We start from the raw sequence: 144,179 nt of genomic DNA on the forward strand, positions 1-144,179 counted from the left end.
GATTCCTTCTCTACCATTCACCCTAATACTTGAACACTTTATATTCAAGCATGCAGTTTTGTAATTCTGAATTCAAGTTTATTTCTATCCTGACGCAGGGAGAAATGTAAAAGCAGCGGCCAATTAAAAACGTACTTCTACTTTCCCTGACCTGCATTCTCTTATTTTAAGAGATTTCAAATTATGCCAGGCCTTGACCTTCCTTATTTACACTAAAGACATTTTACAACTAGTGTCACATTTTCTAGATACTTCCTTTGTACTACAGTCCGTACTTTGTTAGGTGGCACGCAAAATATTTAAAGGGCTCAATTTAGTAGTGCATGTTTGACTTCTTTAAACCACAATGCAAGTCTCTAAAAGAAGCAAAGGAAGAAGGGGGGGGGGATACATAGTGAAAATAATTTCTCGAGAATACAGAAATAGAGTCAGCACTCCAGTCACACAATGTTGAGTCACAGTGGGTTCGTTGTGAACAATCACACCCTTGACATTCTGTGATGCATCGACCGTGTTGCCTTTATTCTGCCTAGTTACCACGGCTTTGTTCTTTTTTTGCAACTCATCTTCTATAAAGAGGACACATCTGTCTGGTTAAGGACGACGTAATGACAGTTTACAATCGTTTGGAAATTTGTCAAGACTCCCAACTGAGTAGCTAATGTGTAATTATGGAAATCACTAAATCTACTGTGAAAGTAACAGTGACAATGTTAACAGAAATCGGGTAACTAAAGTCACTGAAATTCACACTCTGGTTAAAGGATGAACACAGCATGGAGATGCGTCCGCTTTAATGTTGACGCGCCCAGATCCCAACGCAGCTGACTCTTTCAATGACTTACGACTCCAAACCCCATGAGGTCTGTAGTCGCAGGGACAGTTTCCTCTTCTGTTGTCCTCTCCAGGCTGCTGTAGACATTCCTGGCCAGGCTTTGTGCAGTTGGCAGGACTGCTGATCAGGAGGCCTGCTGACAGACGGACATTCATTCACCTGCTAGTATCGCCTCCGGCATCGACTCTGCATTCCTCAGGCAGTGTCAAACTGTCAGAGTCACACCGGGGCTTTATTACATCTTTGTCTCTCATCCTTCACACACAGTTTAAAGGGGAATCTCAGATGATGCTGAATCAAAGGAACCAAAACTGTCCAAACGCTAGTGTCTTTTCATTTGATGTTCCTCAGTTTATGTTTAAAAACATTCCAGTGTGGAATATACACTGTATATCAGTTCAAGGTAACAGGTGGCACTGCAAAATAATTATCCAACGCTGAACCCAGAAAGTGGGATAGCGAAATTTATCAGATTCAGCCCTACGGGACTTTGTGATGTAGTGACTGGGGTAGTTGGTCAATTATTTTAACTGCTGGGTTACTGCCGAGTTAACCTCTAACAGACGCAAGCTGGGAACATGATGACACAAGTCAGTCAATACAGCTTCTTTAAATTTTCATGGTTCTCTGCCATTTACTCTATCTGGCTTTTTATTCTCAGGATTCCTTTCATTTAGCGTACAGTTAAAGAAGGTGCTAGGCTAGGTAACTTGCTAAGCTTAGTCTTGAATGTAACAGAAAGGTGCTTTTTGATGACCACAACAAACTGCATTAGGATTAATTGACCAGCTCTTAACCCTAACCTTAGCCAAAACTTACATTTTTACACCATTTTTCTAACTCTAATTCAAACTTGATCCTGACCCTTTCACAGTAACTCTTAATTTAAGTAATTCCTAATTCAAGCCCAAATCAAAGAGGGTATGATTTATATTTCTGTATTACTTACATTTAGGATTTTGTCTCTTACATGTTTACCTATTTCGGCCAAATTCTTCAAACTAATACTCAGATATTTTACAGCTGTTTTGCATCTTGTTTTCCTGTGAACAACATCACTCATTCTGGTTCAGAAAACGTAACCTCCAAGTAATCAATCCATCGGCTCGGATACATTTTATCGCTCCAGTTGTTTTAACTTCTGTTTTTGTGCATGTCTCTCGTTGTTCCCCAATAAAGACATTCATCACTTCAGGAAATACATATGATTGTAATTCAGTGAAACATGTCACAATTTTCAGCTGCGGAGAATGAAGTGAAATTAGAGTATTTTTTTCTCTTCAACGAGGGTAGCATAGATGCTAAATTAAGTAGAAGACAGAACAAAATAACCTCACAAATTGTTTTCACACAGTGTTATTGTTTTAATTGAATGGCATTTGAGGGGTTTCTGTTCATGGGTGACTGAAAAGGATGATCATCTTTGCATGGGACTCAGTTAAGCATTTTCTTCCACACAACTAAATCCCCCTTGGAATTCCCAATCTTTCAGCAGCCAGGTTTCACTATAGCGGCTAACTGGTCTCCACAGATCTCAATCTATCAACCCGGCATAACTAGGCTAAGATCAATGCGAAGTCTTACCTGCAACCTGAGCCTGAGTAGTCACTTCACTGATCTAAAACAACCCTCTTTATATTGGATGCAGTTCAGATTAACTTGTGACAAATCGGAGACAAATAACCACTTTGAAATAAGCGATTGGGTTTGAATGATTGTCAAAGTGCAATAGTCCAGTTTTCAAGAGGCCCTTAAGCCTCTTAAAGGAATCACATTTTAATTAAATGCTGTAAAATGTCAAACTTAATAAAAATTGCTAATTATGTGTTTTATTTAAACAAATATAAACCACAAGATTAAGCCTCCCTGTCCCACTGGTTTTGTTATACCGAATGATTTTTTTGCAGTCACTTATTGGTTAAGCATAAATCACATCAATCGATGTGGAGTAGGATTATGTCAGCGATCCTCTCCCTCAAACAGATGTTACTCCGTAGAGGTCGAAGGTCGTGGCAAAGGCCACATAAACTCGGTCAAAGCAGAAGTTACAAGTGGAAAAAGCAGGTGATTGCAGGAGGTGTGACTGTGGGACAGGAAGCATTGTTTTCATCGTTCTGTGCCTTTTTTTTCCTTTCAGATTGAAGAAGTGACCGCAGGGGAGAAGGACACGTCTGTTCGTACGGTGTGAGAAATCTAGTGCCACTTCCTTGTAGGAAATAAATGTATTCTAACACAGCCGCTTTTCCATAGTTATATGTCAGCTAAACTAAGAGTCTTAAACATTTTACAGATTAAACCTAATTTGTGTGTTTTATAAATGGTTACAATTTACTGCGTTTATATATTAAATGTGATTAATTTTGGTACTACAGTACAGTAGGCTTTATTATAACTTCCTGCATTTTGCTTCCCAGTAGTATTAAAATTTCCGTTATGCAAAAACAATTGCCATGAATGCCATAAATGTATTAAAGAAAAGTGTTCTAACTATGTCCCATATGTTTCTCGCAGATATCCACCATTAGAAATGATGTATTTACAATTTGTAACTTTGCTCATCTTAACCAACCACATAAATGATCAAAGTGGCACCAAAAGCTCTGGTTGTTAGCTGTAAAACAAACTGATCAGAATGAAACTAAAGGCGGGACGGGCTTCTTTCTTTTTTTTCAATAACCTTCAATAATGCAGAACTTTATCCACAAATGTTATTCACAAGTTTCTGATACAGATAAATAAACCGTATGAACTGAAAATATTGACATCACTTTTCTTGTGCGTCTTTGGCTTGAGAAAATACTGATTTAGCATTTGGTCAATTAGCATTTGTTCTGTCCACCATACTGTACCTCAGCTTCTCCCCTGCTGACTTTCACCAACTGTTCTTCTAGATCACCCCGACCTTGTTTTTCTTTAAGTCCAAACATGAGCTCCAGGTGAAAACACATTTAGTTCAAAGGGGCAGTGTTAAAAGATCACAATCCCCCAGCTCTGTGCTGTACACAGTCCTGGGTCAGTAGCTTTCTGATTTTGGAACTGATGTCTAGTAGTTTACGCATTATTACCGGTGCTTATTACACCGTAAACAGAAAATGTATCATTTACTTTGGTTAAAATAAAACAATTATCTGCTATTTAACACACAATAAAGCACAATTAATAGCTGTGTGGGGTTTCAGCTCATCACTGAAGGACTCGCCTGTATAAATATGAATCTAGATTCCTGTTTAATTTCACGAGCCATATAATATTTTTATAATTTCCATCTACAGTGATGTGTTGCCCAGTGTTTGGGGCTGATCCAGCTGCTATATACGGCCTGTTTCCATGGGCTTCCGCTCTCCTTTAAAGACGAGTGGAAGCACCGGCCTATATCAATCTGCTCGCAGGATGCATTAATCCACCATTAAGCGGATGAAATGTTGCACTGAGCCTGCGGTGCAGCAGTGACGGAGAAGCGGGTCTAAATTTTGTGCGCGTACCCCTCAAACCTGACCGCAGTCATGGACACCCTGCACCAAATCATCCAGTGCAGCAGAACACAAACCTGTTCCTCCTCGGAACTGGATCCAAATGTCTCAGGTCTCAGTATCCTCTATTTATACGCTGTGTATATTTACAACAGGCCGGATGATTAGGATGCTAGCGAGTAATGAAGAGAATGTGGGGGCAATTTCCTTCGGCTATTCTAAAGCAGTCATGAAGTTTGTCAGGGATGAGGCACCTTGCTGATGTCATTTCTTGTTTTCATAGAATCTGTCAGAGCGACTTATCTGAGCTACTTCACACATTCTGCAGGCGATCCTTTAAAAAGAAAACACAGATAATCAGGTGATCAGCTATCTCGAGAGAGGAGAACAAGGAAAGAATCAAAGAGAAGAGTCAATGCACATATACAAACAGAAGCACACCAATATTTATGTATCTACTATGTATTTCATTATATCTTCGGCAAAGTATTGTGAAGCTAGTGTTGGTATCCAAAACGTTGAGGAGAAATGTAAAATATTTACAACATTTCAAAAAGAGTGTATATAAAAGCATATTGTTCTCTTCTTGTTACATTTATGGCAGGGACTACTGTTTTTAGAAGTGTCACATGAAACAAGTAGCACAATGATGAACTTCATCAGGAGTTGAATGAGCAAAATGTGACGGTATTGCCACAAAGAAGACAAGGTTTGGTGTTTTTCGGATAATGTATCAATATAGTTAATTTGTATATTTTCTTATTGAACTCTATGTAGGATTAGCAGTTGTGTGTGTGTGTTATGTGCCCCTCTGTATTGTCTCCAGGGACAAACACACACGCGAACAGTGACACATATCAAGAGCCCTGCGCAGCTGGACTGAGTTGTTCATCAGCTGTATGAATGCCTGAGATGCTCTTGAGTAATACGAGTTATGGACAAGCCCAGAATGTAAATGATGATGATTCAAACTGTTTTCCTTTCAACCAAAGAACATCCGTTGAATCGTCTGTCAGTGTGCTGAATTGAGGAAGGTTGTAAGGATTCAGGTTTACTAGGTCATTTCCTGATCGATTGCGTCAATGAAATATTTTGAAGTCATTTAAATAATTTCATCTTTTTATTTTTTGCGCCTTTGCTGTTGGCCAACTATATACTATATCACATTTTCAAACGAGGTCATATTTACAATCTGTGACACATGGTGATTCATATGATATGACAATTGCGACACAGTCTTATTATCATCATTTAATGCATTGATATTGTGAAAGAAATGCCAAAATCATCTAACATCATCCCAGGTTCATGGATGTCAGTATTACATTTCATGGCAATCCATCCAATTTCAGTCTGGACCAAGCTGGAGGACTGAATATTTATTTCAGTAGTTTATTTAAAGATATTTCTACAGATTTAACATTATTAAGTTACAACACAGTCTCAGGACAATTTTTGAAATAGTCACAAAATATAATCTATTGGTTTCATGTTCAGTTTATTTTTGGGATTATTTTTCATTCCCCTCTGCGCGACCATCTTTTGGGGGGTGACTTAGGTTAAGACAACAAAGTTTAAAAAAAAAAAAAATGATTAGGCTTATGTTTGGGTAAAAAAACCAAATTGGTTAGGTTTGGGCAACAAATCCGCCACTATAAATCCAAAATACAGTGTCGAACTCCAGTTTCCTGGTTGACCGTCCTGCTTGTTGGACCCATCCACTTGGTCTCCCCACGGCACCCACCCACCTATAGTAGTTTCTTTTTCAGATATTCTTCAGTGCATCACTTGCTCCGAATGTTGCTCAGTCACATGAATGCATTTAGCTTGTATCTTCACCATGAATAGCACTCCCAATTGGCATTATTTTTGTGCTGAGCGACACGCACAAAAACGGACAATTCATGTCCCGTGACACAAACAAATTTGTGACTATTTGACGAAAACCCATGCAACTGGGTTGTAAATTACAGGAGTGTGATCCACTTGGGCTTTGTTTTCCATCTATCATGAGGTTGTTACTGCCTGCTGTCATCATTGGCTGCCCCCTAAATGAAGAGTTGATCCATGGGCAACGGGGCTTGGCTTCGACCCAAGTTCACTCTCTGTTTACCTTTGACACTCATTAAAGGCATGTCGTCTCTTTGATATCTAAATTGGACAAAGTCAAACAAATGACTTCATGAAAGCCATGCAGCAGCTCGACAGCAGATGCATTTAGTTTTCTTTTCCATATCAAGAATCGTCTACAGCTGGAGCGGTAGATTAATGTATCATACATTCTATCCATATCTGACTTTTTTAGTCCACAGGTTGCTATTTTGCAATACGCCTCTTTAATATTGAAAGAATGTGAGTGAAACCCCGGAGTAACAGAGTATAAAAAGCTTGATGTGTTTGTTTCTATAGTTACACACTGCGGTGTGTGTGTCCCTGTTTTTATTCTTGGTGGGTCAAGTGAGGAGGGCAAGATTTATTTAGGGGATGCAATGAAAAGTGTGATACAGAATGCCTGGATGCATATGGCATCTCTGCTATTTGGCCCACGCTTCAGGGAAGGTTGCTGAGTGTTCACAGGGTTGTCCTCAAAGCATTATCATGTCCAATAAACAGAGGAACTTTCACAAAATAATGACTCAAATTGGACTTGCATTAAAGGTGTCCTTCCACATATTTTCCCACAACAGATTTTCAATCTTGCATTCTTGTGTTTAGATATTAATTGATCAGAAGCATCTGTGCTAAACGTATTCATTCATTAAAAAACTTTAATGATATAGGATTTATCCTGCTATGCAGAAATATATCACCACTGGCATAAGTGACAATACACGTTTTAAAAGTTAAAAAAAAAGTGGTTGAAATAAATGTTCAAGCAATGTATACGGATCGCTTCATCAAGTTTCAGGCCCAACTCGAAAGATGATCCATAAAAGGCTACTAGGTATTTTTATCTTAACATGACCTTGTGCACCGTACTGAGTACACATTCTCATATTCTCACTTCATCCAGTATGACTGCTGGATTTCTCCATACTGTGCTGTGTCAGTATTGCGGCAGTAAAGTCCTATTGAATGTAATTTCCAGGATATCTGAGATTGGTCACTGCAGGGTTTAGCTCTTATATTAAATGATGGCCTTCCTGCCAGGGACCAATGTGGACTTGTCGATAGAGAACTCGTATACCTCAAGTATTTTGAGTTGTGTTTGTGTGTGTGAGACCAAATTGTGTCCATACACCTGTCCTGCCAGCTGATGTCAGGTTATTGTCCCTCTGTGAACTAATAGCCACTCCGGTGCCGAGCCGTCCCACCGACTTGACCTCAGAGTCACTCGTGAGAAGAACGCAAAAAACCTTTGGAGGATCATTTCACACAGGTCATGTGAATTGACAAATTATGCTGATGGGGGTAATACAAAACGCTTATTTATTTTTGTTTATTGTTGTTTTTTGTTGTTTCAAATACCCAATAATATTGCATTATTTATGTTCAAACTTCTTTACAATATAGAAAAAAAAACAGGAAAAAAATAAATAATCCCAAAAGTTAAATTACAAATTGAGAGATGTAAAGTTGTGCGCTGCAGAAGGATTACCCTGGACACAGAAGTTGTGCTCGGATGCCAGATTTAAAGGTGCAATAGAGACTTTGATGTTATGGTAATTACTGATTGGTCACTTCATTCAAACATTCACATTCCTAAAAAAGTTGGCTTTACAATTAAATTCCAATGTAAACAATAATTTCCGAAAGTAACCTTGAAAAATATTCAAGGAACTTGATTAACTATAAGTTGAAATATTATTTTGATTTATTTAAAAATTAAGTAGGAGGAGAAGAGGAAAATAGCACAAAAGCATAGCTATTGCCTAAATCTATAATACATTTATATGAATTTTCCAATTTGTTCCAATCCAAATGTAATATGCAGAAAGTGACAATTCATTTGATCACACAAACTCCACTGAATTGGGTTAGTTTTTGCACTGGATTTTATCCCCCACCTTTTTCTGGGGGAGAATGGGAGAAGGGTGGGTGTTGGTTAGAGGGAGCACTTTCAGATTCTTGTCCAATGGTCTTTCTTAAATTAGCCATGGGGGCAGGAGACTCCCTCCCTGCGCTGACAGAAGGAGGAGCCTGCGCCTGTCAGTGTCTACAGTTTCATTATTACCTGCACAGCCTTGCAGCATTCAACACACTTGTGTCTCTGTGTGGCCACACAGAAACAGAGAGAGACACAGAGGACACACTCCAAGGCCCAAACCAACACGGAGAGTTTTTTTTTAATGCTTTTTTTCAATCTTGGGACAGCCTGCTACTGTTGACTTGTAAAATACATTGCAAGGCAACTAGCAGTGGATATGGCTGGTTGTCTGCAAAGTTCCCCACTTTGTCAAAAGTGGGCAGTTCTGAGATGCCTGCTTGTGACATTTTCTCTCAGCTTCTGTTTCGCCTCAGTAGACGCAGAGCCGTTTGACCCAGCTCACTTTTATCACCACAGATCTGGACCTAATGAAGACAACATCATTATCGCTAACAATGGGATCAGGGTGCCTTTAGGGAGGTCTGTGTTTCTTGACCCTGTGAATGACCTGGTAACAGAAGTGCAGCCTGGTGATCGCTGCCACGTCACAGTTTTGGACAATGACCCACTGGCCCATAAACCTGGGATGTTGACCCCGAAAAGGTTCCCCTGTTCATTCGGACAAGATGAAGTGAAATACACTCATTTTGGATCTCGGAGCCCTAGCAAGGATCGTGTGAAGCTGCAACTTCGTTATGACTCCCAGACGGACACAGTTATCATTCCTTTCATGCTGGAAGTGGAAGTGGTTTTCCAGCAGCTTGAGATCCTCACCAGGAACGTGCCCCTAAATGTTGAAAAGCTCAGTGGTGACAGCAACCCTATTGACAAAAAGGGTCTGGAGTTTTCATTTGAGGACGATGTCACACAGTGTAAGATTGCCACTCTGGTCGGCGCTGGCGGTCTTCCCAGGTATGGCACTCTTTTGAATAACCCCTCAAATGGCCAAATGGTTGACTGTGATGAGTTTGTGAAACAAGGCATTCGCTACAAGCACACAGCTAAAACCAACTCACCAAACAGAGACTATATTCCAATGATGGTAGAGCTACAGGATAATGAAGGCAACACCATAATGCAAGAGCATTTCCAAATTATGGTTAGAATCAGAGAGGGTGCAGAGAATACCGCTCCTAAACCCAGCTTTGTAGCCATGATGATGATGGAAGTTGATCAGTTTGTGATGACAGCTATTACAAATGACATGCTGGCTGCTGAAGATGTTGAATCTGACCTGGATGACTTAATCTTTAACATTACTACACCGCTGAGCCCTCAGCAGGGCTACATCATCAGCACAGATGATCAGAACCTTCCGATCACCTCTTTCTATCAGAGAGACATCAAAGATCTTAAAATAGCATATAAGCCACCTTCAGAGGACTCAGAAGTAGAGCGGATTTTCCAGCTAGAGTTTGAAATTGTAGACACTGATGGTGCTGTGTCTGATACATTTGCTTTTATGATTGTGGTGAAGCCTATGAATACCTTGGCTCCTGTGGCAACCAAAAATACAGGGCAGTTATTGTTTGAAGGGCAGTCCAGAGCTCTCTCCAGCTCCCAGAATTTAGAGATTAGTGATGAGGACAACCTGGAAGATGTGAGAATAACTGTTGTTGACGGCTTAAAGCATGGAGATCTAACCGTGCTCGGAGGTCGCAGGAAATTCTTTACACCTGCCGATCTAGACGCGGGCATAGTGGTGTACCAGCATGATGGCAGCGATACCTATAGCGACAACATTATTTTTAGAATGACTGATGGCAGTAATAATGTGGAGTTTTTGTTTCCTATCACTATTGCTCCCACTGATGATGAGCCGCCTATTATCAATGCTAACACCGGTCTGGTGCTATTTAAGAATGAAGTCATGCAGATTTCTCCATTCATCCTGAGTGCCACAGATATTGATTCAGAAGACTCCACCATTAAGTTTATCTTGGAAGAGCCCTACTCAACTGTAGGGGAGCTCCTCCTGAGGCAAGTGGAGCCTCCCTCTGACCCGTCTCTCTGGAAGTTCAGCGAGACAGATGAGATGTTTGAGCAGGTGGTAACTGAATGGTTTCAGCAGGATATTCTGGATGGGAAACTGTTCTACCGTCACATTGGACCCCATAGCATTACCACTGTGATTGATCAGTTTGTGTTCCGGGTCCAAGATGACAATGACCCTCCTAATCAATCTGGCGAACACGTGTTTACCAACAAAATCCATCCTGTTGATGACCTTGCCCCAGAGCTTTTTCCGGGCACCACCCTTCACATGACAGTTCAGGAATATGAGCTAACACACTTCAAGAAAAACTTCTTGTTTTATACTGATTTAGATTCAGATGACCGGGACCTGAAGTACACCATCATTAAGCCCCCAACTGACACAGATGAGAACAATCCAGCCCCCTTGGGTGAAATTGTGCTGACTGACAGCCCAGACACAGTAATTACAGAGTTCACACAGGCCCAGGTTAATCACCACAAAGTAGCATACAAGCCTCCAGACCAGGAGCTGGGCATCACTCCAAAAGTGGCTCAGTTCACCTTCATTGTGGAAGACACTGCTGGTAACACATTAGATGGACTATTCACCATTTTCCTACAGCCAGTGGACAACAAACCCCCACTTATAACCAACACAGGGTTCACTGTTATGGAAAGAAGTACATATATCATCACTAGAAAAGAGCTGCATGCCACAGACACAGATACAGATGATGAAAATATCATATTCACTGTGACCCAGATTCCTCGGTACGGGCTGCTGCAGTATCTGGGGATCGACATGGCGAACGGAGAAACATTTGTACTTGAAGACATTGCAAATGGTCACCTAACTTACATCCATGGTGGAGAGGAATTCCTCATTGACGTCATAAAGCTTGATGTCAGTGACGGTTTTCATGAGGTACCCATCATCATTAAGGTCACCATTGAGCCAGTTGATGACGAAACCCCCACGATTATGCTCCCTTCTGGTCTGCTCGGGGCAGCTATCGATGTACTCGAGAACGGTGCCACAGAGATTACAAGTAATGTCATTCAGGGCCATGATGAAGACACAGATGATCTCATCCTCACTTTTATTGTTGAGAAGCCTCCCAAGCTGGGTGAAATCCTAGTTAATGGTGCTCCCGCTGAGAGATTCACCCAGGAAGACATCATCAATGGGGCAGTGGTGTATGCACACACATCTGGTGAAATCGGACCAGTCAAAGAATACGACTCCTTCAACCTTACTCTGTCTGATATGTCAGAGCAGTGGGTAATTGGCGGCAACAAGATCCAAGGAGTGACAGTTCACGTCACCATCCTTCCTGTTGACAGCATTCCACCTATTGTCAGTGTTGGAGAGCAGTTTGTTGGACTGGAAGGGGAGAAGAATGTCATTACCCTGGACCACATCCAAACTGAGGATATGGACACTGACAATGATGATATCCTTTGCACCATCATCGTCCAACCAACATCTGGTTATGTGGAGAACATCTCCCCAGCTGCAGGCTCTGAAAAATCCAGGGCTGGGACAGCCATTACTGCCTTTAGCATTAAAGACATTGCTCTCGGCCATATCTTCTATGTCCAAAGCATCCATAAAGGAGTTGAACCCGTGGAAGATCGTTTCACCTTCCGTTGCTCAGATGGTATTAACTTCTCTGAACGCCATTTCTTCCCTATTGTCATCATTCCAGCCAATGACGAGAAGCCAGAGATTTTTATCCGTGAGTTTTTGGTAATGGAGGGCATGAGTTTGATCATTGACACTCCGATTCTAAACGCGGCTGATGCTGACATCCCTGGAGATGAGCTGAACTTCGAGATCATCAAAAACCCTAAACACGGTACGATAGTTCAGCAGCTTAGCACTGGCACCATCCCTGTGGAAAAATTCAACTTGGAACAGATCAAAGAAGCATCCAATATTGTCTATGAACACGATGACTCAGAGACCAAAGAGGACAGCTTTGAGATCAGACTCTCAGATGGGAAACACACAGTGGAGAAAACAGTTCTTATCATGGTTATTCCTGTTGATGATGAGACACCAAGGATGACTATAAATGATGGCCTTGATGTTGAGATTGGAGAGACAAAAGTCATCAGCAACCGGGTTTTGAAAGCCACAGATCTTGACTCTGAAGACAAAGAGCTAACATATGTTGTGCGTTACGGCCCAGGCCAAGGCTACCTTCAGCGTATCAGCAAGTTTGGTAATGTTTTAGGTAATATCACCTTTGGGATGAACTTCACACAGGACGAAATTGACAAACAACTCATCCAGTATGTACACACAGGCCAGGAGGGAATCCGTGACCTGTTGAAGTTTGATGTCACAGATGGCATCAATCCCCTTATTGATCGTTACTTTTACATCAACATTGGAAGCATTGACATGGTCTTTCCAGATGTTATCAACAAAGGTGTGACTCTAAAAGAAGGAGGGAGAGTAACTCTTACCACTGACCTCCTCAGCACTACTGACATTAACAGTCCTGACGAATTCCTCAGCTTCAGTATCACAAGAGCACCTAGTAGAGGCCACTTAGAGAGCACTGACTACCCAGGTGTTCCCATTTCCACCTTCACCCAACTGCAGCTTGCTGGCAACAAGATTTACTACATCCACACCTCTGATGATGAAATGAAAATGGACAGCTTTGAGTTTGAGGTGACAGATGGTTACAATCCTGTCTTCCGTACCTTCAGAGTGTCCATCACTGATGTAGATAATAAGAAACCTGTCTTGACAATAAGCAAACTGTTTGTGGAGGAGGGAGAAAACAAGCTCATCACACCATTTGAGTTGACAGCTGAGGATCGGGACACCCCAGACAACCTACTGCTATTCATAGTCACCCAGGTGCCAGTGCACGGGCAGCTGCTTTTTAACAATACCAAACCAATCGCAGCCTTTTCCAAGCATGACCTAAACGAGAACATGATCAGCTATAAGCACGATGGCACTGAGACCAACGAAGACAGCTTCTCCTTCACTGTCACAGATGGCACTCATAATGATTTTTACGTCTTTCCGGACACGATATATGAGACACGTAAGCCTCAGATGATGACCATTCACATCAACACTGTGGACAACGGTGTGCCCCAGATTGTGGTTAACAAAGCTGCTGCCTCACTGAAGGTCCTCCAAACAAGCCACCTGGGCTTCGTGATCACCAGCAAGGCCCTTCGATCAGAAGATCGGGACAGTTCCCAGAAGGTCCTGAAATACATTGTGTCTAAGACTCCTCTGCATGGCTTCATCATGAACACTGCCCTGGGCAACGACAGCATCAAGACGTTCTCACAAGGTAAGACAATGTAACACTATTTCCTCTCAAAGTTTAATAATGTAACATGCCATGGATTAAATGACCATGTGTAATATTAAATAGGTCAATTATGACCTGAATCTGGAGTAGCCCTAACTAAGACTCAGATAATAGTAATACTAATAATCATAATAATAACTGTAGATTGAATTTCTGCAATATATATTTCTAACTAATGAAATATTTAAAACTTGGATTAAAACAAAAGCTTCTGTGTCTCATGTGGTGCATACCACCTTAATTGCAGCCTGAGTTGTAACTAAAACCTTGTAAAAGTGTCTTCGTCGTCACAGATATCTTTCCTAACATTTTTAGCTAACACTATATTTGTCATACCAACAGCTGATATTGATGACATGAAGATCTGTTACGTGCTGTTGGATGGGAGCAATGCCACAAGTGACATCTTCTACTTCACTGTTGAAGACAACGGTAGGAATTCTTTCATATTTTATACTTGTATGCACTGACACCAAATTGGGGCCCATTACTGAGAAACTCGTTGCCTGTCCTCAGACTTTATCTTTCTTTTAATAGCTTCTTAAAATTGATACTTCCGGCTCTCTGTCAATCTCTGAACTGTTTGCATCACAAAGACTTAAGGCAGTTGACCGTGACTGACACCGAGTATAGTGCCGCCATCTCTGTAAGCCTCACTGGAAATGGGTTGCAAGTTTAAAGGACAAAGGTCAAAGGGGACTTCAGCCAAACACCGTGGGTTGATAAACGTGAAAGAGGTGGGACTACCTCATGCACTAAACTTTATTGTTAAAGAACAATGGGATCTTTTGCCTCAAGGGACTTTTCTTAGTTGTCAAATCTCCCCCTTTCATTCTGTTCTTGACGAGACACTGTGAAATATGGAAAGGTATGCATCACAAGCTTTGTAGTTTACTGATAGATTAAAAGCAACAATATTTTGTGTGTGTTGACGATTGTAGAAGACCTGGGATTTTCTGTATAATCCATTCAATTCATTTAATAGAATTCAAATGAGGAGATTATGTTTTCTCGTCTCTATTTTTTGCTTTACTAGCCAACCACATTCAATATGAACTTTACATTTCAAATTCCATTGCTCATCTTACTCGAGCGCTCCACTCATATACTTTGGTTTTCATTAACTCTTTTATTACCCAAATATTATATTTCCTTCCAGCCCCCAGTTATATGAGCCTCATTTTAGAATATTATCAATGTCTACAGGTATAACATGACAGTCTCGTTGTCTTCTCATTAAACGCATCTGTGAACATGTTCTTATCCTGTTAAACCTACAGAATTCTCTTAAATGAACCAGATATTAATGGAACAGACATGGCAATATAATGCATATGCTCTTTAGCCTGTCACCTCTAACTTTTAAGTAGATTTACATGACCAGCATTATAAATTTAGCAAATGCAACAGCTGGCTTTTGCAATAACTATCGGTTAAAAAATATAAAACAAGAATTTGAAATGTAATCAATGCAGCAGGGAAAGTTTAGTCTCTAATTATTTAGGATTGAGGGCTGTGTTGTTGACAATACCACCATCACCATCAGGGTCATTGAGAAAGCCGGACTGGGAGGATGTTTCTTTTTGTCAAATTGCTGTCTCTTTGTCAGCAACGTGAAGCCTCTTATTAACCTCAACTGGTTCCCAGTAATTAACATTTTCCCTCAGACTTTAAGTCAAGTAAGTGATAATTTATTGCGGGTCAGTAGCTCTGACATTGATTTAAATAGCTAACACAGGCATTATTATTCTTTGTTCTATACTGTTCACCAGTATTGTTATTAATGTTTCTCTGTGCTCACATTTGTGAGCTATTAATCTGCCTGAACCAAAGCTGGTTTGCTTTTCTGTCTTTAAGTGGAGGTTTAACCACAGGAAGGAAACACAAAGTCTTCAATTAGCTCAACCGTTCTTTTTCTGTTTGCTTTCATACAATGTTTAAGCTTCCAGACAACTCAGGTGAACCAGGTGCATCGGTGCAGGATGTGACATTAAACAAAACCTTGTTTCTGCATGTTCACATGTAAAGGCAATAGACAGCATATGCCAAAACATCCATGCAATTAATAGCTTACACAAATATAATTCCTCACAATAGATAAACTGGCTATGAAGTGCTCAGCTGCACACTAAACACCACATGTACATGGTTCGACACAAACCATTATACAGGCATACCCGGAAAAAGATCAAATAACAGATACAAGCGATTTATTAAGCTAACCGGTGGATCACTAATGTGAAGTGTTGAGTCGGGAACCCTGGGGGAGGTGGCGTTACCCTCGACATGTAGGGACATGCAGGTGGAGAGCACGCTGATGGTCAGTCTATCTGCTCATAAATCTAAGTAGGTGTGCTGTTTGTGTGGGAAGCAAACCTCCCGGTCATTAGAGATTTGCACCAAAGATTATACCCTAAAACTAGTCTCTGTCAGCACACCCTTTCCTAATCTTAACATTTGAATGGAAATGAATCCCTTATCTTTCAAAGTTGAACAGAATTGTTTGCTCAAACACCATAACAAATGATTACATATTTATTACAATTCAAAAGTTTGGAATTAATACAAAAAAAATACAAATTGCTTGGCGATTTCTCCATTGTTCAAGATATTTTTGGAAACACTCAACGATTAGTTTGACAAAAAAGACACAGTAGAGTAAACTAGTTCTGGATCCAAACAGAGATTGCCCAAAATGATCGTATGTGATGTAAACCTCGCCCATACACAGCCACGTTTTACCCTGAATTGCTTTTTGATTTTGTTTCTTTGACGTTTAACTTTTTTTAAACTATCCAGCTCAGTAAGTTCTATTTAACAGTTTGAGTGTGACATTGCGTTAGGAAATTCCCCTGAGATGCACTGATATGGGCATCTGCTTAAGGGTCTTAGCAGTCTTTAAAACATACCTGCCACGACATGCCTTGCCCTGATGCTTCTTCACAAGTCAAGAATACACACAAATAAACACAGTCCAGATCATTACCACATCCTCATGGTGTAGTGTAGCAGTTTTACATACCTTATAAGGCTCAAATGTTTCATGTCACGTGTCTGTTTCTGCAACTGTGTGTATGTATATGCAGATACATCGAGATCTTAATCTGAGAGGTTAAAAAGTGCAGTGTCTGAAGCAGCAATACTGTGTGTGGGTGCGACCATGCACAACTAAAGTGTGCCTTAGTGAGGGGTCAGGAGTGGACATTCAGTGTCGCTTCAAGAGACCTGCTGGTCAGCAGTCAAATTCCAAACTTTTGAGGAGAAAGTCAGTTTAGCTCCAATCGAGTCAGGATAAATCAAGGACACAGAAATGTGTCGGAGGTGCATAAATCATTCACGTGACAAAAGCAGAGAAACAATGTGTGAACTGGAGGAAGCTAAAATGCGGAATGCAATGTGTGCTCAAATGTTTGCGCGTTGTGTACGACTAAATTAGTGAATTAAGTCAAACATATCCCTTCCATTGTGCAATGGAATATACTCTATGAGACTATATAGAATGAATAAACTATCCATTCACAGACGCCTATTTTATTTTTGCTTCAGCCTGTAAAGCATATCTTGCTTTCCTTCGACTGGAGATGTGATTTTCAACAATGACCAAAAAAAAAAAGCTGCATCATTTTGCTAAATTATTCACATGATGAGCAGATGGATTCTCTCAAAATAATTCTGAAAACAAATTTAACTGTCTTGTCCTGTGGCAGTGACCCAAGTTGAACTACGCAAACTGTAGTTCAACTTGGGTCATTCTTTTTATCTGCTGGGAATTTATATTAGCAAAGTAATAACCTTCAAGTGAGCAGGTCAGAAACCCCCTAAAGCCATTGAAAGTGTGAGACACTGGAGCAATAAATACTTGTTTTTACAAGTGGATACACAGCTCACATTTACCCTTGTCTATCACCAATGGGCCCAGTGAGCCACTGGCTAAGAGAAGAAACTCTTAATTACTGTCAGACGTGTAGAGACGTCTGTAGGTTTCTGTTAATTTATGAGTCTATGGCCTTGGATAATACTTGTTAGATCTTTAGACTTTGTAGTGTATCAGTCTTCAGAAATACTGCCTCTGCTTACCAATCTTATGGGTGCAAGATTGCCACAAATTCATAGCAGTACTCGTTCAACTCTACAGATTGACAGAAGAGAAGAAAGAGAGAGCCTCTGCATTTAGATAAATTGACTCGGCCTATCGGCTTTTTCCAATAACAACAATATAGTATTCCAGCCCTGGAGAGAAATCATAGACCCGACGGGGTTGAGTGTTATGTGATCATTCAGGGCCGGGAGAGGAATGCACTTCCTTGGAGACTCCAGACTCCAGGGCCACAGACAGAGCAAGGGCTGGAAGTTGAAGTGGTATCCCGGGCAGACAGGTGTGTACGTGAGAGGGAAGGCTCGAGAGGGATCCCCTTTCAAAGCCCTCCGTCAGCCCACTCTCAGCTCCGCAGAAATCCAACCCAATCTCAGATAGCCTGATAACCTGCAGACTTCCACGACAGAGGTGCCTGATCTGGAGGGCCACTTCCCTCGAGGGTGCAACAATACCGAGACAGGAGAAACGAACGAAAACGAGCTACAAAATGTGAATGTTTGTCTGGTGAATTTGTGCTTGTGCTCTGTTATACAGCAGGGCGGCATGCTGACTCAGCGTGTTACACCCTTACTTCCTAACTGTGTTTTGAGATCTTACATGTCACCCGTGTCAACAGTCACCATAAGATTTACTGGCTAATGGTGCCACAGTCGACCCCCCCCCCCTCCTACTCTAAGACCCCTTCATGGTATTACTACTCTTTTTCTATATCATGTTCATCTTCTTGACCTCTTCTCTATTTCTTTTCCCTTTCTTTTCTCTCAGGTTTTCTCCCATATCCCTTTCAATGAGCCATGGTATCGCCTTGTTCGCTGCTTTTCTTTCCCATCTTTGTCCCTTTTCTTCAGCCTTAATTTATGGTGCTTAGAGGGTTGGAAGGGTGGGGAGGTATGATCTATGGCTAATGCGGTTATTCTTATCTGCTCTCATATGGCAATGTCGTCGCTGTCCCTAGCCAAGCTGTCGTTGACTCGCACGGCTTTCCTTGTCTGTTTCTTTTTAGCCATGCTAGCAGCGAGGCTCTCGGGAAAGCATTATCGTCAGATTGTCTGCCGGTTCACCACTTTTAGATTCGATGTTGTACAGACGTCCATAAAGATCAGAGGATTTTGGTGATACCGTGACCCTTCGTTTTACTCCACCATGAGGTTGCGGTTTTGACTGAAATGCCTTCAATAACTATCAGATGGATTGTTATGAAATAATTCATTCTAATATCTTTGGTAATTTACCCTGTAGCCTTATCTGTTCATATATTAACTTTGATTACTCGGGTTTATGACTCAATACTACCAGAACTAAAGACATTTCCATCCACATCAGTTGTAGCTACTTGGATGTAAGCCTGCGAATACGCTTAACCAAGATGGGGAACATGATCAACATAACACCCGCGAACATCAGGATGCTATTATTGTCAATAGGAGCATGTTAACATTTAGCTGCTTTCCTTGCAACCTTGTTCATCATTCTGCACTTCATAGTTTGAAAAAAGCTGTATATTCCCTGTACCACATCTGTTCCGTGATTAGATTTCTCCAAAGTGTTGCAAGCATCTGTGTTACCATGTCAAGTATATGGCAAGCAAGGGTGAAAGGTGTGGCTCTCAGGCCCTGTCAGATTATGATTTGTAACATCCTGTGAAGATAAATTTACTGTCATGAAGTGAAACAGCAATCGAGCGACTGTGATGTGTCGATTTACAGCACGCTGCTGTAGAGGAAGGAATGATAAGAGTTATTAATACATATAATCATGACGCATTCCTAACATGTATTCATTGAAAAGCGGAGAGAAAGCTATAGCTTTCATTATATGACAAATGTATTCTTCTACACTTCTTAAAATGTTAAAGAATCAAAATAAAAGAAACATTCATCTGAATCCATATCCATGATCTAATAGACAGTGACATTTAAATACCCGGCATAGCTGACTGGAACCTCCCCAGTATTTATATCAACAGGATGATGAATGAGGAAATGTAATAATGGCGATGCTTGTCACCTGATGAGGATATTCTTAGATGGTTGCTCCTCCTTGCATCATGCTGGTGAACGCTAAAGCCTCATACTGACCTTCCTGTCTGGAGATATCTCCAGCCTGACCAACTCTCTCGCTGCATGTATGGTACAGGCCACACCGCTGTGTAAATATGAGCAGATGAAGAATGCGATGTTAAAAATCTCAGGCTATCCTGTGTATGACTTGGTGTTTTTATTTTTTGCTGAGGCAGAATATTGGATACTTGAAATGTTATGAATAACACTCTTCCTCTGAGTCATTCCGCCGTGCTACATCCAAAATATTTCCCAATTGTACAGTTTTGTGTTTTCTGACGCAAAAATACCTACATGTGCCACATTGTAGCAGGCCACGAAGTGACTCACTGCACCGAAATGAGTCAAGCAGCTTTTAATGAAGGTTGGGCGAATGTCCAGTTGCTCTTACTCAGATCCTAAAACAGGAAAACATTATTATACTTCTATAATATTCATTCCCTGCCCTTGTCAGTGATTATCATCAATCACACTGAAACTCATTTATGAAATAGCTGCCAACAGGGACATTTGGAAACACGTGCGGCCTATAAAACTTTACATCCGAGCTGAAATTATGTTGATTGTCAGTTTAAAAAGCTAATGGAAATATGAGCTGAGCCAGGCAGCTACTCTCTGTATTGGATTTTGAATGTCTAATATAGTATGTGTCATAAAAAATGTCATAAATTAGGCCATCTGTCATGTCCAAAACCTGATTGACTTTTATGTTGCACACTATTTTTTCACAGGCTTTTTACCTGAGCTATTTTGAGCACATTGAAGCCATGTTCATCTCTGTCTGGGTGCTCTAGCTGTTACCATGTCGGAAAACCCTGCTGGGAAGTCTGACTTCTTGCTTATTTCTTGATTTTCTTGAGACTCATGCCAGCTCCAGCCTCAGTGTTTGACAGCATGTACAAAAGAAGTCAGAGAAAAGCAGCTTCCCCTCTCTAACACTGGTGTGAACAATGTGGAGGCAGGCAGGGAGGCATGCCATGGTGGTAGATCTGGCCCACCCAGACTGCGGCCTGCTGTCCCTCTCCGTTGTCCGTCCGCTCAGCGAACAAAGCCGACACAGGGAGGACGGGGAAGGTGGAGGGGGGGGGGGAGGAGGTTCGTGGAGTACAGCTGTCACTCTGCTCCACATAATCTTGGAGTCTGGCGGGAAGGAAGAGTGCGACGGATAGACGGACAAAGACAGGGAGACAGAGCGAGGTCTTTGCTTCAGCCAGAAAACTGTTCAACATAGTTTTGACGCCATCTGAGTTTATGTTCCCATGTGCCTTTGTCTGAGGTAACAGCAAATAATACGTTACATTCATTGGGAAGGCTGAGCGAGATCTAATTATATGAAACTAGTGTCTTGAACAATGCTGACTACATGTACCACTTGTACAGCAAAGAAACAGCACAGCACGTTGACCACACAGTGTGATGAACCCACTGAGTTCAAGGGACATGGTAAATGTTAGAAATTCACTTGTCTCCTCAGTCTTATTGGCTGAAATGTGGTGTGGGCATTTTTTCAGTTCCGAAGATTATTTGTGTATTAATGAAAACAGTAAACATTATTTTGAGATTGTAGATATGTCAGAAAGCTCAGGAACATTTTCAGTAAGAGATCCTCTGCTAATAACATGTCATCTTTCCTTATTCTCATGTCACGTTACACCAGTGCCTCCAGTTTGCATGCACATATCAGGTAGCACTTGTTGCGGTCATGAGTCAATCTGATCAGTGTTCAAATTATTCTGGACAATATTTTGGAGTAATTACAAAAAATAGTTTGAGGACAAAACATGTACATCAATATAACAATGAAAATCAAGTATACTACAGTATTCTGAATCTCTTAAAATCCACTGTTTTGTGTGCTCTGTTTTTTGTCTGTTATTCAGCACAATATAGTCCATGAAATACAATTATAAATACAGCGTTCTTTTTTCATTCATAAAAACTTCATTGTTTTACTCTTTGTAGCGATGCAGAAACCCAAAGCTGCCTGATTTCTTAACGCCAAAACAGAGGCAGCGTTTTGTCTCTGCCGTGTTCATTTGATAATCCCCGTTGATAGCCACTGACTAAGCTTCTCCTCATATCAGCTCCACATGGAGTCGGCTGCCAGGACAAACTTTCCCCGGCACAGAAACAATCTGATAATTGAAGTTTGTCAAAGACTTTACTCTTTTTCGTTTTGGAACTGCAGATCAATTCCAAAACACAAGAAGTTTTTGAATCGAGATGAGGATTTGATTTCCTCTTGGTTTAACAGGTTCAGGACATGTGAAGCAGTGCAGATTGAACATAAATTGGACCGGCCATATATTTACCATAGAATACAGTTAATGTGTATAGTTGTTTCTGCACTGAAGACTCCAAAGTCATAATGTATGTTTTATTTGTTATTTTACGCATGTACTTTCGAAACATCTCAAGAATCTGGGGCAAACAAAAAAACAGACACGATACATGTTTCCTGTATTTTTAGCCGTGACTGTTGGAAACTTGAGCACGAAGCCCGGTGGATGTTAGCTGCGCCTCCTGGACTCTGCTGAGCCATGCTGCCTGCCTTTACCCAGGCATGGGCTTCACCATTGGAGCTTGTGCAGTCGTGTGACTGCCTGTGTGGGAGCTAATCTCAGCTAGTCTTGGGGTCTAACATACTTTACTTTACATTTACCTAACCAAGCGCAGTGTTGTTAACTGTGAAATCTTAATGTTAGCTTTCTGGCTCATAGCTGAATCAGAAGGTCCTATGAGCTAACGTTAGCTAAGTGAACAATACATATCTCTCACTGCAAAGTTGTATCAAAGGTCCATGCTATTTACTGGAGTAGTGGACGTTTCTATCACAAACTCTATGGTTGTGATTGTTCCAGGTATTAGCAAACCAACTGGTGTTTAAAGTAACAAGGGAAACGAAGTTGTGGGCTGTCAAATCTTAATTCACTTCACTTAACCGTCTGAGGCGGACGTTGTTAATTAATTCCTCATAATGTACACCTGGTCGGGCACTACCCAAACCCTAAAGTTATTTAATTAATCTTACAGTCGTCTTTCATCTATTTTTGTGAATAGACATGCGGTGGAGTACTGTCATTGTCTCAAATATTCCACTGGTTGCGATCAGGATCATCTGAACATGCTTCTGTGAGTGTGGTTTGCCCCAGTTGTGACTCGGCCTGGTTAGACATCTGGGTTGACATGTGGGTGGGAGGAAGTGGCCCCCCTTACCATTGTGAATACCCCACTCTCAACCTGCTGTTTTTTCATTGTCCCCAGCCACATAGCATAAAAATGGCAGCCTCTTTCTTTGTCACTGAGGCAAATCTGAGCTCACTGCTGGTTTATTGTATGGACAGGCAGGAGCTCCTTGCCATTGTTCTCTGTTTACTTTTTTAGTCAGGCTGGAACGATGTTTTGGTCACCGTTTGTTTGATCATTTCTGAGACGTGTATCATAAATCACATTTGTTTTGTTAAATGTAAAGCTCTTCCACCAAACTACTGAATGTTTCATCTGACCCAACGAAGTTTGCTAACTCTTTTAAGCGTCATAAACAGGGTTAGGTCAGCAGTACCAGTGTGACCAGCCGTGCAAGACTAAAGAGAGACAGCCCGCCCTAACCTCCCTGATCCAAAGAACCCACCAGGCTTGACCCATTTCACATCAAAAGTCACAGGTCACCAGGCTCTTCTTGCTGAAGGATAAGCCATTAGGGCCTTTCACTGCTGCTAAAAAAACTTTCAGATTATATAGCAGACAAAACTGAGTTGACAGTTTGAGGGATTACATGAGTCATGAGATAGTATGGATTAAGAACAGGATTGGGTCTAAATTTGTGGATCAGCGGCAGGTGACTCTGTGCTTAGAGTGTTTTCAGATTTGTCTTTTATGAGCAGAGCTCATTTCACATGAGGAAGAGATAAGAAATGAAGATCAAAAAGTGTTGGTCCAAGTTGAGTTAATTTGGCAAAACTAGAAGTATGTCTTTGCAGCAAAAAGAAACCTCAATACTCCCATTTAGGGAAAGCAGCGGAGGGTGGACATTATGGGGTGACGCAGATTTACAAGAGGCCAGCTCATTAAAGAAATTTAACTGTGACAGAATCTTTCCATAAAATGACCATATATTATATTATATTATATTATATTTGATTAGATAGTCTTTTATTAGTCCCTCTGTGGGGAAATTACAGTATTACAGCAGCCCTTATTCACAGATCAACACATGTATATATGTGTGTATATATATATATATATATATATATATATATATATATATATATATATATATATATATATATATATATATATATATATATATATATATATATATACGTGCCCCATTTAGGATCAAGAATACCAAACAGCATTAGGTAGAGGTGGATGAGAATCAGAGGAAATGAGAAGTAAGGCAACTCTTCTTGAGGCCAAGTGAAGTGAGGTTTAGGGGAAGCCCTGGGATTAAGTTATCATGTTTCCTTTCCCAAAATTAAAATACCCCCTTGATTCCTTTTATTCCTGAGCCCAGAGCAGATTGCAGTTTATATGCCTCAGCGGTTTTCAATGTGAACAAAATACATTGTTTCTTCATTGTACTGTGAAGGTCTTTCAAATGAAGTATTAGTGCAATACGCTTTTTTTCTGTCTTCAGGTGGAAACAAACTAAAGCCTCAGCCATTCAGGCTTAACTGGGCCTGGATCTCTCTGGAAAGAGAACACTATTTAGTGGATGAGGACGCAAAATTCCTGGAGGTGACACTCAAACGCAGAGGATACCTGGGCGAAACCTCCTTTGTCAGTAAGTGTTGACAGTCTTTATGGTTAATGTTTCTTACTTTTTTCTTTTGTTTCCTGTTAAGAATCAGCATAGCGTTTCCAATTTAACAAAGAATGACTTTGTTTTAAAGAAGTATTGTGCCTGTAAGACCTCTTACGTAATGTGTCTTACTCTAAAACATGAGCAATTAAAATATCTGCAGATTCGTGTTAAGCTGCAGAATGTACTCAGTTTATCACACTTCAACACTAACAACAACGTTTTGTCCATAAAGGTGTAAATCTATTGTGCTCTTGTTTGCCTGGTGCTTCATTTCCTCTCTTGTGTTAAAGAGGCCTGATGGAAAGCACAAACAGTGTAACCTTTCCTCGTAACTGTCGCAAGGAAATGTCAACATGCTGCTTTGTTTGCCTGCATCACACTTGCATGCAACAGATTTATGACAACATATGTTCTTGTGTTGCTGCTGTCTTTGAAGAGGAAAATAGGATTTTAAAGGAACAAACACACAATCATAAATAACACAACGGCAGCAGATTTTATAACAAACATTTGTTGTAAAATTATACATGTACATTGACTTCTGTGGTTTAGACATCAGACAGAATCCAATTAACAAATTGATCAAATTTAATTTAAAGATCAAAACATGTACATCCCTCTCCCTCAGGCATTGACACAAAGGATGGAACAGCTGAGAAGGACAAAGACTTCCGTGGCAAAGCACAGAAGCAGGTCCAGTTCAACCCCGGTCAGACTACGGCAACCTGGAAGGTGAAGATCTTCACAGATCAGGAGTTTGAGACCTCAGAGGCTTTCCAGATACAGCTGTCAGAGCCAGTCATGGCTGTGCTGGAGTTTCCAGACACCGCGACGGTCGAGATTGTGGATCCTGGAGATGGTAGGAATCTAATTATCAATGCTGCCTTCAAATATGAAAAGATTTAAATAGTTTAATCACTGAATGAAATCAATTCTCATACTCGTTTGTGTTTCTCTTCCGAAATAGAATCGACTGTCTACATTCCTCAAGCAGAGTTCAAGATTGAGGAGGATGTTGGAGAGCTGTTGGTGCCGGTGCGGCGCTCAGGAGATGCCAGCCAGGAACTCATGGTTGTTTGTTTCACTCAGCAAGGTGAGACCAACCTGCTGCTTGTTTGTTTGTTTTTTACGTTAATTTCACGTTTACTTTTAATTAATGTCTTGCGAAAAAAAGATTACATGTAAATAATGAGACTTTCAGTGAATGGTAATTGAAATGTAGGTAATACAGTAAATGTTGGAGCGCAGTAACTTCCTTTTTCTTATATGTCCATTTTTTTGTCTGATTATTGTAACATACTTAAACAGTTGTGTTGTTGTACTCCATTGCATGTGTACTTATTTTCACTTTCTATTCATAGCTATTTTAATACAGTAAGATCCTGTATGTACATATTGTGTTACCTTTTCTTATTTGAATCCTATGACTTCATGCTGCCAGCAACCAACATTTTGATTTAGTTTAATTTCCCCATAATCCCTCAGCCACGGCCACTGGCACCATACCCAGCACCGTGCTGTCCTACTCTGACTACATCACCCGAGCAGAGGACCACAACAGTGTACTGCGGTTTGACAAGGACGAGCGAGAGAAACTCTGTCGCATCATCATCATCGATGATTCCCTGTACGAGGAGGAAGAGAGCTTCAACGTCAGCCTCAGCATGCCCATGGGCGGCCAGTTGGGCGCCAACTTCCCGACCGCCAAGATCACCATCTTGGCCGACAGCGATGATGGTGAGGAAAGAGTCTGATGGGCTTGTTCTGTTGGTTTACAAGTCAAAGAAGTGCATCGTGCCTGAACATTTGTTGATTTTGCAGGCGTTAAAGGCGCCAACCAGACCATGAAAGTCAGCCACGAGTTGATTTTAAATCAGAGAACAGCACAAATATGCAAGACAAGAGCATTGATATTTGATTAAATCATATTTTTACTTTCTGATCTCTGGGACTTTGAACATTAGTCTTGCTGTCCTGATCTGGTTTGATTCTAATTTGTAGCTTACAATCCAAACATAGCAGGAAGATATTTGTTTTCTGGTAAAGAGAAAAAAAAAGATTGATACTTGAAAGGGATGCACACAAATTGACAAAAACCCTCACGGAGAAATATCACAAAAGCTGCCTGACAAAAAGCATGGAGCATGGAGCTTCGCTAAAGGTCGAGGGAGAATGGCATCACGTGCCGCGTTTACAGTAGAATGGCATCGTGGTGGCAGCTGTGGGTGATCCTGTTGCTCATTGCCCCTTTGATGCTCTATTTTGCCATTTCGGTATCTGGACACTATTAATCCACCAAAAGTGCACAGGCGTCACAATAACCAAGCCCTGGATACTGTACTCGCCTCGATGGCTTTAAAGTATATTCAGGTCCATTACCCTTCCTGTGTCTCGGTCTAACTGCTTTGTTTACACACTCTGCCTCATTTATCCGCCATATTCTGTCTGCCCGTGTCTGTCTCCGTGTGTTCGAAACAAGATAACAATAGACAGGTGTTGAGAGGGAGAATGGCGGCCTCGGTGGATGTTATGCTATATACACTGTAGCCTGTCTGACAGATAAAAGGGCTTTAGACCTCACTGTGCCCCTCGAGCGACCCCCAGTCCTCATTGACATTCAGGGGAGCTCAGGAGAAACAGAGGGCATCCCTTTGTCTGCAGGGACCCAAAGGCAGGTGGTGGAGAGAGAGGGACTATTGTGCAGGGAGTCCAAATGACTGGCATGTTTTTACTCCCTGTTTGATGGAATTCAGCAGAAGGAATGCTGTTTTTAAAGCTAAAAACCACAAATGCATCATGGGTTTCATTTGATCTGTCAAAGGAATTGTCTTAACGAATTAGACAAATTGCTGTCCTCAAATCCTTAAAACCCTTGAGCCCCGTCTTGTCTTTCTTTTGCGACCAGTACTAACCAGAGTCAATTTGTCTTGCTCACATTTCTCCTCCTTATCTCCAACCTTTCACCAGAGCCCATTCTTGGACTCGCTTGTTTTAGTGACAGATGTGCCCACAGAGAAAGTATCCCTCCTCACCAATTTGGAACAGAAGTGCAATTGAACTTTATGTAGAAATAATCAGTGTGCATTCCCAGAGAAGAGAAGACTCCTCAGTGTAAACCTTTATTGTGGTTCTACTTCTTGGTGGGTCCAAAATTAACACCCCATCATAAATCTTGTTTAGAGTACGGGTGTTTGTGTGTGTGTGTGTGTGTGTGTGTGTGTGTGCGTGTGTGTGTGTGTGTGTGTGTAAAACCATCTGCCTGTCTGAGTAAACCTGTGGTTTGGATTCTCGCCAACATCGAGTCTCCATTGTTACTGTCTGGCTCTTCCTCCCACTGATATTTAAGGTTGCCATGTTGGCACTCATTCCCTCCATATAACCCCCTTCTCATCCTCCCTGGTACTAAATAGCTGTCTCAGAGACAGAGAGGCATTTAAAGTCTGCCAGAAATCCTTCCTTCAGCATCAGTTGTCTGTTGCAGCTTCCATGAAATTCTCAATAGGATCGGACAATTTCGGTCACGCACCAATAACTGAGAGCAACTTACCTTGTGAAAACTGATAGGTTTCAGCCTATGGTCATCAAACCACATTCTTCCAGAATATTTGAAAAGACCAAAGGAAATGTATCTGTATTTGATTGGACACATGACCATATCCCAAATTCATTCATTGCTCTATGTGGTTTATGTGTGATTGAATACCACACTGCCAAGTTAGTTGGATTTTATGTGTCTTTTGTTTGTTAGATGTCCCTAAAAAAAAGCAGAAGGCCCAAAAGGCTTGTCAAATGATATAACTTGAGCTTGACGGCGCCACGGATACATTTTATTGTTTATGAATTCAACTTAAGTTGTGGGAAAGAAATTTTTCACTTTTTCCTTTTAGCTCTTTAATTCATCCAGATGAAATATTGCAAACACCCTTTACTAATAAGTTTTTAACTTGTTGATTTGATTGTTTATTAATCTGATTATTATCAAAACAAAAAGAGATTTTCCACAAGTAGAATGTTCTTGTTGATTTCTTATGGCTGACCAATAGAGCATGTGTGGACAATTTACTGAGAAATAAGGAGGCCAACAGCTTTTTTTAGTAATCGCTTTTTTACTTAAATGTTGTCTTTTACTTTAGTTCATTGTCAAAAGAATCCTGAGGTTGAGCCTCTATCAGTTGATCTCTAAGTGCAGGGACCGGACAGAGTGGGATGAAAACACCCTTTATACACAAGTGAAGAGAGATGAGTTGGCATTGCGTTCTGAATTCTTGCCCTCGGCCTTCGCAAAGTGGACGTTTGCCTCTCCATCTCTGCCAAACCCTCACCATACCGCTTATCAGCTGCTCTATCATCAGAAACTGGGAACATCCCTTCAGCCGTGCACACACAAGCACACGCCTTATTCATCAGGTGTATCCGCGGCTCATTGGCGTGGAGTTCAGACGGAGCTGTCTGGATTTAGATAAGTGGGGGAGGAAGGTTGAAGGAGAACATGATAAGAGGGATGACAGCTCTCTTCCTGTGCTCAGTCAGAAATTAGGGAGTTTGCTCTGCTATTCATGCCAATTTGTCCCTGAACCCGGCCAGCTTGATTAAAAGCTTATGTTGCTGTGTCTCTCTCACAAGAAGATCTGGTTTCAACAAACAGCAGAACTGAAGAAAATGAAATATTAAAACAAGATGTCATGGTGATAAATGTATGTCATGTGCTGTTGTACTTTGGGATGTTGCTTAACCATTGGGAATTTTCGAAACGGCACCATGTTTCATTATTAACGATTGCACTTTCCTACGATGTCCAAAATACCTCACAGAGCCCTCGTTGTATTTTGGGGAACCCGAGTATGCCGTGGATGAGAGTTCCGGCTACATTGAGGTGAAGGTCTGGAGGACAGGGACCGACCTGTCCAAGACGGCTACTGTCACGGTCCGCTCCAGGAAAAGCGAGCCTGTCTCCGCAGAAGGTAAACTCAGCAGTTCGACACAGCGTTCAGTCACGATTTTGCATCACAGCGTCGGTTCATGGTTTCTCCTCTATCTCGCCAGCTGGACTAGACTACGTTGGCATCAGTCGCAACCTAGACTTTGCTCCCGGAGTGACAATGCAGACGTTCAGAGTGACCATCCTGGATGATCTGGGTCAGCCGGAGCTGGAGGGGCCTGAGAACTTTGACCTCGTCCTACGGATGCCCATGAACGCTGTGCTGGGAGAACCGAGCAGGACCACCATAACCATCAATGATACAGCCACTGATGGTGAGGGTCAAGCACACATACACAACCTTATAATGTATGTATGACCAGGCCGACAGTAGCTTTATAGTTCACTCTTTGCGAGGTGATACACAATCAATCCACTGAATTATAATAAATACAATAATTTGTTTATAATATCATCACATTTAAGTACAATTCTGTAGAAAAACACTTTACTTTATCCCCCTATTTAGCATGTATATCCAACATAAGTACATAAACAATTAATTAATGGATTGAAACACTATAATGTAGTTGTTAGAGGAAATAAGGTCATTTGTATATGCCAATATGCATTGATGTAATATAAAAGGATTTAGTAAGTAATTATACCAACGTACAAGTCATTTATAGGTGTATTTAAAATGTTGTGGTACAAATATGAAGCTGCTTCTGTAAATGTATCCATAACTGTCCCATATTTTTTCTTTCAACAATGTATTTTGTAACACAACGTTCAGTGCACATTTAGCTTCACTCACACACAGCGAGCCTCTCCTGTAACAAGTCGAATACTGTCTTCACAGTGCCGAAAGTTCAGTTCAAGGAAGGAAGCTACAAGGTGGATGAGTCTGATGGGGAGGTAACAGCCATAGTGTACCGCAGTGGAGACATCAGTGTCAGGTCCACGGTGCGCTGTTACACTCGCCAAGGCTCCGCTCAGGTCATGATGGACTACAGTGAAAGACCCAATACTGACGCCTCCATCATCACATTCCTACCAGGTGAGACCTCGCCTCTCGCTCCTAATCTCTCTCTCTGCCTCTCACATGCTGCGACACATGCCTGGGTTTATTGACCGTTTTTCCCCAGGTGAAACAGAGAAGCCGTGTGTGGTCACCCTGATGGACGACTCCGTCCACGAAGAAGACGAGGAGTTCCGCTTCGTCCTGGGAACTCCCAAGAGCAAGTCGCCGTATGGAGCTTCTATTGGGGAGCAGAAGGAGGCGCTGGTCACAGTCACGGATGGGAAAGACAGTACGTGCTTTAAAATCAAGAAATATTGAAACACAAATATTGATGAGATGCCCTTGAGTGAAGCACTTCACTCCTAACTGTGGAGTGTTTTGTACCAGGCTTGCTACAAGTATGAGGGATGGATGTTGCTGCAAATAATGCAAAATTAATTTACATTGAAACCTCATAGAAACCGACAAAGTCAGGTATTTTACTTCATCTGATAAGACGCTATTGTCTTTTCTGTGGCCAAAACAGGCCTTTTAAAATGTTGTGCTTGTGTTCTGATTTGGTAAACTACTACTGGTTTGTTTGAGAAAAGAAATATGACTCAGCGGTTTTGGCTCATAAATGATGATCATTTTGGTCATTCGGTCATTTTCTTCCCGTTCTAGAACCCATCATCCGTTTCTCTGGGATCAAGTACAGCGTGCGTGAACCTCAGGTCAAAGGTAACATGGCTGTCGTGAAAATTCCCATCCTGCGTGTTGGAGACACCTCAAAGGTGTCAGTGGTGAGAGTGCACACCAAGGACGGCTCTGCAACCTCTGGAGAAGACTACAACCCACTGTCAGAGGGTAAGGACATGGTTTATTGGCTGCAAAGGGACACAGCAGCTTGCACTGTGCCTCTCTTCATATGCATTTATGTCTTTTAATCACTTTGCCATGCCTCTGTCTAAGATGTTGAGTTCAAGGAGGGTGAAAAAGAACACTTTGTGGAGATTGAGATCCTGTATGACGGTCAACGAGAGATGAGAGAGGCCTTCATTGTACAAATGAAGCCTGACGACAACATGGTGGCTGAAATACAGGTGACACAAAGGTTACACAGCACACACACACACACACACACACAAACAAATATAAATCAGCAGTCCTACAAGTCCTACATGTGCACACATACAGTGCTGCATATCTACACACGTGAGCATGCGCCCCCGTCATGTCAGCCTGTGTTAAAATAGCCAGGCAGCAGCTGGCATTGCTGTCAGCGCGTCTGAACCACAGAGTCTTATAAAAAGCCTTTCCCTCTGGAATGAGATGCTGAGGGGAATGTCCCAGCAAAGCCAAACAGTAGGCAAACCTATAAACAGATCTGCGACATTCTACCCATATACTCTTCATCAGGCATGCTCTGCTCACGTCACAAATTCAGCTATGTTACGCACTTGGATTTGAGCAAGATAAGATGAAATGTGTTGGAGGAATGGTGATCGGATGCTGTACTTCATGAATGAAGGTTGAGATTTAATTTCAATCAAATAAATGGTCAATTTAAAGTCAGATTCTAACGTTGACAACCAGCTTTTCCTCTTCTTGCTAGATGAACAAGGCCATTGTGTACATTGAGGAGATGGACAGCGTGGCGGATGTTACCTTCCCGGCCGTGCCCCAAGTGGTGTCCCTGCTCATGTATGATGACACGGCTAAAACCAAAGACAACCCCCACCCGTCCAATGGATACCCCGTTGTGTGTGTGACGGTGGGTGCAAATGCTTCTGCTGCTTTTGACAGCCACGCATACCTCCAAGTTTCTTTCCTTTTTCATTTGCCATATGTCATCCCTTTGCAGGCTTGTAACCCAAAGTACCATGACTTTGACAAAACCGGCTCGATCTGCTCCGCGGAGAACATCAACGACACTCTCACTCAGTATCGCTGGCTGGTCAGCGCCCCCACCGAGTCAGATGGAGTGACCAGCCCCATGAGGGAGGTGGACACGAACACTTTCTTCACCAACACCAAGTCCGTCACTTTGGATTCGATCTACTTCCAGACCGGCTCAAGGGTTCAATGTGCAGCGAGGGCCTTTAATGTCAACGGGGATGCCGGTTTGGAGTTGTCCAGCCCCATTGCTGTGATCAGCAAGGAGGAGGGTGAGTGAAGCACTGATTGGACAGGAAGTGAACAGTGAAGATCTTACTGTTTTCACTGACTTCTAAATCGTCGCAGGTATGTGTCAGCCTCGTGTCCAAGGCACTGTTGGCGCTGAACCGTTCTCTGCTAAGATTCGCTACACTGGCCCCGATGACCCCGACTTCCCCAACCTCATTAAACTCACTATCAACATGCCTCACATGGATGGTGAGCAGTGAACGTTTGTTTCAACCGCTGACATGTCTTCATGTTTCGTAATCTTGACAAAAGACCAAGAATATTAACGAGCGTTTGAATATCAACAGGCATGTTACCAGTGATCTCCACGAGACCTCTGTCCAACTTTGAGCTCACTCTGAGTCCAGACGGCACCCGTGTGGGCAACCATCGGTGCTCTAACTTGCTGGACTTCAATGAGATCCAAACAGGCTACGGCTTCATCACCGACGCAACGAAGAACCCTGAAATCATTGGCGAGACTTCACCATACCAGTACAGCCCGCTCATGCGCTCAGCCAACTCGCTGCGCTTCTACAGGAACCTCAACCTGGAGGCCTGCCTCTGGGAGTTCACCAGCTACTACGACATGTCAGAGCTGCTGAATGACTGTGGAGGCTCCATAGGCACCGATGGACAGGTAGGACGTGCATAAAGGAAAATAAACTACGGCGTCAAAACATTTTGAAGCACCGGTTACACAAGAATGTGTCGATCAATAACATCAAGTACATCCATGCTAATTATTTACACTAAGTTGGTCCGGCACATGAGCGATTACCAATTGTCGTGAGAGTTAGAGTAAAACTATTGTATCTTGTGAGAGGGTGGCTGTGGTGCATCATTCACTTTTATTTTACCGCCTCTGTTGAAATATATAAATAGCATGCTTGATATTGACTGATTTATCTCTTCTTTAGGTGCTGAACCTGGTCCAGTCCTACGTCACGCTGCGTGTCCCTCTGTTTGTGTCCTACGTCTTCCACTCTCCGGTGGCTGTGGGAGGCTGGCAGCACTTTGACCTGCAGTCAGAGCTCAAGCTCACCTTCGTGTACGATACAGCTATTCTGTGGCAGGACGGCATCGGCAGCCCACCCGAGGCTGAGCTCCAGGGTATGTTCTCAGACCGATGCTGCTCCCTGCTGGTGCTGCTGACCCACGTGTGAAGCACTGTCAAACGTTATTCTCTGTTCTCATAGGAGCCATGTACCCAACCAGTATGCGTATAAATGAGGAGGGTCGTCTGGTGGTTAACTTCAAGACAGAGGCTCGCTTCAGGGGACAGTTTGTTATGTCTCATCCAGGTAAGAGGGTGGCGGCCACAGACACACACACACACACCCACACACACACATATACCCTAAAACCATCCAGTGCGGTCATTCTATACAGCAACCTCCTATTGGATTACCCTGTGGCCGACATCCCCTCTTCATCTATTTCTGGAGTTCCACATTGGAGGTCCTTCCTGTGTGAAATTGTCAGAGGTCATTTCAGCAAATGTCAAAATGACCCTTCAGCATTTACAGTTCTGAAGCAAGTGGCATAAACAATGTAGAAGGTCACTCTTTAAATACATCATTAAAAGTAGACACTGTTGCTAGTTGTGTTTTGGGCGAAAAGATTTATGACTGTCGACGTGTTGGTTTTCAGGAACCAGCGTGTCATCCATGGTGATGTGTGCGGACCACCCGGGGCTGACATTCACTCTCGCCCTGGTCAGGACTGAGCCTACTTACAACCAGCCCATGCAGCAGTGGAGCTTCGTTTCTGACTTTGCTGTGAGTCAATATACAATCAACACTTGCCAGCTGTGGCGACATTAACTTCATAGTCTTAAGAATGTTTCTGCGTTTCTGCGTCATCTCTAGGTGCGAGACTACTCCGGGACTTATACAGTGAAGCTGACCGCCTGCATTGCGTCACCCAATGGGGAGTTCAGCATCCCTCCTGTCTGCCACCCAAGAGAGCCACTTACGTTCGACATGGACATTCGCTTCCAGCAGGTTACTCTTGATATCCTGACAAAAATATAGATTTTTTTTCACAGTCAGGTCTAAAGCAAGGACACCAATGTTTTATTTTTTTTAAGATAACACGACAAAAAAAACATGTTCATAATAATTTTGATTTTCATGACTTGCTAGTTTCCAAGACTTAGTCTTAATAATCATCTAAGTCCTATTTAGATGGTTTCAATCACACCGTGTGAACGGTAACTCTTGTGTTGTGCTCCAGGTGAGTGATCCAGTTGCGGCTGAGTTCAGCCTCAACACTCAGATGTTCCTGCTGTCCAAGAGGGAGTTGTGGTTGTCTGACGGCTCCATGGGCTTCGGAGAAGGGACCGATGCTGCTTTTTCAGACGGTACAACACTGCAGCCTACGGGAATTTAGTCAACATGACAGCCATTCACTCTCTGAGAATCCAATGTCAAAGTCCCACCATCCATTTCATCCGTTCTTTGCTTCAGGCTCCATGATCTACGGTCGTGTGATGGTGGACCCAGTCCAGAACCTGGGCGACTCTTTCTCCTGCAGCATTGAAAAAGTATTCCTCTGCACTGGAGCAGACGGCTACGTTCCCAAGTACAACCCCACCAACAAGGAGTACGGCTGCCTGGCAGACGCTCCCTCTCTGCTTTACAGATTCAAGATCCTGGTAAGATGCAATGACGCCACAAACACAATACTTTACGCAGTTGTGGATCCAGAAGAAGTAGAGGTCATGTCTTATTTTTGTGTGTGTGTTATTTTGCAGGACAAGGCCCAGCCAGAGACTCAAGCTTCTGCATTTGGCGATGTTGCTTTTAAGGCCACGCTGGCTCAAGACACAGCTGGAGGTCTGCCTTTGGTCAGACAACCAGGATCGGATGGTTTCACACTCTCCTCATCTCCACTTTTCCAGGTCTGTCTAATTTTCCCAAAAACGTTGTGCCAAAGCGTACATAGATAAGGATTGAAACATGCGTTTCTCCTGCAGGTGGCCGCTGGTAGAGAATGGTTCATCCACACGATTTACACAGTCCGCTCCCGTGAAAATGCCAACCGCAACATTGGCAAGCGCAGTGTTGAGTACCTGCATCACAGCATGTCCTCTGTGGAGCACCCTGAGACCTCCGAGCTGGCCAGCCACCGCCACCGCCACCGCCGCGCCGCCCCTGCTGGCGTGGCCCAAGACATCGGTGTCGAAAACAACCGAGGCACCAACATCCAGCACATCGCTCTGGACCGAGCAGACCGCATGGTGGTCAGCCAGCGCCAACCCTGGTCCCCGAACCATGACCCGCTACTGGAGCGCCCCCTGCTGGAAAGCTCTGGCAGAGAACTGACTGACACTTCCACCCTGCCGATGTTAGTGGGCCTCGCGGGTCTAATCCTTCTCATCTGCCTCGTAGCCACTGTTGTCATTCTGTTGGTGCGGCGCAAAAAGAGTGAGAAAAAGGCCCAGTTCCCTCCTTACACCACCTCCTCTTCTTCTGCCTACAACGGCTACAGCCGAGGCCCGGCGGGCGTGTGGAGCAGCTCAGACAACTCTGAGGTCTAGATGTGGACCTGTTCCACCTCAAACACCTGCCCCTTATTGAAAAGACTATGATAGTCTCCTCCACCATTGTGCCTTTACAGCCCAACTCTTGTAGCACTGAATAGAGCCCAGTACGACCTGTGGACAGTGCAATATTTTAGTAATTGGGGCTTACAATGCAGAATGAGTTTTCAAGGACTTATTGATCTCTGATGGTTAGTTCTTGCTGGTTTGTACAGCAGGATTTTGAATAATGGATGTACGAAGAAGCCCCCACCCCTCAAAAAAGGATTCACCTGCTTCATTGGTTGCCAAGTTGTAAAATATCCCGTTTATCCAGAGCTTGCAAACGCATGAAAATTTCAATTTAGTAAATGCAAATATTTCACAAGTAAAAGGCAAACTTGTTTTAATTTCATAAAAGAAAATGTTTTTTCTATGTTCCTTCTTTAAAAAGTAATTTGTTCATGTTTTTATTTTGTATTATTTACCGTGTTTGTTTTGTGGAGAGTAGAGGACTGAATGTTAGTTGAAGCTGACCTTAATGAATGATGTGATAAATGATTTTTAGTATTGGTATTGCCTGTTGTGCTTTAAAAAGCCTCCAGCATACCTGCCCACTGCCGAGTCACAATACCAATATGGTGTCATTGAAAGGGATTGTAAATGTATTTTTTTTTATACATTTTTTTCAGGTCAATGTGGCTGAATTCAGATGCAAAACTATCTGTGTACATATCAAATGTAGGACTATGAAAAAAAGGTATTACTACACCCTGGTAAAACTTGAAAAATTATGAACTATACGTCTCTTTGGTTTGTCGATCAAGTACTTAAAAAATAAGTGCAGTTTAAAAGTTACAATTATTCTTTTACAGGTGAGCGTACATTTCAATGTGCCAGTTTGCAAACTTCTACGACTTATTGATTTGGTCAATTTAAAGAGTTTGGATGTATACACTTCAACTGCCAAATATAAATGTCCTTTTTTTTTTTTGAACCAGTGTCTTATTTACCAGAATACACATATGTAAAAAACAGGAAGTTTATTTGTTATGTTCAAAAAGACATTTTCTACTTCACATAGGAAGATAAAAGAAACAAATGTTTTCTTAAAAATAAAAGGGTACATAACTGCCTCAAGCAATGGAATGTGGTACAACCAACAGGCATAAATACATTTATTTCAATAAAGTACTAGTAAAAAAAGAACTAGCAAACCAAAAAACTAAACCAGCACAGCTGCAGTGTTTAGGCAAGTGACGAGGCAGGCTTGTGTAGGAGCACTTCCTAAAACTAATACACCGAGGTCAGTTTCACACAGTACATTATCACAGCCTGCCGGACATACACAGACACTAGGACTAATGATACTGGAGCTGGCTGTTGCCCTCGAATTCTGACACTGTACTCAGTAGATTTAAGTCCAGCTTCACAACTTGAGCTTTTTCCTACGTCCGCGACCGTCTGGGGTTGCCTCCGACTTCCGTTTCTGGGCCTTGAGAGGAGGAGAAAATGATTAGGATAGATTTTACGAGCCGTGACATAAAAGTCAATGCTGTCCAGACTTAGAGGGCAGGGATGCAACAACTCAGTTGGCATCTATCATCAGGTAGCTTGCTTTCTTTAATACAAGATGGATTTAAAACTTACCGAGGTGTTTTTTGGACCGCTGCGTTTCTTCTTCTCAGCCTTCTCCCTCTCTTCCAGCTCCATGTTCTCTCTCTCTATCAGTGTAATCAGGGTGTTGCATCGCCTCTGTAGCTCCTAAACACATCACCGAACAGCGAACATTTTTAAGACGTGCCGATGAACAAAAGAAAAATAGAAAAAAAAGGTCAATATTTACCATGGCAGTCCTTGATTTGAGGAACCAATCGAAGCGGAACTGAGGCGAGTTGCGGATGCACTGACGCAGCTCGTCGTACACGCTCTCCTTGTCGAAGCCCAGCTTGTGTAGCATGCAGATAAGGAAGCGGTCCTCCTCCTCTGTGTAGTTCTTGCCTTTGTTGGTGCCATAAGAGATACGGAGCTGATGGAAGGGAGCTTTATAGCGACCAATCTGGGCAAGGAGATGAGAAACAACAAGGGGATCATTACCAAATGAAAACAGAAAGAGCCGATAATGTAATGAAGAGACATTTAATGAATCCAAGCAAGAGTTAAAGTGCTTTAACACAATGCTTAACAAGCTGAAGCTAATTAGGTAGTTTAAACAACAAATGATTAGCCACATGGTTGACAGCTACCTTTGAGTCCAGTGCTTTCTTGATGCTAATTCTTCTCTGGATCCTGGCTTCTCCTCTCTCTATCTGGGCCATGATCTTCTCGATGTCCTGCAGCTCGTTGCAGCGCTCCCAGAACACAGCTGAAGGAACAAACAGGCACATATTCACTAGGTATGCAAAGAAATCTAAAGTTTGTCTGTGAGATACATAGAGGATAAAAAAAACAAGCCGTCATTACCAGAATATTCCATGACTTCCTCTGGCGATTTTCCCTCAACCTCTCTGGCAATGTTCTCAATATCATCTCTTCCCCACTTCTCGTTGGCTTTGATGAACTGGTTGAAGTCGCGTTTGTTCCAAATAGTAAATCCCTGCAATGAAGTTGATCAAAATTTGCACAATAGAACCAGACATAAAACATGTAATTAGGACTTGCAGCGTATTATCCATAAATTGCTTGCAATTGGGGACAGTAATCAGTACCTGTTGCAGCAGGTTCTCCTTCTCCTCCAGTTCTTCCTCTGCGAGCGCCTCGGCCTCATCGATCTTAGTCTGCTCTTCTTTCTGGAGTTGGGCCGAATTTGGCATTTCTGGATTACGTGGAACCTAAAGAGACACAGCCACAGACTGATTTAGAGACATTTCTGAGGACCTTCTTCCTCAATGCAGATGTGTACTAATATTCTAATTCTCACCCACAAAAAAAAAAAGTCTGTACCTTGTAACCGATGGTTTTTCTGTAAAACAGAATTTCCTTTTCTAGAAGCTCAAAAAGACGTGGAGGGAAGAACTGGAAGTCCTGTACATTTGGCTGCTTTGGAGGACGAGGAGCCTGCAAATTGTAGTCAAACAAACAAACGTTATGCCTCAACCTGGATAACATGCCATCCATACAAAGAGTCTAATAACACATCCTGTTGCATTAATGTCTCATATTCAGAGCGCCTACCTTGGGTGCTTTGGGCTCACTGACTCGCAGAGCCTCTCTGAAGTAGGCATCCACAGCGTAATTGGCTTTCCTTTCTCTCTTGGGTGGCTCGATCCAGTTGGTAATGACCTGAATGAAGAAGCAAAAGATGAAGCAAGGTAAATACTAAAAAGGACCACATTCTTGGAATTAAAGACAGAAGGCTGGTGCCGTTAGTGTTTGTACCTTTTTCTTCTCTCTGTAATCTTCTCCTTCAAATTTGTACACACTGGTGTTCTCTGTGTCCATGGTGAAGTTTCTCAGAGTGCTCTCACCCAGAGTAGCCATCTTCTCCTTTTGCTCCATAGTCTAACAAATGTTAATATTAGAGTGTTCATTTAATAGGAAGTTTAAAAACCAGAAACATTTTTCTCTTTTCTGCACTGCATCCAGACTCACCTTCCTTTCACCTCTCTCCAGGATTGCGTCAATGTCATCATCTGTGATCTCGCTCTCTTTAGAAGCAAACACATGCGTGGCTCCGTGTCGGATGATGGACAGCATCTCATCCTTACCCAGTTTGTTTGCACTTGGGTCGACGAGCCTTCCTGTGAAACAAACAGAAGATGGTGTGTTCTGTATTTCACAGAGATACTTTCTGTACTAATAAGACTGGGAAGAAGGGGTTACCTTGCTGGATGACAATGGAGTCCAGGCGCAGTTTCATCTCGGCCCTCTCCACAATTCTCTCCTCCACCGTGTTTTCAGTGATGAAGCGAAAGACGCGTACCTGTTTCTGCTGACCAATCCTATGCGCTCGGTCCTGAAATTGTAAACATAAAACTGGTCATGATCCCTACATCTGAAATCAAAGATATGCAGCATCGTCTCTTATTTACAGGGACAAGATAATCTAATCCTGTAACTTCCTGCAACTGAACAGGGAATGTGCTGTTGAGTACAAACCATGGCCTGAAGATCAACTTGAGGGTTCCAGTCAGAGTCGTACAGGATGACCACATCTGCTGTAGCCAGGTTAATACCCAGTCCTCCAGCCCTGGTGCTCAACATGAAGAGGAACTTGGAACTATTGGGCTCATTGAATGCGTTGATAGAGATCTGAAAACACATACATGCATTTTTATTAAACACATCTTATAGTTTACTGTGAATAGACCAATGGTAAACAATCAATGCAAGTCTTTCATATGACATATTTCTATAGGAGATCCAAGCACCACACCTGTCTCTCCTCATGCGGCGTCTGGCCATCAAGGCGGCAGTAACCATAGTTCCTCCACATGCAGTAGTCCTCCAAGATGTCTAGCACTCGGGTCATCTGACTGAAGATGAGCACACGAGAACCTGAAATTAAAAGAAAGACGACATAATCAGTCAACGTAGTGTAAAAAAAAGCAGTCCTTTTACACAGTTTGAAATAATATACTATGGGAATGTGCTGCATGTACTCAAGCCAAAGCGATGTAAAAGATTAGTCGAACCCTTGTGTTTGACTGTGTCGAGTGTATGGCAGTGGCCAAAAGTAAGTACATAATTATTATATATATCCCAGCAAAGGTTAGAGAATAGTCCAAAAAATGAATACAGTAGGATTAAACTTGACTTATGGAATGGAGTATTTTATGCTATTGATACTTTGCACTACCACGAGTACTACTTTCACCACTTATGAAGGCTTAACACAGGTGTTGTTCTGTTTGCGTCATAATATTCTAGATTCTGTAATAGAAATACTTTATCTAGCGATGACAACAACAAATTCTCCTGAAATGACAGCATGGCAATCTACATACCCTGCTGCTTCATCTTGGGGAGCAGCTTTTCCAGCACCACCATCTTGCCACTGTTCACTGCCAGATGAAGGTCAGTTGTGTATGGAGGACCAGGCTCGGCTCCGTCGAAAAGGTACGGATGGTTGCAGCATTTTCTCAGCTGCATGAGAACGTTCAGTAGACGCATTTTGTCCATCTTACCCGCCGAGTTCAGAATGTCTATGTCCTTCATCAGGATCTTTGTGTACCTGATGGTTTGTGACATGAGTAAATAATACAAATAGTCTACGACAATTCAATATCAGTATCCAGTTTAATACAAGCTATGAACAAATATGCTGAGTACAAATTAAAACTTGACTGAGGATGCTTACCACTCTCGTTGCATTTTACTCAGGCCCACATACATCTTGATCTCTTTTTTCGGCAACAGAGTCTTCTCCACGTCAGCTTTTATACGACGGAGCAAGAAAGGACGCAGAACCTTTACAAGAAAAATGGCAGGTAAAAGGTATTGCTTTGACCCAAATAAAAAGGAACACATCCTAAAATATACAGATATTATCAAGTTGACATGAGGAAAAGTCAATACTTACAGTGTGAAGACGTTCAACCAGCTCTGTGTCACCCAAACAGTTGTTTGTGTCAAACCAGGAATCAAAGTCCTTTGGGAGGAAAAACATGTAATTTTTTTCTAGATAATAACCTATAACCACATCAGTGCAAGGAATTCCAGCTTGAAGAAGCATTTATCTTCTCGTAAAAGTCTGTGTTGATCTTGTTAATTTCTAGGTGATTCTTACCTCAGATGAGTTAAAGACATCAGGCAGCAGGAAGTTCAGCAGAGCCCACAGCTCGTGAAGGTTGTTTTGCAGGGGCGTTCCAGTCAGCAACAAACGATTGGTGGTCTTAAATTCTCGCACAATCTCTGATAGCTATGGTATAAAAAATTGCTTTGTTAACAAATCTTGTAAAATGCTAAGTGGCTCTGAAATGTACAGTTTGTATCAGTGGCTGCCTCACCTTTGATTTCTCATTCTTGATTCTGTGAGCTTCGTCAATGACGAGGTAGCGCCAGTTGAATTTCTTGAACACGGCCTTCTCGATGATGAGTATCTCGTAGGATGTGACACACACGTCCCATTCCCCAGGCAGCAGCACATCTCTGACCAGGGCATTCTGAAATTGATGCAAAATTATTCAGCGTTTTAGAATTTAGCTGAAGCCCTCAGTGAGAGATTACCTACCCAAGAAAATAAATCCTTTGCATCCTGTTGATAAGGTCACATTCCAATTTCTTACCTCCAAACACACTCTGAAAAATCTGTTTGTTTAATATACTATGTATATTTTATCAGGGAAACCGATGAAATGATTTACCTCATCTAAAAATAATGCTAAAAATTACAGAATAAAAAGTAGGCTGTCTATGCTAAGATGTTGTATGGAGGGCCAAACCTAATTCCCAAAAGAGCCCATTAAAGTCTAATATATAGGAAGCATTACGGAGTAAAATATGAAATCATGGCAAGTATTTACACTTTTCAGACAATACTAATATTCAGACTCAGCCTACTCTCTCTTCTCGGTCTCCGATCAGGCAGACGGCGCGGAGTGAAGGCACCCATCTCTTAAACTCATTCATCCAGTTGTAGAGGGTGGACTTGGGCACCAGCACCATGTGGGGACCAGGGATGTTTCTGTAGTGCTTCATATAACCCAGCAGGGAAATAGTCTGCAGAGTCTTCCCCAAACCCTAAGAAGCAACAGAGTGTGTAAAAAAACAATATACACACATTTGTCACCCTTTTAAATGTAGAGATGAACTGTTTTGACTGTGAGAAAGTACTGACCATCTCATCAGCAAGGATGCCGTTGATGCCGTTCTCATACAAAGAGATGAGCCAGTTCAGTCCACGGACCTGATAGTCTCTCATTTTTCCCGATTTTACATCTAAATGAGAAACACATTATCGTTACTTCCCCTCATCATATACATTTGCAATATACCTTTTTCTCAAGTCAAAATAAAAACAGGCCAATGCTTACAGGACGGGGAGTCATCAAAGCGAGTGCAGACATTAGTCGTCTTGGTGCTCTCGCTCAGAAGCTCTTCATCCTCCTCTTGTTCTGTGCGACGATGTCGGTTGCTGTAAAAGCATAGAAAAGAAACAATGATTAATGATAACAAAGGGATAATAATCCCTAAAATGAAATAAATATAAGAACGGATGTGTACTCACTCTCCGGCAGACAAGAGGTTCTGTTTTTCATCGTTCTTCATGCGAGGACGTCCCGGCTTCATCTTCAGAGGAGAGGTGGGGGTCTTCTGTGCGGCTGGTTGGATGAAATGAGCAAACAACTCTGTTTGCTTCAACAGGTACTCAAATCTGTTGGTCCGGTCCGTCAGCTAGATACAAAGGCAGAAGGTCTTGTTAAGTTATGCAAAAATGGAGTGGTGAGCCACGAGGTGAAAGCTGTAATTAATGGTTCCTAACCACTTTCTCCTCATATCCCGGAGCTGTCGTGGATGATGATGCATCTTGTGCATCGGCCCCTGCTTCCGAGGATGACTCTTTTCCAGCATCTGAAGAATCAGACTTCTCCTGAGCAAAAAATAAGTAAACACCAACAGTCTTGTTAACTGGCAATCCTCCGAGAGAGGAGGGATGGAGAGAGCAATCTGATGGAAAAACGCCTATTATCATGGACTTCCACCCTCTCCGACATGAAACCTTAAACACTTGAGCTATTAACACTTTGCTATTAATAGTATGTATCGCCCTTTTTTTAATCTTTTATTTTTTATTTTTTTTAAACTTAATTTAATATATATTGCACTGGTGTTGATTGTCTCGTCTGTCTAATGTTTTGCACTTTGTGTCAAAAAAAATCCTCGTCTGTGTAAACAGTCCTAGCGAATAAATGGTTCCAATATTGTTGATATTTATAATGTCTTGTAGTAAGTTGCCCAGTTACTGTAGATTATGTCTCTGTTCCTGTAACTCGATGGTTCTAACATTCGGTTTACCTGCGTGGGATTTAAAAACTGTGTTTAATTTGATCCACGTTTTATTTATGTTGTAACTTTCGCCTGAAGATTTTTATTTTTAATTTTGAAGGACTTTTCATCAACACAAAGTGCAGCGGGAGGCACGTTGCGACACGGAGCGCTACACCAGCAGCATCCATCGCTTACAAAAGCCGTGGCTGCACCGTCCACCCGAAAACAAAGAAGACAGGACAGCTCGTTCTTCTCACGAGCCAGATCACAGCCACAAGCAACTCTGAGAGTAAACAGAAAAGCACACGCTGGTGCTTTTAATGTCGTGATCGACGGGCTGCTAACTGAGCTGAGCTATCAGTGTGAGCCTTTACGAGACAGGCTGGCCTTCTTGCTGTAACGTTAGCTTCCGTCCCGAGTGAACAGGACCGAGCTGTTGTTGTCGCGAGCTAACGGCTAGCTAATGAGCTAACTAGCTCAAACCGACCACGGGTACCATTAACAAAGTGAAAGTTAAAACAGACGAATTTGACGAACAAGTGAGCAAAACACAGATGGTTTCCGAGATTAAGACGTACGGGTACGTGAAAGACATACGCAGTGCTGAGAGGGGACAGTAACGTTGACATTGCCCGTTTTAAACCGTCTTACCTCCGCTGCTACGGCTTCTTTAACTTCGGTCTGCTCTTCCCGCTGCTCCAAGCAGTTCAGGATTTCGGACATGTTTTGGTCAAATTTCCACCTCGATTCGGAAATATTCGTATTTTGTGCCTTAAATGATCGCGTATGAGAGACGTTGACAATTTCCCGAACTTTTTTTCTTGGCAGTAAATGAGAATAATCCTGTTGTTTATATGAAAGACACACCGGTTGGTCGCAGGCAGCACGTTCCCGCTAGCAAGGTTCAGTCGGGCACCCGCGCTCATACAGCGAGAACCCACTGTGTCCGCACTATCGCGAGACTTCGTTATGCTGCGTTTAGGGGCTGTTGTTGTTGTCGTTGTTTTGTTCTCAGTTGATTTCTAAACAGCTTTAAATTAAGCTTACTCGAACCGACTGGACATAAAACACTTAAGGTTGATTCAACCAGACCGCATTAGCAATCTGAATGTAAAAATGCAAATAAAAAAAGAAGACTTAAATTAATCCGATGCAAGAAGGTTAATTTAGCTGTTAATATGCATATAGATTTTCAATACATCGATGTACACTTCTTGTATACATCGATATGTTTCCTGACCGTACAACATATATATATATATATATATATATATATTTTTTTTTACAGCATATTGACTCATACCCGAAGAGAGTGACTACCTTTTTGTACTCGTATGATTACCCAATATTGTGTTTTTTTTCTCAGGAGATTTGATAATATATATATATATATATATATATATATATATATATATATATATATATATATATATATATATAATAGTGACAAAAACACACCGCAAACTCAACCCATTCTCTTTTTTATAAAAGCTGAAATAATCTCATGTCATGTCTCATCCAAAACTCTTTTTTTTTTTACTACTAAATACAATGCACTATATATATATATATATATATATATATATATATATATATATATATATATATATATATATATATATATATATATATATATATATATATAATTTTTATTTTGGAAATTTTGGAAATACATTTCCAAAATTGGCCTACATTATTTACTGTCACTTTAATCTTCCTATCTAATATTGCAAATGTTCACATTTTACATATTTAAATGATGTCTTTTACTATTGTTTATTGTTATGCACCAATCACCAAGTTAACTTTCTTGTGTGTGTACGTTTATGTCAATAAATTGCTTTTGTTTCTGATTCTAAATGCAAAGTTTTTCAAATAAGAACAAAGTCAGTAGTGTTTTAGGGGGAAAAGACAGTATTACTCTCACACACGGACAACGAAAGAAATACTGCAGCGTTCATTTCTAGACGTTTGCGATGCAAATTCAATTTGGCCCCGCTCCTCAGGTGGACGAGAGGTATTTGAAGGCATCATGTCAACTAGACAGAAGCGGCTCAGAAGGGAAGATCATTTGAAAAAAAAAATAGTATAGATATTCAACATGTTCAAAAACATCGTTTACGGAGAACCACTCATTATTTGATCACTCAAAATACACCAACAGGCAGTGTTAAGACGAAAATTGCTGCACACGAGGGTCCTACCGACTTCTCTGTCCATAGGAATGACGTCGTTGAAAGGGTAATCAGCTGGTTCTGAACGATCAAATGAACCAAAATAACATGTTCTTATCTGTCAAACGACGGTTAACACCCAGCGTTAACGACAACTGAAGACATTCGGTTTGGACATTGTTGACATGCTTTATTTGGGTAAGCACAGATCATACGGCTTCTGTATCAGTTGAATACGTGACCGTATTTATGCTAAGTCAGAGGGACCGAAAACTACCTAGCTAACATGTAGGCCTGTTTGTCCGCTTTGTTCGTTGTTTTTGTTGTCGTCGAAGGATTTTTAGTAACAACTGCTGCTATGAAGTGGCAGAACGGGCTCAGACTGTTTACGTGTTACTGTTAAAGTCATGCTTTAAGGGCACGAAGATATAACCGTTAACATTACAGCTAGCGTTAGCAAGCTAGCCGCCTGTAGCCACACAAGGAGCACAAATAGCGGCTGGTCGCTGTTCTACCGAAACGACAAGAAAGAAGGAAAACCATCAGGTGTGAAATGATTTAATGTTTACTTCGTGTAGTATAATGTAATGGGTTCTGTGTTATGCCAGATGGCGAATGGATTTTGGACTTAGAACATAGATAAATAAAGGACAAAAAACCCTCATATTGTACCCTACCTAACTGTCAAAAATCAAAAAGAAAATTATGATAAATTAACATGGAGAAGTCCATAGCAGTACTGTATACATCTAGCTAGGGTTGTATTAACTTATCAGGCCGAGTAATGTGTATTACTCCCTCATACTTCCTTAGATTTGTTATTGTATGGAGGCCAACCTATGAAACGTTTGTTCCAAAAATGCTTGTTGCTATATGACACAAATCCATTGTTTATTTTAAAAAAAATCTCGTGTTATGAAATTTAAGGATTTGGTATATTATAAAATAATGTTAAAACAAGGTCACTGCCAGACAGATGTTTTATTCAATACACAAGTGTAAATATGATTTGGAAGGTGTTTGTAAGCTTTCCCTACAAACAGCTAAAAAGGTATTACAAGTAGATGTTTTTCTATTGTTGGGGTTAAGTTATCTAATGATGTAATTTAAGAATGTGTGACAATTTTTGGGGTTTTCAAAATGATTGTTTATAAAGCTATTTTGAGAGTTACAAGTGAATTAAATAACTTTATCTTTTTTTTAATATTACATTCTTTTGAGGGTAGCTTCATAACAAATGTAAGATAGGCATAAACAAGCAATATGCTTGTAGTTATGCTTTTTCAGTCATATGTTATACTAGATTGTATACAGGCTATATTTATTGTAGTGTGTGTGATGGCTAGGCTAGATAAAACAAAAACACTCTACCACTTGTAGTTCTGTAAAACTGATTTTGTGTGTAAAAGTCCTTTGAAAACATTAACAATTATTTCCTTAATAAGCCGTCGTTCTAATATTGCACTTGTCCATCTGAAAACTCTATGCAAAAACCTGCAATTATGTTGATCTGTGATTCTTTAAAATATTGTCACATGATAGAACACACCTTTTCTGCAACAATAGTCACGTCCCAGTAAAGGCTACAGGCTCTACATTTCAGTTGTAACACAAAATTGCTGAGTACACATTGTCGACCTTTGAATGCTCGCTGTCTGTCCACATTCATTGAGTCCACAATGTGTGAGCCCTAGACTGGTAGAAAGGACCCTATTACAACAGACATAATAATGCCAATCTAATACCACTGTAAGCTATGTCAGTGAGCCTTCAGCCATAACGCCAGGACTCTGAAATGGAACAGCTAAATAGAATTCAGTCATAGTTATTTTTCTTTCCTTTTTCTACTGTGACAGGTCAAAATATCCTCTGGGAAAAAAGACCGATCGAGGATTGACCAGGACTCTATTTAAAGTCATTAGAACTACAACGCAAACTGTGATATTACATGAGGCCTGATCATTTATTTTACAGTTTAGGTCAGTTCAGTGTAGAAGATCTGTGACTTTTTTTGAAGTGTCAGCTAATCATTTCCTCATTTGGTTTCTGCAGACCGTCATCATGGACAAGATTTTGGAGGGCCTTGTGAGCTCCGATCACTCTGTTCCAGTGAAGAGGGCTATTGTGAAGAAGGTAGTGGAAGCAGCAGAGAAAGGGGTGACAGAGGAGCAGTGTCAGGCATTGTTTACTCTTACCACCCGCCTCGTCTTGCTTGGTGAAGATGCTTTTCAGAGGCAGATCGGCTTCCAGGTTTTGGAAGCCTACGCACGTTACCACCGCCCAGAATTTGAGCGTTTCTTCAGCAAAGACTTTGTCCTCGGTCTTCTCCAGCAAGGCTATGGCCAGCTGGACCGCAAAGACCCAGCCATAATAGACTACATTCACTGCTGCCTGCGGCTGCTTATCAGCTGCCCCTCTGTGCTTGAGATCTTCAGCGTGATTCAGGTGGAGGTTTTAAGGATGGTGTGTGAACGTCCTGAGCCGGCTCTTTGTGCCCACCTGAGCACTTTGCTGTCAGACTTTGTGCAGTGCATCCCGAGAGAGAAGTCAGGCGTTTTGTTCTGCCAGCAGCTGGTGAGGACCATCAGTTACTTCCACTGCTTTGCTAGCCAAGAACGGGAGCTGAGGGAGTATGTAGGTCAGGTGACAAAGGTTAGCACACTGCTGCAAAACATCTGGAAGGCTGATCCAGCCACGCTGCTTCCCTCCCTGCAGGAAGTGTTTGCTATTATCTCTTCCACAGGTAAGGCTCCTTCTGTTATTCCTTTCTTTGGTCCTTCTAAAACTTTTTTATAATGCATTGAGCAAAAACAACCATTACTTTTCTGAAGGGTACGTTTAGGGACCCCTGGAATCAAGTACAGATGTTCTTAAGAAGCTTACGTCATGAACACATTTAGATTAATTCTTTGATTTATAAATGGCTGTCTACTAGTAAGGAATAAATAGTATTTGCATTTGGCAGTGTGCAACCATGACTTGTACCTCTTCTTCCATAAATCTTGGCAGTAAGACCAGGGTGTTAGCACATGATTGAACACCTAGGAACAGTTACCTTGTTTAATTTTGTTTTTTCAGGGCTGTGCCAAAAGCTGACTTTGATCCTGTGGCTTAATTCTCTCATGTGTATAGGTTGGCTGATGTTCATCCAGTCAGTATTATTGGCACACAGATTATTTTCATTTTCGATGTAGTGGCCTCACTTTACACACAACATTTCTTGGAGCAAGTGTTGGAGCAAATTCTCACAGTGTGCATTTCTGTCAAGGGCAGATGTTAAAATATTAGCTGTGTAGATGTAGTTGAGTTCATAATACTTAAAGCTACTGTTAGGTTTTTGATGGTAGATTTTTAGGCATGTCCTTCTGAGCCGACTGTGAAGAGATGCAAGTGAGCAGCACAAAATAACAAACAGCAGGCAACAGTTTCAATTTTATAGACCCACTGACAGCATGTGTCGGTGAGCGAGCAGAGCCGCTTTAGGTTAAAAGGTCACCGCATCATTTTCAGTTGCATTTTTCAGGTGAGCTGTACTTCTAAAAAGCTGGTGTCAAAATCATGTCCCAATAACAACTCCGCAGATCCACACTCCTCTTCCCAGAAACAAACACTGTGGAATGCTATACAAATATTACAGGAAATCATCAAAGGAAAGCTGTGATAGTTTGTTAATGCAAAGCTATTCAGCTGCAGAGCAATGTAGATATTTTATTCAGGCCTACTTTAGTGTAAGTGCTCTCTGTGTGCAGCTATATTATGTACAAAGAAATAGGTATTTTACTTAATATCAGCAGATACCCACTACTCAATGTGAAAAGACAGGATTTCATTCCACATCACAGAAGACGGATAAAACAACAGGGAGTGCTTAATTATAAAGCCTTAGTTTGTGTGGTTGCATTCCATTTCATCCAAACGTACAATATTCATTGATCCCCCCAAAAAAAGAGATGTCGTTATGTACCATTTCTACTGTGATTCATCTTTTGCAGACCCCTCCTTTGACCCTTCCATTGCTCTGGCCAGCCTGGTGCAGCACATACCTGTCCAGATGATCACAGTTCTCATCAAGAGTCTCACCACGGACCACAATGTCAAAGATGCAAACATGACTAAAGCACTCTGCAGGTTACCTCTTACATTGAATCATCCGAGATAAATGTTGCTCTAACATAACCACCATGTGTGCACATCATTTTTAGCTCTATATAATTTTCTCTTTCCAGGATGATTGATTGGCTTTCTTGGCCTCTGGCCCAACATGTTGATACCTGGGTCATTGCTCTACTGAAGGGACTGGCTGCAGTTCAGAAGTTCACTATCCTCATTGATGTCACTCTGCTTAAAATTGAACTGGTTTGTAGTTGGAACTCATTTTAATTTATGGAAGATGCAAGTCATAAATTGTATTTAAAAAAAAAGTAATAATAATTTTAAAGCTGCACAGATGTTAAACTGCAGTGATAATTAAACTGGATTGCAGCATTTTGTCATTAAGATATCTTACCCAGGGATGTATAAATGTAATAATGACATAAAGATGTTTTATTTTCTCTTTTTACCCATAGGTATTCAGTCGTCTGTGGTACCCCATCGTGCGGCAGGGAGCGCTAGCGGTGCTCTCCCACATGCTGCTGAGTTTCCAGCACTCTCCTGAAGCCTTCCATCTGGTATGGGATCTCCCCATAGCCCATTTCCTCTCTCATACAGCCACTTTATTGGTTTTCAAATTTTCTTCTCTTCTGGCTTAAATGACTTCAAAGCTGCACAGACTTTTTTCCCCCGAACTCCGGGCTCGGCAGCACTCGCGCTAATGATGTGTGAAGCACTTAAATGTTGAGCAATGGCCCTTGCGTTCGACAATTTCATTAGTATCTAAAAATGTGAATATTTTTTAAAAAAAGTCAGTAAATGAGATGTGCAACTATCCTCTGGCTGACCGTGCTGCATATTTCTCTGATTAATATTAGCAGTATTCCAGTACGAGGTGTCCTGACAGATTTTCTCTTATCTTTGTCCTTCACCGTCCTAGGTTGTTCCACATGTGGTGCATCTAGTCCGGTCTTTGAGGACAGACGGTCTCCCCACCAGCAAAGCTTTCTTGCTGCAGTTCACTGAGCTTATACACTGCATGATGTACCAGTACTCCGGCTTCCCTGACCTCTATGACCACATAGTAGAGGCTATCAAGGTAAAAGAGTATGCTATGTATGTTCTCGTGTCTATATTTATTCAGGCAAATGTTGCTAACCAGTTAACTTAGAAGGTGATTGCATTTACATTGCATACATAATCAAACACTTTTAGACTTTATCTAATCACTCTTCTCAGGATCTCCCCAAACCCGGAGAAGAGAAGATCAAGCTGGTGTTGAATCAAAGTGCCTGGACATCCCAATCCAACTCATTCGCCTCGGGTCCTCTGAGGCAAGTTGGAAAGTCTGAGACTGGCAAGACTGGCCTGGTCAACCTGGGGAACACCTGCTTCCTGAACAGCATCATCCAGACTCTCTTCATGGCCACAGAGTGAGTTGTGGATGCAAAAACACACGGACACTTGTTACATTTTTATATTTGTATACTGAAACATAATGCATTCATTATGGACAGCCTTGAATGTAGTTAACCTGTTTTGTTTTTTTCACAGTTTCAGGCGGCATGTTTTATCATTGCATCTAAATGGTTCCAACCCACTAATGAAAAAGCTCCAGCTGCTCTTTGCTTTCCTTGCACACACTCAGGTTAGTGTTACCTGTGTAATTGACCATAGATATAACAGAGTATGATTACGAATGACAACAACAGTTGATGGCACAGCAACTCTGTGGTTAATGTCTGTTTCCTGCAGAGGGCAGCATATGCTCCCAAAAACTTCTTGGAAGCATCTCGGCCTCCCTGGTTCAATGTCGGCTCTCAGCAGGACTGTTCAGAGTACCTCAGATTTCTTCTAGACAGGTATGGTCGCATTCCAAGCAGATTAGGTGAATCATCTTTGGATTGTGTCTTTTTTTTATTGTTCCCCTTTGCCAAACAAATGACATGATGCAAAGGGTGACAATAAAGGAAAAGTAAATCCATTATTTTTGTGTCACTAAATCCGAAAATGGAAAAGATGTTGATTTAAAAAAAGCTTTGGCTCATAAGAAGCATTAAGCATTTAAAGTGGCACTTAATATTGCAGTTGTTTTTTTTCTCAAACGTTGAGTGCCCCTTGTCTTCTGATCTCAAGGTTACATGAAGAGGAGAAAACACTTCAAGTCCTGGAGTCGGTTAAGCCAAAAGTTACCCCCCCTGTTGACACAAGCAGCAAAGACCCAACAGGTCCAACTTCTTCAGAGAACGGCACGGTGTCGCCTTTGGATCCAGCAGAAATCAAACCTGAGGATGACGGGAGGACTTTGATAGAAAGGACTTTTGGTGGGAAGCTGATCACAGGTATTCGCTGTATGCAGTGCAACTGCATCTCTGAGAAAGAGGAGCCTTTTACAGACCTCTCTTTGGCCTTCTGTCCTGCTGCCTCCCAGGGCAGCCCTCAGCCAGAGGGGCCTTCTGAGGAACCCAAGGTTCTCTGTCAGGGATCCGTCAATGGCGGCAGTGAAATTCCTGAGCCAGGCTCGGGCAAAGCACCAGCTAGCAATGCCCATTTTGTGCAAGTGACTAATGAGCCCCCTATGTCTGTGCCTGACTTGGTGAACTATTTCCTGGCTCCAGAGATCCTGGACGAAGAGAATGCCTATTTCTGCGAGAAGTGTACCTCCCTCCAGCGGGCAGAGAGGACCATGAAAGTGGTGTCTGCACCTGAATACTTGATCCTCACCCTGCTGCGATTCTCATATGATGCCAAATGCCATGTCCGGAGGAAGATAGTGGACAACGTCACCATCCCGCCACTCATGAGACTTCCTGTACATACCACTTTAATGCCGACACAATGTTCCTCTTGTACCTCTTCTCCTCTGCAAGTGGATTCTCCGGAGAGCAGTGAGAATCTGGCAAAGAAGCTCAAACCATCTCAAAAAGACGAGGAGGAAGAGGAGGAGAGAATAGTTGGAGCAGAGCAGATCAATAGAGAAGGCGAGATGTCAGTCCAGTCGGTGCCCTACGTCCTCAGCTCAGTGGTGATGCATTCTGGAATATCGTCGGAGAGTGGCCACTACTATTCTTACGGGCATAACATTAATGGAGCAGATGGAGCACAGCATCCAGCTAACCACTTTGTCCTCAAGGAGGACTTGGGGGATGGCGACCTTGAGAGTAGCCTCTCCACTTGCTCCGCTCTCCCAATTCCACCTGAACAAGGAAACGCGCTCCCTAATAGTGGCCAGGAGGCAAGGGATTGGCTGCTGTTCAATGATAGCAGAGTGACATTCACGTCCTTTCAATCAGTGCAGAACATTACAAACCGCTTCCCCAAGGACACAGCGTATGTGCTCATGTACAGGAAGCAGGAGCTACCAGGGCAGAACATAAACGGGGGACTATTGGCAAACGGAATGAGATTGAATGTTGAGCCTCCCCTCCAGAAAGAACTACTGGATGCTATAATCAAGGACAACAAGCTGTATTTACAGGTATGCGGGGGTGAACCAAAACAAAAAAAAACAACTTCACCCACAAACAAGCATTGTGATACCCGTTTAAAATCGCTATTTTTTTGTTGCTATAAATTATACTAATAAATGCTAGCCAAGTGTAATTAGCATTAAAGCAAGTATTTAATCTGCTGCTAAGAGGTTTTACTAGGTATTTTGGGTGAAAGCACTGTGCTTATTTTTACTGCTTTACATGCATTTGACGCATAACATCATTACCGCTATCCCCTCTAAGCGTGACGTTATTATGGAAGTCGAGGGCTGTAAAAGATTCTCTCAGGTGGAAAGAAGCTGAGTGAAAACAGACCATACCTTTACAGAAGACTAAGCGTATTGGATTTTTATTTTTTTCAACTGAACTTCAAGCCAAATCTGAACTGTCCTGTTACAAGACATGAGGTGTAATTTCACGAGTCATTGAACTGTGTTGTATAGAGTTCACTTTCTAGAGCACTTGTATAAGCGAGTAAAGTAAATTACCTCTAGGGGGTGCTGTAATAATGTTAAGCGACAACTCTGAATACCTGTCAAATTAAACTGGCCTACTTCATATATTTTTGTCGCCATCACAAAAAGTGATCTAACTCATTTCTCTTTCCGCCATACTGTCAATAGGAACAGGAGCTCAGTGCTCGGACCCAGGCTCTCCAGGCTCCGTCATCCTCCTGCTCTTTCAGGCCCAACGGTTCAGACGACAATAACCCACCGGGGAGCTGCGGCCCATCTGGTGGAGGTGGAGGTGGAGGTGGAGGGGGCTTCAATACCATCAGTCGACTGGTGTTCTGAAGGAAGACTATGCTGCAGAGTCGAGAACTGATCATACCATAGATGTGCATATATAACCTCATGAAAAGAGCACTGAAATGATCTAACAACCCCCCTTGTGGTGATTCTGATACTACAGTTGATTTTTGTTCTTTCTAAAATATTTTAATACCACTGTTTCGCTCATTATTTGATTGTATTTTATTTATTGAGATAATTTGTTGGTGATCTTAACATTGTCATTTTTCATTGAACTTCCGAAGTTCAAAACTTGAGATGGATTAAACATAAAACGTATTGGTGCAAATGTATTTTCTTCCTTGAATAAATTGACAACAATAATAATAATCCATTGCATACATTTATAGATATATGTGATACTGGTTGAGTCGAGAACATGCCCATGTTATCTGGCTTGCCGCAGTGTTTATAATATTACCATACATGCATGTATGTGTAGTACAGAAGGAAGCATTCAACTGTAAGATAAACAGACTTTTTGGATTTGTCATAGTTCTGAACATAAAGCTCACAAACTTTCTGTATTTTTCTGATTTGCATGCAGCTTTTCTTCACGAGCTGTTCTCTGATTTTCACGATATTTGGATCTTTTTTGAAGTGTGCTTTGCTGTGTTTTACAGGTTTCATATCCCATGCAATAAATGTAAATATGACTTAAAATATCATTATCGCGGAATACAAAACTGTGGAAAATGTAATACTACATTTGGGTAATCTGCACGATAAAGGCATTTTCCAACATGAATATTTGATGCTGACTGACAGGTTGTGTTTAAACATATTTGACAACAGTTAACTGTTTGACAGCATATTTTAATGTATTCCTCTGAGTTGATCATTCAGGGAGACTTTTGGGTTCATGCTGTTTTTATGTGCCTTTTTGATATATTTAATGCAGATTTTTGAAGAGGAATTTGTCAGAATACATGTCTCAACTGTACTGTGTTATTATTCATAATGGCTTCACCTGTCCCAACAGTAAAACAACCCTGTATACATTGTATTGTCTTACTTAACTAACTTAAGTTATTCAGAGGGGTATGTTGGGGATTAATCTGGCTAACACTACACTACAAATGTTCAAAAGAAAATATGAAGATGAAACACAATTATACACAATTGATGGATGGCAAGGTGACGCAGCAGATTTTTTCTGGAAACTTTGTATTAATTTTTTAGGAAATAAGAAAGAAAACATGATGTGGTATTCTCAAGCATAATTTAATGTCTGTGACATTTACACAGCAGAGAATATATATACCACAAGTATTAGATTTTGCCTTTTGTTTTTTACGGGATAATCACCCATTTTACAAAATGTATAATACTTTGTTGCAGTAAACGATAGCCAGTTTTCTTCTAGATTTAAGTAACGATATGGATTTACAAATAATAGTCTTTTTTTTTATACAATAAATGCTTGAAAGTGAAAGTGGATAAATGTTAAATTCAGTATGTTATTGATACTAACCTCAAAAATCCCACTCCAAAGCATGCAGCTTTATATTGTGTAAGCACCTTTTTTCATTTAAAAAAAGTGTACATTGTTACATAATTAAAACAAGCACATATATTTTTGCTTTGACTGCAAAATAGGTTAGCCATAAATGGAAGTGAGTCAAGACAAAGCAGTGTGTGAAAAAGGAACTTGGAAATAACATGAAATTACTTACTATTCCCACGGGTAAAGGACCAATGACAGTTGTAATGTAGCAACCACAAAGAATTTACAAAGCTGCTGTTTATTACTAATTAGCAATTGATATGGGGGGAAAAAAACAACTTCCATTGGCAATTGGGGGAAATAAAATCAATGTTTCTCAACTTTAAATAAACCAAAGCATTAGATTTAACATTTGTTCAAAACCATTTATTGTATGCTATATCTTCTGCTAAATGCCATATTAGGGTTTTATCATGTTAAAACATTTTTTTTAATACGTTTTTTACATATAGTCATGTACTGACAGTGAGCCCCGTCTGTTCATCTGGTGTTATTACAATTTACTTCTGCACTGCACACACAAACTTAAGATGTATGCACCTGTAAAGCACAGCAACAAAACTCAATATAAAGGACAGCTTTGCAGACACAAATGCTGAATTAAGGAAGCGTGATGCATCAATAACGTTGAACATAAGCTACTTGTTGTAACATGAGGAAGTAGTGCTAAATGTATGGGAGGCTATTATGAAGAACTGGAATTTGGGTATTTTGTCTACATCCTTCAACTGCTCCCTATTTCTTCATCTATAACGTGGTGGCTGTTTAAAGAGGTAATGTACAATGGCAAAGTCATTAATCATAGACTAACAAGAATCGTCCTTTGGGGGAAGTGTTTACCATTACAATGGCATTCCAATACGATTCCTTAGACACCTTTCTGAGTCTACAAGGATCACGTATTTGCTAGTGTGAATAAGACTAGTTGTGGATGCTGAGTCCGGTATATTGACCAGATATGGTAAACCAAATCAATATTCCTACTTGTAAAAATTATCTTTATCTGCCATTGTGGTGTTGGACAGTCACTTAGAAAACTACTGCTTTGGCTATCGAAGAATTCAGTTCAAAGAAAGAATCACATGGTGACAAATGATAAATGCCATAATATGACACCCCAGACGTCTTCTCTCCTAATATTCTCCTAATATTACATGATCTTACAACGAGTTTTCTTTAAGGAATAAACACGCATTATGGATAATGTAGTTTATACGTGCAATGATTCCTTGGGACGTCTCGTTTCAGACTGAGGTGGGTCCTTCCTTTGTCTTCCCTGCAATTGTCTGAGTCCACTTTCTGAAATTACCCAGAGGTGCATGTGGCTCTATTACATCATGTTATATCTATCAAACCGCCCTACAGTAATGTGTTGTGTTTTGGGACGGAACACAAACGATAGTTGAACTACATGTCCCATGGTTTAATCTTTATAGTTTTCCCTGCACGCCTCCGCCTCCCTATTTCGTCCTCTAAAGTAATTAAGCGAGCGTAGCTACAAAAATGGGACATCCGGTAGAAAATAAATCTCCCAACGTTGAGGGCTGATGTTGAAGGAATGTGTTATGCGTGGTTTTACATTCTAAAACAGGACTATTACCTTAAAAGGGGAGATTATGATCCACGGATGAACATTACTCTGGCCGTTATTAAACTGCTGTTTTTACCAAATAGCATAACTAGCCATGACTCTGAAAGTTTGAACAGACGATCACACACAACTGTGACTGCTAAATATCAACAAAAAAAGACAAAACACCACATGTACACGTCCAATGTCAGTTTTAGCCCCTAACATCTGCGCGATAGAGTCGTTTAAACTGACTTTCAGGACGAGACAAACGTTTATTCTGAAAGAATCTTTAAACATCCGCTCTGCCGCCGTTCGGCTCGCGAGCTTGACGCCGCCATGTTTTAGAGGAGGGTGAGTTCAGGGAACGACGGAGCCACACTGTCAATCACAATTAAGGAACCATGGGAGTAAACTGGTGAGGAAGCTCGGCGGAACCACAGTGTTTACGGTGAAGATTGCTTTAATTTGCGCGGAAACAACAACTATGCACCGGCACACTGTGGGACATTTACGCCTGGTCTCGCCAACTGGGAATCGCTCCACTTTGACGGGAATTAGCATGAGACGTTACATATAACAACAGAAACTTAGCGACTTCCAGTTGCCTGTGCCTTTTTTTCCTGCTCTCACAGCGTTCCAGTTTGAACAAAATAAACAAGTCACCGGTGATATTTGTTCAAAAGGCGGTGCCGTGGAGATTTATATTAAATCCGAGCCCTGGATATACCCGTGTTTTTGACTCCCAACTCGTGGAAAATCTGGTCTGTGCATTTCAAAGAACTGCCTTGTCGGCGAGTCGACTTTCGAAGGAGTGACGGTATTTATCGCTCCATATAAACACCAAAATACTTCACTTGAACTTTTTACACATCAACTTCACTGTTTGAGCTTTTTTGTCAACGTTTTAATTATCATAAATATTATATTGTTTTATCTTCTTCTCCCCAGGTACAAGAAGACACTCCCAGAAACATACGAAGCCAGGCGGCAGCCTTCGCTCCAACTTCAGCGAGAGCGAGAAGGCAGCAGATATGAGTGGGGGAGATGTGGTGTGTTCAGGGTGGCTGAGAAAGTCTCCTCCTGAAAAAAAGTTGAGACGTTACGTAAGTGCACTTTATCTCCTATGTGTTACATTGTATTAAAAATAAGGCACTGCACTAACACTTGCCCGCTCTTCCCCGGGACACTTTTCGTGTGCACGGTTTCGTCCGCAGTGACAGACGTTTGTGTTTGTGTGTGTGTGTGTGTGTGTGTGTGTGTGTGTGTGTGTGTGTGTGTAGGCAGGCCTCGTCTCCGGTGCATTTCAACACGTTATGCGTTTTGACGTTTTCTAAACCTGAAACAGTTTTGTGACTTCTCCAAAACACCGTTTTTGCCGTGAATTCCCTGACAGTTAGATCGACTTTACCATTAAATACAACTTACTGTCGTTATTGTTTTGCTCAACTTGCACTTCAACGGGGAACTGTTGCTGTTGATTAGGTCAAACCCGAGGCTCCCCCCATCTTTATTAACTAGTTCATGGTCCTGCACACTGCTCCAATCTCACAACATTACCTCTGATGATCTGACTTTCTTTGACCAAATACAACACAATACAGTCATTACTTTGAGAAGCAGTGCTTGTGACGTCGCAGCCAGTACTCCCCTTGTCAAAGGTGGTAGATCAGGGATACTCAACTTGCTTTGTCTGGCAGCGACTTATGCGGATTGACTGAAGGCCAGGTACTAAACAAACAATATTTATTTGAAGTCCACAACTAATCCTTAAAATCACTTGTTTTTTAATTTCACTGACTTAAGGATCAACAACGAGGCCTACATGACAGATGCACTTGATATTTTTCTGCATTTAACTGCATTTTAGTTGTAAATGCTTTAGTTCACAATTGAAAAAGTTTGTATAACATTAAACATCGCTGGAATGTCTTACCGTCATGCAATGACATGAGATATATCCAAGACCAGATCCTACCCTGGCACAAAGATTATAAAAGGGTTATATTTATTTATTTTGATACATTTCATGCACTTTGGCACCTTTTTTTTTTTTACATTAATAGTACATTGAAAATTGCATTGCGAATCAACAAATTGTCATCGTGAATCAGAAAGTGGTTGAGAGGCCACCCAGCATCCCCATGCCTGCGGGCAGTAAATCTGTGTTATACGGTCACGCCAAGTATTAAATGATTTTTAAATCAACTGTCGCTCATTCTTGCAAATTCTTGCAAATTTTAAACAGTGTTTGTGTAAAGTTGTCAGATGTGCATAATGAAGTTGTTTGTCAGAGCTACTGTAATATCATGTTTACTGACCGATCACCCATACCTTTTCACGCACGTTCAGTGTTACAGCCTGCAGTGAGATTTATTGAGTCGTAATAGTAAGTAATACATAATTGCTGGGGGAAAAACATCTATCTTTCTCTGACATTAAGTTTTCAACCTGTTTGTTGCTGTTTTCCTTGCGATTCTTTCTGCTTATTTGTTGTGCACTTGGGAAGAGACGTTATAGCCGTCAGGAGCGTTGATGCAAAATTCAGTTCCATGTGTCAGCCGTCCGATCGACGTGCTTTCCTTGTCGCTCAATGGATCTCTCTATAAATTGATATCTAAATTCCAAGGCCCGCAACTTGAGTGGAGGGATGTTTATACAGAAACCACAGGTCCAAATGGAGTGTTTTTTCTGAAAGTAGTGAAGCTGAAATCTAGCCTTTAAGACCGGATTTTCACAGGGGTTTCTTGCATTCATAACAGATTAAAATCTGATTTAGATGCAGAGGAAGTCAAAATCCTAGTTCACTTCCAAATTGTGAGCATCTTTCTAGTTTTAGTTTGTTTTTTTATGGATGGTCGAGAAAAAATAAACCATTTTTTGGTGTCCGAGGTGACACTGATGTTCACTATGTGGTGATAAGAACTTCTGGCAAACAAGAAACATGAGAAATCACTTTCTACTTTTGGAGGGTTTAGATACTAACACCTGCCCATTACCTTTTGTGACGAGATTACTATTGTCATTTATCATAACAGGTAGTGACACACATATTAAAAAAGAGTTGGGTGCACAAGACCAATTCATCAATCTGCATGAGAACATAAAAAGCAGTTCAGGCCCCACAACCATCACATTACAAACGGCATTTTTAATGCCGTGTTTATGGTAAACACCTGTGCTATCAGGATCAGACACTCCAAAATCTGTTTCAAGCTTATCTCACCTAAACATGTTTTGATGTTCATATTCAAGCATCTAACTTAATGTTGCTTTCTGTAGATTTTCACTTAAACTTCAGCAATTGAATAGTAAAAATCCAACTTTCTTCACCAACGGCAGAGCCCAGTTCATGCCGGTATATCGGCCCACGTTAGCTCATCGCGGATATGTCCTTCCCAGTACATTTATTGGTCACAATTGTTTAATAAAACAATTTAAGGGGATCATAGTTGTATCATTTTCGGATTTTACTATTGATAGTATAGCATCACACGTATGATGAACATTATTGGCTACCTTTAGTACCCTGTAAAGCAAAAGTGGATTCACAAATGAATATTAAAATTAAAAAAATGCCAATTTTAGATATCCCTCGAGCAACCTAGAATTAAATCAAAGCTATGAATTGTGATGAACAAAAAACGTGGGTGTTGGGCCTAGTTTTCTCATTCTGTGAAAGGTCATACCAGTTTGTCACATGAGGCTCTGTAATCTATGGAAGTGCTGACTATTCTTTTTTTGGCGTATGACGAATTGTTCAAACGCAGCAACTTGCCACCAGCTGTTTGAGTTGATGCCCAAAATTAATGGAGAATTTGATTCTTTTCTAAAACAGAAGTCATGCAGCTCATAATGAAGCATTGTGGTTTCAGGCTGGAAGGTATTAGTGGCATACCTGTAAGGCTGAATCCAGGAATTGTTTTAGTTCTTAAAATCTTACACCTGCACTTCTGGACTGTTTACTGCTTCTTAATGTCTTGTTTTTTCTGGTCTCTCTTTATATTTATCTTTTATATCTAGCTTGAAAAGAGGTACGAAGCGCAGAATCCGGCATCAAATTCCATGTATGTGAGAATGTACATGGCCATTAAAACTGATTCTGATCTACTGTAAATTGCATTTTTAATTGATTCATATTAGTTAACTGTATTCACTTGGAATCGGATATATTTTTGACCAGATCAAGGGATGCACTGATCCGACTTTTTCAGTCCTGATACCAATACCAGGACTTTGGGTATCGGCCAATACCTGTGTTTAATTAATACGCTTTATGCTTCACTGTGTGGAAGTGACTGGAATCATTATTTTTTGTGTAAGGCAGCATCAGGCTTGATCTAAACATGGCTTTCCTAATTCTGTTGAACAAAATATAACTAACACACTCATAGAAATAAACGTACTGAATGGTTATTTTCTTTTAAATAATGGTATCAGATACCAGATCCGCCTTTTGTCACAGATACCCGATTCAGCTATTTGAGACTGATATTACTACCTGCGCATCTCTAATCAGAACAGAACCCAATGAGCCGAATGAGAAATCTAATACAAGTCTTCTGGTGTGTGTCTCTCTCTCCGGGAGAAGGTGGTGATGTCAGACGCAAGTTAAATGTAAAATATTTTCGCTGTCACATGTTGCTGTTTGGAAGACGAGCAACATGCCACATTACTGCTATCCTTTTCTCCACCTCGGCTTTCAGTTAAAACCATATGATACACAAGCTTCTTGATCTCCATTTTAGATGTTTGCTTTGCTTGATTGGTCTCCCATACCTTATTCAGGATTGACATAATGCAGTGGTGACATTACAGTTCCTACACGCAACTAATTACGCAGTCAAAGTTGTATGCACTTTTTTTCCCCACCAGTTTATCACAGAGATACTGATAAAAAAACAAAACATGCAGAATTAGATTGCTAAACAGAATAATCTAGGGTTTGTGCACTTTACTTGAAATCAGAGTTCACAGTCGGTGAACTATTTTCAGCTTGCTTACATTTTCAATCAGTTTGAGCTCAGGTCTCCATGTAGTTGTCCATCAGTTGTTTTATCGTATTTAAACAGATAATCAAGCTCATGTAATGAAATAAAAACCCTTTAGAGATATAAGAGCATAGAACACATTTCAATCACATGTGAACATGCCACCAACCTTCAGCTCTCTTTAATGAGTCACATTTCCAGATTGAGCAGCAGTAGACTAAAAGCCGCAGGCCCTACTTATTACCGCTCGGGGCAAAGTTTGCCCCCGAGGCTCTGCTGCTGATTGGTGGAGCCCAAATGTGACTGCAGTTCAGCATACCTGCCTGTGTCTGAGCAGCCCCAACCATCAGGATCTTGTCACAATCAAGGAGGCAATATTCAAAACCTCCCAATTTTGGTCTATTTAACCTGATCAATCAAGATGATCTGTGTTTCATAGTCCTCCCCCCTTTTCCATTCTGAGAGACAGATTGAAATCCCTTCATCTCTGAAACGACACAATATTTCATAAATAGAAGGTATGCCGTATGTGCATGAAACACAGTGAGTTCCTCTGTTTCCTCCTCCCATTGCATATAGCTGTATGGATGGACCATTATAATCCCTGGAGTCCATTGGCATGTACCCACTAGAAACAGATAAGGATTATGTTGGACTCTTCGTCCAGCCCTTAATGGGGCCCCAGCGTTGGAGTCCAAGGCTGCTGCGTAGACCGGAAGAAGGAAAATATTGAACCCTGGAGGTCCTCATCTAATGGCTGTAAAGGGAGATTGAGGTCGGACCCCATATTTGTCTTGAGTCCTCTCAGCTGAGGAGAAGATACATTTACAGCACACAATACTGCGGCCATAAGCCAGTACATATGTCTGTCAGACTGAAAGCGATTGTCATTTGCAAATCTAAATATTTACGCAACAAATGTGAAACGAAACAAGGAGCTATAGCTCTTTTATTAAGTTGAGGATTCAATAAATCTGCTTAGCAAGTGGAACAGAGAACAAACACTCTCACACCCACTTTCTGTGAAACCCCCTCCCCACATGCTTGAAGAAACAAACAAACAAGCAAGTCGAACAGGGTGCAACAGAGAGGCACTTGTGCAGCATTAGCCTCTTAAGTTAGCATTGAAAAAATTTCTGGACTGTGTCCTGTCTTCAGCTCTCCATTTGGAGCTGGCACACTACTGTTGTGTGATCAGGCCACAGTTAGAAAATGGATTGCATGTGCCATTAATTATTTATTGTCCATTACAAACAAATAACCATTAAATATTCATATCCGTGCTACTACAGTAGTTATCCTTACCGGCCCACTTTTGTCCCAGACACAAACCATCGTCATTGTGTTATACATAGGCGTATCAGTTGCATCGCAGCCACATTGCAAACCAGAATGCTTTCAAAGTTCTCTTCTATGGACTCACAAACATGGTGACAAAAACTGTTTGAGTCTCAATTTAGCGGCTGAGGTTGGACGGAACACACTGGGTAGGTTTCTTTTCAGTTGAAAGCTTTTATGATTAAAACTGATGTTTAAGCCTTTGGTTTCAAAACACAACAGAAGTGAAAATGACTGTCTCAGTTTTCTTCTGGATATTTATAGAGGGTAGTAAGCCTGAAATCCTGTTGTTGCATCACAAAGGAAAAATACAACCACAAAAAACAAAACAGCCAGTCAGAGCAAAGCCCTCTAAAAGTTGGCAGTGAAGTATATTTTTGTGACACATGGTAAGTATGTCACCAGTGTTTTGCAGCTTTACATTAGTGAGATTATGTTTAATAAAATGTGTCGGGAACATCAGATCAATATTTATTTTTTGAAGTTTTCAGTATTATATGCGTGTTCTCCATCTTTCTGTGACGGTAGTTCTGAGAGTCTTGAAAACATGTATCACACGATCAACCATATTTTTCTATTTTGAATCGCTCATTGTCTCTCTGTGGTCCTTACAGCATTGTTTTGGAGTCCCACACATCTATGTATACACAATGCAGATGCACAAATACTATGCATGTGCCAATTCCCACAAAGACTGGTATTTATAAAAGAAGCATGTGTAGTGAGAATATACTTACCTCAGATACTTTAGACCAAGTGTAATGATAAGGAGTTTGGCGATAAGGATATAAAAGGTGAGAGACAGTCTAATAGTAAAAACAAGTTAGTTTTTTGCCAATTTCAATGGTTGCATTACAGAAATCTGTAACATGTCAATCAAATGTTCATCAACAAGCTTCATTTTAAATACCTTCTGAAGAGTGGTGTATTTTCTCATTTTTTATATTTACATCCGTGCCTCTCGTTCCCCCTGATAAACATCAAACACTCTGGCCTTCCGTGGGACTCAAGAGCATGTGACTCAAGAGCAAATACGAAATTAACCATGGGGGTTGACTGTGGCTCAATGGTAAAGCAGGGTCATCCTTCAATCAGAAGATTGGCGGTTTGAGGATGTGTCCTTGGACAAGAAGCTTCACCCCAAATTGCTGTGAATAATTGGATCGTCCTTGCACGGTACTGCCATGAGTTTACAGTATTTCAATGATGACATGCAGTGTTAAAGCTCTTTGTTAAAGTACAGTCCATTTACCATTGGGGTATGGATGTTAAACAAGTTGATTGCATGCATGCAGGTACATCCAAGTCAGTAAATAATTCAGTAAAATAAAAAAATAAAAAGACTGTTTACCTCTTGATGTGCAGATTTTGCACAATTCTAGCATTTTGTAAACAGATGTGTCTTTTTTTTTTGCCTGATGCAGCTGTTTAATATTCCATGTGCCAAGTACACCAGCAGCTTGCGGTGAGACTTTTAGAGAACTGGTTCTCATGCAGACTTGGTTTTCCTGTTTAAATCTTGGGACCCGAGTTGTTTCTTTTGGAATATGATTCTGCTGAGTTGTAAAACGATCCTTTTGTGCCATTTGTCACTGTGCCAAGTCGACCAGTTTCAAGTGCAGCTATTATTAAATGCAGATGACAAAAACCTCTCAACTATTTCGCAAGGCTAATTGCACACATCATCGTGTGTTTTTTGTTTCCAATGACATGACAGATCACATTTAAAGAGCGTATTTTCTTAAATCAAATGTCCCACAAAGTTGCTTTACAATTGTCTCATGTTTCAACTGTTACAGCTAATGACACCAGGCAGTAAAAATAGTATATGTCATAAGGCTCATGCTTTCTATTTCCAGAGTTGAGTTGTAGTCTGTTCTGGACATAAAACAGGGCTGGTAGGAGAACACAGATGGCCAACGATGGTGTGTGTGCGTGCGTGCGCGTGCGTAAATCTAAAAAAACAGACAGAAGTTGGCCAAATGTATGATGATGTGCATTCCTTGAATTCTTGGAAAGCGGGGGAAACCTCTTCAGTGCTACTGTTGTATGATGTGTATGTAAGTGACATGCAGGCTGTGATATAGCACAACAGCAAGCAACAACTTCGTCGTCAGTGTTGTGGTGGGAGAAGAGAAAGCAAACGGGATGAGAATGACTGGAGTGCTTCTCAAAGCAACACCATTAGGCAGCCTCCAGTGAGAACAGCTCTCTGTTCTCTCCCTCTTTCTTTCCGTTCCCAGTGCTTCTTGGCAGTCGCAGACAGCAGGAATGTGAGGTTGCTCTGTGCTCCTCTTTGCTGGTCTTGCTGGGCTGTGAGCTCCTGGTCCGGGGCTGCTGGTCGTTCAACTTTGGTGAGGATGGGTTTGACAGCACTGCAATGCAATGCAATGCAATGTACTGCACTGGCTGATTGTTGATTCTGCAGCAATGGGAGGGAAGAGGAGCCGCTCCCTGGCGCCCCAACAAGGCATGGCAGCCCCTTCCTGTGTGAGGCTCTGATGGCTACCAGATGGCGGGTGAAGAGAGAGTAGGAGGGGTCCTGTACTCCCTCCTGCTCTCTATTTATCCTTTCTTCTTTTTAAATTGTTCTTTTCTCTGCTTGTATCCCCTTTGTTTCTCTCTCAAAATATTTATTTCTTCTTCACCTCACCTTATCACCTTTCCCTCCCCCTTTTGCTGCAACAGCTGATTTGTTCCCTTGATAAAGGAGAACAAAAGGGAGAGTGATCTTGAACCCGATGTTGCTGACATACAGGCTACATATAAAGTTCTTTCTCTAGGTTTTACATACCTTCAGACACAAAAAGATGAGTCACTTGTGATCAGTGACTCACCAAAGAATTGTATACTTTGAAAGCATATTTGTGACGCATACACTCTTTTAAATGTAACATTTTAACACTAACCTTTATTGTCGCTGGAGCTGCAATCACCATAGACGTCTGCACCTGTTGAGCAGGAGCTGAGAGGTACATGTGATGATTCTTCAGCAAACAGTGAGAACTGAGTTCATTGACCAGTTGTCTCACTCTGAAAGCCTGCTTCTCACCAACAGGAGGCCCTCTAAACTCATTGCACACAGAGGCCACTATCACCTCTTCAGCTGAGTCCTAAGGGTACATGCATTGTCAAAAATGACTTAACACTCCTGTTTGATGAAATTAGCTGTAATTGCCTTGTTTGGAGGTTGACCTGCTTGCGCTTTTGTGCCGCCTCTTCCTACTATTAAAGAGACATCAGATGCAGTTGTATAATCGTATACATACAAAGACTTGGAGAAGAAGTTTGGCTTCGCAATTATTTGCAAGTGTTGTGGGTTTCCTTATGAAACCGGGCTACAAAGTAAACTGGACTTCTGACAAGGGAGATACACACAACTCTGATTATTTGCACTGCTGATTTTATTTTTGTTTGATCTCTGTTGGAAGATTGTAAAAATATGTTGTTCAATATTTGTTTTGATTGAAATTTTGTGTGTATTAAGTTTACTATCACAAGTAAGAAAAACAGGAAATGTAATAATTGTACCTGAAGTTTTAGCCAGTAGATTATTTTACATTTTTGTTTGAAATTGACTTAAAGCAATCAGTTGATTATCCAAATTGTTCCTGTTGATCGCCTACTTGATTAATTGGGTACTGGCTTCAGCTCTAAAATGACATGCATCTGTAAAGCTTTATTGAATTAAGCAGCAGTGACACTTGACATCACAAGTTACATTTGACTTAATGTCATCAGTGTAAACTTGCCGCAGGGCTACAAATCGTGGAGTGGAAAATTATGAACGAATGTGATGTTTGTGATCTGAAGGTAATCTGACAAAAGAGAAGAAACTGCTGACAAATGTCTTGTGACCAATGTCTTTAAAAAAAAAGAAAAGAAAAATCCTATTTTGTGGAATTTATTTATTTAAATTTTTTTGTTGTAAAAAATAAAGTAGCCAATACTACTGGTTGTGCACCTAAATTGAAGTACCAGATGCAAGATGCAGGGCATCAAATTATTATTATTCCCAGAACGTTAATTATAATTTTTATAAGAGTCTCCCAGGGAACTGTTGTGTGTATTGGAGAAGTTTAGTACTCGAGAATGTTGGACGATTAGAGTCATCAGGTTTGAGGGAAGCGTTTGAAGTTAGAAATATGTGTGACACTATCTGTTCACATTTAACTCCAAAGGTTCACCTGTCATTTCCCACACACATATGCAGCTGGCACTCCAGTCATGTGGTGCTGTGTGATCTGACCCCAGCCGCTGTGTCTGCAGCCCCTTAATATAGCCCACTGCTGTCATGGTAGTTTTTTGCCTGTCTTCCCTTGCTCTGTGTTGTGTGTGCACCAATTTGTGTGCACGTTTGTCCCGGCATGAGGACCGGCTGAGTTGGACAGGGGGTGTTGGGGTGTCAGCCTGGAGACGAGATGTGAAGTATTGCTACTGACCTGTGTAATTTCCCAAGTTACTGTGACTCAGCAGACCTTCAATAAAAGTACAAAAATACAATAAAATGCGGGACTTATTTGATTGTAATTAATTTATCTTTTTCTTTGGAATTCAATCTAATTCATTTTACAAATCAGCTACTGCATCCTCAGAATAAACAAATAGTCAGAGAAAGACAGATGGCTTGTTGCTACTCACCATTGGTCCTGTTCTGGCCACCATCCCTGATTGCATTACAGTTACTATGGTTCTGTCCGATATTGTCGGCATCAAGCTAGAGGACATGGTTAAACTCACACGCACACACACACGCACACACAGAGAGATACACAGATGCAGCAGACCCCCGCTCTCAGAGAGGATTCGTTTCTAGTCTGATTGGAAGCTGAGAGTGTGGAGAACCTCCTCCCCTTGTCCACCTCCTTTCTTGGCTGTTGTCTAAACTTTCCCTGGCACTCTGCTCTTTTTACACTTCTTGCTGGTGTGTCTTAAAAACCTGAAACCTGTGGAATACCTGTGGCATTTGGATAATTGGCTACTAACTGTTCAAAATCCAAGCAGAACTCAAGGTTGGTAATTTGTATGGCTTGACATTTTGGAAATATTATGATTTACCAATTGTTTTTTAGGTTAGGAAAAGAGGTAGCCAGTCATATTGGTAAATACGAAACGTTGCAGTCGGCAAATGAAATTCTTTTGTGTTGTAATGTTCTGGTGAAGTCCTGCCCAAAGTTGCAAAGGGAACTTCCAGCATAATCATTTTGTGATCAGCAGGATTAGTCACAGGTGTTCAGTGTTACATACAATTGTGTAATTAGGAAGATTTAAGGGACACTTTTGCTTCATGAAATACAGCCTCCTAAATAGTACAAGTTGCACTAGCTGCTCAGTAGTGTTGTCGGGATTTGAAACAATCTGAAGTCTCAGACTCATCTTGAATCAGAACTTTTTTTGGGCAGATCCTAAACCTAAATATTTTTTTTGCACATGATTGTGCCACAGTCTATGCTCCACCTTGACTGTTTGTTTATTTCTGAACTATTGTGTACACTTGTCTGGACTGCGCTGTCGGCCGGCATACAGGCAAAAAGGGGCTGAAAGGAGAATTGTTTGAGCCCCTCTCGTCAGCGGTCAAGGAACAGCGTGATCATGTGAACCAAGTCTGCCATGCCAAAGGAATGTGTTGAATTCTAATGATGCTGCTTTGACAAGAGCATGTGACTCAAGAGCAAGAGCGCAGATTGGCGAGGGCAGAAGAAGCAAAGGCCGATAGGGTTAGGGGAAAACGTCAAAAGAGAAAGAGCAGGTAATCGCAAGAAAGAATGCAATGGTTTTGGAGGAGCAAAGCCTGCAACATGTTGACCTCCTAACAATATTAAAATAGAAAACCCAAAGAACAAGGAGATTCTGTGGAAATGTGATACACTTGTGTTTTGGGGAGAAACATAGCCTGAAGTCATATGAGCCAGACTTTATCTCTAGTACAGCTTTGGTTCTCATGGCTGAGAGTGGGCTGCTATCTGCACTCACAAACTGTCTTCTGAGTATGGAGATTGAAGATGGCACTGTATGAACAAGGGCAATTAAGCACATTGAGTCTGGGACATTTTCAGCAACGATTCAGATCATATAAAGGAGCCAAAGTAATGTTGGTGTCAGTATTAGTCAGGGAATAACACAAGTTTCTATCAGGGTATTTCTTTATTAGAGGAGTTAAATATACACACAGTCAGATACTTGTTCATTCATGAGCAGCTGGCGTCATTTGACCAAGAAATCAAAAAGATTAGTTATTTTGTAATTTTCATGCATCAGTGTGAAAAGAATGTCATCTGATCCTTCTGTGAAGTCGACAAGAAATTGTTTTTTTAAAGACTTTGAAAAGGAAAGAGAAATGCTTTTGTTTAAGTTTAAGTTTTTTTCCCCTGTGTTTTTACAAAATCAACAGAAACTGGACCTGGGGGTTTAAGCACAATGTGTATAATGGATGTACAACCTTCATTTCTCCATGTCTTTAGCTTAATGCTGTTTCCTACTCTGTAGGGTAATAGGTATTGATTGGTGACCTGGATTTTACCCTTGCCACCACAAGCCAATGTGAGTGCATTTTCACCATGCTGAAGGAGCAATAACGATGAATTACAAGAAAGTGAGAAAGATACTTAAGTGATGGAGCAAATGTTGCCTTGCCACAATTTGTCCCTTGGTAATCTTTCTTGTGCGCGCACTACATTTTTATGTTCATCATGAAGACGCCTTATTTGAAGCTGATTTGTATTGTATTGCTGTATATTAGCAATCCCTATCATAAGCAGAGTTCATACACTGCTTCATTCCCCCAAGTAAGCTGATGAAAAGTATTAGAATACCTCATGCACAGAACTCGTTGAGAATATACTGGACCATTTGGAAACAAATATCACTTTGTGTGAAGGATGTTGCAGTCTTGGTAGTCTTTGGTAGAACATTGTTCATGTGTACTAAAATATTTGATACCATAGGAATAACATGTATGAGTTTTGAAAATGGAGTTCCCCTTTAATAAATTCTTCCATAGATTATCGATTATGTAGTTTTTCATTGCATGAGTGAACCTTTAGAAGTTTAATCTTGTAGCGTTAGGGTCACATATAGCTCACAGAAAGCTTATTTTTTGTATGGTGGTTTTGTGTTTTTCGAGGCGTGCTGTGGTGAAGACTCTTTGGTTTGGGATTTGTGGTTGGCCATTTTTAAGTAGATGTACCCAAAACCTGCCTTTTGGTTCTTCTGTTGGCAACACAGAATGCATTATCCGTAAAACTTTCAACTTTAAATGTGGTTATTGAGCATTAGCAAATTGGTTGAATAACACTGGTCCAGACACTGAAAAGGTTAGGAAATGAAACCTTTGATAGAAGCAATAGATGGTGGCCAAGAGATGGTGAGTGCAGGTGAGTTGAGTGCAAATGAGTGCAAGCTGTTAAAACAAATCTCCAGGCATGCAGGCACACACCCACAGAAGCCAACCCACAGCTAAAGAGAGACAAAAATGTTTTTGCTGACATCGTTTTTGGTCCGTTTGCGTAATGACTTGGTTTGAAAAATGTCTTGCATTGTTACCTTTGCTGGCCTAAAATGAATGCGTGAGAGATTCCACACATTCTTCTCTCAATGTGAATCACTGTACGGGAATCGCATGAACACGCAGGCAGCACGCAACGCTGAGGTATGTGTTCACACCACGCACATTCACTTTCAACTGAAAGTGAAGCAGTATCAACTGAATGTGACAACAGAGAGTGGAGGTGTGTACCGGTTTCTGGGGACTGGTTGAAAAAGGAGGTGTGTCTTCTTTGACTTAACAAGCCTCGGCATGCTCAACAGCTCAGCTTGTAGAACCGGACACCAAACTCGGTCAATGCAAGTAGTAAAAATCAACATATTGTATTTCCGACTATGCGTAAATAAAAATGGTAAAATATTATAGATTTTCCGGTTTTCTTAGATCATTTCAAATATGAATTGACTGGAATAACCTTAATTGTACTGTTTCATCTCCTGTTTTGCTGAGTAACTAGGTGCCACTTTGAATGCAACACCATAAGCAACAGAGAAGTGCGTATCAGAGTCCATTTCCTTATCTCTTGTGTGGCATCTCAATCCATTTCCTAGTGGATGGATTCTAGCCAGAGAGTCGGTAATTAGATCATGTCTAAGGCAACCTCTCACTGGCCACTAAATGCAATTTGGAATAATTTTCATTGGACTGATTGGATTAGACTGCTGCTCCTCACTGCATGGATAACGATTGGGTTAGACACACACCCAGAGTGGACTAACACAATATTAACAAGGTACCTACTACCAAACTTTTTAAAATCCTATTAAATTGTAATCAATCAAGAAGCCTTAGAATATATAAACCACGCTTTCTTGCTAAATTGGTGTGTAATGCATACAACGAAAATGGATTTGAACATGCCTCATTAAAGATGTAAATGCACGCAAGTCTGCACACTCACCCACAGATGCTTTTCATGACCATGACTGTGGAGAAGTCATCCATCTCACCATGCTGTGGTTCCCCTGCAGGAAGCAGTGGGACCATCATGAGTCTGCGCTCAACCCACAACCTGCTGTGTAGTGTGAAATCTTCTGCTTTACTGAGAGCTGCAAAGTTGAGCCACTGCAGGCTCTTATTGAAACATTTGATGTTAAAATATCTCTGAAGGACCAGATTTACAATACTATTGATGGGCCTGACTTGTGCATGTGCGGGAGTGAATCAAAAGCCACTACAGGAATTCAAAGTGGGACGGTGCACTTTTTAGCTTGTGGGCACAGCTTGTTGTGCCTGTTATTTTTGGTTCTACCCACCTCTGTTGGGCCGGTAAATTGTGGCTCTGCTGTAGTGTAGAAGTGGTGTGTAATGGGGGTAGCGGTGGGCAGTTGTTGCCAGGGGAGGTGGTGTGTTATTTTCAGTCCATTGTGTCTACTTCCTGTGGGTCAGGGGTTATTGGAGCGGGGTGTTGCAGACTTGATGGAGTAAAGAGGAGGGAAGGGAAGTCAGCAGGGTAGGCAGGAAAGTGACCAAACTCACTCGACAACAGTGGCTGGTCAGCAGCTCGCTTACCTTGCTTCTATCACAACGTTTCTCGTTTTTATCTGTGCAAAGCTTGGACTCTTCAGAACCAGGTAAAGAGCCATGAATTGCATTTCGATAATTGGCAAGCTTGTCATTTAGAATTTTTCTTTGAATGCTGTGGCCGTCAAGGTTTTCCAAACGTCGTTTGCTTGTTTCTGTCAGCAGAAGGTTGGAGACTAACTTAACTGTCAAACGATTCGTCTTTGGTGTGGAGATGTTTGTTTGGGGCGATAATGCACCAAAAATGTGGAAGACAGGAAGTGTACGGAAATTTGATGATGCATAAACTCAATACCAAGTTTATGTTGTGTTTAAAGCATTGGGCTGTCAAAAGCATTGATCCAATGTTGCAGCTCAGCAGATTATTTCTTAAGTGAATCATAGAGAAATGCAATTGTAATTAAACCAAATGGTCACCATGCAGTGTATCAATGACTCCTTAGTGTCACTAATAATTTATATGATTTCTTTTCCTCTTTTAAATCCTATAAAGATCAGTTAGAGCCTTGCTAATGCAAAAAAATGGCCACTTTCAGCAAATGCAATGACAGTCTTGAGTGAAAACATCGAAATGTTTGCAATAATTAATTTAAATATGAAGTCTTGAGGCCACAGCAACATGAAAGAATGAGCAAAGTTCATTTGGTAGTGTAATTACTTTGTCTTCTCTGCAAGCCTTTGTTCTGCAATCAGGTGACACTTGATTTTTATGGTTAGTGGCAGGATCAGTGTTGTGTTATTGTGCCAATGTATTTGATTGATTATTGTAACATTCCTGCACCTTATTATTTCTTTTAAGACATCCAAAGCCCTTTACCAGCAGGTCAACAGCCTTTTTAGTGCCACATAATTACCTCCACTCGGCTGCATTTTAACATTAAAATAAAAAAAGGCTAAATATTACCAATTTAGACACTGATTCCAATGTATGTTTTATGACATGCTTGTAGCACTGGTCAAAGTTTGACCGTGCAGTGTATTAAACAAATACTGTTGTGGCAGGGCCCGTCACTGTAGACCCTTGCAATGATATCTCTGGCTTGGTCAGACTTTCCAATTAACACAATTGGCAGTGTACATGCACGTGGATAGCCAGAAACTGGCTCCAAAAGGTACCTTTCTTTAGTTTAGTAATAGCTTCAAACAAGGACATCAGTAGAGGAGCAAATCCCCCAAAATACTTCGATAGTTTTTTGAGATACCTCAAAAAACAACAAAGCACAACCATGTATTTTATAACTTAAATATGTCAAATTAAAGGGAGTGTGCCTTATCACATGTATTTTTGGAAATGATCAAAATGTCACCAATTTGTACATAATATTAACAGGCAGGCAGTAAAGCAAATATTTCATCAGTACATTTGTCCATCTTGAAATCTGTTAGTGTTTAGCTTCAGTGGAGGGAGAGTAACGCCACAGCATGTAGACTGTAAGCAGTTAGTTGCTGAGTGTTATTTTACAAAAAAGATTATCATATCACTCAAATAGTATCACATTTCCTGACCACTTCCTTCAACACAAGACGTGCCGTTTAACGTGAGCAAAATATCAGATGTGGTAATTGAGATTTCACAGTAAAGATGTGATTAGCTCTCTGCTCTGTCCACAAAAAGCATAGAGAGTAAATGTATTTTAACCCAATCCCCCTTTTTTTTGGACAACATATGTGACATTAGCTGTTGCAGCATCAAGCGAACGTTCTAAAGTTAGCTCTAAAACGACCCCCAAATACGACCACAGTGACAAAAGGAAGCAAAAACGGAAATTGTTTTGCCCAGAGTGTGTGTCAGGAACAGATGACCAGGAAGATAAAAAGCGCTAACAAAGTGGAAACTTCCACCAAGGGATGTTATTTTGCCTTGCGTGTGTTTTTTCTCTCCATTTCTGTGTTGCGCAAAGCCCCCATGTTTCCTGAAAAACACAGTAAGAGGTAGTTGGTTGAGTTCTGAAGAAAAGGGCTAACACTGTGACTGCTGAACAGTTTCCTTCATTATATGTAACTACTGACGCGTCTATGCTCCCTCAGTCATACATGATGTGAAGTGGTGTTAATGTTTAAACCTGCTCCCACTGAGTTAATGCTTTACTCCGTGAGAAGGGTTTAAGTCTGAGCCTAACCTGTCTGAAAGCTGTGTAGAGAGGCCAGGGGGTAGCTGTGTTTTTCAGGGGGCTTATTGCTATTGGAGGTGGCGGATGTCAAATGTGGTTGGTAGAAAATTGATTGAATAATCCTGATTTTCTGAAGGGAAACAAGACCCTCAGTCCCAGTGCACAACTAACGATCAGTCCCTTGTTTCCTCGTGCTACATCTTCCCCACCTTCTCCCGCTCACTCACCCTCTCTTGGTCCATCCCTCCCTCTGTCCGTGGATACTCTAATGAAGGATATGGAATTATTACTTGACTGAGTTCCTGTCCCGCCCTAGGAGTGTACAGCAACGACAGCGATTACACATTCACTTAGTCAAGACACTGGAGTAACAGCAGCACCGTGGTCCTGGGATATATGGAACAGGTAGAAAAAGACCACCAATTGCTTGATGAGATACCTTTCCAACAAAGCCTCAGGGATACCTGCAGTTAACAACTTTGGTAAGCATCTCTATTGCCTCCGCAGAGTTTTTGTCAAGGTTTTGTGTAAGAAGCCAAAGTTTGATCACATTTTAAACTGTTACATTTTCCCATAAAGACAGGGTTGGAATATTTGTAGAAGCAATAGTTTTTATCTTGTAATATACTTTGAAAAACGATGACACCGTCTTGTTATTAGGTCACATGTGAAAAGACCATAAATGAGGAACACCTGTTCGCCTTTCGGAAGGTCTTTCATGAAAATGTTGGTCTTTGTGTGCGCTGTTTGCAGAGATAGCAGTATGACTACCAAGGTCTGTGTTCTTTGGACAGTTACCGTAGATTGTTAGGGCTGGGGTCAGATGGCGCCTGACTGGGTGAGAATTTCACAGCTGCAGATGAAAGAAAGTGACTGTGGGATGGTAAATTGTGAGAGAGAGAGAGAGCGCGGGATGGTGTTGACGGAGAAGGGAGGGGACCTACTTGTTTTGATCATGAGTGCTGCTTATGGATCAATACACTGTTGATGAGCATGTTCATAGGGTGCGAGCATGCTGGTGCAACCTACTCTCAGGTGGATCTGTTTTTGTACACACGGCTGCTCAAAGTTGCCGAAAGTTTATTTCACTTTCTGACTTAAAGCACATAAAAAAACACACACATACACACTGTCTGTACATGTCAACGTGTGACATCCATAAATCTATCTGCATAAAACTGCTCTTTTTTTTGGTTTGGAGCTAACTTGTTGGGCTTTATATCCTGTACAGAGACTCGTGCTGTCTCGCATTGCTCCACGAGTGTTTTGAATGAAGAAGCTTGCTATCTGGCTATGGAATAATTCAATATTATTTTTCATAGTTGTTTTATATTATCACACTTAAGGAAATACTCACATTGTATGATTATGGTTCACAACTGTAGTGTCTAAAATGTACAATAACAAAAACCCTATAAATGAGAATCATTTATCAAATGATGCTAATAGTTATTTCTATATTAATTGTGTCCATGTTGTCCACCCCTAATCTGGCTACCATTCAAGGAGATCATTCAACTCGTTAAATCATCAACTGTTTTAGTTTAAATTTACATTGCCCTGCTGTGTACTGGCACAATGTGCAGCCAAAGAATAAGGAAGTAACAAAGTCCTTTTTAAATCATTGAATCTTTAAAATCCTTCAGCACATTTGTGTTTGTTGTCACTCATCATTTGGTCTACTATTGGTAATCTCTCGTGATGATTCATGCAAAACCAGAACATGGATCATTTTGACCCGTACAGTATAATAAGGCCTTGTGTTATGCAAGGTTAGTCATTTGCAGTTCATTAAAATTGGATGTGTATAGTTTCTTAGGAATTCTCGATCGAGAGCTTTGGTTCTTCTTGAAGAATTGAGACTTGAGATTCTCACTGTTGTGTCTCTGACCTGTGTGGGAAGATGGGGCGCTTGCACACAAAGCAAGGATGTGATGTTTCAGTTTAACAAAGATTTGTTCTTGTTTTCTCTTGGAGAGGAGAGAAATGAGGAGGTTGACTCTCATATGGGAGTAGTGCTATGGGGTGGATGCGGCTGATAATTGATAACTTCAGAAATAGTTGGGAGTTACAATTTTTCTCTGTGGGTGTTTGTAAGATGGACATGCACGGGTTCAGTAGGACACACACAGTCTCACCTAAACTAGTGTTGCAGTTTGCCTGGGTGGTCCTATCTTTAGCTTGTTCTCACTCTTTTTCTCTGTGTTTATTTCCTCTGCTGTCTTTGGCCTCAGTCCTATTATGGTTGCAAAGAAAAGCAACTTTTATATTTCCTACTAAATGGTTTACTTGAAAAATATTTTTTAGTCAGTTGTTTTCATTATATCCATTCAGGACTACTTTTACAATAATTTGCTGTTGCGGATTATTAGAAATATGTTCAAATCCTGGCTTATTATTATAGAAGCATTATTATTTTAGAATAATTGCCCATCTACACCTCTGTTGTCGAGGGCTTTAAACTGCTATGGTTAGGGTTAAAACCATAGTTTGTTAAAAGTGCTTATGTTAATGCAGAAAGGTGCAGTCTGCAAAGCGTTCATGCATGACTTCGCTTTCTTAGGGCTGCCTGGCAACATCATTGTTTTTTGTACCGAAGAGTGCACACTTTGTTCGAACAACATAATAAAAAGCACATTATTGTCACTGAAATGTAAAAAAAAAAAAAAAGCTACCATCAAACATGCATGCTGCAAGACAAGACAGAAAAGGACAGGATTGCAAATCAGTGCCTCAATATTGAATGGAAATCTGGGTAAGAGCTTTCTCACATTTTCCTGCGTTCTGTAAGCCCTCCTTATCTCCTCACTTAAAAGACCTCCAGTCACGCACTAGCTATCTTTGCAGCATTAGCAGAAGTGTCCCGGCTGCCCAGGGAGAGCTTTTGTAAAGCAGGCATGTAGAGGAAGCTGTCCATGCTGTGGCATCTCTAACCTTTTTTTTATTGAGAGTGCAGATGTCTCCACAGGAAGCAGAGGAAGGCTCCAATCCAGGGTAGAGGATGGAGCCTTCAGATGCAACACGAGAACGAAAAATGCAAGGAAAGTGAATTGTCAATAATTCTGAGCAGTATAGATCTTTTGATTAGCAATGAAAATTAAGAAATGAATGTTTTACCGCTGTAATCTGGGGACAGGGGTGCATTAGAACCATTAAGACATGCAACACGAGTAGTGAGACATGAGGCTTTAAAGCCCCCATGAACCGCTGGCTTTACTTCCTTAATGTGATGCGTTTTCTCTTGAAGCAGGATGTCAGTTATGGCATAAAACAGTGTATGATCATTCTAAATCAATGTAATATAGGGAGTCAAAGGCAGTTAGACAGTCCAGGTAATTTCTGGATGTTTACCGTGCGACCACAATAATCGCAGTTCTAAGGGTTGGCCCTCATTTCCATGTTTCATAGTGTGTACTTTGGTTCAAATGGACTTAACCAGATAACCTGTGCTTCGTTTCCTTCAGTCTAAAAAGTCACAGCATCTCTGGACTTTTGCAATTTAATTGTAATGTATAATACTAATGTCCATAACAGAAAAGAAGAGGCAAATTGTAACATATAATAACTTCATTGGAACAATGAAATAATTCACTGTTATCTATTGGGGTGCACACCCACCTCATTTTCGTCGACTTAACACACACTCGTTCGTCTCCCCTCTCCCACCCCCTTCTGATGTAGCAGTGGCAGTTAAGAGGGTCTGGGACAACCTGATTACATGGAACAGGAAGTCAGAGGAGGGAGAGGTCTTGAGCTACAGACCCTTACACACACACTGCTGCACATGATAAAGTCAGAAGGCGCAAAACAACAACAACAAACAACACACAGCAATCGGTTACTCACTTTCAGTAACAGGAACAAGACACCGAATGAAAACTGCTCTTATGGATATACAGCTTGCAAGGTAGGGGTACTGTTATTCACTTAAATTCTTTAAAAGGATTCTGTCATAATAAGCTGTAAATAATTATGGGAATATTTCTTTTTTTTATCAAGTCAAGCACTGTGGTGCTCTGTCTCAGTCTTAGTGATGGCAGTTTGTGTTTGGACAAGAAGGTTGGTACCGATGCTGTGGGTTCAGGACAAAGTGCTTATTAGTTCACCCAAGCATGTTTAGAGCTTGTGTTATCAATTTCCATTTAATTTTGGATCCAGTTCTACAATTTCTTCTACCTTTTTTCTAAAAAATTAAATGCAGAGCATTGTATCTTGAAATGGCCAGTGTTACCAGGTCAATTGTGACTGCGTGGGTTTAGTTTAGTTCAACTTTAAATTAACTAACCGTATATTGCAAAAATAGTATGCAGTGCTTACTGCCTGAAATAGAGTGAATGGAGATAATCAAGAATATTGACGTCAAAACCTTCCGTGATAATCTATAGCCCGTCCAAGCTGTCACTTTACATTTGCATGCTGGATCCTAATCTTTATTGGCATATAGATAAATGATTGAGAACTCCAAGATGCATCCTCGACATGGAATTAGTTCTCGGCTTACATGCATGTAGAGGGATCAGTTAAGGTGGTATTTTCCAGACAGTTCTTTAGTTTTTTTCGCTGTAAATAGAATACAAAGCTTCCCACCTGCTGTGGATGTTGTTCATGTCAGGTCGAGCAATGCACCGGGTTTATCTAACAAGTCTCCATCAAGAGTTTTGTGTACTTTGTGGGCAGAAGTTGGCGGTAGAGTTGGCTGACTATTAACTTCCCGCTGTTCAGGCAGTACATGTCTAATGGAAGTCCCCTCTCCTTCCAGCAGGCGGAGGGGCGATGACGTTGGCCGATCAGCCTCACTTAGCCAAAGGCCATGCACTCTTACTTGTACGTTAACTGCACTCTCTGGTGCTCAAGGATGTAAAAATAGCTGTTTAGCAAGAATCCCAGTCATGTCTGGCTAACAAAGACTGATTTATACAAGTTGCGGCCCTATGCATAGAGGAGCTTTTGTCCCCCCCCTCCTTCTCCTGCTCCAGACCTCGTCACCAACGCTGTGAGCGCCAAAACCTCTGACGCTCTTGACACTCCTCTCTTAGAACATCCTTTGTTCAGCATAGTCGTACAGTCCTGATAGTGAGGCTAAGGGAAACACTGCTAACCGATTGTTTGTTGCGTTTGGGTCCGATTGCAGTGTCATGGAAATACTTTGTAGTTTTGTTACTTTTGTGCATCATGCAAATGCAGTGATTGAATTGTCAGGTGTGTGCGTATGACATTTGAAAATGTCATATGCACTCTCAGAAATTCAATCCATTTTTTTCTCCCTAAACATTTTTATATAATGTAACATGACACATTGCCAAGATAAAAAAACTGGGTTTTGCTTCAGACAAAAATACATATTCCTGTTTTGGTGAAGCTGTAGTGTAATATTTCACGGACTCATCCTTAATTATAAAACATTTCCTTTCAACATATTGACCCTGGAAGAGACATTTGTTCAGGTACACAACCTGCTTAAATGTTTACAGCTGAAGCAATTTAATAATTGAAGACTGAAGCTATTGAAACAAATCAAATCAAAATATTTGCACCGATATAGCACTAAGTAATGAATGCCATCTATATTTCTTTTCCACACTTGAACGCTGAATAAGATCACAGTACCTGATGCTTCATTTACATTTTCTCAGCTCGCTGCTCATTCCTTCTAATTAGACTGACGAGTACACAGATATTGACACACAGATGTATGTTTAATTTCCTGCTTGAGAAAGAGAGACTGAGCACATGCGAGCCGATGCAGGAGAGTTTTTTTTTTCTTCCCTTTTTCATTTCATATCAACTGACTGTAAAAGGTGGTCTGTTTTCTGCTTGGCCATAAAATATTGTCTTGTTGTGATTTCTGGCAGATTAAACAATACCACATACTAATTTGTTCTGTTATCGCCAAATTGTGACCTTCCTTCCCTCGTCTTCACCCCGTGCTCTATCTGCGCCCTGCCTCTCCCTTGCTTCATCCCTTCCACTGTGTTTTTCTGAGGAACAAACAGAGAAGCTGTCCTAGTCGGGATGAGTCAGTGCAGCTGGGGTGCAGGTCATTTACCCACAGCCCACTCAGAGGGGACAGATGGCCCGGCCACTCGCATGCTGCTAAGTGCTAACGATGCACCCAGAGTCTGTTAGCTAAGCTAATGCTAACACATAATGGGTGAATTGGAGAAAGCTCCAATAATTCTCTCAAAACACTGATTTACTGTATATAGAGATGACTAATGCACCAGGACCTTTTTTTTAATTTATTTTGTGTACAGTTTTGAGTGGCTTGTGCTGATGATTTTACTTGGGAGTGCACGATAATGACACTAAGTGCATTCCCAAGTGAAATCAGCAAAGAAATGTAGACACATTTAATATTGTTGATACTGAGGTTTTGCAAAATATGAGTACTGTTTGGATTGTGTACGGCAATATTCTCTTTGTATTCCTGGTAGTCTTTCTTTAAAGGTTCTTTATATGAAAGTCAGAGCATTCATTTTGCAATTACATTTGTGTAAACAATAGTGGAGTGATGTCCACCTGAGCAGAGAACGAAGGCACTTTGACTCCATGTGTGTTTTGTAATCCGAGCTCGTCCTTGCTTTGTTGACATCGCCGGGCTGGCCGCGTAAACCTTTTAGTGCATGTGACCATGCCCCACTGGTTTGCTGATGGCCGCCACTCCGCACTGCGCTCTCTTGGCGGTTACAGCTGATAACGGCGTCCTGACTGGTGGCGTTGTCACGGAAGCGTAGCGCCTACCCTCTGATCCCCCCTGTTAGTGCAAACAATGGCAACAGTGCTGACGGAGCTGTTAGTGCTGTTACCACTGTTAGCCACCGTCATGCTGAGAGCTGTGTTGAGGTACTAGATATGCTCTGATTTTCAAAGTTAGCACCTTATTATTGGCCGTGATTCTGACGGCACTATAAGACAACCATGCGGAGTTTCCCCTCCCAGAGTGAGCCTACATTTTTGCTTTATATCATGATAACACTCATTTTTATTGTGTGGTTTTATTTTTCTAGGATCATGTATCTTAACTGCATACTGAGACATAAATACTGCCCTTTTGAAAGAAGCAGGGAGCCTTAAGTGTCTATGTATTGTGATTTATGCGGTGCTATATTTGCTGTGCACTTCTCTTAGCCATGCTTCTATGGTTATATGCTCGGACTAAGACTTGTTCTGTGATCTCCTATTGCAAAAAGACAGGAAAGTAGATTGGAAGTATGTTTGGATGTTGTCTGTGCAGTTGTCTTCATTGAGTGCACATGCTGCTGCAGAAAAATGTCAATCTATGAAGTCATAGGTTACAGAGAGTAGCGCGTAAACTTGTGAAGTAAACAAAAAAATAAAAATGTTGCGGTTTCACAGTCCATGTAAATGATTTAGTCAATCAATTTAGTGTCCTCTTTAAATGCCCTACGATAGTCTTTGGTCCATTGCATTCAATGTGAAAAGCGGGCACATGGTTGTCTGCATTAACATCGACTGCTATACAGGAATCAGTTGAAACAATATTGGACAATATGTCACAACGACAACAATGTCGGGGAAATCTGTCCACGTCCTGAAGACACAGTCTTGTGTAATGTCCCAACTGCTGCTACTGCAGAAATAAAGTAACCCACAGGCCTGTCTCGGTACCATTAGAGATATGGAAGATGAGTTTAAGTATGTAGTTTAACAGCCTGTGATGACAGTGCATTCACATTAGCAATTAGTGCACTTAGAGGCTTTTTAGGCTGCATTAATCTATCTAAACCATGAAGCACAATTACCCTTTGAAGCACAGTAAAACTGGAGCTGGTGGAGCTTGAGTGGTGTTGGCAGGATGGTTCACCAGGAACTAGTTTTATACATTTAGACCAATAGATGAAACTCTTGTATTAGAAAACTGATTTGGCCACACACTTATTTTTAGCAGCTGCGAGCGCATTTCCACAGTCTTACTGCATTTCGGAGTCTTGCCAAGTCTTTAATCGATATGCTGCCATATTGTCTCATTCAATTCTTTACTTCTCCTCGTATGGATTCTGGCATGGCACGTTACCAAGTATGACATTTCCAAAGTCTGATGTGTGAATGCTACGGCTCATTTCATTCTTAATATCTGGCAACAGGAAAAAGACGCTGAAATGTTCAACATAGAGCTGTAACAGATAAGACATTTCTAAGAATAGCCAGATGGCTTTGCAGATAAAGTCTCTTGATGTCAGCCAGTGTCTAAAAGAAATAGTTTAACATATGCATTGTACCAACCACAACAAATGGACGTTTTCCGAGGGGTTATGCAGGATTTTTTTTTTATGGCCGGCTGATGGCTGGAGAGTCAGACATGAGGGTGATATCAACTGCTCATTAAGGAAGCAAATAAGCCCATTTCCCCCAAATGCTATATTGGATCGTCTGTTTTGCATATGTTCTCCCTTCTTACGCACTTAACCCACATCTCTCTCCATCTTTGTCTTTGTCATGCTCCAGTGTTGTTGGGTCAAAAGGCCTCTGACGGCAGCGTGACTCCACTCGGTTGGCATCTCCCCTCAACCCTCCCACCCTTCCTTCCCCTGTCATCTTCTTAGTCAGACCCTCAATGCCCTCTCTGTCTGGCCCCATAGGCTGTAGGTCCTGGGTGGGCGAGTAGAGGGTGTCTTCCTGTGTTTCACCCTATCAGAAGACAGTGGGACACTTGGTGGAAGGGGAGAGGGGGTTTGGCGGGGACAGCTGCCATGCTAGGGGAGCCCCCACCATCCCAGTCCAGTATCGTCCCATGCCGTCCCATTCCCAAGCCTGGAGCCCGTGAACACCAGACTTCGACAAGCTAAAGTGGGCTCTGTGATTGCTGAGTGAGCTGCATGGTTCACAATCAGTTGGTGGATTAAGGAAGACTAGAATGGATGTATATCTTTCCTTCAGTCATTAAGTACTTGACCCTGGCTCGGACCAGTTGGGATTTAACTATTAATTCCATACTGGCCACAATGGAATACACAACAAAAGCAGGACTATCTATATGCCTCATCATATTCTTCATGAGCCTTGACAGGAGGTATGTACTTAGAATTTGGCAGAGGTCATCGAGTGACACTGTTCCAGTATTTGTCTGTGGCATCGGGTTCAAAGTACTCTGACGTGGTTTGGGTTCTGTCATGTTGATTTTCAGTGTGTTGACACACACACATGGAGAAAAGTGTCGACTTTCTATGTAATTATAACCATGTCATATTATTCTGTTGGCATTTTTGTTGATGGCAAATTAAGACACTTATGTTGAAAAAAATAGTGCAGTCGATTAGTTTCTTTCAGCCTATTTTTTCTCTCAGCCTATTTTATTCTAGTCAAGGGAAACCAGGGAAAGATATTTTTCTGGAGAAACCCGATTTATTGATCACAATAAGGTTTCCAACAAGTCTGGCATCAGAGTGTACATGTATGACAAATGCTCATAGTAAAAGCAAATCATAGGGATGAAAGCCAAAAAGGTTACTCGTAGTGCTGCATTATTGCATCTTATATTTGTGCAACACGTGAAATAAATGCTCAGATAAATTTGTGGTATCAGTTTTTTATGCAGATACATTTGCACATTAGAAAGAAAAAAAGTGTTGTCTCACTACAAGTGCCTGTTCTCCCACTGCACTCTCAGTCCAAATGCTTTTAATAAAAAAAAAGAACACTTCTGGCTGCAGTGCATATCACTAACGCACTTAAAATCTGCCCGCATTGGTTTAAAAAAATATGGTGGATGGTAGAGGAGAAATCAAATTACTGACCAGCTGCACCCAAATGTGGATGTTACAGTAACCAAGTTATTGCACTACATGCAAATGTGTTTGACTTCCTGCCGTAACCAGATTGCTTCCACTTTCCTGTTGTCTTCTGTGCATATAAATTAAGTCACTGTCCGTATGCATGTCAAGTAAGAATGTTTGTGACTCTAGGATATGTGTTCATCTGTGTATCATTTTAAACGTTTAAATTTTATGCACATGTCTGGTGCTAAATGGGTGGTACAAATCAAGTGGTGAATAATTGTGCATGAGCAGAGCTGTGTGAAAGTCCACAGATGGAGGAGAGATGCTCAAGCTAGCACACAGCTTGTCGTCCTAGAGCTACGACTGTCTGTGACCATGCTAATGTGGCAGTTCAGAAACGCTTTAATTATTTTGAGATGAATGCATTTTGACTGTCTTGCCCCAGGAGGGTACGGCTGTTGACACTCTTTTCTGTTATCTTTTTGACTATTTCCTCGCTGCACTAATTTTGGCCCGATACATCTTTTATACATCTTATTTGGGTCAGTGAATTTTATATATTTATCTTTTGTCTTTTTTGGCTTGCTATATTAATCTCTCATTTGTTGTACTTTGTTTTTTTCATAAGATATTCTTCATATTGTAGCCCCTTTTTTAAAATAGTTTTAAAAAAAAAAGATCCATCAGTATTATTAAGTGCTGTTTTTAAAGCATTTTTAGTTTTGCAGAAATTGCAGCCACCTGTGTGATGCATGTTGTCAAGCCAATGTCAAAGAGCAAACCAAGCAATACATTAAGTAACCAGAAATTCTCAGATACCAACATTTTAATATTGAAGTATTGGGAGTTACAGTGTGTCTCTTATGTTGGTCTTCATTTTGAGTTTTTGGTCCAACACAAAAAAAATGGCAATGCGAGTATTCAGATATATATATTTTTTTAATCATAACTGTAAGTAACTGGTCGGTTTCTTAAGAATTTGACAAAGAACCACTCGATGACTGAAGCAGTTTGATTAAACAGGTCTCTCTTGCCTCACATGTCCTCAGCGTGCACAACTTGCCCAGTTGTCAACTTCTCACCCTGGGCGGGCTTGGCCTCGCTGTAACCCAAGCTCTTGGTCCTTCTGTTCCCCACTGGGTAACTTGACCCAAGATTGCTTTGTCATGTGCCAGAGAGAGAGGTTCCCTCTCCACACCCACTGCCTTTGTGCGACCAACCTAACACAGACATATCAGTGTTGTTTTAGCACATTCACTTTAGCTTTTATGGTTAAATTTGACATTTAAGGAGGCCTGCCTCAAAGGATGTAGGTTTTATAGGTTTAAACCTCATTTGGACTTTGTGGGTGTGTTTGTGATTATATAATGCTGTCCTTTTGAACTAGTGTCTGAAATATGTGAAAAACACGTGTGTGTGTGTGCAATATGTCAGTGTTGAATGTGAGTAGTGTTTTTTTTAAGTACATTTTTATATGTGACTGTGTGTATATAATTCAATGTTTTTGTCCATGTGATTCCTGTATGTCTGTGTGCCTGCAGTTTAAAGGCTAGGGGCTTTTCAGATCTACAAGTTGTTTTTTTTATCCTGTTTGTGGAGGGAAAGGTCTGATGCTCATCATGCTGTCTCAGTCAGGGCCTTGGCCTACTAACAAAGGACACCCTGTGGATGGAAAAACAGCTAAGGGATGAAAAAGAAACGCACATCCACAGCATTGTTAATACGGTCAAAATCGTACCCAAAAACAATAACCAAAAAGCTTTAGTTCGCATTCCTCACACTCTGTTGGTCTGCTTCCTGATCTGTCTGATCACTGTGCCGGTTGCTTGTGTACTTTGTTTATCATTTACTCACATTTCAAACGGGACTGGAAAGGTTTCTGGTATTTGATCAGTTATTTGATTTTGATCACACAATTTGGTTGGTGAAACTTGTTCAACGTGTCCCAATACTTTCCCTAGCTTCAGCAACGAAGAGGAGTGAATCATCTTATCTTATGATAAAATGCAGCAATTGCTCAGACAAGTTTATCTCTTATTTTGTGGGGATCTTATTTTGAGCCACAAAACAAAACGTTCAGCCCAACTCCAATGACTTGGCAAAGCCAAGAGTTCATGACCTTGTTGAGTCTGCATTTAAATGAATGAATGCTGTGTTTTCTAAATATAACTACAAACACCAAGAGGTGGAAAATACAATCTAGAAACAGAACAACGTGGCATCGTATTTACTTTTGAAGATCTGAAGAGACTTCTCACTCTCCCCTGACCTATATCTTTTTAAACACATGATATGACTGCAATGCATGATATGTAAACAGGTTCTGAAGCTTCATGGTTTGTTTTTGTCTGGTGTGAGTAAAATGGCTCTATTTTGAATTGCAGTGGCACAGTGGGACGTTTTTATATTCCAGTAATAAATTACTGATGTATTAAATTGTCCCAGATAAAAAGGGGTTCAAGTGGTGTCTCTTTGTCTATCGCTTTAATGCACTTCATTTTATTATTGGACTGTCCTTCATGTACGTACACCAAATGAAGTCATAGATCTCAGCTCAGCTGATATTTGCCTGAATTTCAACTCCTTTTTTTTTCTCCTGCTTTGTGATCCTTTTTCACACCGACGACAAATCCCATTTGAAAGAAAATGCCCAATAGCCTGTTTCTCTTTTGGTTATTCACCCCAATAATGGTGCTAGGCCAAACTATGTGGCTTTTGTTCTGGTTATCCCAGACACATATTTCTGGTTTGCCGGCCTCTTTCTTCTGGCCTCGAGTATTCTTCAGTGAGAGCAGTGCAGCTGGTGGAGAATGCACACAGAGACACAAGCTATGCTAGGACACATTGGCTAAACTAAAAAAAAAAGCATTTGGCCAACGGTCAGGCAAGACTGGAGCAGTCATTGTGAGAACACACATATAACCTTTGGCCTTATTTCTCTGCAGGCATGGAAGAAGCGGTGGTTTGTTCTTCGCAGCGGCCGTCTGACGGGCGACCCAGACGTATTGGAGTACTACAAGAATGACCATGCCAAGAAGCCCATCCGTGTGATTGATCTCAACTTGTGCGAGCAGGTATGCTTCCTCTGTACTATCAGCCTGCAATCTCAAAAGGCACGTTCCACATTTCTAACTGTATGGTTAATTCTTAACATTAATGAATATCTGTAATTGCCAGTAATTTGTGTGTTTTTGTGCAAATAACTGATAGATATTATTAACAACGTAAAAGGATAACTTTTCACGTGTTTGACAGTTTACACTTGGTTGGAAAAGGCTATTACTTTCAGCTCTACTACTTATCAATAAGAATAGCTTTCTTTTTTTATTGGCGATTATACTTAATTTATATATTTGTCAATATATTTGTTTGTGAACGCTTCAGGTGGACGCTGGGCTGACGTTCAACAAGAAGGACCTGGAGCACAGGTTCATATTCGACATCAAGACCATCGACCGCGTCTTCTACCTGGTGGCGGACACCGAAGACGAAATGAATAAGTGGGTTCGCTGCATCTGTGACATCTGTGGATTTAACCCCACTGACGAAGGTAAACATTGGCATTAGATGGTTAACCACATATCACTGCTGCATTACATCAACATTGCTTGAGACGGTAGGGATTGAAGTTTGACTTCACCAGGACGGATTTCACACCAAGTTAAAGTTCAAACCACATGTAATCACCCGCACACCATGGATTTTTACATTTTGTGACATTTGGTCAGATATCTTGGGATATCCAAATCTGAAGTTTGAATTGCTTTAAGTGTAAACAATATTCCTATGAAGAACAGGTCTTGATAAGAACAGATTGAAAGTTAGAAGATAGTGGTAGATATTGTTCAATACCTATTTTCAATACATCTTAAGTGATGAACAGCCTCAAACATTTATTCTGTTACTTTTGTCTCTGAGGCAGTAGTCTGTGATTGCATTAATTATAACCCAATAGCTAAATATGAACCAGCATTATCACTTTGTTCTTGACTAATTTATTACTAAATAGCAATACCAAACAGTTCATCCTCTGAGATCCTCACAGCAGACCGTCAACTGTTATTGCCACCGGATGTTGCCAATATGACAGTAACCAGCACTAAAACATTACCAGTGTAATATGTAAACAAAGAAACATAATTCAAAAGACAAAAAAGTTTCATTATTGACCTCACATGTCACTCCACAGTAATGATTGTGTGTTTTCATACAGTATTGATCTTTTCATGCACCAACAGTCTTCTTTGAACACCTTCTATAATGTATGTGCATAAATAGAGGAAAAGCTGAATTGCTGTGTAGCAGCTTCTTCACCAGCAGTCAGCCGGAGTCAAACAAACCATATCAACTTAAGAGTTAATTACTGTACATTTGATTGGTCTCTCTTATTTGATCTCTCTCTCTCTCTCTTTCTCTCTCTCTCTCTTTCTTCGCTGAATATGCCAGAAGGCCTCTATTCAGCATAGTTCTCAGCAGAGGTCCAATGATCCATGTGTTGTGTTAAATCTCATGTTACCCTCGTCCCCAATACTGTATAATCAAATCATTGTGCTCCTGTCGGTCCCACTGCCCCTGTTTCGTTCTTTCCCTCTTATCTGGTTCTCATTGTCTCTCGTTTGCGTACTCTTGTTTCCCTCTCTGTCCTCTGTCTCCGAGCCTAATTGCAAGCGTTGCTATTTGCATCTCAGTCTTCTATTGTTTCCCCCCCGTCCTCGACTAAATATGCCAGCATTTGAATGCGATGAGAACGATTTCCCCGTCTTGCATATCTCGCCACTAAGAGTCTTTTAGAAGAGGAATGCACATTTCAAACCTGGCAACTGAGTCACAGATTATGCTCCTCCAAGGTCAGCTTCTACTATACCCCCACCTCTGTTGCATAGCTAGTGTTGCAGGGCAAGCCCGATAACGCTCTTTAATGCAATCATTGAAACGGGCTGTTAAAACCGTGTTGTGCAAACAAACAGTGAGCCCCATTCAAGGAGAAACTGGGTCTGCAGACCAAAATCCTTGCAGATAGCCCTTCTCACAATTATTGTTACAAAAGAATGTCCTTGGCTCCCTCTTTAGCACTCGCTTTCACTCCTCTGTGTGTGAGACCCAACTTGGTGCTCTGTTGTGTGTGTGGCCACACTCGAGTGCTTCATGGCTGGCCTGATATTAGAGGGAACATTCAGAGAGACAGTGGAGGAGGTGAAAATGAGTATGAGCAGAGGGGATTTTCCCTTTTCCTGCATGAATCAGCACTTACAGCTTCAACAAACAAATGTGGGGGAAAAGGGAAGACGATAGCAGAGACGCAAATGATGCACCGTGATTTGAGAAGTTTACTTTTTAAAGAGGAGAAAGAGGGGGCCTTTCTAGAGAAAACCATGTTGGTTATAGGAGAGAGTGGGAGGAGAACTGAGAAAAAAGTAAAAAGATGCGGAATGAATACAGATATACTATTTCACCGAGCATACGCATCAGCCATCTTGGCTCTCAGTGCAGTGCAACAATCAGCTTGAGCAGAAGGGTTTGAAAAGGACTCTGGTATTTGTGTGACAAAGAAGAGACCTTGAGGAAACGCTGTCTGAGGAGGAGTGTGTGGGATTCTGAAGGCGAACACCGTATTCAGGCCGTTCACGAACAAATTATGCATTTAAGTGGGTTTCGTGCATATACGTGTGTTGGAAATACAAATTCGTGATGATTTCTTCTTTGAGTACATTCACAGCAATGACTGGAGTGTGCGGTAACTTGATATTAGCTGTCAGTGCCAGCCAATGTTACTGAGGAAATCTTGTCACCCATGTCACACCTACGTATTCCATGTCCTTCCCCTCAAGTAGGACAGTGCGCTTTACATGAAAAGGTTAGATATCTCCCTGAAATCTTCCACTCAAGAAGTGAGGTGTTTAGACTCTCGTGACTTGCAACAGGCTAGTAGCTTTGATTTTCGGTGGATCTATTTTAAAGAGATATCTGAGATTTGTCCTTGAGTTGTTGAGTCTCCGGTTCAGAAATTATAGACGTAGATGTAAAGATGATGTAGTGTCAGTGTGGTGACTGTTACATGGAGTTGCTAGGATACAGCGTGGGTCCAAGTTTACTCAGCCGGTTGACATTGGCAAACACAGCTTACTGTTTACTCTCTGCTTAATATCATCAGTCACTAACATCACCCGCGTGGACTAAGTGGGCGTTACATATCCACAGTAGGAGCAGGGACCAGCTTCTTGGATGACTGATTTCAGCTGGAGCCAGAGGTTAACAAAAAGGCCACAATTTAATTATTACCAAGCATTATGCTAATACTAGGACAAATACAAACGTAGTAAATTCAGTTTGAGATGTCCATAAAATAAATAGGACATGAACTGATGAATCCTTCCAACTTCCATCCACCTGATGCCTTACATAATATTAATGTGCTATTACAATGTGTGCCATGTCCTGCCCAGATTAATAACTGCAAAGCCACTGAACAATATGTCAGCCTCAACAGCCATTCATAGACATGTGCTGAGCCGTCACCGGATCTCAATGGCTTCTCATCTTTTGGCATCAATTGAATCACTTGATTACGGTCCTAAGAATAATGCACATCTATATTATTTTTTTTGTACAATATAGCAGTGGTTCTCAACCTTTCTTCACTGATGTACCCTCTATGAAATATATATGTCTACCCCTTAACCAGTGTGAAACATTGTGGTTGAAAAAAAGCTTTAATACATAGCGCTGTGCCATCAGTGTCTGATTTAATGTAAAATATATACAATTCAGTTTATGAACTTGCACTTATATTTTTTTTAATTTTTCTTAATTAACCATTTTTAAACATTTTTTTAATGGATGCTCATTTTCAATATATTTAAAACAAATCTCACGTAATCCCTGGAGTGCATTCACGTACCCACAGGGACACGCGTACCCCTTATTCAAAAAACACTGCAAAGTAGCATACATGAAATTCAGGGCTTCACTTCATAAAAGGTGTATGAAATTATTTTGTTTTTAGTGGAGGTGATCGTTAATTCAGAAGCAGTGGCCCGCCTCCTCTCTCGTCATCTGTGACAAACCTGTATTTTCTAAAGAAGACATTACGTAAATAGTCGTGAGAGGAATTAACCTCAGCTATCTTGTTTCTTTCCTTCAGAGGCAGCAAAAGCTGCTCACCAGTCAGCCATGGGAGGCCTGGTGGTGGACACCCCACCACACCCAGCTCTGGGTAATATTGCCGGTCCAGCAGCAATGCTGTCCAGTGTGCCCCCTCCATACCAGCCGGTCAATGTGCGTCACCTGGAGTCTCAGTCCAGCTCGGAGGAGCCCCAGGATTACCTGTGGCTCGTCAACTGTGAGAGCAAAAAGCCTGAACCCAACAGGTGAGTTTGTGTCCACGTGTGATTATTATATGTATGAGTCTCCGTATTCACATTGCTGGAGTGCTGCACAGTGACAAGCTCCTCTCTTTTCCAACCCATTTCTTCTTTTTGTACATTTCATGTACTGCCACTCTCGTCCTTGTCTCTGCTGTGTGCCGTGTAGCTCAGTGCAGCGTCACTCTCCATTGGAGGGAGACCAGGAGTATTTGCTCCTGGAGGAATGTGAGAGCAAGACTCTTCCTCTTCAGGCTAGTCTGTGAGTGGCCAGCCATTCAGCTGGAACTGCCTGCTTGTGTGTGGAGTGCTACATGTGTTTTAAAAAAACAAGACAGATCAACAGCGACACTTTAAAACTTCACAGCTGTAGATTTTCATGGCATCTGTAGATCGACCCAACACTTTTTGTTGCCTTCATGTTGTTTGATTCACCCAACATCTTCTGAGAAAAGGAATGCTAACATCTCTAGAGGTGCCAAGATAAGTGACAAGATGTCTGTATATAATGTTATGTTACTAACCTTGGCTTGCAGACAATGCTGTGAAGGCTTACCTTGACTGAGTGGATTTCTTTGCTTGTCAAAATTAATTATGCATATTTAATTCTCTGGTGTGATTGTATATTGTCTCCTTAGAGCTCATGCTGAGTGTTCCAAGTCTACCTCTTCAGAGACGGACCTGAATGACAACCTCCCCTCTCATCGCACGCCCACATCGTCCACCTCCTCAGCTAAACACACCTCGCACAATGGCTTCTTCCCACAGCACCCAGCCCCTGCCTCCGCCTCTTCCATCTACGACTCGCCTCCATCACGTTGTGCCTCTCTATCAACTGACGCCGGCCTTTACCACCTCCCTCGCAGCTACTCCCAGGACACTGTGCTGCTCCCAAAGTCAGCCTCCTCCCCCGTGGCCCATCCGGACAGCGGGGATGCCTCTGAGCTCTATGTCTTCAACACACCGTCACGGAAGCCCTCAATGGAGTCACAGTTGCGCAACCTTTCCATCAGTTATGATATCCCACCTACACCTGGCGCAAATTGTACCTACCAGGTGCCCCGCACTCTGTCAGTGTCGACAGGTGTAGGAGGCTCAGAGGGTGGGGGGGATGCAGTACCCCCTCCCAGACCGCCCAAGCCTTCGCTCAGTACCACCTCAGGACCCCCACCGCCCCCAGCTGAGCGCTCCCCTACGGACCCCTATTACGTGCCCCGCTCAGCATCAGAGACGGACGGAAACTACTGTGTGCCTACTAGTGCTGGGAATAAGGCGTTACGCAGCAACACTATCGGCACAGTGGACTGTTCACGCCTCCGGAAAGGTTTGTGTCAGAGAGTTAGTTTTTTTCTTTTCTCATATTGTTGTAGAGATTTCCTATGCATTGGAAAACCACGATGAAAGTAGAAAATATGTTTCATGGTCTTAAAATATTTAAATTTAGTGTAATGTTTGATAGGACACACACATTTACAATTTTGATATTTTAAGTGCAGTGATATTTTAAATCAATCTTATATGGTTTTTGCAGAACTTTTAGGTTGGCATTTAGGACCTTTTTTTTGCATTCTTTTGATAGAAGACATCGCAGGAGCTCTCAACATGTTTTCTTCATAACTTCAATCTCTATTTTTGTCCTTACTTTGTTCTGTTCGCGAAACATCGAAATTATCAAGAGCTTATCAGACCTTAACACAGAGCAGGGAGTTTTGTGCAGATGTCTTGACGATCAAAGGCCTCGACTTTATACGTTTATATGTTAAGAATCCTCTTCATATGTCCTCGCTTGTGGACAAGTGCATCCCCTCTGTTGCATCCCTGAAACTACAGATATATTTTGCTAGTTATGAGCAGAAGCCTCTTTGTTGTACATATCCTGTATTATACTGTCACTTACCTTGGGAGCATTGGTGCTGTCATCTAAATCTGCCAAAACACCCCATATTATCTATTTAAGTCGGGGTTTAAAAGTCCATGTGACATAACAGCAATGTCTGTGTGCCGTTATCACTTCCTCTTTCTATGAAAGCAAGAGAAGATTCTACTAGAATCTGACAAATCAGTTATTCCATGGAGACTCAAGATGTATTTTATAATAAAAGTTGAGTATAATTAGAAAATATAGCAAAGCTAATAATAAAAGGTTACATTTATAGCAGCAATTTTAAAACGATTCACAGCATCCTTAGTAGAAAGGCTTAAAATAGATGGAACACAACTTTGTGACAAGAACAGAGAAACCTATGAAGTAAATTAGGACACAACGTAATATATTCTTTCACTCACTTCTCCCTCTTGTGGTGACAAATGTCATTACAAAAGTATTAGTGGGAAAATAATTGTTTTCAAAAACCAAGAGACCCTGAAGTTCTTTAGTGAAAGTCGGTTATCAGCCGTTCAACCTGCGCAAATTAATTGTAAAAAGTGTCAATCTGTCGGTGAATATTCCAGCCTCATCAGTTGTTCACATTGAATGGAGTTGAGGCTGTTGTGAATATTTCACCCAACACGAGTCGGGCTGGAGCGATTTAAGTCTGCTCTGCGACGTAATGACAAACAAACAGGCCCGGGTGCAAATGCACTGTAAAGGACTATTGAGTGGTTGAAGTATTTATACTCTAAACGGGAGTTCATCTGACCAAATTTAAACTTTATTTTTTCCTTCACAACATTTTAAAGAAAGGACATTTCTAAATTCAATTATCCCCCGTGGTGGTCCCCGACCGCTAAGCGGACACTAGCACTGCTGTGTTCTTGTGGCCGTAAGTGAAATGCATTAGCCACTGCATTAGTGCCTAATGAGAATGCAAAAAGAAATAATACTGTGCTGAACAGTGGAGTCATTACATACTGTATAGCTGCTGAGCTTTATCCCGCTGAGCCAAATAGTCTTTCCAGTGTCATGGAAACACATACTGTATTTTAATTAGGCCTCTATTATGTCTGTCGTTGGGATTATGCTGTAGCATAAATGGGCTTGATATTCAGTATTTAGCTTTGGTATGGGGAATCGTGCAGTATATTATATGGATGTGTATATTTGGTAATTTTATTTTTTGTTTTGTTGCAGATTTTGGATCCCAGGACTGCTATGATATTCCTCGATCATTCCCCTCTGAGAAAAGCTGTTCATTTGACTTCAATGAAAGCTTCAACAGCTACTTTGTAAGTGTTGTTCCAAGCTTCTCTGGTTTATTAACTCACAATCCTGTAGAACTCCTGTGTGCGCTCAAGTAGGGCTTGTCTGTTTAAAGGTTTTTGAGTTATGAATTTGACTGTTTTTACAATCTTGATTGTTGTAGTTGTTATCAGAGACGTAAAATGTTTAAAGTGCACAAAAGAAACAGTGAAAAATCTGCTTACAATCAAGTTCTGACTTTTCTCAGCTGTCATACTGCATGCAAATGCTGCATTCCTATCTCTGCTCCCATGTTGCTATTCTGCGTTGTGGGGCGGAAATCAGTCCTAATGTGGTAGAGAAAGCCATCAACGTGTATTACGGTTTCCTGTTTTTCTTCATTGCTTCCCAATACCATATTGCATACTTCATAAGCAAACCTGCTAAAAAAAACAAAAAAACCCCAGAAAGGTCATTGCAAACTTTTCTCTCTTTTTTTGGCAATCATACATTATTAATTATATAAGTGAACTTTACCCAGGTAAAACAATGGCTCCAGTCTGGTGGAATTGAGAACAATCAGAAAAAACTAAAGAAAATATGAACTGTCTGCTGCCACTGTGATGTTTGCAAAGAAAATGTCAACAGTGCACTTTATTGTGGATTGAAGTAACATCACATGTCAAAGAGATAGCAGACGTACTGCAGCAGTTTCTAAAATAGTTTGAGTGCAGATGACTGTTCATTGTTTTGTCTAAAATTAAAGTTGACTATCATTACTGTTCCCCCGTGGCCTGAGTTTAGAGGCACATACCATCTATGTTTGTCCTTTGTGAACATGTCCTTTTGCCTTGTCACACTCAGAAAAATAAAGGAATGATGCCAGTCGGCAGCCAGTCCACAGAAGAAGTCGACCAGAACTACGTACCCATGAGTGCCAACTCGCCATCACACCATCACTCGGGCACTTTGTCGGAGCCGATGCATGAACCGAACTATGTGCCCATGACACCAAGCACCATGGAGTTCTCATCGCTGGGAAAACAGGTCCCCCCGCCTGCCCACATGGGTTTCCGCTCCAGTCCCAAGACCCCCCCTCGCAGGCCAATGCTCAGTGACTGCCAGCCCCCGCCTGTGGACCGAAATCTCAAACCTGATCGCAAAGGTGAGAGGACAACGAGTGTGCATGCATGTATGGTTCATAAATATTTTGTAGGTTTTATCAAGTTCTTGCTGCGGGGGTTGATGTGTGCCGGAGTGTATTGTTGCTTCAGTATGCTCAGTATTCACTAATGCAAAAACTGATCATGCTTTGTCTCACACTCGGCTGCTATTCTCATAGTGCTCGCTCATGGTCATGAAGCCATCTGTACAACATTTAATCATTTCCATCCATTCTCAATGCAGTGTCTTTCTTCATCATACTTCAGTGGCCACTGTGGACAAATGTGTTTCCTAATTTTGTCTCTCTTGGTTTGTCTGGTGTGTTAAATACCATCGTCTTCTTCTGTGCCCGTGCTTGACCAGCTTATTTCACCTCTTGATAAATTAGTTTAGTGCCTGCTACATCCTCTTACATCCAACACAGTAAGCTCCTTGTCAAAAGGACTTTTGTCCGGAGCTCAAGAGGCCTGTAGACAGTTTTGGAGGGGGCTGGTCCCTGTGCCATGGAGTGACCGAAGCCCGGAGTGGTCACCTCAATCCCCTTTGTTCCCTTCATCTGAATGAGCTCTTTGATGAAAGACCTAATAGCTAGGGGACTTGCAATCTGGGCAGATTGAAAGGCTGAGCAATGGGCAGAGAGAGAAAGGAAACTGATGAGGGATGTCAGGGAGACAGGGAGTCATCATGTAGGCAAACCAAAAGCCATGGCGGTCAGTGTCACTGAAGAAAAATAGGACGCGTTCTTGAGGATTACAGTTCCCCAGTGGGAAATCCCTCAGTGCACCACTTTTCTATTTCGGTGACCTCTGAACCAGTTATCTCGAAATTTGGCAATCATCATCGTGGGACTACTATGGCTGAAAGTTATTATTGTTTTATTTTTACTTTCTTCAAATCATAACTGGAAATCATCAGTGCTCCTGAAGCTTGGATGTACATTGTCTATCAGGAATACTTCATCCTTAAATTGGGATTGTTTTGGCCAACAGTGCAAGTTTATTCCAATATATAAACTCTATCTCGAGGAGGAAAAATTGTAGCTTCCAGTAGGCAATCAATCTTCACCTAATCCCCTCGCGCATTACATTCAGTCTTTAGAAATGCGTAAGTATTAGAACAGAGGATGTCGGTATGACTCATATTCAGGCCTGTAGCTTTTGATCCATAATTTCCAGAAAGGTATGGCAGTAAAAAGTCCGTTTTGTAGTTCTGGCCCTGTCATTGGTAGTTTATCTTGCTATGTATCACTTCCTCTCATTGGTTTTGTCCAGCAACCCTGATTTTTCCCTTCTTTTTTTTTACAATAAAATGTATTACTATTCATCACATCATCTTAGTCTTCACTATGTTTTTTTGTTTTATTTAGAGCTAAGAGACTGAAGTGTATCTACTCCTATTTTAAAAAAAACAAATCTCAAAACAATCCTCTGCTGATGGCATCTTGTGGATGCATTTTGATTTTATGCAACGCACTTCGCAGTTGATCATTTGAAAAGTACTATAATAGTGAGTAACATCACTATTTAGATATTTATTCACTAAACTCTGTTTTAAAATGTGTGGGTAAAAATGTTTTCAATAAGTACAATACCACATGCTCGATTGATTTTTAATTGGACATTGTTGTTTTTTTTTTATTTACAATGAGCCATAAAAGATTCCTCTGGCCAAATTGAACTCACTACCCGTCATGTTCATCTTCTTTTTCTCTCTCTGCTTTGGTTTGTTTCTGCCATATGTTGCGAGCGCTATGACATCTGTGGTCAAGGCCAGCAATCGGCTTTTCCTTCACATTAACACTGTGATATGTTCAACTGACATGAATTATTGTACTTTAAGATTGTGGCACATTTGGGTTTTTGCTCTCGTTGGCGCTGCAGAACAATGTTGTGATGAGCGTCGTAATGTGAAAGGAGCTACAGTGTGTGTCTCTTTGTTTTTGTCTTCGTCACGTGACATCATTTCTCAGTGTACTCCCAGTGCTTATGCACAGCTCGTCGTGCATGCACAGCTGTGATGTCAGTCTTTGTGTGGGAAGCCGTGGTGCATGGAGTGAGGTGCATGTTGGGCACTATGGGTCCGCTGTTGTCATGACAATCATCCTTTTGAAAAACTGTGCTGCACAAAAAGGTGTTTGGATGTACGCAAGGTTATAGTTTTGTTGTTCTGCAAAGTCTCGTCTTTTGCTTTGCATGGCAGGACAGTTGGGTTGAACTATTGTGATCAACAAAAATTTTCTAATAAGCAAAGTCTTCTTTCACCAATCAGGTCAGAGTCCTAAAATAATAAGAGCAAAAGGTGTCGGTTTAGAGCGAACCGACTCTCAAACCGTAGGTGAATTCCCGAGGGGACGACGCAAGGGTAGGTACTCCACACTGATCTGCCATTGTGTATCTGAAAACTTTCCATTCCTTGACCCCTCTCAAACTCTACTTCATCTTGACTCTTTGCATGCGGCGTACTGTCGGATTTGTCTTGTTTCTCCGGCCTGTTGGTTCGATAAGAAACTGTGTGCAAACCACACTCAATCAAATCGTACCTCTTAATGTTTGCTGGCTGCGATGAGCACATCCATCCAGAGCTACCCAAATAGGTTTAAGAATAAAACACGGGTGTCAGAGCTGTTGCACTAATCCAGTCTTATTTTAAATCCCAGCAGGAGGGGACTGAGTGTGCACTTCATCCACGGTGGATTGGAGTCACAGCATGCCTCTCAGAATACACTGTTACTACCACCTTACACGAACCACCTTCTCCCTCTGATGTGAACACATACACACACACAGTCACAACAAATGACTTACTAACAATTCTCTTACAAAACATTTCTTTCTGTGTTTTTATTTAATATATTGTCCTTCCAAACACACATTCAGAAGTAGCAACCACAACAGAATTATTGTCACAAGAACACTCACATGTCTCTGGAAACTAGTAGATGGCTCTTCAAGAGGAAATTGAACAATGATATCATCTAATAAAAGAGCCTAAGATAGATTATCCCTTCTGCTTGGGTACATACAGAGTGTACTAGCAAGTAAGTAGTTTACCATGTATTAGTTTGACTCCTTGTATATTGTACACAGTTTTGTTTTGTAGAATCACCCAATTGTTTTCAGTTTGTATTGTTTTTCACCTTTTAAAGGAAGGAAATTGGTTCAAACAATATTTTATACATTTTATGTGACCAGACACACACACACACACACACACACACACACACACACACACACACACAGAATATAATTATTAATTATTATTGTATTTGTAATTTATATAAATGATACCAGAGAGAGTTGCTCTCTCTGGTATTTTCATCCCAATGGTTTGATTTCTAATTTTCAGGAGTTTGTAATTGTTCACGTTTCTTTTTCTAAATATGTTTGTTTACATCTACATCCATTATGCAGTCATTTGTTCCAGTCTTGATCTGCATTAGTAATAATGACATGATTTAACACTTGAAATATAAAATTCTCCAAATCGGTTGATTTATTTCACAGTATTTTTACAACATTTTGACAACATTTTTTTTACTCCACCTTACATAAATGTAGCTAAAGTATGTTTCTTAAGCAGTGGCTGACTGTTATGTGTACTTTTCTTCAGGAAGACCAGCTCCACTTGAAATCAAACCACTGCCAGAATGGGAGGAGCCCTGTACGCCTGTCCGCTCGCCTGTCACACGGTCATTCGCTCGGGAGTAAGTATCTAAAATGATCTGCAGCATTTTTTGTAGTTCCGCATTTTTGCTAACAACTAAGGGTATGTTCACACCACTGTTTCCTAAGCCCTTTGAAACAAATAAAATACAATCAGTTTTCCTTTGTATTAGTTGTGCTTTAAAAAAAAACAAACTAGGGTAATACAAATAAACTAAATTTTAGCAGCTGATGTTACAGAAACAGTGTGTATTGCCCTATTTGGTTTAAATAACACAAAATACAGTTTAGTTTTCTTTTTTTGTCGTAAAAATATAATTTGGCGTGAACATTCCCTTTTGTACTGGATACAATTAACTGAATAAGTAGGCACTAACACTTCATGCTTTACTGTAGTCACCTTGTGGCCGACGTAGCACTGCTCATAAACGCTGGTCTGGGATCTGCCTCAGAGCTACATATGCTGAATGCAGTTTATTGTTTGGTATCAGGTCTATTGCTGTGCTTTGTGCTGCAGGGACTCCGCAGGCTGCAGTGGGTTATAGCTGTGGCTGTTATGTCTGTGATATATTTTGTGTTCACCAGAGACTGTACATGTCTGGAAGTCGGTGTGTAAACAATGTGAATGCTGCTCAGTCTTTCTAGGTTTCCAATGCCAACGAGACCCGCATCAGTGCATAGTACGGCCTCCAGCACTGACTCCGAAGACTGTGATGAGAATTATGTAGCCATGGTCTCTAATAAGTCCACAGATGAACCAGTATGTAACACACAACTATCCTCTGATATAAGAAGTTGCATGATTACTGTTTTCTAATCTCAAATCGCAGATAATCAAAGCTCTGGAAAAATGTGCTCAATGTCTTATTTGATCATTTTTGTGATATGTTTTTGAGGCTTGTTGAAACTATTTGAAATCATTGTTGTATATGACATTAACAAAGACAGTGTTTACTACGGATACACTGCAAATACAGTAGAGTGTATGTATGAGGCAGGCACAATTTCCGGGGTTGAACACCATGAAACCTACAATGTTAAGCTGTAATTGCTGCACAGAAACTATTAGAAAGCCCATTTCCAGCTCTCGCTCCTCGAAGGCATACATTAGTGTGGAGAAATAACTGGTTGCTGCAGATGGACTCCTCGCCACTTCAACTCTTTTCTTTGCAATTTCTTCTTATTTCTTTCTTGTTCTGCAGCTCTGCTATCTTTATCCTCTATTTTGTTGTTTTTCTTTTCAGGTATTGTGTTCTTTAAAAAAAAAATGCTTGTTTTATCAAATAGGTTCCTTTACTGTTGTACAAAGATCTCTCTTTGTTTTATCGGCATTGGCTTATGTGGCATCAATATGAGACACATTTTAGGCATAATAATATTGGGCACATCAGCCATACATTAATGGGACGGCATTTCTGTCATCGGGGTTTCTTTCTCTTACAGTTAGGTGAATAATTTTCCTGTTTTTCTTGCTATAACAATTTAACTATTCCCAACATTTGCTTTGATATTGTCTGCTGACTTCCTGTTCTTTCATCACTTCTGTTAATTTCTTTCTCCCTAGTTCCTCATTTCTTTGGCTTCACCAGACTCTGGCTTCATTCGTTTTCTTTTTCTCGCATTTCGTTCTTGACCAGCTGCTGTTTCTTTTTTCCTTTGTCACTGCTTCCTTCTCACTCTATGTAGAGAGGAGTCCTTCTACTGCACAGTCCCCATCACCCCTGTAAAGAGGGAGGTGGAGGACCTTTACATCATAGAGGAGGTGAGCAGGGTTGCCAGGTTAGACGTGCATGGCCTGCTCTGTGAAAATACCGGGGGTTACCAGTTTAAGGTGTTATCATTTTATCAGACAGTCGGCAAGTTCATCGTGCATACTTTGCTGTGCTTTTATCCCTCCCCAACACCAGCTAGAAAGAGTTGCTTGGGTACTTAGTTTGCAGTGCAGTGATTTTTAAGATGTGAAATACAATTACTTTCATTCTAATTAGTATGCACTAGTTTTGTCACCATTTTAGTTATAGTAACACTACCCGACTTGTAGTTAGAAATTAACACTACCAATAGGTCCAACATTTACCTTTTAGTGTTGTCACAATACCATAATTTGGATTTGTTTCTACTAACACTAAAGCTCTTTCTCTGTTATCTTAAATTTGCTGTAAACACAAAGCGATGCCACTGACCCACCGCTACTTTTTTCAGTTTAAAATGGGGGAAGCATAATAAACTAAAAAAGAACAAACTCTGCAATCTGAAAAGTAGAAAAAAACTTTTCAGAATTAAAATCTGAGATACTTTGCAAAGTCTTTTGTATTTCATTGGACAGCTTTGAATCAACTGGACTTTGGGCACGTAAGCCAAATTTGTGTTGCCTGTATCAGCAAAATGATAAATCCACACTTCAGCGAACAAACTTTGCCAGTCTGGTGCTTGTTTGATCGGACTAGCGAGATGAAAGATGTTCGCTGATCAAACCAATCTTTTCTCATGATGAAATGATGATCAACTTCATCTAAGCAGCGCTGTTATTTACTGCTCCCATTTTGACAATTATTATACGGGAACTGATTGTACACAAATTTCGGGTTAATTGTGTATCGCTATTTGTGTTTTCATCCTTTTAAATGTTCCGATCCACAAATCATCAGTTCTGTAAGTGCATCATCTGAAGTTCTGAAGGGCTCGCATAACATGCTCTGTGAAAGTACCAACTTTTTGGGAAATCAAATCAGTCAATCTCTTGCAGCCTTAACAAACCAATATTAATTATTGTGACAATGCTAGATTGTATTGAAGTATGACTTTGCGTCACTGACACTGGATTATTGTTCCTATTCAGTGAATAAAAGCATCCTTTTCTGGCTAATGTAGAACATGAAGCTCGGTGCCCCCATGACTGTGGATGGTGGGAGCAGCCCTATGGTGAAGCCGAAGGGAGACAAACAGGTGGAGTACCTGGATTTGGATCTTGACTCCGGGAAGTCTACCCCACCTAGGAAGGTAAGAATGAATCAGCCCTCACATCCTGAGCCCACGCATTCACAAGTAATTTTAAAGGAACTTCAAGACAGACCTGTTTTGTGTTTTTCTTTATGAAGGTTAAAAGCAATGGAACTGGAATGGCAGTGTCGGATGAGCGTGTTGACTACGTGGTTGTGGACCAGCAACGAACACAGGCCCTTAAGAGCACACGAGAGGCCTGGAACGATGGCCGCCAATCCACTGAGACAGACATTCCTTCCAAGGGACCCAAGTGACCCTGTTGTCCCGACCGCCAACCCACCCTCCAAACACTCAAACTGTTGGGCCTTTTACACTAGTGTAGGCTCGGGTGTGTGCTTTGGGACGGTCCAGCTGTCACTTTCCACCTCAGCAAGATCCTTTATGGGTAGTGGAGCTTCACAGCCACTAAACTGTTTAGTTAACACCGCTGTTAGGCCTAGGACAGCACTGTGTGTACAGTCGTAGGAAGTGGTATGAGCCAGGAATAAGCTGTTTGCAGTATGAAAGCAGGTGGAATGACTGGACTTGTCATCGGGGGTTTAACTTAAGCAGATCCACAAACTTTGAACATTCACTGCCTCCTATATTGGATTAGACTTTGTTTTGTTTTGTTCTGTTGTTCACCTTTCAATGGCTGGTGGGCGGATCCGCAGTTAACGTTTCCTTAAATTATAATGCTGTTTGATGTTTTGGAGTATCAATTGAATCACTTGATAACATGATCACGATACTTTATCAATGCAACACTCTACTACTTATCATAGCTGGTTAACAGAGTTGATTTTTTTTAGTTTCTCCTGTTTGAGTGGAGTGAAGTTTCCATTGTCAATGGTCACAGATCTGTTTTTCACCAAGTTCATGTGGATGGCTGAAATTCACCCTCAACTGTGTTTATGGCAAACTTTAAACTTGATCTCCAAGATAATCCAGTGCGACAGAATTTCATAGTTTTATTACTTTTCTTTTAATGTAAAGGCAGTTGAACTCGTTAATATTACATGTAACCAAGTGCTCAATTTAAGCTTTGGATTCACTCAAGGTTTAATCCACTGAACATGATTTGATTTCCATTTACTTTGTACGTGGAGATGCTTCAATCTGTTATAATGGAAGTGCAAAGACTGTACAAAAGTGTTATGTATATAAACAGGAAAAGTGTCCTTTATTTGTATGGAATATCCAGCGTGTTTGACTCGAGGGTATGTGGATTCTGCAGGGTAGAATCCTGTGCCTGTTTTAGGTGGTGTCAGGATTTGTGATAAATGAATGAATTACTGTGAGTTTTTAAAAGAAAGTGACAGGTTTTATATAAGTTATGCAAAGGTATCAAACTTAGGCTAGAGAGAGAAAATCAGGTACTTACAATACTAACCATTTCTAATTTATTTCTCAAGTTATTTCATCAGGTGGAAGTCTTGTCCACTTTTAGTTCAGTATTCTTGATTAATTTGCTAAAGTCTGTTAAAAATGTTTCGTTTGACAAGCGCCGGTCAATTAGTTTCACAAGTTCATTGATATTCCTCATTTCTCTCTCATTTTAGGTTTAATTTATTTCAAATTGAACTGGCATACAGTTTTGGGAAATTGACTGCCTTATGTGGTCAACTTGATACATCTTTTCTAGACCGTGAAAAAGTCTTTGTCTGCATAAATCTGTGCTTTACTAACCTGTGAACTTTGACTCGGAAGTCCCAAGCATGTGCTACCACAAGATAAAATCATTGCTGTACATATTTTGCCATCAATTAGATTAACATGTATCATTTGAAAAAATGTGCCTACTACGTCATCTTCACTCTTTCCTTATTGCAGTCTTTTTGTGATACAGACTGCATAGCTGACGATGCTTTATCTTTTTTTTAATGAATCTCGACAGAAAATGTAAATTTTGAAAATGGACTAAATAAAATCCAACCTCTTATCCATGTATTGTCTTTCTTTAGTATGACTTCCATGATGGTAAGAAAATCTAAATGGTGAAGAAACGTAACTGTCCTGTGCATGTTGAGTGTTCTCTTATTTGGGGTTTCATTTCAGTCTTTTCAATCACATTCATATAGCAAAATCGATAACACCTTTCCACAAGTCTGCACCTTGATCTCTAGAAAATTGCCTCGACATTCTGATAAAACAGCCTGCAACTACGACCATATCATCAGAATTCCTGTGTTTATTGGCCTAACGAGTAAACTGAACAGATCTTGAATTTGAGCATTTCTAGTTTCCTTAAAGTAATGTATATATTATGTAGTATGTATTCAAACTTTATTTTTCTTAAACCAAATAAAGGTGGTGGCATGGACATGATCCATAATTTTTATTTATGGATTAAGATTTACATATGATATACAAATATATAATTTGATGAATACACAGTATTTCAAGTAGACTTCGTAATTAACCAAGTCTGCTCATTTTAGATCATAGAATACAGGCGTCACTTCAAGTTGCTGTCGTTGAGTGCGAAGAAAATGGAGCCAACTTCAAAAGCGGGCTTAATTAAACTGTTATGGTCGAGTTACTTATGGCAGTAAGGGGGTATTTTTGTGCTATTATTGAACAAAAGATTTAGAGAATGTCTTCATAACAGAGGTACGTTACGTTACGTTTTTTGAGATGCCTCGCATTATCTCACTTAGTTAGCTAGCTTGCGTAGTTAACGCACGACTTGACTCAAACGTAAGCCAACGTCAATATGGATATAGACTTCGTCATATAGTCTCGTTAGGTTTGATTGTATAAGGTCACTGGTTAACGTTAACTAACCTCTCACTAGTTTACGTTAACATGGTTAACAGCTAACGGTTAGCTAACTAGTTAACGGTTGATGACGCTGCGAGCTGGAAAACGACCAAGTTCGTTGACCGTGAAAATTGCCGTAAGTGGTATTTTTTTTTTTTTTTTTTAAAGAAGGCTTGTATATTTTCTGCAAGAAAGCAATAACGTTAACGCGACATATTGCGTTATTCAATCACGAGTTTTCTTTTGGGAGGGTTAGCGACCTAAGTTAAACATCCCACGTCCCATCACACTGAGAGGTGACGTCACGATACGGCATTTGGAAAGTTTGTGCCGGGGCCGTTAATTGACTTCAGACACAGCATCAATTTTATCTAGAAAGTTGTGTTGATGGTAACTTTTGCAGGTATAATGTTGGCAATGTTGATCCAAAAGAACTTTGGAACCACTATTTTTCATTCCAGTTGTAATAAAGCCTCTAAAAAAAAATAGAATGTTGTGTTTCATCCTCTGTTTCACTATTTCGTTTTTTTTGTTGTTGCTCCTGTTCTCATAGAAATGTATGCAGCTCATTGACTTGGGAGAGAGCCCCTCCAACTAAAGCGTCTTGCCTTTGGCATCCAAAGGCCAGCAGAGCAATTTACAACATGGGTCACCTTGCACAGAAACTCAAATCAGTCATTTATAATATTTTAGCTTTACATAGGCGACCACTAGATGGAGCTGTTGCTTGATGAACTCGCTGGCTCTGTTTGCCTCTACGCTTCGCTTTTGCCCACACCCCTTTCAGTGCAGTCACTTCTCTTGACGTCCTGCTGTCTGAGGCTCTGCAGTGTTGTGTCAGTCTACATTTAATTTCCAATTTCTTCACCACGAGCTTTACAGGCCAATCGGCTGTTCTCCTGGGTTACTGCAATGACCACAAAGACTCTCAAAATTCAAGAGTTTTTTGTTGTCCATATGTGGCTATTTTCAATAGATCGCAGTTAATTTACTAGGCGAGCATACCTTATCTAAAACCATGGTCTGTACACAAGAAGGGTGTTTACAGATGTTTGTCAAGGGGCCACCAGAATAATTATTTGGGGTTTCAACATTTTATGGTTCTCTCTAGATATTGTTCTGGATATATCTTGTTGAATGATATATAGAGCAGCAAATACTAAATCAACAATAATAATGACAATAGATCACCTAATATCCCATCTCTTGAGGGTGTAACCATGGAAATGTTCAAGGAGCTTTACACCTGTAAATGCTTAAGCATGCATTATGCATAGTTTCATTGTAGTGTTATCTGTACAAGGTCACTACCATTTTAACTTTGATTTTGGTGATGAATGTCGACTGTTGTCAATATCTCAGCCAGCTAATTATCATAAATTTATGGATTCACGACAGGCCACTAGTTTAATCAAATGCAACATATGGGCTGACTGGCTTCAGTCACATTTAATCCCATACATTTGTTGCGCTCCACATCATGTACTCTGGCTGTATGTTACCTTTTTTAATTTCTTTCTGAATGACCTTATTGAAGCTCATCTTGAGGTAAGATGACATACAGCTGGGAAATGTATCAATATCCTAACATGAGACTGGACCTCTTCTTAGCTTGTAAAAAGATGTAATAAGAGTCTTTTTTTTGGTTTTAAATGCTGCATTACAGTAAAGCTATAATAATATTTATATTTCCTCCACATCGTTTGTTACCATGACATCCAGCAGATTGTTTAATGTTGCCATCAGGTGGCTTCATCCTTTAGTTGAAATGGAATTTAGAAGATTTTCATGTTGTCGGACATGGCTGATGGGATTACAGGTTAACACATGGCAGGTTTGGACTCTTTCTTTTTAATTAGCTACTTCTTCACTGCTTATGAGAGTTGCTGGTTTGCACCCTTGATGTGTGAGAACTGGATTACTGGTAATGTCATCATCAGGGGTTATGCCAGTGTTCGTTTTTGAACTCACGTTTGACCTTGGGGACCTGAAGAACATGTCTTTGTCTTCGTGGTCATGTTTACAAGGCTGCTTATAGTAAGTTATACGGTTTCTTCACCATCATGAATCCCGTTCTTAGCTCTTTTTCTTCACGCTTTATTTGATAAAAATGAACGACCCCATGTCCAAATCCAAAGGGAGGTTACTCTTCAGTTTACAGTTCAGCCTTTCCATTTAGATCTTGTTAAGCATGAACGCTTTACAACAAAAACAATTTACCCTTCATTTGGTTAAAAGATTTAAGGTGTTGCGAGTAAAGCATCTTAATCACGGCCTTTGTGCCATAAAGAGGCGACGTTTGAAGTTAAAGCACACGTCGAGCCTGCTTCGTTTTGTTTACACATGTGCCTCCACCTACACAGTCGCAGCTGCGTGGTGCAGCCTGGGGAGCCTCTTTGCAGGATCTTTGGCAGTGTGTGAGTAATGGAGCAGAGAGAGAGTCTCTTAACGGGACCAACAGAATAATTATGAGGCGGGCTGAGAGGCTGTGTGTGCGCTGCAGAGAGCTAGTGAGCCGTATTGGGCCGAGGCCTGGACCTCTGCCTGGACTGATGGGAGCCGTCTGTACGGCGGCCTGGTGTTCTGTCCAGTGGGGCCACTTACAGAGCAACACACGTTCCCCCTAAATGGGGGTGAGAACTACAACGTGGTTAAACAAAATTTCCAAACCAATCCAAAAAACCTGTGTTGTATCCGCTCCAAATACTGAATGGGTGGTGTTTTGAACAAGACATTGCTACGTGCTTTTGTCAACAAAGTCCGGCAAACAACATGCCTGGGTAATTAACTTCATTAGTGTGAGTGAAAAGTCAGCACTAAAGACTTCAGTAATTTTTTTTAGATGTGTGTCATATTAATAGGGAACACACCACAAGTAATACAACATGAACATTCCTCAGAAGACATGTTTGCCTTTTGTAGGCATCATTGGACTGGCAGAGCAGTCAACTGATGGGGTTGAGGAAGTTGCACGTGTTCCCTGTTGCACCAACTAGAGTGCAACCGATATTAATGTTTGTGAGTTTAAAAATATGGGATAATGATGGATTGTTACAGTATTTGTACGATGTAAGAAAAAGGTGACGTGTAATTGCAACATGACAGTTTGTAAATGACTGTAAATACTTCTTTGGGATATTTGTACTGCAATTTTCATCTCACTTTTTAGCTGACAAACACTTATTTAGGGCTCAAACTGTTAAATGTTGAATATTTTGTCAACTTCTTGCTATATTAATTGTTTGGTCTATAAATAATCTTGAATTTCTTGAAGTGCTCATCACAATTTACAAAATCTTCAGATGTCTTGTTTTATGCGACTGACAGTTCAATGAGATACTAGTTTTACATTTATGGAATACTAAAGAAAGCAAGAAAAAGTCCACATTTAAAATGGTGGAAAGAGATCATTTTGACTTGATTTGATGTTACAGTTGCAGCGCTTCATGTATTTGCCAGTCTATTAGGTACTTAGCTAAAATCATTTACAGCTCTGCAGTAAAATCTTACCTTCATGAAGGCTATAATGTTCTTTTTTCGTTGAAACTGACCTTCAGTCTGAAGGCTACAGTCTGTGTTGCTTTTGAATTGCTGTGAATTAGACTAGACTGAGAAGTATCTTCATATTCTGTCCACATGCGAATGAGCGTGGACTACTTATTAGTACTATTACACTTTTCACTAAAAATCTTCAACATTCAACTGTACCACCACAACTAAAACCTAACATTACAACCTTTATACATGCAGGATTCATTTGGCGGCTGTAATCATAGATTCCATTAGTTATATCTTGGTGTACCTAATAACTAGCAAGTGAGCGATACAGATGCCAATATATCTGTGATAAGCTAAAACCACATGGATTCAATATTCCAATATTTAACCTTCATCTTTTTAGGAGTTGTTTTGTGCCGGTTTTATTTAATTTAGCGGATGCTATACAGTTGGCCAGTATATATTGCGTGGACTTCTCTTTTTATTCTGTCAATGTGTCAGTTTGACTGTTAGTTGTACTCCACTCAACTTACCTTTTTTTTCTCTCCGAATGAACATTCAGCATCTCGGATGTAGTTCTGATCAAATGCATCTCATTACAGTACTTCCTGGAAGCCCTGTATTAAGTCATCTTTAGTTCTGTTTACCGCATATGTCGCACTCCCTCATCCTTCAATTCTGGCAGCCAGTCTGTCATTCTCTTAAGCCTCAACCCGCCCAGTCAACCTCTTCTCTCGCCGGCATGCCATCTATCTGTCCACTTTTTTTTTACTCTCACTACCTCTCCAGCTTTTCCTCCTTCCTCTCTTTCAAACCTCTAATCACATTAAGGCAGAGCCAATGCCAGACTGAATCTGAAACAACTCAAAGCATCAGTGCTCAGTGAACCCAGATACGCAATTTTATTTTGTACTGTGTCCAGACAAAATCAATTTCACCTCCTTGTCCAGCTCTTAAGTTGGATATAGAGCAATGTCCTCTTGACACTTACTTTCCCCAAAGCACAATTGTAAAATCGGTTGAGGTCGACAGACGTTATGAAAAGACACCTGTGGTTTAACAGAAACAAGTAGAGGAAAAAATAAATATTTTTTGTGTGCATGATTCCATGTGAAACTTGTTATAGCAGAGGACTGTTTACATCGGCATAAATATTTAATACTCAGTTTCCCGTCCTTGTCAGTGCAGAGATGTATTTTATTGCACATAAAGAAAAGAAAGTTTTCTATTTTCTGTCTATTTCTAGATCAAATAAACTTCTCTCCCCCGGCGGGTCCCTACCACTCAGCGATAACTTGGCCTCACCTGCCTGTGCTTGCCCCGTCTTTGACATTATACTGCGGATCCTACTTCCTGGCAACAGCCCAGAGGAGAAAAAAAGTGAGTGATTTCAAAAACCCTCTCTGGCCTTCTCTCTCTCACCAAAGCTGGCACTAATCAGATTTCGCGACGGCTCGAGGATTGAGTTTTTGTGTGTGACTGCAATGTCATCAGCTGAGATTTGGAGCAGTAAAAACCATTACTGTATTGAAAATAAATGGTCATTGTATTTAGAAAGCAGCATTCTATGCAGACTTGTAATTCAGCTTATGATTTGTGTCATTTTTGCCACTCCACAGTTTCACTGCATTTATTGCACATTTGCACAGGTCCATTAACTAAGCTGATGATTATTATATTACCTAGGATATAAATGCACAACTCTATTGCTTCAGATTCTACATTTATACTATGTAACGAGGTTCTATTAATTTGGAATAGCTTAAATAATTTGCCTGAAGATAATTCAAAGTTGATCCCTGCTGCTCATGCACCATTATGCGTCAGCTAACATCAATCTTTCCATGCACAATAGGACAAAATGTTTCTCAACAATTAGGTGATTTATGAATGAGATTAGTCAGTCAGCATTGTAGATTATCTGCTTCTTAAAGATGACGCAGAGATCTCCCCCTCGATGAGAAGTTGATGTTAGTGCAGTAATAATTGCCGGGGAGAAAGAGAAATCAGTTGTGCATACTAAGATATCAGTCATCGATTTTACGGCCGCCTTAAGATGGCATGGCATTTTGCACCTCCAGAGTCCACACTGTAGGAGTCCCTTGACTCAAATATAGATTGGCTCCTTGAGTCTGCTCTTGGATGTATCTGGATATGTTTCTGCCGCTGTCTTCACTTTTTGTTTTGTGGTGTGTCAGCTTTTCATCTGTGGAGCTGGTTGTCTTACACAGCAGCTTGGAGCTCGGCAGTCTGACAGTGTCAGCGGGACTTGTGTCACACTATTGTCAGGAAGAATCTTAAATTTGGGAATATATATATATATATGTGTGTGTATGTTTGTATGTGTGTTTATGTTATGGAAAAGCCTTGTCTCTAAGAGTTGGTGAATATAAGTGCCGAAGAAACTTAACTTCAACATTGTGGGGTGAACTTATTCCAATTTCCATCTTGATGTGAATCATCCATAAATGTCACAAATGCTTGACAGACTTTGAATTGCGTTTGTCAATGTGGACTACACCAGAAATATTTTCCCCCCAGAACACAAATCTCCACGACAGAAAAATGTCAAAAACATACAACCGTTATTTTTTTCTGGGGATAAGGTTAGAATGGGAGGGCTAAACCTTTATGGTCCAGGTGAACGTCGGATTTTGTGGTGATATTCATCTCGCATCTGATCGGTTCTCACTTTATTTCTCCAAACAAAAGTTATCTCTCAATATAACGTAACACTTTTAGCTTTTTGTTTCTCGATACACAACAGGGAGACGGTGAAGAACCAGAATAATGATGTTATACAGGCTATTTATTTAAGTGTTTATTACTTTGTGTTTAATGTCTGTTAATCCAGATTGTTTTTTTTCAAATTTAGTTTTCACTTGACAGTTATTCAGTGTTGTGTAGTAGACTTTATTGAAGTCAAAGATAGTTCACTTACGTTGATTGTGATCACCTTTTTATAGCTCAATATTATTATTTGTTATTATTATTATTTGGGACTTGAAAAATCTATTTTCGGTCGACCTCTACTGAATTTGCTGCAAGTATGTTAAGCCAAGCCTTGAAACTACTCTTTTGGTAATTGCCTTTGGAAGCTGCATTACGCTGCAACTTCCAACCTCTCCCACTTACGTATTATTGATCACTGGTGCTGTGATTCGGTAACGTCCCTTTGCGGCATGGCACAGACTGTTGAAAAAGCAGGCGCCTCATCAGATGAGAGTTGCCGGAAGTGTTTTCACCAAGCCTCCTGGTGAGGGACACTTAACAGGAAACACCGCTCAGTTTGGCTGGTCTGTGTTTTTTTTTCTCTCGTGAAAACGGCTATCCATCTGTGTAATAGGCCTTGTCAAAGGTTTACCGAGAATCAGCAATTCACTCTGAGACTCGGCTGCGTTTGCCACCAAAAGGGGCTCTGATAAGCTCTAAGAGTCCATTGAGGCGGTGAGCAGGTTTTGATGAATAGTGATATCGTGACAGTTGTTGTCCCCCTTCTCATTCAGTTTCCACCGTCGAGACTTATCTGCACACACTCTTCTTCCTCAATGCCGTATTCAATGCGTACAAATAAGAGATGAATGCATTACTGACTTTATTATTTGCTTTCCTCTGCTTGAAATCTTAATCCAAGTAATTTGCTGTCTTATTGAATAGTTTCACAATTAACAGTTTCTTGAAATTATTGTGCATCCCGGAGGACTTTGAGGTGATTATCCGCCTTTTTGAGTTCAGATATTAATTTTGTTCACAGCTGAGCTGCCAGGACATTCGGGGAATTTAATTTCTGCTATGTCTTTTGAACGACTTAACTTAGTTCTATCAGACATGGCTCAAACTGATTACATTTTGAAGTATTAGTGTTAGGAAGTTAAACGAGTCATAATTCCTTCTGTCTATTTTTGTCTGCTGTAAAAAAAACAACCTCAAACAACTACATTTATTTAAGTCGCTTGCCTAAAATCACTTTTTACAAGATTGAATTTAAAAGAGGATGACTTTGTCCCTTATAAATGTATTACACTTGAATGAGTGTCTGATTGAAGTTGCTTGTTTCAGATGTTTTGAAGATTGTTCCTCCACGGCTAATTTTAGACGTGATGTTCTGAGTGTGTGCGAGAGTCAGGTCAGCACAGTATAGTCAAAATTCATACCGACCGCTCAAATTGCTACTGGAGGGTACTTTTTACACCTTTTTATATCTTACACCCCTACCCAAAGCACAAGAAGAATATCCCAGGTCAAAATAATTGACACTTTTTTGTCTAGCTCTAGATTGCAGTCTATGTATACATTTGTGATTTGCTGCTATGAACCATCCCGACCCCTCAAGTCATCTGAGACCAGTCTACTTTCTGTTCCAAGAGTCAGAACGAAACATGGAAAAGCAGCATTCAGCTTTTCTGCTCCACATATCTGAAACAAGGTCCCTAAAACACCCTCAGTTTCTTTAAATCCAGTTTGAAGACTTTTCTTTTTGCTGTTGCCTTTTTAATTGAACCAGATTCAATGATATCACATTTGCTATACAAATAAACTAATCTTGCCTTTTCTCTGGACATGATGTGGCCACTAAGATATAGCAGTATTGTTTCTTCGAGCCTTAAAAAAAGAGCCTATAACAATAAACAGGTGTGAGCCTATTATATTTAAGCTTTATAGAATTGCTTCTTCTTCCCAAGACTTTGTGCTTCAGATTTTTTTCTTTTCACTATTTTCCAATACGGGGTAAGCCTTCCATTGAGAGATTAGTTTCACTTGTCACGACAAGACAAGACATTCACAAGGCAAAAAAGGCTTTGTATAACCAATGCGTTTGACCTCCTGCCGTGCACTTTATTACATTTTGCGTTCAGAGTCGCTAACAGGGTTAGATCAGATATTAGAGCTCATTGTCACGAAATGTGGTCAGGGCTGATTTAGACTGATGATAAACTGTCTTTGAACTGTGTACAGATCTTGTTGTATGTAATAAATGGGCTGTTACCCTAAACCTTATTTTTAATCTCTATGCCGGTTGGATATGGCCCCACGTTGACAAAATAAAATAAATAAAGAAAATGTACCCAAAATGCTGCCTCTCAAAAATGACAGTGTGTAAACGTTGGCCAAATTCCATTTAGCTACTTGAATAAATGGAGCCATCGTTGACTTTATGAGTTTAGGGTTGGAAACCAAAGTTGATTTGAAACAAGTTGTTGATTGATGTTCGGAAACCGTTTTGGTAATTTATTAATAGTTTCAGTCATTTTTCAAGCAACAATGCCTTCATTCTTTGTTTAACGTTTTTTGTGTGTGATGATTTTCAGCTTGTCTTTGTTTTATTTTATGGTTAAATGAATATGTGGGCAGAAAAAAAACAAGCAATTTAAAGATCTCCCTTTTGGCTTGTGGATGTTGTGAATGCTTTTCTGGTAATGATTATTAAATGAATTAAATAAATAGCAGAATAATTGATAATGCTATTAATCCTTCTTGCCAGCTCTAATTCAGACAAAGTGGGATTATATCGTAGCAACCAATTAGAAGCATCAGATGACATTTTTTCCAGGCTCACTGTGATTGTAGTAAACCAGAAACCTTTCCATGTGCTGTTTGGTCGAAGATGAGATCAACGGGCTCAAACACAAACTTTAAAAAAAAGGTACGAGCCACATACATTAACCATTGATTTAAATCTTTGCTCACAACTGCAAATTAGCAACGTGATTCTCACAGGTGGTGTTAGCAAGTGGCGATCCAGCTACTGTGTAATGCAGCTGTAAAAACATCTGCTCAGAGCAAACTGATTTCCTTCTAAACAAGTGACTGTAAGGCACTTTGAATTACGTTAACTCCGAGTGGAGTAACACTTTTGTTGTCTCCTTAAAGAACTGTTGCTTAATGAAGGAAATTATTAAATATTATATGCGGATTCAAACAGAAGTCGACAGTGAACATACACCCTTGAAACATAAGTCTTTGAAATGTACTGAACATGGATTAAACCAGCACAATATTAACACGCTTCTCACAGTTGATATGTTTTTAAAAACACTATGTTGAAAACTCATGTATTCAACAATAAAACACAATATTAAACCACAAAAAAATTGAAAGGGTAAACAAAACTTAAGATCATGTGTTTCATCTTACAAATGAATACATAAAGGGATTGCAGCAGATAATTCATTTCTGCTTGCATATTAACTGTCATATGGCAAAGAAAAGCATTAACAATGACTAAAATGATTCATCAATATTGTCATAGTTTCTGTTTAATTAATTGTTGACAAATCCAATAATTGCCCCTTTCCTTTTTTGTAATCACAATTTGCTCACAAAAACTCTTGACATTTGGGAAATTAACTGGTAAATATTGCTTTTTTTTTTAGTATGGAACTGTAAGGGTAATGTTATTGGTTATCTTATCATCCAACAAACATAATTGGTTGTAGTTATCGGCCCTGAAATTTCCACATCAGTGTCTCTTTATTGTAATTATGTGCAAAATATGTGCATGTTGCATTTCTCATGGTGACTCATTTTACAGTGAATGCATTTCTGAGAGTGTATCTGTGCGTGCATGCAAATTCATTCAGATGAACATTTCATCCAGCCTCCTATCTAATATCCAGCCCTTTCATGTCAGCAGAATAAGAGGGCTGAAGGAAAGGGCGACATTAGTTTAAAGTTTGCAGATAATAAAATACACCACACAGAATTAGACGCATCCTGAAGTTATAAGCTCGCGCTACAAAAGCAGTTTAACACTCGGTCGATACGAAAAGCAGTTAAACATCAAAGCAGGACTGTGTGGAGGGATACTTCTTCTGTGTCTTTGGCTTGGCATGGTGAAATGCCTTATTTAGACTTGGAGTCTGTCCAGTTGTTGGTGACCATGACGTTGTTGTTTTGTTTTTTTTTAGTAGCAGAGGGAAGAGAAGCAGGACTGATGCTGTTTACCTCTGAAGCTTTCCATTTTGTAAATGATGCTGAGCTGTTAAGTTTCCTGTGTTGACATGGGCCTGGAGCTGCATCTGCGCTAATGCAGAGTGGGTAACATGGCACTTTAGTCCACACGCTCTACTAATAATCTAACAGTCTGTGGGTTTATAATGAATAACCATGCAGCTTTTCACAAACTGCTGATTTGCTGTTTACATTTAGTCGTATGGCACAGAGAGGAGTAATAGAAAGGCAGAAATGAAGATGTAAGTTGGTTTGTAAGATGTGAGCGGTTCGATACAGGATTCTTCTCAGTCCAAATGTTTCTTTTATGTTTCTTTTATCTGCAGTATATTGACCTTGGGCAAATGGAGTTTAGTAGTATTTCGGCATTAAAATAAAAGCCATCAATTAGAATTGAAATGGAGTTAACTCCTTTGTGATGTCTCAGCAGCAGTGCATTCATGCTGTTTTTCTTTGTGTTTTTAATGAATTCATTTGGTCTTACGATTTGTCTAAAGTAATGAAACGCCTTTGCTGTTGTTGTTTTTTTAACTAAACGTTATAATAGCATTAATTCCATTTATTTTGTATTGCGTGAAGGCGCCTCCTCGTCACTTTGGTCTGCTAGCAAACAACATAACAGCTTGCATATTATGGGATCCACTTCCAACATGATGAAGAACCAAAAACTTTTTTTATAAAGTGAAAAACTGAGAAGCAATAGCAGTAAGACGACCAGTATGCCTCACGCTATCTGGGCAGCAAGTATTTTATCTAAATATCAGTCTAGGCAAACTATATTTCTGCAAGTTAAGCAAAATCATTTTGACCGAATGCAACTTGTGTCATAGTGGAATGTTGATACAAGCGTTGGAGTTGGCTAGTGCCTTTGCTAACTCATAATTACTCACACATAGGTAACATTATCTCGCTTACAGCAAACCTGGCCTGTCTCATCATGGCTTGAGTTAGCAAATGCACCCCTGGTCGACGGGGGGCTAATAATATTCGTGGACATGCTGAAATTTTGTGTTTTGAGAGAGCGACAGACTTGTTTTTTTGCATTCCAGCCCTTGTTTGCATGTTGTGGCGCACATCACTTTCCCCCCCTCTTGCTCAGCAACTGGGTTTTCGCAGTGTGAGGAGCCACTGGCAGCAACCAGGCAGCAACAGATCATGGCCGAGGTGTGTGCGGGACGAGACGTGACTGTTTGTTCAACTCCTGAATAGGATGGCATCAGGTTAACTTAAAGACTGCAACAGCATCGTTTTACATCAGCACTGGAAAGTATTTATTCATTGAAAGAAGAGCAAAGAGCGGCGCTGAACCTGGTACTGTGGAACAAACCACCTGGTGTATGTCTCTGAAGAGGAAGCACTGTATACAGCATATACAAGTACAGATTAGAACGGCAGTAAAGTCGCATCTTACAATGCAACATGATTATGTTAACAGTGCTTCACTGCATCTAGTTTTACTTTGCATGCCAAACATCTGGAAGTCATTGCAGCAGTCTCACATTAGCTTAACTCAGTGTGATTTTAAAATCCGTTTGAAAGACATTCTGGCAAATAGGACATTGTTTATGGAGGAGTAAGTGCATGCCCATTTGAAGTTTGTTTACAAGAGAACGACTTGTCTTATTCAATGTAAAGCCAGGGTTTCCCCCCCAGGACATTGGTCAGCGGTGGTAAGCTGTCCAGATCCTGTTCCCTTTTGTCTCCTTTTAAGTTCAGTTTGTAGTGGATGGTCACAGTAATGCTTTCTTATTTAGTCTTATCGGACATATGTTTAAAAAAAGAAAAAGGAAAGTATGCTATGCAATACATTGTTAGTGCTGCCTGGACTCCACACTGCCCTCTGGGACCTTCCCAGGCATCTTGCAGCCTGCTCGACCAGCCCTGGCCGCTGCTACCCTGAGCTCAAACCATTTAATGCAGAGCCTTTTGCAGCTGCCTTCTGCTGAATCTATTGATGAAACTCCAGTAAACAACACAGAGGCTGTACAGAAGCTTTTCCAGAGCCATTATTCGCTGTGCTGTGTTGCTGCTGTCTCTTCACGTCTGGTCTCCTTCCGTATGTGTACAGACAAATACAGAGGATGGAGAGGGATGCAAACCGAAGTGACTGAGGCGTCATGTGAAGGTTTTCTTTCTATAACCGGTAAGATGTAGTGCTGAATTATTTGAGAGTAGTTGCTGTCCTTTCTGTTCGAGATGCATAAAAATGTATGCAGGCATGCACATACGGATGTGATGGTCAGCAATTTAATAAGCACATAAATTGATATTGAGATGGCTGATTGTTTTTTCTTACACCGTAGAAAGTAAAAAGCTTTGAAAAGGCACATAATGCATGCATCTCTTGTTCACGGGATATTAGTGATTTGTGTTTATTTATCGTATTATTTTTGAAAGGGTGGGTGAATATTCAGAAGTTTTGAAAAAAGAGTAAGTTGAACATTCATTGCATTTGCTGATCCGCTTGCCTACTGTAAGCATGTGCAGTATATTTGTACACATACACTTGTTCATCTGTGCATATGAAGGTATATAATCCTTGTGAGTATTAACAGATAAAAGGTAAGATTGACAATAGTTTCTTGGCTCATCAAAAACCAAGGTTGTGCATTTAAAGCATTTTTGATACAATCTGCTGCTGTTCCAAAGCCGGTCCTCTATAAAGAGAAAGGTGTAATTTGTTTCGTCACTTTCAGACAATATGTTCCTGCCAACCTGCTTTCTATTTAACAGCCAAGGGCTCTCGAAGACAAGAGAGCCATTGTTATTTTTGAAATCATTGTTACACCACAATACAAGTCTTTAACACCATCAAGATGAATGTTGTCTTTTTCTGTTTTAATGAAAATGTGGTGGCACACTGTATACAAAAACACAATTGTTTGTGTCTATTCACACACATACACGCACACACTCACATATTCTTTAAAATACAGTCTTAAGTAAACGGCCTCATGTGACATTAACTGAAGCTAGCATAGCATGGAGCTCAGGTTCAGGACACCACTGACATGCATGCTTGTCAATGCAGAGAAGACACCATTTCTTGTGTGAGCATTTATACAGTTGCACAATTGTGATCCAATTTGGAGGCCCTGCTTTTTAAGTGTAGTGCATCCAAACGGCTGTCGGGCTAAGATGGACTGCTTCTTCTCGATGAGATAAAGCAGACTCAGTGTTCCCTAGTAAGATAGATGTTCTCATTTGCATGCCAGGCTGTCAGTTTCAACACTGCCAGGCCTCCTTCTTCTTTAATTTGGTTTTAGGCCGTCTTCCTTGCTGCAATTTCCGACATTTGGCTCTCAAGGAGCACTACATAAATTACTGGTAGTTAGAGAATGCCATGATACTTAATCCAATATTTACATTTGATTGACAGTGGTCCTTATTTTTTCCCCTTTTTAATTGGACCGTTGTCACAAGACAAGGAATCCATGCAAACAAAGACATTGGATTGTGATCAATTAATTGGCCATCATAGTAGGTTGTTCATGCAGTTAAACTGAAGGTTCAATCTTAATTGCTAATTTCTGGAGATGACATTTGTTCAATTAATACTTTCTAAATGTAATACATAGTATGTATTATCACTTTTAAATTTGAGGTTCATAGATCAATAGCATGAACCTTTATATAATATAGGCATAGCGATACACATTTACTCTGCAGCAATGCTGCGCCCTCTCTCCCTGCAGGGAGTCACGTAGCCCCCTATTATATTTACGGTAGGCCTCCTCCACCTTGTTAGTTTGGAATTATTCATATGTACATCACTTTAATGTGTGAGACACCAAGTTACGTACAAACGGCAGAAGACAGATAACGCATAATATACTTCAAAATAATACAAAAATACATTTCCAAAATTATGAATACAATTTCTGAACGGGAATTGTTTTTTAAAAACTTAATGAGACTAACGTCAATATTGTTATTCTTTCTAGCACCACATGTATCACAGCATGTTTTAAAGTTGTTGTTTTTTTCCTCTTTTTTTTTTTTTTACCTCACAGCCAAGCTCAACTCTGTGTTGCTGCACATCTACAAACACGCAGCTCGTGGACAAAACTTCAAACGATGTAATTGCAAATTGATGAAACTCCTAGCGTGTGGTCTTTGTTGAGATTTCAGATGTATTGATCCAACTCTTTGTGTGTGCGTGTGCGTGTGCGTGTGCGCATGCGTGCGTGCCAGCTTGACTTTTTAGAATGACTGCCTAATGCACACCAGCAGTACAGGCTGGGAATTCTGACTTATGTATGTGGCCCATTGTGTTGCTTTTGAAATGGTGACCCTCAAACCAGTGTTGGAACTGAACACATGCTGGTATTTGGTCAGCTTAATACAGTACCTACTACGTACTGTACCCATGTGGTTCCCTTTATTAATAAACATTTTTGATAATTAAATTAATCGTCAAGATAGAAGCCCAAACAAGAAATACCAATGAAATGAGGGCATACAGAAGTGTGGTTTGTGAATATGATTCTAAAGACGATCAATATTTGCTGTATTCTGATTTTGTTGTACTGAAGTTGAGTAGCAAACTGACTATTGAAACAAGGTAATTTTGAGTAGTTTCACTATGCAAATGAACAATCCTGTATAAACAATCTATTCAAATGGAACCAGTCGCTAAATGTTGTATTTTATTTTCCAACTTTCCATGCGTTCAGTTTCTGCAGTAAATGGAGCACTCTGTGTTCAAGGGAAATATTTATGACTGAATTAGATTTTTTTTTTTCCCATTTCAAACTTGATAACAGAAGTTGCCATATGAATTTGTCAGCGATGAAATGACAACTGGCTTTCAACATCTGTGACAGCCATCTGTGTTATTCCATTGCTAGCCTTTCTGTTACTTCTCCATATGCTTTGGCTCTTCTGAGATGAGTCGTTGGCATCTTGAACGCAAGTCTTGTGTTGTAATGGGGACCTAACGATGTCCCTTGAGCTCTCGGCTCTCATCGACACTGACTGACAGACAGTTTTTGGTGATCACAGACTTAAGTCCCATTGGAGAGAGCACTGCCTACTGCTGCTCATGAATACTCATAATCTTTAATGCACTAAACCACAAAACGGGTTTCCTGATTCAGACACCTCCAGGTGTTTCTTGGTGGAATGGATAAAATAGCTGAGGTCGGTGGCAGAGATGTGCTTTAGGGTGTATTTAAATATTGAGCGTCAATTAATGTCTGTTATTGTCACAAAACGATCTTTAGAGGCCGTATGATGTGTTGGTTGTATTGGACAACTGTTGGTTTTTCAGCGACTCAAATGATTCATGCCAAGTTTTAGGAGTCATTTAACAGTGCGTTAAGAGAATGTGACGCATATTAGGAGTCGTGGTGGATGAAACTTTTTGTAGCATGATGTGCAGGTAGCGCTACCCCTCCAGGAAGAGATGGGACATGGGGAAACATTGAGGGATTAGCCCTATGTTGAAACAGGCTCAAAACCACTCATTATTCATTCTTCCTCCCGTCAATGTGAAGTATTACTGCCTCCCGTCAATGTGAAGTATTACTGCCTCCCGTCAATGTGAAGTATTACTGTCTCTTCCAGTCTTGACACGCTCTTACGAAATCCACAAGGGACCTTGCGTTTAGCTGCGGTTCTCTTCACAGTGCTGTTAAATGGCTCATTAGTAAGGCTAAGATGTCATGTACTGAAGGACAACCGTATTGGCTCTGCAGCTTTACCTGTGCTGTCATATGAATGAAGAATGGAGAGCAGAGATTAATGCCCCAAAAGACAAGTTGGCTCTGAAATCAGGGAAGTAATGCAGTGAAGAGGTTTTTATATTTCTTGTCACATGAGTGAAATGACTGTATTTGACGATGATGTCAGAGGTATCTTGCTGGATGCCGTTTTCAACTGGCAGAGCGTTGAGCCCTGCATAAACAATCAGTGTCAGTCCATACTGAAAGTTCAGAGGTCAGTCCGCACTATTGTCTTAAGCCTATGGCATTTTACACTGCATAAATAAGCCTAAAGGCTGGGAGACTTTTCCTCACACAGTTATTCTAGTTTTCAGCCTGCATGTACCTTTTCTCAGTCTACCATTGTTGAGGCAGTACTAGCAGTGAGATCAACAAGTCTGCAGAGGGTTGTGAATGCCGCCTCTCTCTCTTTCGCATGCACACACACACACACAAACACACACACACACACACAAACACACACTTACTTTCAGAGGGGGTGGGGCGTTCTGTGGGCACCACTTCTAGTGTATCAAAATGACAGTGCTACGATCCAACTCTGAAAAATAGTTTAGGGCACAAAGTTCTTCATAGTCACTTTATTTTGCTCACAAAGTGCACCAGATGAATGCATTTAACTTTAAAACAAGATTTTCTGCTGGTGCAGGATGGGTCGCTATAATGTTCATATATTATGTGGTAATAAATATGGATTAATTTTCGAAACTTGAGCAATAATCAAAATCAGAATCAGCTTTTTGCACTTCAGCAATATTAGTAAAAATGAGAACATATACGTAAAAAAAATAAACAAAAAAAACAGGTATTATGCATCAACTTTTTGGGATGCCAGCAATTCCATAAAAAGAAACGTGTGGAAATGTATTCATGATTGAAATGCTGTCCGGGACGACGCTATCACTGAATGGATCTGCAATGCAAAACACTTTCATTGGCATGTTTGTCTTTGAAAATGGGAAGTTGTTGCAAAACTTTGCACATCGTCCTTTCTCCTACTTTTTCTCCCACTTCTTCCCCATCCCATTATTTCTGTGAGTGTGTGTGTGCGTGTGTGTGTATGTATGTGCATCCCACTTTTCTCATCCTGTCGTTCTTTGCTATCAGTTTAGAGGAAGAAATAGATTGTCTCCTCGCTCTCGTAATCAATTTGTGTCAGCACACCAGGGTTCTTTCTGGAAGTGCCAATGCTGGGAGAACACTTGGTATTCACAAAATGAAATAATGGGCCCCCATAAATTCTGTAGAGAGGCTCTGTCTGTTTCACTTATGTTTAGAGAGATCACCACTAGATAACTCTTGATAGTATCTTCTATAGTGGCACCAATGCTCCTTTGTGACTTTACCCCCTCTTAACCCTCTGTTTCAAACCCATATGTCTCTGGTGGTGTGTCAACGGTAAACAACTGGATGCGGGCAACATCTGCACGTAGTATATTACTTCTGATAGAATGCGACTTCAAGCATATTTTCTTCATATATATCACAGTTACTGTTTGAAGTTCTTTTGATAATCTACAATTTTACCTGGGGTTCAGTGAGTATTTTCTTCTCAGCAGTTAACTACCATCACAACAGCCTCGACACCCCATGATATGTTTTTTTTATTTTTATTTTTTATAGTTTTAACAAACTATACATGCTGTTATATTTCTGAGCACTCTAAATATAGCAGTTTCTTTTTCCCTAAAACAAAACAAAAAATCCCACGGCAGAGAACAGAATCTGGGGAGACACATAGCTATGCATTCACTAAGTCATTGAAATTCATGAGGAGAGGGGGGAAAACAAGGCTAATTTTTCAAGAGCAGGTTCACAAGCACTATGCCATTTGTAAAACCTGTTCAGATGAATACACATGAAATAAATGTTAACTCTGCTGACAGGCTATTAATAAAGGCCTCTCCATTTGATTTAGAGGCAAGACAAGTATATGTGCCCAGGGAGGTGCGAACACCATAAGTGGGCACGGTGAGGAGACGCCTTATCTCAAGCTAACCGATGTATTTTGGGCTCCTTGACTCGCTCAGTTTGATTTGGACTTCTCTTTATCACAAGTGGTACACGCCAGGGGGATTAGCCGGCCAATCCTGGATCTGTGAAACAAAGCTATACTGGTGACATTCAGATCGATTATATCCTCAAATGACTTATTAAGATGTACCAGATCTGGCTGGTTGGCAACTAAATTAGATTAACGGTGAGAGTTAAACCAAGTGGCCTGATGAGACGAAGGGGCTGTTCTTGCTGGTGGATGGTTATGATGATTAAGTGGCACTTTATATAGTGGAGACATTGATGATGGGTCTTTCAGAGCAGACATTTTGACTCATGATGGGAGGAAAAGCACAGGTTTTTAATAGCACAGGTGCTTAATATGTTCAAGTGTCATATTAAGCATTCACAACAACAAGACAGAAGTGTTTTATTTGCTTTTATATGGGCAGTAATACCATATCAGATTTTTTTTTTTTCTGGGGGTATTGGGTACTGGGTCAGTCAGTTTTTATTTATTTCTGAAACCTGTCACCCATTGTCTGGAAATGAAGCCGATGAGGGAGATTAGGGTGACCCTAAACAATAAAGTTTATGTTGCAAAACTACAGAGTCTGGTGAGACTCCATTTGGGACTTCTTTCACATGACACGTAATAATCTTCTCCATTGTTAAAATATTGTATTTTAATAAGTCTGTCCAATAACTTAATTGAGCCGAATGTATCCGCCTGCCTACCTGCATGTATTCTGCCGGGGCACTCGCTGCTCATCCCCTGAGTCTTCCACAAGCTACGAGCTTTACAGCTGTGAGTTCTAACAATGGCTTTGATCGTTGTTTAAGTTAAAAATTATAGTTTTTAGGTATTGCCTTTTTGAAGGTCCGGGCTGTCAGAGGTGCCAACTTGCTGACTTTCTTGCTAAATTTAGAAACATTTGGAGTTAGTGTTACTATTTCATTTGAAAAGAGTTGACAACACCGGGCTAGTTTTCCACTTTGATATTTTTTCTTCCAATGTGTATATCCTGTGTATAAATCCTGTATGTGCAACATTTTAAGAATAAATTGTCTCCTGCTTTTATATTTTTCCAGCAGAATTTAAATACAATTTAGGGTGGATTTTTAACTAACTAGGGTTTTATTAACAGTGTGTAATTCTTAAAAAAAACAAACACCGAAGCCTGGAAGCCAAAATAATCAAGCAGAAAAAAAATATCCACTGGAATGAGCCGGTGGTGGTACCTGCAATCAGCAGGTCTCAAACAGGCTATTGAGGCTCTGTTGATGCTTGGAGCTGTTAGTTTACTAAGCAGAGGAAACGGCTGATGTTTACTTCCTACCGGCCCAAACACTGCTCTGCGTAACCTGCTGTGTCTACTGTTTCCCCACTGACCTGAAAAAAAAAGTGTGCAGAATTGCCCATCTGCTGGTCTGCTGTCGTGCAGCCCAGTACTAGAGATTAGGAGATCAAGGAGCGCATGTATTTGCTCACCCCGCCTGCGAGCTAAGGTTGTGTCTATCCTGAGTGTGTGTGTGTGCTGTAGGTCACCAGGAAAGTGTCTGATCATTTGCCATGAGGTTTGTAAAAGTAAACGTGCAGCATAATGAGTGAAACACAACACAGATTTCTATTGAATTAAAATGAAATGTACTTAGGAAGACTTATGCTCCAATTTATATTATAATGATCCCTTTTTTTACTGTTATTTCAGGGTGAACATCATGTAAATACGAGACCATAAAATTAATCTTTAACATTACTGTATATACCCCAAAGCAATAAGCAATGGGGGAGAAATAATATGCTGTACTGCATTTCCATACAGAAAGAGGTGGGAGGCAACTAAGAATTTAGTTTTGGGGGGGGGGGATGAAGATAAGTTCAAAGCCACGTGGAATGTGCACAGCAATCCATTACACTGTCATGGTGGGGGAAGAGATTGCAGGCCCATTCTCACCAGGGGAATGTGCCAATTATTAGATAATGTTCAGAGCAAGCCGTCATGGATTAAAGCTTTGCAAGTCAGGATGCTCTTCAAATGAAGATGGTTTGATTAGCTTACACTCAGCTTTTCCAACTACCACATGAAGTTTGAGCTTGAACGGGGGGATTTCAGCTCCTCTCCTTGGCTTTGTTTGCAACTCATGCACAAGAACGGCATTGTCAGAAAGTTTAATACTGCAAAAATATTGTCTTGCATTCTGACTAATCCCCGCTACATATATGGTAAAAGTGAAACTACTGAAATGTATATGTTCGATGTACAACCTGGCCAAACATTGCAATCTTAAATTACTAGTGTGTAGTAGGACTGATTTGTCAAACAGCAGAACATTGACAATTTGAATTCATTATTTGTTCAAAATATTTATCGAGGAAGAAAAAGAAGGTAAACATTGGCTGGTGTATATCATTGTAACTATCAACAACTTTCTGTCTACAGCTCAGTGCCACCGTGCTCTCAGTAGCATCAATAATTGATTTACATTGAAATTACTTTGTCATTTGGTTCTTATAGATGACTATGAATAATGCATAGCTACACGACATTACTAATAGTATAGTAAATAGTAGGAAGTTCCTTTGGGCTATTTCATCTCTATTTTTATTTTCTTCCTAATAACTGATGAGAAATCAGCATGGGGCAGAAGAAAAAGCTAAATTCTCTCATATGTTTGTTTTTTAGCCAGGGGATCAAGCTCAGCTGCCCTCACCAAACCTCTCCTGATATTTAGCTTTCTTGGCTTTTGCCTTCAGGGCCAGCGGTAAGCAACGGAAAGCCCAGTGTCACACAATTCTCACAGATGATTATGACCTTGAGAATTTAGTTTTTAATTTCCGATTATTGAGTTAAAATGGTCTTCATGTCGTTGTAGGACCATCACATGATGTTTTAAATGAACTTGGCTCTTCGCTTTAATCACAACTAGGACTCAGGGTGAATCATATAGTTGATAGTTGTGTCAAGAAGACAGTATGTGATGTAAGAACTGTAAGATTGTTAACTCCACACATGGCGTTCGACACACTGGGTTAAATACGCTGCAGCCAGTAGATCTGTGTGTACTTATGGTTCCACAGGGCTGAAACAAACCATATATTTTTTTATTTGATTTATCTGTTGCTTGTTATTATTATTAGTTTAATCATTAATGCATAAATAATGACTAATTGGTATGAAACATCTTTAGCTTTTCTCACAGATAAACCTCAATTGTGTGGAAAAGATCTTCCGAGCAACCTCTTAATATGCTGTGGTATGAACCGCTTCTTTCCCCTTTCGGCGCTCTGAAAGACGAAGGGAAAAAGAGAAGAAATAGCCAACATTACCGTGGCCCAAATCTCATCTCCTGTAAAGTTAAAGGCCTTTTCTATTTTCATCTTTGCCTCCGATCATCTGACACCTGCATCACACCCTTACCCTTGTTTTCATCATCTGAGAAATCCACCCAGATTTTACCTTTCTTATAAAAAAGAGAACTTTTTTTGCAGAACTTGTATGACTGAGATTGATTTCACTTTTCTGTATAAGAAAGATACCTTCTTTGGGAAAAAATAAAATAAAAAGGTTATTTTTGTGGGTGAGTTATAGAATCCTAAATTGGGTTTTGGTGGAAATGGGGGTAAAAACAATCAAGACAGGGAATATTTGGGCTGCAGTCTTCTGAGATCAAACATCGCTGGTCTACCCACAGCAGTTTGTTTTGGAGCAGCAGATCCCTCCTTTCACCACAATATTGTCAGGCTCCGATAAAAATGCCATTTTGCTGAATGAGATGCATTAGCTTTGTGGGAAACATCATCTTCATCCACTCTCTTTTAAACGGGAGTGATTAAAACATCTGTTTTTGCAGTGCTTAGAGGAGCACTGCTTTCATTTTGCCCTGCAGTCAATTAGCCGCTTGGGAGACAGTTTGTCAAATGTTTCAACAGTAAACAGTGACTGTAGTGTCAATACTTCACAGTTTCTAAAAATTATTTTAGACTTTTGAGGTATGTGTTAAGACATCCAGAAGTATGCAATACAACACTATATTGCATACTCTCTCAAATGCTTTGATGTTATGAGATCATTGCTCTTTTGCCATCAAAGAAGACGGTCAAGAGGGATTTATCCTCTGAACACCGTGAACATCAGCTCCAAATTTCATGCTAATCGATCCTGTTGTTGTCAAGAGTTTCCACTGAATCTAGATTAAAAGTCTCTTGGCTTCATTATCTGGCGAACATGAATGTTTGTACCAAATGTTATGATAATCTATCCACGAACCAGTAGTCTTTCTATCTCTAGAACCATATTACTAGCGTGACTCTAGATGGTGATCACATAATGGGAACATTTGCTCGATTTTCTTTTTGGAATGGAAGCTTAAATCTTAATTTTATGCATATTTTTGTTTCATTGGCACAAATAAATGAAAAAAAGGATTCTTGAAGATGCTCTTGTACAAAAACAGTGCAAAACGTCTCCAATAAAAAAATATCTGTGCTTCAGTCCTGATATCAAGCAAATACAGTAAAAGAAATATTGATCAACCCACAAGACTTCCATCCTAAAAAAAAACAATATCCTTGTGATTCTCAGCCCCACTTTTAAGTAAACATTTAAACACTTTTTGTATCTAATTATTATCCTGGTATGCAGTAAATGCACAGAGCGAAGCAACAAGAATGTACCAATTTATCTTGATTGCTGTCGCGCTCATCACTTGAGGAAGGAACTCATCAAGCCTGTTGGCTGTGCACCCGCCCTCCTGATGACAATGAAGCAGGATTTAGATACAGTATTAATAAAATATACCAATGAGCGAGCCGAGAAGAAATACAGCGGCAATCAAGATAGATTGAGATAAAGATAGCGAAAAAGTCTCAAACTGCCAAGAGAGAGAATGTTGCATTACCTTAATGATTGTGATCCGATATAGAAAACTGTAGGTCCTTAATAAAAAAACTGTTGTTTAATTGCAATTATGTGTAAATGAGCTCACAGACTCAGTTGCCTCAAATGTACTATACTACTTGCAAGATAATTATGCATATGTTACAACACTTTCAGCAGGACTTTAAGGAATAGAACGACTTGACTAGTGGCAGCGCTTTAATAACACAAATGAGAGAAAGAGCAGAGGGAAACGCACAACACAATGGGAACCACATTGACTGAGAAAAGTTGCGTCAAAATCTGATTAGTAGCAACCTTAATGATTTAGATTCTGAAATTAGATGTTAATTATCTTTTAGTTGAATAATTACAATTTGAAATGCTTAATGGTAAATGACTGTTTGTGTGAATCCTAAAACGTTTATTAAAAGCTTGTTAGTCTACTCTGCAGATTTCCCAGCTGTGGGACGAAAAAAGGATGCTCTTATCTTATCAATTATTGTTACTATGAGAAAGAAACCCTTTAGGAAAGTGTTTTCATCAAGGCTTATTCATTGAGATTGTGTTTGGGCATATTGCCCAGCTTTGCCAGTTTGCTGTTGCGCTGGAAATGAGCCACGAACTTGACACGCACAGACGAGTGTGGGCCTTAAAGGACTTCGCGCTTGTCGTCCTGCTGCACGGTGGTGTCACCAAATACCTGCAATGTGGGATGCTGTTCTTGTTTCTACCTGCCAGACGCTTTGTATTCTTTCTACACTTATAGGAAGCATCTTTTTTTCGTGTGCGCTCACAGGCACGCAGCGCTCTTATCTGTTCATACTGAATGCTTCGGAGTGTTTATTATATCAGTGTCCCAAACTTGTATTATTTGCTATTGATGCCACTGGTGGCTTCCCGCTTCTACATCTTACTGTAATATCTCTGTAACGCGTGTGCCCCGAAGCTAGATAACAGCCTCTGAAGAGAATCGCTCTCGCTGTGAGATAGGCTTGATATGGAAGACTAACCTGTCGCATGTCTGTGCTGTGATGGTACCTCATGTGTTACATTAGTGTGCTACAACATTATTTAGGAATCTGCCACTTCACCTTCCACACATGGCTTGTGGAGCTTTTACAGACGCGCATGAGAACACACTTGGTTTGTACTATACAGAATGCTATTAATGTACTGTGAAATAGGCGTTGTGCGTTGGCAGATGTAGAGGTTAGCCTCGCTTCCATGTACTGAAAGTGCACATCAAAAACGTTGATAGGCCTTTAAAGGGTTTTTAAAGCAATAATTATATTAGTGGAATTTATAGAGCACATTTCACAGACAAACCGTTCACAAAGTGCTGTACAGATTAAATAACACAGTAAAAAAAACACATTAAAAGCTGGAGCAGCAAAAAACACCTTAAAACAAATAAAAACAGACAAAAGCAGATAATAGCAGGTATTTAAACAAACATAATAAGATCTTTGTTTTAGAAAAGGTTTCAAGGTTTGGCTGCAAAAAAGAACCCAGGGCAGAAATAAATTGTGCAGTGTAAATAAAGTGAATTTCAAAGAAATATTTGTTTATTTTATAAAAAAACCTCATTTCAAACTTCAACAGAACCCCGTACAGCCTGCCTTTTGGGCTCTGGGCCATATTCTTCAGTGTATGTTGCCCATGCTAGTCTCCCAAGGGATGCTTGTGTTGATGTAGGCCCTTGAAGTGTAAAAGAGAACTACGGGCCATCAGAGTTGTATATTGCAGTTGCCACCCACACAACATCAGTTTGGGGCTGACAATAGCCTTACTGGGAAAACAAACTTAAGGCAGAGAATTTTAGCATTGGTAGCCAAGTCTGTGAAATGAAATGTAGTAATGCAGCAGACTTGCAGTAGAGCGAATAGTTGGAGAGTGGTCACTACTATGCTGGTTTGTCGTTGGGGTTTAGACCAGTTAGTTGATCAGTTTGGTCAAGTCTGTGTTGATTAAATGTATATAATTATATGGAAAAACATGGTTAAGGCATTTGTCTTTGCTCTTAGTCTGCATGAATAGCAGGACCAAAATGTAAGTCTGATGTTAGACAAAATACCTAAATGTCACTATAGATGTGAAGGACAGCCACATCATAGCATATGTTCTGTTCTTATGTGTGGCATCATGGTTGAGTCTTGTGGGCAGGTCTTGGTAATTCAAACCTTACCCTGGGCTCGTGTACGGCCATTTTCAAATCACAATCGGTCTAAACATGTCCCAATGTCTTTGGGTCTGTTTGTCGATATGTCTAATGCCTCAGTTGGTCCAAACTTACTCACTGTCAGTACTCACTACACAATTTGGAGAAAAATGTGTTTTTGACATAGAATAAGGATTTGTGAACTATGAAGTGCAGAGAAAAATGACATGTATTGCTGCTCTTTTCAACCTTGGCTGCCCATTAACTGGTTTTGCATTATGCAGCTGCCAGCATTGATGTTCTGTCTCTATTTAGGATTGTGTGGGTTGACCACACTTGGGATGTGGCCCCTCTTCTTTATTTATTTTTATCTAATTCCTTTGCAGAAATGAATTTATCCACCGCAGATTTGAGTATTTTAGAAGGTTCAGTATACACGTCAGTTGTGGATCAAGTCCAAATTGGACTTCCAGCCTGACATTTCAGACTTGGGACACATCTGCCAATACAAATGCACCCTTATAAATAAGGTTTGGTGAGGTGGATGCAGGATCGGTGTTCTTAATAAAGAACTACATTCATAGATTGATATGGCATTACTTGGTCTCTCTCTCTCTCTCTCTCTCTCTCTCTCTCTCTCTCTCTCTCTCGCTCTCTCTCTCTCTCTCTCTCTCTCTCTCTCTCTACCTATCATCCTGCCAGGTATAACAAAAAAGTAGTTTTCCCATAGCAGCTTCTATGTTTTACTTTTCCACCAAGGATTCATTAATTTTGTACCTTGAGACTGCTCCAGGCCTCCTCCTCACTCTCCTCCTGGCCACAGCGGAGCCTTCATGGGGCCTTTTGTAGTCCTGATGTTGAGTCTCTGTTTCCCACAGCAGCCTCAGGCACAGACGTTGGAGACCTGGTTCCAGAGGAACGTGGGATAGTTTGTTGCCGTTGCCTCACTACATCCCTGTCCCTGTCCTCACCTTGATGCATGGCACCCAATGGGCTTTTATCCTCCTTTTCAACTCACTAGGTGGTCTGCAGCACTGACATGTCTAACTCAGTGGAAATTACTCTTCAAGGGCCGCAAAAGCCCTTCGAGATTAAGTCATTTTCTTTCATGAGGAATTCTCCTGTCAGTGTCACAGTCAGTCAGTCAGAGAGCGAAGGCGAGCTAAGGTTTGAAACACACAGAGCTGCCGTCTTCAAAGCAGAAAGTTGGAGAGTTCTTCAGGGTTAAACCAAAACTATACTGACCACCCAGACTTGAAAGGAAGCACCAAGATGAGCTACGACAAGATTATTTCCCCCCCTTTCAGCATTAAAATGTGAATTTATTCAAGACAAAATTGCAGTATTTATTTTGTTACATTGGTTTTCATCACCAATTTTGATCTTTGTTAATGTTAGAACTAAAAGGACAAAGAGGTGTTCAATTCTTGAGTTGAAAAGAAGATTGCTTTTATTGTACAAAATTTTGCCGGTTATTGTCTCTCTCTGTGTGTGTCTTTCACATTCTCTCTCCCTTTTTGTCTTGATCTATACACAAACCTACGTCCATACTAATGTTCTTTACTTAAGCCTGGGCTGGCTAAACTATGGCCAGTGCGCCAACTGCGGCTTGCGCTCTCTCTTTTTTTTTTAATTGGCCCTTGGTGATTTCAAAAAACAAACAAGAAAAGCTGACTCGAATATAGCTCAAGCATATTTCTGATGAATAGCAGTGGATGTGAAATTGCACATTCGAGTTCCAACACAATATTCAATCTCTATCTTAACCTCTTGGCACAAAAAACAATATTTTACCATTCCTGCCTGTTCTGTTTGGTACATCTTAATATAATATTATACTTACATAACCACACATTTACATCTAACACATACATTTGCATCGTAACCTTTTAGTTGCGCCCTAGGACATGAACAGAGACCAATATTTGGCAAATGTATTCCTGTTTTAACTTAAATTATTATGATTGTATGTGTAAATCAGTTAAGCGGGCACTTAGGCCTTGCACTGTTTTCATGTTTAAAAGTGTAGAATTCATTTCAATGTAAGAGCAGCAGATGCAGAAATACTTTTTGTTAAACGTGACCACAACAATAAACCCCTGATGTCAAGCGTTAAATGGTTTAGTACTGTATTTGATAGATTTTTTTAATATGGAAAGTGTTTTCTGGTCGAGAAACAGTGATTTTCTTACAGTTTAATTGGTTGGAAACTAATTAATTTACTATTGTTTAGCCTGTGACATTTTGTTTATTGTTCTGTTTATGTCCCACAATGAAGAAAAGTTTGACCACCACTGATTTAAGGACAGTTCTAATTACTCATACGTGACTTGGATAATTCCACTGCATTTATTTTCAGTGAGTTAATATAAATGATTTTTCAGTGTTGAAAAAAGGTCTCAACACCACTTTTTTAAGGTTTTGACCACATTTTCACATCTGGTTTTTGGAAACTCTGGATTTAATTTCAAGACCACGACTGCAGGAATATTGTGTCTCCCTGCCTTGTTCTTGTTCTCAACCTGTCAAATTCTTGGTCTTTTCTCGGTCACAAGAAAAAAAACCCTATATCCACGAGGTGTATCTGTCGGTGTGATGCAATACAATTTAACACCGCAAACTACAGCCTCCAAATTACCAACAAGTTGAATCCAAAACCTCTCAACAGTTCAGTTTACTTTCGTTCTCACTATATTTGAAACTGTCAACTGAGTGTAAATAAACTGTCCTTTCCCCACCATCCTTACTCGCATAATTTCTCTTTCACTTCTCTAATATCCACCTGATAACTGTACATTGATCCCATCATTACCTTCCATTTATTCATACCATCTTCACTCCCTTCACTGCTTCCAATCTGCCACCTGCTTTGTCTTAAAAGCATTATCATCCAGGAATTATATAAATAACTCTATAAAACACAACAAAAACCCAATAAAGTAATGCAATTAGTACAGTAAATTAAAAAAAAATACCACAAATATTCCTATTGAAAAACAAATGGTGCAATTAATCCGATGGCTGCAGACTCCTTGCAAAGGCCCTGAAGGAAAGCTTAGGTGGGGCCAGTCTTTCACTACTTCTAACTGTATTGACCATCTGTCAGTGAATTGTTCATACTGCAGTCCCAGTGCACTGCTTGCGTACAAAGTAGCCAGGAGAAAGTGAATAGTTACACCACCTGCAGTAGAGTGCTGCAGGGATGTATATTGTGGTTGGCCAAACCCGGAAGTTGGCATTGTGTTGGTTCCACAGGAGCAAAAAAAAACAATACTTGCTTGCCTACTTGTTTTGTTGCGCAAGATGATCAAATGAACAGCACTTTTATGATTTACATACATTTTGGTTTTGAAGTAAAATGCTAACATGAACATCATGACGCTTTGTAGTCTCATTCCGCTATTTGTTACCAACTACCTTGTTGAGTGGTAAATGGACCTGTACAGGGAAGGCTTTTCTAGTCTTCCGACCACTCAAAGCGCTTTAACACGACATGACATCATTCACCCATTCACACACTGATGGGAGGAGCCACATCAGGATTATTAACCATTCATACTCCGTTGGCACATCTACAGGAGCAATTTAGGGTTAAGTGTCTTGCTCAAGAACACATCGATATTTGGCTCGCGGCGCCGGGGATCGAACTGCCGATCCTCTGATTGAAAGACGACCCTGCTCACCACTGAGCCAAAGTCGCCCACCAAGAAGACAAGTTTACTGATTTTATGTGAAAGATCAAAACATTAAAATCTCTTCAGCGTCTGTTAACCATGGACTTTATTTCACGCATCTCACACAAAAGACATGCAACAAAACAGTTGACTTTGAGACGAGGCAACCGGAAGTGCGAGATATTATCATGATGTTGTTATCGTAATGTGTTATTATGATGATTGATAGATAGATATGGGAATAGACTCAAGTAAACAAGTTGGTCATGAGTCATGCAGACTTGCATAGTTATTTGTCTTTCTTTCTCCATTTCTACGCTGTCTTTTGTTGTTTTTTGACTTGTGATTGTTTATACATCATGCACAAATGCATGTCTTGTTTCCATAAATGTTATTTTTACAAGTGCCGCTCATAATATCAGGCAAAGAAAGAAAAACTTTTTTGCCCAGACAGAAAACTGATTTTGTTGGTAAAAAAAAACATAATTGGCACCTTCGTCCAAAGGGAATTATTTTACTGTGCGACTTAGTGCCTTCTTTTGTGTGGGTGGTTATAAAGAATACATCATTGTTAGATGATATTATTATTATTTTCACTCAGTCATTTCCCAGAAACTATTGAGCAGCTGGTTTGACAGTGAGCGCTCCCTTTGTTAAAGCTGCTTTGCAGGTTTTAAAGCAACTTTGTTTTCTTAGAAACATTGCACCTCAGTAGTAGTGTGTGCAGCTCCTGATAATACCGTTACTTGACTGGCTTTGAGTCCCACCACTGCAGTCTGCCAGCCACATCGAAGTGAAGAAACCGGTTGCTTGCAAACAATCAATCAAGATATGTGGCCGCAGAGAACCACAAAGAACTGACTGGCCACATCATGAGGGGAACAAATTAGTGGACCTGGAAATTCTATCACCCTCTGTGTAAAGCCCATTGTTGTTAATGCACAGTTAAATAATGTTGTATTACCGGGCAGCATTCATATCTTCAAGTGCTCTCACAACAATAGTTTCGCAAAAAGTTGCCAACATTTTTCCCATCTGCCATGGATTGCAGTGTAATTTGGGTGCACACGCCACCAGACATTTCTTTTGCAATATGCCTGAGTATTGGTAAAGTATTTAGCATGCTGTGCACATTTTCTTTAGCGGTGAAAGAATGTGTGGGCCAATTCCTTGTCCTGTCTGCTCTCTTTGTAATTATCAATTAGACTTTATTTCCCAGGAGAACAATAACTCACTCCCACAGTGTGTGGTGGAAGACCCTGATCCAGCTGCTGCGTGTGAACAAAGCCTTATCTCCGTGCTATTGCTGCAGAGTGACACTCTCAGTGAGAGGCGGAAATGAACGGCTCAGCTCCTGTGTTCTATATTATTTTATATGCATGTCAAGATGGCACACAGTAAAATCTACACACAAGGCATATATGCTGTTATGTCTGATCTGCTGTTTTTCTGGAAATTTACTATATCCTCAAAGTCAGAATTTGTGCTGATCCATGATTGAAATGCTCATACGACTACAATCAGACAGCTGAGGTTAATTAGATGACATATGATATATGGTTTGCACTGACCTCTCTGTAGTTCCTCATATTTTGTCCCATTATTCATACTTTTCACAAACCTGAGCCCCATTAAGATGACTGAGACCCCTTCTCTGCTTTGAAGGGATCCCTGAGGCCCCCTGACAAAGCTCAAGTTCATCACTTTCTTTTGAGTGAAAAAAGACTCGATACGTCGTATCTGACCAACAATAGCTTTTGCTGTTTCAAAGCTTATTGGACGGGTACTTTTGAAAAATGGTACGGCTAAAACAATAAAACAAACCTTCAGATTCACAGGGGCACAAGTCTGATTGATATAGTTAAAGTCAGCAAATATTTCACTTGGTCTTTTTTGAAAGATGTTGCCCTGCATCTGGTGATTCATGATGTTTTGGCAAAAATGTGATTGTTTCTTTTTTGATCCTTCAGCATTTCGCTTCTCCCTCTGCCCAATACGGGAAGGGCGAAGGAAAAAACAAAGTGGATTGCAACTTTTTTCAAGGATTTGTATTTCCCTCAATGACTACTCAGTCATTGAGAATCAAAGCTTTCACGCTATGTTGCACACTTTGGAATCAAGATACGACATTCATCTCATCATTTACCGACACGACGATACTCAACAACCAAAGCTAAACTCATGGAGTCACTGAAGAAAGCCGGTATGATGGCAGCAATGCGCTATGCAAGACATCCTTTGCAGCAGAATCGTGTGTCAAAGTAATGTATGTAGAGTTTTACCACATATTCCAGAAAGTGTTATTTTTTGCACGAGGACTGAATGCTCTTTGCCTATAACAGGATAATTTTTTTCACCACCACGATGCTGCTCCAGGCCCAATTTCATTTATTTTCTTGTTGGTTCTCTGCAATGCTTGAAAATGTAACCCTCCAGTTGCCACATTGTTTCCATTTATCATTGATACTGAATTAATAAAAGATAATGGAAGTAAATTCACCTGTTTTTTAATCATGAATCATTACAAGTATGCCGTTTTTTTTCTATAGCAAATAGTCACATAATCGTGTATAAAAATAATTTTGATGCATCAAGAGGAATTGATAATCCTTTGAAAATCGCATCGGAGCCATCCGTATCGTAAAGTGCCCAGAGATTCCCACCGCTTCCAGCTGAAAGTCTTTTTTGTAATTGTCTAGACCTTTTATAAAACTCTTTGCAGTGGCTCAGTCCTCTTTTGTCTTAGCGAGGCAAACAGTGGTGCTCACTGAAAGCAGCAGTCTCAACAATTGCCTTTTTGTTACATTTCCTCAGTGGTGTCTCATATAAGCCAAGTTCGACTTGACAATGTAATTCTCCTGTGACACTGCAAAGTCATTTTGGTTGATTAAAAAGCGTTTCTCAACACTGATAGCCACAGTTGTCACTGGTTTCCTTTCGGTGGTGAGAAGGAAATTAAACTTAAATCAGCTGAACCGCTATTGTAGTTCTCTCATGGTCCACTGATCAATGTCAATGGATAGAAGAAGTATAGTAAACATGAGAACATTGGGATGAAGATTGGGATGTTTGGGATCTGCCACGGGTTTTTTGTATATTTCTTGAGTAGCAAAATGGGACTACAAAAATTGGCAATTTGTTGTGCGGCCCTGTTGTGCAATGACAATAAAATAACCTTGTCAACGGCAAAGGTGACACAGCTGGCAAAAAGTTTTGCAAAAGTACGCAGACTTTGCCAATGTGTTCTGAGAGAGAGAGGGGAGGTGCGGGAGGGGGGGGGGGATGGGGAGGTGCACTGCAGCATGGAGAGAGACTGGGTGCTGTCTATCTGCGTGTCGGCTCCTGCCCATGCTGCAGTGAAACACAACCGTGGTGGCTTCAGATTATGATTTGAAATGAATGAATTGACTAATCCGTCAAATAGTGCATTGATTATTAAATAGCTAATTAGTTGTTAGTTGCAGCCCTCAAGCTTTTATCAAAGATGTATACGTTTTTTACCGTCTCCTTCAAAACACGCAAGTAGGGTTGCTCTTACTCTAAACTGACTCATCCTCAGTTGTGAATAAAGTCTTTTGGCTTCAGCTGTGTGTTACTCTTTGATCCATGTCTGTGAGGTGCAGCTCATCAGCTGCACTGAAGTGAATATATTTAAATAGAAATCAAAGTTTGTCGACAGGAAGGAGACAAAGAGAGCGCAGCAGGGCACCTCACCTTGATCAGGGGTTTAATCCTGCAGATTTTCGCAGAGCCATCGTCTCTTTGATGATGAGGGAATTTAGTGAGCCCCTGTACAACCTATGTGTAATTGTGTGGTAACCTGTGTGTTCTGTAAGGTACCGTTTGTTGAAGGAAAAGGGTACTGGGATAAGAAAGTGTGCTTTTTACTAAGGCAGTCAAAGAGAGGAAGCTCCCAGTCAAGATAAAATGATACAAAGCTAGACCAAGCGAGACACAAAGGTGCGTCATTGAAGTGTATTTCAGGCTGCGCTATAAATGAGTAAAGGGCTGGATTTAATATCTGCCTGATGAGACATATGGCAGCTGGAAGGAGGAGGAGTGTTACCATATGTAAACTCCTCTCAGCTAATGTTTACAATTACAGTGGTAGCAAATTGGAGATTGGTGGCCAGTTTGCATATCAAACAACGTCGAGGAGGAACTCTATGGCTTTGGTGCACTGGGATGTGTTTACTCAGCAAACAACTGTTTAATTGAGAAAATCATTTTCCAGCTGCTATAGATTTACAGGCAGTGTGTGTGTGTTTGTATGTGTGGATTTACAGTATTCCGTACGAGGCCCCTAAATAATTAAAACCAGCAGCGGGGAAATTAATAGATATGACTTGTTACTGGGCTCTATCACGATAAGACCACCAGCCGCACAACCTGCGTAACAGACCTGTCAGAATTCACTGCCTGTGACAGTTGCCATTCTTTGTCCTGACGACTAATTGATCCTCATGGAGATTGCCTGCAGAGAGAGAGAGAGAGAGAGAGAGAGAGATTTTCACAAAGTGCAGGAACTGGAGAAGTATTGACAAAATGTTGGGGAGACTGAGGATGGAAGTGTACACGCTATTGAGGGGTAAAGGCTTCCTCAGGGGCAATCTTGATTCTCTATCAATGCTACGGTATGGGATGGAACGAATGGGATCCAGCCTGAAGCTTCCGAATTGCCTCATTTATTGAGAAGGTGTAGGTTTGACGTCTCCATCCCATATTTATATGGGCATTGAGTAATATACTGTGGAGCTAAAAGCACATGCTATTGAATAGTGCTATTTAGTTACAAACGTGTGTGTTTGTGTGTGTGTGTGAGAGACGGAATGTGTCTAAGAAAGTGAAATTGGGAGAGGAATCCAGAACAGAAGCACCTGGAAAAGACCGACAATGTTACAGTATCTTCAGATTCAAGAATGAGAGACTCTCAAAGGGCCCATATTGACTTGGAAAGAAACGACTGCATATACTTTCAAAAATCCACTCCAGTGTAACAAACGTACAGGTGCTTCCTCCCCACTTCCTCTCCCCTTCTCATCTTTTCTCCCTTTGTGTCTCCCTGTGGCAGTGGAGTCATTAGGAAGTGGACAGAGGCACTTTGTCAAGGGGGCCACACAGTCCCCCTGGCCTTCTGGCTGAGTGTGGCTAAGCTGGACCTTCAAGATATTGTTCTGACAGGAAACCAAGGGCAGAACAAAGAATGAAATAAGGTGAAAGGGAGGGAGACAGGGATAGAAAAGTGGAAGGAGAGAAATTGATATCAGTGTTTGGGGACATTGATAATGAGAAAAAATACTGCAAAGGACACAGAGTAGTAGATTTGTACAGGCCAAACTATTACTCTTGTGTGGCACGTCTGTGATTTACCTTGTCTTTAAATTGAGGAGTTTGTATCCATTAAAAAAAGTTAGTTACAGATAACCCTAGCCTTTTATTCAAAGAAATACCCGACCTTTGTGAACTGATGATGAACCGTTAACCGAAAGTATTTCGTACCTTGCATGGGTTAGGATCGCTGGTGGAAAAGCTTAGCTGCAACAATAATCAGTGAACAAACACATTGAATTCATAATTATCGCGACATTAGCAACAACTCAGGCTCACTAAAGGCAGACTGACCTGTTTAATGTGGAGCAGCTGTTCATCCTTAAGCGACACGCCTCTTAGTTGTTTTTGTTTTAGCTGTTAAACTGTAAGCATGAATTGGTCTAAATTATTATTGTTGGTTAATGGTTGAACCTTTAATTTGTGTTTTACTTTGTGATATAGTAAGAGATCAAAGAAAAACAAGTCTACAAATAATCTTAGAGAATATCAGCAGTCACACTTTGTCATAATGCATATTTATATTGAATCGGAGCTTTGCTTTTTATATAAATTGCTAGTGCTTGATATTTCCTCGAATTCCGCTTCGTAGACAACTCATTTTAAATATCAGTACTTCAAAAAGAAACAAACGCATGACATAAATGGCATGAGGTAATGCAGTAACACGCTCTTCAGCCCCAAAGGGAAGTTTCAACAGCACATATACAGTCGAATGAGTAGCTGCCTCAATATCAGTGCTAGTTGTCAGAGCAATCAAGCACCCAGCTGGACTATCATTTGGTGCCACCAAGGTAGTTTCAAAAGTAATAGGATTTCTTGCCCTCCAGAAACAGACTGGTCCTTCTGTGTATGACCAAAGAAGAATGGAGCGGCATAAGGACAGGAAGTCGAGGCAGGACAATGTGTTGTTTTCTCCTGATTGAAAACAAAGTCATTGTTTCCCCTGAGGTACAGTCCAAACACAGTTTTAGCTGCTCATATACCGTTGTATTCATACAAAGGTTTACAAGAGCAAGATAAAGAGCATTGTATGATCCTCTGGGGTTGTATTTTGATTGTTATTTTCCAAATCTATTTAATTTGTGCACAAGCACACATTTGATGGACTTTGGAAAGGTGCACTATAGTGTAAAGATATAGAGTAATGTCTACCTGGACAGAGAATGAAGCCTCTCCCTCTGTGTGTGCTTCATTCCAAGCTTCTTCTTGCTATGTTGACAGCCGTGTCGGTCGTGTATGCTCTTCGTGCACGTTAGTGCATGTGAGTGCATGCTAGTGCATGTGAGCGTGCACACACACTCTACACTGCGCTCAGACGTCAGTCACAGCTGATGTCCCCTTTAGGTGGGAGCACAAGTAAGAGCACTGGAAATCCTTTAGGGGCAACTGGGACTCAGTGGTCTTCCTTCAATCAGAGGATCGGTGGTTCGATCCCCGGCTTCGCTAGTCCATATTGATGTGTCCTTGGGCAAAAAAACATCACCTCAAATTGCTTCCGCAGGCTTTTCCTGCATCGTCCTGATAGGGAGGTGACACTTTGCATGGTAACCCTGCCATGAGTGTATGAATGGGTGAATGATGATATTTAGTCGGAAGACTAGTGAGGAGCTATGAAAGTACAATAAATTGTTCAACTACTGTACGGTACCCCGGTTTGTTAGTCTTGTTATCATCTTTAGCTGCAATCCACCAGCCATGTTGAGTGCTAGTGAGAGGGAATATAAATATATAGTTACTAGCACCTTGAAGACCGTATAAGCTTCGATATCTATTACAAAACATGCTTATACACACACACACACACACACACTTACGCTCACACACACACACAGGTTAACATGCTCCTGGCTTAAACCCCGAATAAATTGCATGTTCAAGCTTCAGGAAACACTGTATTGTAAAATTAAAGCCAGCCTAACTGACATGTATTCAAAAATGACAGCTCAATAGAAGGATGCTCTGCCACAAAGCATCAATTTGGCAGAAACCAATAAAACAAGAATGGACATCCCAGGAGGTGACGTAGTGGTGGATGCAATATTCGTGCTGAGAGTGAAATTGTGTCTTTTTGAGTGTAATGTTTGCCACTTATGTTCTGCGTCCTCCAGGTACACACTTTGCACATCGCTGTACCATTTTCTGCAAATTTGTACATGAGAGAATTTGGAATATTAATAAATAAGCATGAGCAGTGAGCACAATGCCATAAAATTTGTTTTCAGTTTAGAGAGCGCAACTTTGAACTGTGGCACAGTTTTAGTCTTTGGATGGTGGGAAAGTGATATTGTGAATGTTTTAGAGACATAATATCAACATGTAATTTGAGTGAGGGAATTTTAAAAAAAAGGAAAAATTGCAAATGGGCCACACTTCAAATATGTTCCAGCATCTTCAAGATAATCATACACCCTTTTATGCTAAGGTAAAACTGGAATTACCTCTTTGCAGTTGTTTGCCTCTGCCAACAAGACAAGTTACGGTTTACATCAGTACCGTTACAAACTTTCATTACTTCATGATACCGTTTGTGTGAAATTGCCAAAATGTGCATATGAAAAAATGTAGTTATGACGGGAAAAAAACTGTTACGTGAAGTCACAGTGAATTTTGACCTTTTAAACACCAGAAGTCGTATCGGTTCACCCTTGATTCCAGGTGGACCTTTGCACCAAATTTGAAGAAATTTGCTCAAGGCATTCCTCAGATATGTTTACAAGATTGTAACGGAAGTGAGGTCACAATGACCTTTGACCACCGACATTAAATCACTTCATTCTTTCGTCCAAGTCACCGGAATGGAACAGAAGTGTGTTCACAGTGACCTTGACTTTTAAAATCCAATGGGGAATGGTAAATGCACTGCACTTGTGTTGCGCGTTTTCCGACCTCTCAAAGCACTTTAACACTCCTTCACCTATTCACACCCATTCATACACTGATGACAGCATGCAAAGTGCCACCTGCCCATCACTGTGGGGTTAAGTGTCTTGCCAAAGGACACATTGACAATGAATAGAACCACCGGTCCACTGAGCCACAGTTGCCCCCGAAGGACCTGCGGTGCTCCCACTGTTGCAAAAATCTCATATTATGATATCCTTACACACGTATATGTTTTAATAGTTATTAGCTTTACTTCAGACAGTATAGCAAGCACATACACAATAATATGCTGTGGGAATCTCTGGATGATATTGTTCAAGTAATAAAGACTTCGTGAGCCTAGTGGAGGTCAGCATTGTTTGAGCAGGGCTAACCGACTGCTGATGAAATATATCGGTTTGTGTTAGGATCACTTCATTATCCTCAGGGTGGTGGAACTCGCTCTCTGTGAAGCAGCTCATTGATCCTGAACTAATATCTAAAACTCAGACTTAAGATACTTCTTCTGTGCATTGACTGGAGACGGCGGAGACACTTATTTTGGTGGTATACTGGGAGGTAAACCCTTTTTTTTTCTTCTCTCAATTCATCGATTGGAAAATTGTCCATCCAAAGCAGAAATGCTCACATCAGTCAGTTTATCATCTAGAGTCAAAATTGAATTGATCCTTTTCTCATGTACTCATACAATCATGTACTTACATAAACAAAGGTAATGGCATTTGTGTCATCTCACAGTAGTGTAGCCAGAAAGGATACGACTATACATGTGAAAACATGACGAAAAGAGAATTACTTCAGTTCGTCTACTTAGCTTCCTGACACTTTACAGATCTCCTTTTCTAAAGGCTCTGCATGTTCTCAAAGGCTGTTCCCACTCATTCAACTCTGAATGTCAGCGACTCTTACCTGGCCTGCGATTAAAGCTATACAACTAAAA

The 144,179-nt window shown here is 40.6% G+C and overlaps 5 protein-coding genes across 16 annotated transcripts in view; 4 read left to right on the forward strand and 1 right to left on the reverse strand.

Moving 5' to 3' along the window:
• si:dkey-27h10.2 (uncharacterized) overlaps window positions 1–3,072 on the forward strand; it is a 17,408-nt gene extending 14,336 nt beyond the window's left edge. The window contains exon 11 of the mRNA XM_068589417.1: window positions 2,973–3,072. The gene's annotated coding sequence lies outside the window, so the exon portion shown is untranslated. The remainder of the gene's footprint in view (window positions 1–2,972) is intronic.
• A 5,597-nt stretch (window positions 3,073–8,669) lies between these two features.
• frem3 (Fras1 related extracellular matrix 3) lies at window positions 8,670–37,292 on the forward strand. 4 transcript variants are annotated; one of them, XM_068588638.1, is made up of 24 exons: window positions 8,670–13,698; window positions 14,062–14,151; window positions 24,515–24,661; window positions 25,311–25,541; window positions 25,650–25,775; window positions 26,168–26,419; window positions 29,494–29,643; window positions 29,726–29,935; window positions 30,463–30,660; window positions 30,749–30,913; window positions 31,288–31,470; window positions 31,576–31,706; window positions 32,219–32,377; window positions 32,468–32,771; window positions 32,848–32,979; window positions 33,078–33,409; window positions 33,690–33,888; window positions 33,966–34,073; window positions 34,423–34,550; window positions 34,641–34,775; window positions 35,008–35,134; window positions 35,241–35,428; window positions 35,528–35,674; window positions 35,750–37,292. In XM_068588638.1, exons 1-24 carry the CDS (start codon window positions 8,670–8,672, stop codon window positions 36,311–36,313), a joined length of 9,435 nt encoding a protein of 3,144 aa, XP_068444739.1. In that variant the 3' UTR covers window positions 36,314–37,292. The 4 variants fall into 4 exon arrangements, with proteins under 4 accessions (XP_068444739.1, XP_068444737.1, XP_068444736.1 ...); XM_068588636.1 differs by having other exon boundaries at window positions 33,690–33,882; window positions 33,969–34,095; window positions 34,424–34,550; XM_068588635.1 differs by having other exon boundaries at window positions 33,690–33,882; window positions 33,969–34,089; window positions 34,418–34,550.
• A 31-nt stretch (window positions 37,293–37,323) lies between these two features.
• smarca5 (SWI/SNF related, matrix associated, actin dependent regulator of chromatin, subfamily a, member 5) lies at window positions 37,324–45,142 on the reverse strand. Its single transcript, XM_068588639.1, has 24 exons — window positions 44,876–45,142; window positions 43,719–43,826; window positions 43,464–43,630; window positions 43,270–43,370; window positions 43,074–43,174; window positions 42,797–42,976; window positions 42,244–42,399; window positions 42,024–42,155; window positions 41,817–41,885; window positions 41,595–41,704; window positions 41,242–41,468; window positions 40,671–40,792; window positions 40,394–40,546; window positions 40,118–40,250; window positions 39,887–40,035; window positions 39,674–39,796; window positions 39,470–39,577; window positions 39,239–39,352; window positions 39,004–39,126; window positions 38,759–38,891; window positions 38,542–38,660; window positions 38,142–38,354; window positions 37,946–38,059; window positions 37,324–37,790 (listed from the first exon to the last, which is right to left on the reverse strand). Exons 1-24 carry the CDS (start codon window positions 44,945–44,947, stop codon window positions 37,725–37,727), a joined length of 3,093 nt encoding a protein of 1,030 aa, XP_068444740.1. The 5' UTR covers window positions 44,948–45,142; the 3' UTR covers window positions 37,324–37,724.
• A 1,163-nt stretch (window positions 45,143–46,305) lies between these two features.
• usp38 (ubiquitin specific peptidase 38) lies at window positions 46,306–55,776 on the forward strand. 3 transcript variants are annotated; one of them, XM_068588959.1, is made up of 11 exons: window positions 46,306–46,465; window positions 48,451–49,141; window positions 50,391–50,526; window positions 50,625–50,754; window positions 50,967–51,068; window positions 51,431–51,589; window positions 51,730–51,923; window positions 52,045–52,138; window positions 52,246–52,352; window positions 52,627–53,968; window positions 54,605–55,776. In XM_068588959.1, the coding sequence occupies exons 2-11, from the start codon at window positions 48,460–48,462 to the stop codon at window positions 54,773–54,775; spliced, it is 3,117 nt and encodes a 1,038-aa protein (XP_068445060.1). In that variant the 5' UTR covers window positions 46,306–46,465; window positions 48,451–48,459; the 3' UTR covers window positions 54,776–55,776. The 3 variants fall into 3 exon arrangements, with proteins under 3 accessions (XP_068445060.1, XP_068445059.1, XP_068445058.1); XM_068588958.1 differs by having other exon boundaries at window positions 46,454–46,596; XM_068588957.1 differs by lacking the exon at window positions 46,306–46,465 and adding an exon at window positions 46,606–46,944.
• A 2,433-nt stretch (window positions 55,777–58,209) lies between these two features.
• Window positions 58,210–105,322, forward strand: gab1 (GRB2-associated binding protein 1). Of its 7 annotated transcripts, XM_068588730.1 has the most exons (14): window positions 58,211–58,267; window positions 58,485–58,669; window positions 58,801–58,955; window positions 88,039–88,167; window positions 88,478–88,643; window positions 92,235–92,460; window positions 93,093–93,778; window positions 95,525–95,619; window positions 96,437–96,737; window positions 99,005–99,097; window positions 100,346–100,439; window positions 101,035–101,158; window positions 103,270–103,398; window positions 103,497–105,322. In XM_068588730.1, exons 3-14 carry the CDS (start codon window positions 58,884–58,886, stop codon window positions 103,653–103,655), a joined length of 2,274 nt encoding a protein of 757 aa, XP_068444831.1. In that variant the 5' UTR covers window positions 58,211–58,267; window positions 58,485–58,669; window positions 58,801–58,883; the 3' UTR covers window positions 103,656–105,322. The 7 variants fall into 7 exon arrangements, with proteins under 7 accessions (XP_068444830.1, XP_068444832.1, XP_068444833.1 ...); XM_068588729.1 differs by having other exon boundaries at window positions 58,210–58,669; XM_068588731.1 differs by lacking the exon at window positions 101,035–101,158 and adding an exon at window positions 102,085–102,160 and having other exon boundaries at window positions 58,210–58,669.
• The last annotated feature ends 38,857 nt before the right edge of the window (window positions 105,323–144,179 follow it).

The sequence above is a fragment of the Clinocottus analis genome, unplaced genomic scaffold (genome assembly GCF_023055335.1).
Source record: "Clinocottus analis isolate CAN_PGR_092001 unplaced genomic scaffold, fCliAna1.0.p SCAF_22, whole genome shotgun sequence".
Taxonomy (NCBI): Eukaryota; Metazoa; Chordata; class Actinopteri; order Perciformes; family Cottidae; genus Clinocottus; species Clinocottus analis.

Coding starts and splice junctions, on each gene's coding strand:
- frem3 (XM_068588636.1), top strand. CDS start 8,670: ATGGCTGGTTGTCTGCAAAGTTCCCCACTTTGTCAAAAGTGGGCAGTT. Junction 13,699..14,061: donor CATCAAGACGTTCTCACAAG/GTAAGACAATGT, acceptor TCATACCAACAG/CTGATATTGATGACATGAAG. Junction 35,135..35,240: donor CGATGCTGCTTTTTCAGACG/GTACAACACTGC, acceptor TCTTTGCTTCAG/GCTCCATGATCTACGGTCGT.
- smarca5 (XM_068588639.1), bottom strand. CDS start 44,947: ATGTCCGAAATCCTGAACTGCTTGGAGCAGCGGGAAGAGCAGACCGAA. Junction 40,793..41,241: donor CCCCAAGATGAAGCAGCAGG/GTATGTAGATTG, acceptor TTTTAATTTCAG/GTTCTCGTGTGCTCATCTTC. Junction 38,661..38,758: donor GGAAGTCATGGAATATTCTG/GTAATGACGGCT, acceptor TTGTTCCTTCAG/CTGTGTTCTGGGAGCGCTGC.
- usp38 (XM_068588959.1), top strand. CDS start 48,460: ATGGACAAGATTTTGGAGGGCCTTGTGAGCTCCGATCACTCTGTTCCA. Junction 51,069..51,430: donor CTCCTGAAGCCTTCCATCTG/GTATGGGATCTC, acceptor TCACCGTCCTAG/GTTGTTCCACATGTGGTGCA. Junction 52,353..52,626: donor CTCAGATTTCTTCTAGACAG/GTATGGTCGCAT, acceptor TCTGATCTCAAG/GTTACATGAAGAGGAGAAAA.
- gab1 (XM_068588729.1), top strand. CDS start 58,884: ATGAGTGGGGGAGATGTGGTGTGTTCAGGGTGGCTGAGAAAGTCTCCT. Junction 92,461..93,092: donor AAAAAGCCTGAACCCAACAG/GTGAGTTTGTGT, acceptor TTGTCTCCTTAG/AGCTCATGCTGAGTGTTCCA. Junction 101,159..103,269: donor ATAAGTCCACAGATGAACCA/GTATGTAACACA, acceptor TGGCTAATGTAG/AACATGAAGCTCGGTGCCCC.